General features: G+C 38.1%; 3 protein-coding genes across 10 annotated transcripts; 1 reads left to right on the plus strand and 2 right to left on the minus strand.

Annotated features, from left to right (window-relative positions):
* Nucleotides 1-6,211: 6,211 nt before the first annotated feature.
* On the minus strand, nucleotides 6,212-70,973 carry ttyh3a (tweety family member 3a). Of its 2 annotated transcripts, none has more exons than XM_067382437.1 (14): nucleotides 70,088-70,973; nucleotides 51,396-51,565; nucleotides 39,989-40,100; nucleotides 39,605-39,825; nucleotides 38,120-38,215; nucleotides 35,830-35,902; nucleotides 33,708-33,783; nucleotides 29,397-29,452; nucleotides 25,552-25,644; nucleotides 24,439-24,531; nucleotides 22,797-22,933; nucleotides 18,147-18,320; nucleotides 15,865-15,940; nucleotides 6,212-9,982 (listed from the first exon to the last, which is right to left on the minus strand). In XM_067382437.1, exons 1-14 carry the CDS (start codon nucleotides 70,211-70,213, stop codon nucleotides 9,905-9,907), a joined length of 1,581 nt encoding a protein of 526 aa, XP_067238538.1. In that variant the 5' UTR covers nucleotides 70,214-70,973; the 3' UTR covers nucleotides 6,212-9,904. The 2 variants fall into 2 exon arrangements, with proteins under 2 accessions (XP_067238538.1, XP_067238539.1); XM_067382438.1 differs by lacking the exon at nucleotides 6,212-9,982 and adding an exon at nucleotides 13,256-13,593.
* A 4,863-nt stretch (nucleotides 70,974-75,836) lies between these two features.
* Nucleotides 75,837-91,143, plus strand: snx8a (sorting nexin 8a). Its single transcript, XM_067382441.1, has 13 exons — nucleotides 75,837-75,963; nucleotides 78,676-78,803; nucleotides 78,987-79,116; nucleotides 80,087-80,277; nucleotides 81,834-81,954; nucleotides 82,259-82,395; nucleotides 82,590-82,670; nucleotides 82,760-82,920; nucleotides 85,127-85,256; nucleotides 85,336-85,404; nucleotides 87,478-87,627; nucleotides 89,409-89,558; nucleotides 89,696-91,143. The coding sequence occupies exons 1-13, from the start codon at nucleotides 75,942-75,944 to the stop codon at nucleotides 89,783-89,785; spliced, it is 1,560 nt and encodes a 519-aa protein (XP_067238542.1). The 5' UTR covers nucleotides 75,837-75,941; the 3' UTR covers nucleotides 89,786-91,143.
* Nucleotides 91,144-91,683: 540 nt separating this feature from the next.
* On the minus strand, nucleotides 91,684-96,146 carry nudt1 (nudix (nucleoside diphosphate linked moiety X)-type motif 1). 7 transcript variants are annotated; one of them, XM_067382446.1, is made up of 5 exons: nucleotides 96,013-96,104; nucleotides 95,283-95,364; nucleotides 94,545-94,700; nucleotides 92,369-92,514; nucleotides 91,684-92,270 (listed from the first exon to the last, which is right to left on the minus strand). In XM_067382446.1, exons 3-5 carry the CDS (start codon nucleotides 94,694-94,696, stop codon nucleotides 92,098-92,100), a joined length of 471 nt encoding a protein of 156 aa, XP_067238547.1. In that variant the 5' UTR covers nucleotides 94,697-94,700; nucleotides 95,283-95,364; nucleotides 96,013-96,104; the 3' UTR covers nucleotides 91,684-92,097. The 7 variants fall into 7 exon arrangements, with proteins under 7 accessions (XP_067238547.1, XP_067238543.1, XP_067238548.1 ...); XM_067382442.1 differs by having other exon boundaries at nucleotides 95,873-96,073; XM_067382447.1 differs by lacking the exons at nucleotides 95,283-95,364; nucleotides 96,013-96,104 and adding exons at nucleotides 94,850-94,888; nucleotides 95,036-95,264.
* Between the last annotated feature and the right edge of the window lie 48,033 nt (nucleotides 96,147-144,179).

Genomic DNA, 144,179 nt, shown 5'->3' on the forward strand with positions numbered 1-144,179 from the left:
TAGCTACTTCCTTCCATCTGCATATTGCTAGCTACAAACAGATCTTTCCAGTGGCTCATTCTGGAAAATATGATCTTTCTTTGGGCCCTTTTAACTTTATTTCACCAGTGTCTGCCATACATGTGCATAAATTAACATTTGACTATTTCCAATTGAAACAAAGTTTGGGAGGGACATATCCTCCTTTTTTTTTATTATATACAACAGCCAGTAAGCTTTACTTCACACATCATAAGTACATTTCCTTCTGTTATATTTTAAGGAAGCTTCATTAAACTTTTACTTGAAATTAGTAGTTGAACTACAATCAAGGAGCTTGAAAAAGTAAGAAATAAGCCAATACACACTTCTAAAAATATAGAAATATCTTACTAAAAACACATGAGGTACATCAAATGGCATGAAAATCTGGCTCTTCCGAAGCTTGGATGCGTGTATACAAACTACTTAGGGGAAAGTGAACTTTTGGTGATTCTCTGATGCAAAGCAGGATGCAAATAAGCAGAAAATCAGTTAAAGATTTCTCTCAGGGCAGGACAGGATTGTGCTATTATCTAATAAACATGTTTGTTCACTCTGACACCTTCAGTTGAGCCAATCAGCGACTGGATAGCATCCTGCAAAGCTGCGTAATAAATATCAACAACCAACTGTTATGAGTAAAAACCCAACCGCTTCCCTCCTCAAGGTTTCAGTTTTGACATTTCATCTTCAACGGACACAACAGACCGACCCTGCTTTAAAAGAAATTACTCATGTTGACTTTAACCGGAGAGCTCAACTCTCCTGCCCTTTAGCACAATGCTGTTTTGGTGTAGAGGCGGTTTTCCTGCAGTTGTTCATTCTTGAGGTATTCTGGGGTATTCAGAGGCAACGTGGTGCACTAATGTGGGTTATACCTTGTTAACTTTCCCTTGTCCCTGCGCTGTGGTGGGAAAGAACACGGAGGTATATAAATCGCGACAGTGAGGGGGAATAAAGCTGACAAAATGGGTTAGAAAAGGGCGTAAGGCTCACAATAAGCAGCCTTAGATGTGTCTGAATGGTGTGGGTATTAGAGAAGACCAATGGGTGGAGTTTGAGAGAAGTTAACTGACAATCAAAGCCAGCACTGGAGGAATGCCTGCTTCTGCACACTGCTCTCAAATAAAGGAGAGAGGACCGAGTCTTTCAGAGTGGCCTGCTCCTTCCTGCTGGTGGAGAATGTTTAAAAAGAGCCAGTGGGGTGTGAGGAATGGGTATGAAGACAGCTGCCCCTCTCTATGGCTCTGAGGAACCTGCCCTGTCACCATGACTCAAAATCTTGTCCATCAAGATGGAGTGTAAAGGCATTTACACATTAAAGACAGCATTTGATGGATGGGATGCATTTTGAGGGTGTGGAAAGAACTGAACTGACCTTTCGTTAAGCTCTGCCCTCCTTGGTTGCTGTTGTTAGATCCTTTATTCTTACATGGGCTGAATTGAATTTTGATATCAGAAAACTTTTCATTAAGATAACAGTAGTTAACGAACATTAACTAACAATGAGCGACATATATTTACATCATTTATTACCCTTGTTGTAGGTAGTAAGGTAAGATCAGAATCAGGTCAGTGAAATAAGTGGCATACAGGGAAGGGTCAATTGGATTTCCAAAAACACATCTGGACAAAACTATGAATTTTTCATTGGTTAACTGATACCTACATCATAAATTCAGTGTTATTTTAGAATTATTTATAAATATTAATATTTTGAATTTTTCAATTTAAATTCAAGTTTTGAACTTTCAGTTTTGATTTTAGTTCATTTTGTTTTAGTAATTTCCTTATTTTTATTATTTCTATTTAGCTTTAATTTGTTTTTATTTCAGTTTTAGTGAGTTAAAGGGTTAGTTCACTCAAAAATGAAAATTCTGTCATTAATTACTCACCCTCATGTCGTTCTACACCCACTTCGTTCATCTTCAGAACACAAATTAAGATATTTTTGATAAAATCCGATGGCTCAGTGAGGCCTCCATTGACGGCAAGATAATTAACACTTTCAAACGCCCAAAAAGGTACTAAAGACATATTTAAAACAGTTCATGTGACTACAGTGGTTCAACCTTAATGTTATGAAGCGATGAGAATACTTTTTGTGCACCAAAATAACAAAATAGAGACTTTATTGAACAATATCTAGTGATGGTTGATTTCAAAACACTGCTTCATGAAGCTTTGAAGCTTTACAATGTTTTGTTTCGAATCAGTGGTTCGGAGCGTGTATCAAATTGCCAAAGTCATGTGAACTGAAGTTTCGAAACACTTACGACATAAAGCCTTGTTTACTGAAATCATGTGATTTTGGCGCTCTGAACCACTGATTCGAAACAAATTATTCGTAGAGCTTTGAAGCTTCATGAAGCAGTGTTTTGAAATCGCCCATCACTAGATATTGTGGAATAAAGTCACTATTTTGTTATTTTTGGCGCACAAAAAGTTCTCTCGTCGCTTTATAATATTAAAGTTGAACCACTGTAGTCACATTAACTGATTTAAATATGTTTTTAGTACCTTTATGGATATTGAGATTTTCATTGGCATTGCTTTCAATGGAGGCCTCACTGAGCCATCGGATTTAATCAAAATTAAAGCTGCAAGCAGCGATGAAAGGGCCCTCGCACCCGAGCTCACCACTACCTTGTGGCCTTAGGAAAACTGTGAAAAGTGGGCAATATTCATTTAAGTGCATAAATAGAGGAGAATAATGATGCACCACAGTTCCTGCTGCCAGCAGGTGGCACTTTGACTGAAACTGAATAATGCCATGTAGATGTCTTCAGGTCAGGACTATTATCAAACATGTTAAGTTTGAGCAGATCGGACATCGTATGCATGAGTTGCATAAACTTCCTCTTTTGTGGCGTCAGTCACATACATTAGCACTTAGCCAAGAGTTGCATGATTTAACGTGTTTCTATCATGTTTGGTACTTCATGGCATTTACAAATGTGTTTCTGGGAGTGAATTAAAGTGCAAAGCATACCATTTCCAGTTACCAATAGGTGGCGCTATGACTAACTGAATATTGGCATATAGATGTCTTTATGCCATGACTCTCATCACACATGTGACACTGTATACCTCAATTACAACAGCTTCCACTTTCATGACGAAACATCAGACTCTGTCACTCCGCCACAGACACAATCATAGCGCCACCTGCGGGCAACAGAAAATGACGTTTTACACTATGATTAACTCCTCGTAGAGATTTAACCAGATCAGCTTCCATATTTGGTCAGTCTAATCTTAAGGCCTTAGCGATGTTAACTTGCGAAGAAAACTCAAGATCTTCGCAAGTTAACATCGCTAAGGCCTTAAGATTAGACTGACCAAATATGATGTTGATCTGATTAAAGCTCTAGGATTAGTTAAAGTACAACGTCTGGAAATGCCAAAAACTGTGAACATTTTGCAGAGAAAATTAAAAATACCTCACTTCCTTTTGGGTTTTCAGATTTTGCACTCAGGGACTTTTTTATAGATATTAGGCTGATACATGTGTCTACTGAATTTCATACTTGTACGTGAAATGTAGCACAAAGGACGCTTAATTGAAATTTTGTAGGTGGCGCTATCAAGCCATTTTGCCACACCTAATTCTGAAACCCATATCAGACGTAAATTTTCACCACTTCTGACGCATGTGCAAAGTTTCACGAGTTTTCATGCATGTTTAAGGCCTCAAAAATGGGATTCATTACGGAGAAGAAGAAGAACTGACCAAGCAATTACAATAGGGTCCTCACACCATCAGTGCTCGAGCCCTAAATATCTTAATTTGTGTTCTGAAGGTGAATGAAGGTCTTAGAACGACATGAGGGTGAGTAATTAATGACAGAATTTTTGGGTAAACTAACCCTTTAATTTTGAGCAAGAGTGGAGTCTGCCCATCTTGACAGCATAACAAAATTAATATCTACTAGGAAAGCCCCAAAAAGTTTCCTGACAAACAGAAATCATTTTTCATGCTGATGGTTGCAGATGATAAAACCCCTGAAGATATATCACACTCTGATGTGTCCACAAACAAAAGGTCATATCAACAGAAAAGACCCAAATGTGCTGGCATTAAGCCCACACTAATAAAAGAAAATCTGCTGTGGGGGGTGTTTCACAGGAGCCTGGCATCACCCCCATTTCCATTCACTTAACCACTCCACTGCATTTGCAATGCATTCCTGCGGCTCAACAATAGAGGCCTAACTCAATTTCCAACATAATTAGGCTGTGCAGGATCCCATTTGCGATCCCAGTTACGGAATAAACCTGTGCCATTTTGTTTTAGAGTGAAAAGGGGTCCTGTAACACGTACGCAATCGTGGTAAGCTAATTTTATTTCTTTGATGCCCGTTGTGACTGTCTGGTTCGCAAAAAATATACGCTTTACATGGAGGATGGAAGGAGACAAGCAGGGTGTGCTCTGTGTAGAGGTCCCTTTATTATGTGCTTTGTTTTCCCTGAAGTCCACCCTCTTCCCCTTCACGCACACACAGGCCCAGTGAGGCGGCAGCTGCCTGGCGGCTGACAGGAAAGCCACTATGGTGGGTGTGTGTCTGTCCTGTTTGTGACACTGACCCCCATGACTGATGTCACACCAGTGAGGTCATAAACAACACAGTGATTCTGTTTTCCCTGACAGAAATAAATCAAATGCATTATTATCAATGTGCTGAAATTCAAAACTCATAGACTTCAGTGGTATATAGTAAATATAAACAGTTCCAGTACGCATACAATTCCTCTACAGAATAGATGTACTACATTATATATGAGCAGTGTTATAGATTTATAGACGTTTTTATGTGGAGAAATTAGCTCTACAAATGCAATTCACTCGACCTTTCATTTCCGCTATATCGGATGATTCTGTAGCTTTTTCATATCCCTTTCCTTACTCATCATTACTTAGTCAGATGACAAAAGTTTTTATCATTATTACACAATGTTTGATTAAAAGGTAAACATTCTACGTAATGATGCCATGGTGACAACAAATATACTGTTTTTACAATACTAGGTAGTAGACTACACAGTAAGTAGTAAGCTGGTATTCCCTTTCCGAACTTGTGACCACAGAAAAAGTACTTTCTCTTGAATGATACGATGCTGCCCTCATGTGTTTATATGTTAGAACCGAGTCAACGGTGCGCTTTTATCCACAACCCATAGGGGGAGTGATTGAGTACAAACGATGAATGGTGAATGTACACTCACATTAGGCTAAAAACATTCAAAACTTAAATGTTAGAAACGGCTTTCGTGAAGAAACTATCCTTGAATAAGTGTTATAACAAGTGTTATATATATATATATATATATATATATATATATATATATATATATATATATAGCCTAATAACAGTATTAAAGAAGGTTAATGACAAGTAAGCTAAAGATTATTCAAGAATTAAACGTTCTTGTCACAATCTTCTCATGATGTTGGATTAATCAGAATCGTCACCATTATAATAACGTAACAGATCAATAAAACAGTTAAACATAAGACACATTCATCAGTTAATGTTAGGTTTAATCTGAAAGTTCAAGCTCAATAAAACATTTACAATATTTTAGTAACTGAAAAAGGTCATCCTACAGTGAAGTCATATAAAAACATCTCGATAAAAGACCAAAATCATTTATTCGCATGAAAGAGACAAAATACTTTGTGCTTGCTAATATGTCAAAATATGCCAGACTAAGAAATCCAAATAAAAAGATAATTAAAAATGATCTGTTTGTACTGATATAACAATTTCATGTCCATAACGGGCCATGTTCTTGCAGACATTTGTTTAATGTACTGTATATATACATTATTTTTGCAGTAAGACATTACAAAGGAGTAAATGGCGACGTAAAAAGAGAGATCGTATCATCACAAACGTGGTCATTTACAGAGAAAAATAAAAATACTCCCACAACGTCAGGCTCATGTTCACAGGTGTCTCATTTGGTTGCTCGGGCCACGCAGAGCTCATGAGAGAAAAAGTCCATTTCAAGAATGAAAAACATTTAGAGATTCACGGAAGGTACAAAGCTGGTGGTTGTTGGCACAGTTGAGGATTGTACAGACCTCATCATCGATCCAAATAGCATCAACCGAGAAAGCAATGCAAGCGTCAGTAGCACACAACATGGTTCCACTCCACATTTAAAGGATGACCATGCTTTGAGGAAAAGGTAAAAAAAAAAAAAAAAAAAAAACTCACATGGTCAAATAATGAGCTGAATAACACAATTCATTTATAGCTGTAATGCATCCCTTTAATTCTTTTCACCATGAAGTTTTTAATAGAAGTCTGGGAGTCTCGGAGCAATTTTGTCACATTGGGATTTGTTTTAAGTCTCACGTCTGCATTTACAAAGCATGCATGCATGCAGCGCCCACACAACTCTCTCTGAGATGGAAAATCAGGGCTCAACATTAAGAATGATCCACTCGATCGTGGTCAGCATGAGACTTCACTTATAAACCTTATTATACATGATATATACCTACAGTAAAATGCAAATAAACTCTGGCACATGTGCATGATAAAAATTCAGCTGTTTTTGGTGGGGCAAGTGAAAATGTTGGACAAATAAAAACTTCTTATTGTTGAGCCCTGAATATGTGGCAAGCACATGACATGGATTCTGATGTTGGCAGTATGAGGGAAGGAGGTGGTCCTGAGGTGTGTGTGAAGGTGAGACAGATGATGCCCATGGTGGGAGAACATTGGCACCCATATATGAGCTCCAGAGTGGGGACATGTTCATACTAGACTCAGTCTATAACATCAGAGAGGGGTCTTTTGAGGAGAACGGGAGTTCATCCTGATCAGATGCCAGCTATTGGCATCGTCTCCTGTGTGCCTGTGCTCTCATCAAGGGGAAAATATTCTGTTTGACAGCACATCACTTTTATGTCTTCTTCAGGGATGGCAAGTTTCCCCTAAACTCTGGGAATGAAAGCAATTTGTGGTACAGAAGCAACAAGCCCAGGAAATTGTGGGCTTCTGAAAGTCACACTGAATTACAGCACAAGTTCCTGAGGCTTGAGGCCCCCTTTTCTGTTTCTTTGAGGGAAAAAAAAAAAAAAGGACTGGTCATCTGATGACTTCACTTCCTGCCATATTGGTGTCCCCCTCCCTGAGGACTCAACCGATCAGCAAAATTAAGGTTCGAATGTTCAGTTTGCATTGTGTACAGTAAAATGAACTCCTCCCAGCCTCTTGCTTAGAACTGATAAGCGATGATAAATCGTCTGAGCTGGTCCCAGCGTCTCCATGCTTGTACAGTATTAGGACAAATGTAAATGTTCAGATAAGGTCCCAGCATTAGACAATGGAATTGTAGCCTCTTGCTTAATTCAGATTGAATGGAGCTAAAAATACTTGAATACAAATCCAGTTTGAGGTTGTCCAGATCATCAGCGTTTGGTCAAAATCCAGATCATCACGGTTTGGTCAGCATTCTGATGATGATCTCTCAATTTCCTCTTTGTTAGGCTGGTTTGTCTGGCTCTGTTTTTCCAGGTTTTCCAGCAATGGCAGTGGATATAGCCCAGTTAAATGAGTAGTTTGTTTAATGCAGTCCATATGTATTGAGAAAAACCCAACAAGGATTTCAATAGCTACACAGCATCTACAAACCGTAACTTCCCACCAAAAACTCAAGCCTGTAAATGAGATGAAAGAACCCACTCTTCTTACAACCAGCGTATGCTACAGATTTAGGCCCAAAACATACTATTCAAGTACAGAAACACAAAAGCTGGCTATGCTAATGCTAGCTTGATTTCATGCATCATACTGCAATTCGTAATGCAACTAAAGTTTGCTAAAGCGAGCATTAGCTTTTATCTAATTTCAAATGTTTTACTTTAAGGTCCATTACTGTCATGACAAAGCAGCTTTTTGAAGAGAAACTTGGGCTGTGTCCAAAATCACCCCTTATAGCAGTGTTGCCAAGTCCGCGGTTTTCCTGCGGAATTGGGCTACTTTTACGCTATTGCCGCGGGTTGTTTTTCATGGCTGCGGGTTGAAACAAACCTGAATAACATGATATTTAGCCCCAGAATAGCTAATTTTACCAGGGGAACCCGCCAAAAATGCGGATTTTACCCCCTGGAACGCCACTGGGCTAGTTTTGACTAGCAATTGGGCAGGTTTTGTTGTAAGAACCTGGCAACCCTGCCTTATAGTCTTACATAGTGCAATATCTGGACATTATCGACTGTACTCATTCAACCCCTGTGACTGTGGTGTAGTTAAATTTAAATAGTTCAAAAAGTTGTGTTTATCTGTGAAAATGATCTTGATAGACAAAACGTGTAAGCATCATAGGCTTTTGTATTATCGCAAAAAGTAAGTTTTGTTGACCACAAAACTTACTTTTTGCGATAATACAAAAGCCTATGAGAAAATCCTATTGGGATTTGTCAAGGGACCAGCGTGATGCTAACTGCCGATTGGCCTACAAAGTGACGTTATAGGCCCTGTCCCAAATGGCACCCTAAACCCTCATGGTCTTCCTCTGAGTCCGCACTTGCCGCTTTGACTGCCGGGTAAAGTCCTCTGTGTAGCTCACAGCCTTGCAGGCTCAGAAGAAGTGCGCATCGAGGGCGCATAGCAGCTGCAAAGGGGGCGCTCACGAGCACCCTTCTTTAAGCTTAAATGACGAATGGGACACCCTACGGTCTTGTGGACTTACAATGTCTGCTGAATGCGTGTATCTGTTAAGTCCACAAGACCGAAAGTGCACATGAAGTGTGCCATTTGACACAGGGCCATAGTTACACCACTCTATATCAGAGCAGAAGAGCGTTGTGCCAAAATAATTTCTGTGTCTCGACAGAAGATGGCTTCCTCGGTACTTCCGGCGCGTGTGTCCAAATTCAATCACTTGTTTTCATTCACTCCTTTAAATTGACTAAATTAGCGCAGTGCATTAGCAGTCAATAGTGAATGAGTGTATAGGAAGCAATTTCAAAAGCATCATTGCTCAGCTAGTTACCTTACTAAAAACATCTGGTTCTCTATCGCCCTCGAGTATGGAGATCTATATAATCTAATATAAACATCAAAAGATTTGCAACAAACTAACTAGGTGTTCACGTTTGCATTTCTGTACTAGCATAGAGCATGTTTCTGGCCTTATTTCTCACACCATTTCATTACAATAGCTATTGTCCCAATTTGTCGACTTAAAAGCTGCTATCCAAGCCCAAAAACAAGAGGAACCCAATTACTGAATTCTAGGGAAATTCTCAATGCTCAAGAGTTTCTCACACTATTAAGATTAGATTGGTTACGTTATATTACAGTAGATGCCACTGATGTAAACTGTAGAGTTGGATGTGGCAGTAGGTCCTGCAAATGGAGAAGGTCACATTACTTCAAATGACCAGAGGACAGAGGCCATTCCGGAATGTAGGGTTATGGGCATTAAACCCTGTCCAGTTCTTCAGTTCTGGACCTTTCTGAACCTCTGGCAAGAGCACCACAATAGAGCAAGGGCAGCATGGATCAACACACACACACATCACTCAAAGTATCTGTACATAATGCAGTTCAAACTCATTACAGATGCTCACGCATACACACAAACACTCAGGGCTGAGAGCAACCCTCTGCTGCCGCCACGCTGAACTAGCTGCCTGAACTGAACCGGCCAACTGGAAACAGCACAAGAGGCCTCTGGAACATTCCTCTGACAGCAGTATTTACATGATGCAAGGACGTCCTTTATCAGCTGGGTTGGAGAGTGCGCATCAAAGATCAAAATGGCTAAATGGGTAGGCCTGGGGTGAAACTTGTCTGGGCTGTGGGAACAAGACGTGGATGAGGGGTAGCTTTAGATTGAAGGGAAAGCAGACAGTGTTCCTCTAGTTTGCTGCGGAGCTGCTGCTGTTGGGGTCGGGTCGGGAGTTTGCCAGGTACTTGGCCCTCATGCTGGATGTGTACTGGAGGGAGAAAAAAAAAACAAACATAGAAAATCATTTAGATTTTAGACTTAATATGGCTTTAACACAAAGAACAGGTTGCATATAGTGCAAGAACGTGTGAACATGCCTGTTACAGTGGCTCTGTAAAATGCTGTTTACATCTGGTATAAACACCAAGAGGACGATTTCATGCATGTATATCAGAGATGTATTGATATTAAAATTGTGTCCAAATACCAAAAACAAAGGGGATACCTTAAAATCAGTCATTTTAAATGCCAAGGGTGGATTTAGGCATTATAATGTTATAATGTGCAGAATGAAAAATGGATTTTCCTTTTGAGATTCGCTAAAAATTACATTTAAAGACCACCTGTGTTGTTTATGTCTATGTGGTGTTTTTAAAATGCTTTAAGACAAACCATGTGCAAATTCCTATGGTCAACACCATTGGTGAGTATTTTCTCCTTAGAACGGCAGTGAAAAAAGCGGTTTAAAATCGCTGGTGTCTGTGACATCACAAACTACCAATCAGGTAAACATGCAACAGGCGGGTTTTAGCATGTCATTAACAGGGAACTAGCAGGGGAATCAGGAGATAAGCCAGGCTATTCCGGTATATTTTTCTGTTGATATGAAAAATTGTGTCGATTTAGCAATATAGAGGGAGTACGATGTATATCACGATGTTATGATGAACTATAGTGGAGGTGGGGCTAATCTGCATATTCATTGATCCGCACATCCTAAACGAGGCAAGGGTGTAGAGTTACATTCAAGCTATTTTAAGGCATGAAGAAGTTCTTTTCACAGGAAAAAAAGTTTAAATATGTCATTTTGGTGATTAAAGTTTAGTTAAGGGATAAAATTATTGACTACAGGGGGACTTGAACAGTGTTAAATTATTAGTGATTTTAAAGACTGGTAATTTAAATGTAAAAAAAGACATTAGCACAGAATTAAATAACCAATATTGATGCCAACAAACTATAAGAAAAGTCTGTAATATCAGCTAATAGCAGAAATGCTCCCAATACAGTATATTGTGCATTTATGTATAATGCATGTTTTCCAAAAGTTTTGATTGATTGCCGTTTGTTTTCCCCCAGAGTTGTACCTTGGAAGATTTGATATCCTTGTTTTGGCACAATGGCAGTGTTAGCTAAGTTCACAATTGAACAGAGCACTGCTCACTTTTGAGTGAATCATCCATGGTGGCTGTTAGTAACAGATGTAAAGTGCTAAATAATAATATGATATATATCATCATAATAAAATGAATAATACAAAAATCATATAATAATAATAAAACTGCCACAGAAGACCTAGAATCATTTAGACAGCCTTGTAGATGCAATATTAAAGGGTCTGTATAAAGCGCATGAGTGCAGTCAGTATTTTTGTAAGTTAAAGGGATATTTCACGCAAAAATGAAAATTTGATGTTTATCTGCTTACCCCCAGCGCATCCAAGGCGTAGGTGAATCAGAACTCAAATGTTGATTTTTAACTAATTTTGATTTTTACCTCTAATACACCGCTATGTCCAACTGCGTTCAGCACTCGCTTACTAAGGCCTGATCATGCTCTGACAACGGCAGTGATGTCTCGCGCATATACTTCAATGAGAGCGAGACATCACTGCCGTTGTCAGAGCGAGATCAGACCTCACTAACCGAGTGCTGAACGCAGTTGGACATAGTGGTATTTATTAGAGGTAAAAAATTATATAAATACGGTTCGGTTTCTCGCACAAACCAATCGTTTCGTGTCTTAGGACATTAATGTGTCGTCACGAGCCGCAGGGTTTTATTTAGATTTGTAAATTGTTTTACCATTGACACGCATTATAAGACTGACAGACGGCAACGGTTGGAGTTAAAAATCATCATTTGTGTTCTACTGAAGAAACAAAGTCATCTACATCTTGGATGCCCTGGGGGTAAGCAGATAAACATCAAATTTTCATTTTTGGGTGAACTATCCCTTTAAATCGCAAAAATCTGCTCACTCTAACAAAACAGCAAGCAGTCAAACTACACTATAAATACTGTTTACTACTTTTCTTAAATACAACATACAACTAATGTGACTTGATTGATAAGAATGAAGAGACATTCCTTTATACTTCTAGTATTATACTTACACTTCTAAATGACCCAATACTAACGTAAAGCCTCTTTTGCTTCCCTTGAGCTCATTTTATTCTCACTGAAGTCTTTAAATGTGGCATGAATGTACTCTGTCCACCTATAACATTAACAGTGGCTTGTTTAAACTTAATATAGAGTTTAATATAGTGTTTGGGCATAATATAAAGTTTACAACTTTTCCCCTTAGTTGGAAATCCCCATTAAATGAACAAAAAGCCTGCCCAATCTGTACATTCAAATCCAAATGTACACTGACCATCAACAGTGTACAGTGATAGATGCAGTGACTTGAGCTGACAGCTTAGTTAAAACTTAAATATGAAAAAATAAACCCCTGGTTTCACAGACAAGGTTTAAGCTAGTCCCAGACTAATATGCATGTTTGAGCTGTTTTAACTGAAAGCAACTTGCACTGACATACTTTAAAATATGTCAGTGCCATTGTTTTGTCTGAAGATACACCAGTAATGTTTTTTCCTAGTGTACATTTATAAAAGATTCTTAAATATCCTATTTGAACTAAGGAATAATCCTGATTTAGGCTAAGCCCTGTCTGTGAAACCGGGCCAATAAGTACCAATCAAACATGAATGAGGTAACTGCTACACAAAGCATCATGTGCCTACTGTTGTGATCTATTGAGCTACAGGGTTACTTTTGTTTACAAGACTTTACGGGCATTCACACCAAAAGAGATTTGCAATGACAAAGTGATGAGAAGTTGATCATTGGGACAACCTGTCACTCACATGAGATCGACCAATAGCAAACCGCAACCATCCAATCAATTCCCCATTTACAAAATCAAGTCCCGCCCTAAATTTATTCTTGTTCGAGAAGCTGTTTCACTCAGATATACGTCACAGACACAGAAAAGACTATGGCAACTTCTGTTTCACGCTGACTGTAAACAGTGCTGATTTCGAACAACATGACTGTCAGGGACCATTATAAAGCAGACAGAGATCAACTTTATTCAAATGAGAATAGAAAGTCACAGTTAGCACTGTGGCTCAGTGACCTCCAACGATTTAATAACCGTCAGTGTGAATGCACCTTTCGGATGCTAATCATCAGCTAAACTAAATTAAAAAGCTGTTCTTTCCCTTAATGTCTGTGTTAATGCATTTATCCCTCTCTGTGTTCTTGGAAATTGGATTCTATGTCAGATACGTGAAGAGTTAATGCTGGTGGAGGGAGAACATGCTGCCCCACAGATGACAAGACTAGGGAAGCACACAACAAAAACACCAGGGACGAGGGCAGCTTGCTTGGGTCAGGATGATGGTAGTTTGGTGAGGAATCACACTGTTGTTTTCTTGTTTTTGTTGGGAGGGAAGTGGGCAAAATAAGTGGGAGAGGGGCATTTGAGTACCTGTTGGAATAGCTGAGGCTGTTACCAAAATGAGCGGGAACTCTCCGATGGCTTTAACTGCCAGCTGTGAAGGCTGTTACTGTCCGTGGATGTCAAATACAACTGCGTGGATTTGCAGAAAAGAAAACGAAAAGAAAGTGTAGAGCAGATAGACACCACTGACTCCAGCTCAAGAAACACGTACAACATGAACTTCTAACACACAAACCAACACGCAGGGTCTAGAAGACACAAGACGAGACACAAAGGTGTGAGGGGACACAGGTACACGGTGTGAGTGGGATTTACATCAGCAAGTCCAGATAATCTGTAGCTCGCCTACACTACTGCAAAGTATGTATGATATGTACACAAAATGTATATTTTGTTAGCAAAATACAAACACAAAGACACTGGCACTCACCCAGAAGTAATGTAAAGATATATTTTATTAAAGGTGCCATAGAATGTCTTTTTAAAAGATGTAATATAAGGTGTCCCCTGAATGTGTCTGTGAAGTTTCAGCTCAAAATACCCCTTAGATTTATTTTAATACATTTTTTTAACTGCCTATTTTGAGTCATAATTTAATATATGCGGCAATTCAGGCTGCGGCCCCTTTAATTCTCGTGCTCCCCGCCCCCAGAGCTTGCCTTAACCAGCATAAACAAAGTTCTCACAGCTAATATAACCCTCAAAATGGATCTTTACAAAGTGTTCGTCATGCAACAAGTCTAATCGTGTAAGTATAGTATTTATTTGGATGTTTACATTTGATTCTGAATGAGTTTGATAGTGCTCCGTGGCTTAAGCTAACATTAAACACTGTTGGAGAGATTTATAAAGAATGAAGTTGTGTTTATGAATTATACAGACTGCAAGTGTTTAAAAATGAAAATAATGAGTCTTGTCTCCGTGAATACAGTAAGAAACGATGGTAACTTTAACCACATTTAACAGTACATTAGCAACATGCTAATGAAACATTTAGAAAGATAATTTACAAATATCACTAAAAATATCAAGTTATCATGAATCATGTCAGTTATTATTGCTCCATCTGCCATTTTTCGCTGTTATTCTTGCTTGCTTACCTAGTCTGATGATTCAGCTGTGCACAGATCCAGATGTTAATACTGGCTGCCCTTGTCTAATGCCTTGAACATGAGCTGGCATATGCAAATATTGGGGTCATACATATTAATGATCACGACTGTTACGTAACAGTCGGTGTTATGTTGAGATTCGCCTGTTCTTCGGAGGTCTTTTAAACAAATGAGATTTATATAAGGAGGAAGAAACAATGGAGTTTGAGACTCACTGTATGTCATTTCCATGTACTGAACGCTTGTTATTCAACTATGCCGAGGTAAATTAAATTTTTTAATTCTAGGGCGCCTTTAATCGGATAATCAATCTGTTAACAGTCTCATATGGAATCGTGTTTCTCATAAAAGCGGATTCTCATCCAGTGGGATGCATGACTAACAAGCAGCAAATATGCCAATAAAAGTGTGTTTTTATTAGTGAAAATTCAGCGAAATGTCACACAGAAAAAAGGTCCATTCTCTGTTGTGAATAGATGTATGAAGCACAGCTCACAAAGAAGTCACTTTCAAACTTTCAAACACTTTCAGGGCGAGTTTGTTTCTGTTCGCTGGATTCTTGCAGACAAGAATGAAACTACCAAGACGAACTGTCTGAATTCTTAGCTACATCCTGTTTGTTACTTTCTGCGCAGAAAATGAAAATCACAATTAGTCCATGGTGCTTTCCTACATTTGCATTGCACTCCAGTTCTTACTACGGAAGCTTCGTATTGATCAGGTGCCAGAGTAAGGTATTAAAATACATGAAAGGACTATGTGAAATGTCAGAGACACTCGTTTAATCGATCACCCATGTTTTCTTCTCTAAATGGCAAATGTAACAGCACGAGTTCACCAACAGCAGGTGACCGATTTGAAATCTTGCTTCCGTTGGAAGTTGTTGAGTGGGCAAGTTTCTCTTCTCCTTTTCCTCGCACACACAAAAAAAATCAATGCAACATCGATCTATGGCTGTAAATCTCCAGTTTTGTAAGTTCACACTTTGGAACTTAGCTCCTAAAAACCATTTTTGTCCAACAGCAGTTGGCTCGAGAGGTCTGTGGTCGGTTCTCACTTACTCAATCATCCACAAAGACATTTAGTTGAAGAGAGTTCAGGGCTCTTTGTAATGACTTGCTGTGTACAGTGATAAAACTACAGTGGGGGAGATCATTGATTTACACAGGCAAATTGTAAGAATGTGCCATTTATGGTGAACATTTAAGCATTCAGGCTGTCAAAATGACTGTGATTTGTGTGTGTGTGTGTGTGTGGTCATTCACCAAGGATGAGTGCAGATACTTACAGATGGAGGAGGAGATTCTCTCCCAATCAGAGGAGTGTTCTCACAGCGAGGGTTCTGGAAGTTTGCATTCTGGGTCCTGGAAATGAGAAACGCACACTTTACAAAGATCCAAAATCCTCCTGCATTAATTTATCTATTTCAAATGTATTGTACTTAATTAGACTACCATTAAAAAGTCTGGTGTCGGTAATGATGAATAAAAAATAAACAGCTTTTATTTGAAACAGAAATCTTTTGTAACATTATAAATGCATCTACTCACACTTTTGATGAATGCATCTTAGCTAAATAAAAAAGCAATTTCTTTAAAAAAATAAAAAAAAAAATTACTGACCTCCCTTTTGAAAGGTAGAATGTTATTTTTAATAGAAATGTCACATTATTGTGTTACATCAGTTTTTATTGAAAATAAAGGGGTTTTATAGATTACATTACATTTCTCTCTTCCTGAACAGTACTGCTTGTCTTGTGTTTTTAGGTAATTTTTGCCATTTTTTCACCCATGACATTCTGACAGGTTGCCTGGAAAATTCAGCCTCACCACTGTACCAGCGGATGAGTCTGGTCGGCCATTGAATCAATTCGATTTCTAGGGCGGAGCAAATCTAAGCAAACAGGAAGCGGAGTAAACCAATCAGAGAAGGGCGGATATGACGTTAGCAAAGCGACGAGAGTCAACAGCGAAAAGTAAATAATTAATGTGTTTTTTGTCATTTAAAACTGAATTCAAGGCTGAATAGAACAAACTCTCAGGTCTCCCACCTGCAATCTTTGTTGATATTGAAGGGACTTTCGCTGTACTTAGAGTGACGCTGTTTGCACCAGTGAAATAAACTAATCTGATTGCACGGTGCGGTTTGGAGTTGACTCGAATCGCGACGGAGGGCGGACTGATCAGACTGATATATCTTGTAGAAGATATATCATTCTGGACTTGCCAGGCAATCTGACAGGTACCCCCAATATCCCTCTCTGAGCCCCCTGCTACACCCATCACTCCTCCAGCAGTCTGTTTCCTCCCAGAGACACACAAGAGAGGAGCAGCTGTTTCACCTCAGCAGGTTTGAGGTTGTCTCTCAGAGGATCCCTCTTCCTCAGTTTAAGTCACCGTACATGTGGACTATGACAGCGCCCAGCTGCTGAAAACATCCACTAGACTCCTAACGCACCAACAACATTCAGTCCTGCTTATGTGCAGCACATATGGTGTGAGAGAGACAGGCAGGGCAGTGATCAGCTTGAATGGGATGGTAGTAGAACACTAAAAACCAGCCAACATTTTTTTTTAGGATGAATACTGATTACGTTTGTCTGATAACTAATATGTAGAACTAAACTGTTTTGCATCTGAATTTGACAGAAATTAAAACATTATTATAGCAATAAAAACAATATCCATTATGACTGTCTTAACAATAACATTATTTTATAAATATAATAATACTTATTACAAATCAATTTTTTGATACAACTATACTTATATTACGACCAATAATAATAATAATAATAATAATAATACATTTTATTTATATAGCTCATTTCAAGGACCCAAGGACGCTTAATAAACGTGAATAATTTCTACAATATAAATATTATTATTACAATACAACTATATGGTTATAATAATTATTATAATTGTCATTTTTTTATTATTATTAATTATACTAAATAATACTTTTATTTGAATACTACATAATTATAATAATAATCATTGTTTTTTATTATTATTATACTATATAAATATTACTACATTACAACTCTATGGTTATAATTATTACTATAATTATTACCATGATTTATACTATATAATATTATACTATGACTATATTACTACAACAAGAACAACAACAACTATAAATGAGTGGTATAAATATACAAACAATAACATTATATTTTAATCATATAATATAATTATTATACTACTACTATATTACCATAACAATAATATCTAATAAAAAATACCTTCATCACTTTTATTATTATTTTTCTTAAGCATCTTCATAATGCAAAGTTGTTTTGTGATCCAAGTCGCAAATTCATTTTCATATTTTTTTTTTGGCAATTTATGACTAATTGTTTTGGTTAAATTACTATTCTTCTCACATCTAAATGAATGGTGGAACATGGACGAATGAAAAAGTGGTTGAGTAGAAATGTGGGGTACATCATTAAGAAGTATCGATCTATTTCTACAAATACCCCATGGATCCTTCACAGGAGGGTAAAGGTGACCTGTATGTGTTCAGAGACGGTATACGGGGTGTTGATGTTATGTAACTCACATGTACTCTGTAACGGGAGCATTGCTGACGGTGTGCGCTCCTGCAGGGATGCTTGTCTCGCTGCCGTAGCTGCTGCCGCAGCTGTAGAGGCTGGGCATGTGCACACGGTACAGATTATCGTGATTCTGTCTGCCTCCAGGGGCCATGGACTCCTCCTCACTGTCCTCATCAGGCCTGTTCACACAAACACACACAACATACAAATTACCGTTAGTTTGAACAAACCTCGCACCAACTAACTTTTTTTATATTCAAAATGACTTAATACAGGGACAGATCCATCAGATCAAACTGGATTGGGATCATTGGTGGTCATTCATATTTTTCCTACATCATGTTGTTTAGTCTTTCAACACAGCCCAATGTCAGGCAAGTTGTGAATTGCTGTGAAGTCGCCTCACTGATAGTGCGAGCCATGATTGCAGTGGGAGTGTGAATTGGAGTAAAACTGCCAGTTAGCAGTGTTAGAAACTACAGATAGCAGACAAGCAGTGTCAAAACTCAGATGGGACCCCTCAAGACATTAGAGGAAGTTGTCTTATTAGAGGAAGTTGTCTTCTGTATGCAACACTTGATACAAGCGAAATACTTGCTGTTCATTAGCATCCGCCAGATCAATGCTGTGTCTACAGATAAGCAGAGGAGACATATAGATAAATCCCATTTCTGTTCTAGACATTGAGAACTTTGTGAAAGCCCCTTTAACAAACACAGGGACTTTGTCATCAGAAATAATGTTTTCCTGATGCTTAAAATTAACTATAAATTACAGCAGTGATAATGCATGAATGGACAAGATCATGCATTAAAAACTGTGGTCATTTCAATATATATATACACACACACACACACACACATATATACACATATGGACAGCAAAAACAACAACAAAAAACAAAAGAAAAACAGTGAAGTAATATTGTTTGCTTGGGTCATTAAGTTTTTTTTTTTTAAGAACAATACATTTTCTTGAGCATCAAATCAGCACATTAGAATGATTTCTGAAGGATCATGTGACATTGAAGACTGGAGTAATGAAGCTGAAAATTCAGCTCTGCATCAGGAATAAATTATATTTTAAAATGTATTCAAATAGAAAATTATTTTAAATTGTATTAATATTTCACAATATTGTTTTTTATTGTATAATAAAATAAATGCAGCATCGGTGAACAGAGACTTTCTTCAAAAACATAAAAAAAAAACCTTACTGACCCCAAACTTTTGAACTGTAGTGTAACTTCTCACATCGCTGCTCAACAGCATAAAATGAAATTTCTCAGTTTTGTCATGTTGAACATACATATCAAAGTAGCAAACAACAACAGAAAGATTTTAGGTGGATAAATCCACTAAGAATAAGGAAGAAATGAATGAAACTCGAATACTGAGAGATATGTATAACTGCGCATTAATAAATTCTATCTGATCTTCACTATCAAAGTGTCTCACTGTGGTATGAACAGCAGAGGGCGACCTCAGCTGTGTTTCTGATGACAAACAGGAAGAGCACATTAAAGGAATAGTTCACCCAAAAATTTAAATCGTCGTCATTTCCCCACCCTCATGTTGTTGCAAACCTGTATGAGTTTCTTTCTTCTGTTGAACACAAAAGAAGATATCTTAAAAAATGTTTGTATCCAGACATTTGACGGTAACCATAGACTTCCATAGTGTTCTTTTTTCCTACTATGGAAGTCTATGGCTACCGTCAACTGTCTGGTTACATACATTTTTTAAAATATCTTCTTTTGTGTTCAACAGAAGAAAGAAACTCATACAGGTTTGCAACAACATGAGGGTGAGGAAATGACAATTTTCATTTTTGGGTGAACTATCCCTTTAATTCCACGCAGAGGCATGTGTTTGCCATCCTTAGTCTGATTTGTTTCAGCCACACAGAACAAGACAGCAGCATGTAATCCATTCTTCTCTATTTCAGAGGGAGGACATATTACCATTTGAGGGAAGCTTGGAATCACACAATATATATGTACTGGACTACAGTACACACACACATACAAATATTATATATTTTATATATATTCTTAAGGCTTTTATTATTATTAAAAAAAAAAAAAAAAAATCAGGAAAAAAAATGCTTGAGTGCACCTTTAATACCGACAAAAAGGTCTTTGAATATAAAAACGCATGCAACGACTTCAAATATCACATTTTTTTCCCAACACTCTGAACAGTAAACACAATCAGTTTATCTCAACACTGCTTTGCCTGCCACAGCCTGCCTAAACTCATATTCAGAAACTGCTAATTATCTATAATGAAGAGGTAGTGTGAATAGCTGTGTACCATGAGATGCACACTTATGAGTGTGATGATAATTACATAATATGCCTAAGCTGGCATCTTTGTCCTTTCTATCTCTTCCAGTGTAATCCTGTTTGCCTGATGCAAGCCTGTCCTGTGAGAGCAGCCACATGGGTCTAGGCCAGGGAATTATTACAGTTTATGTAATTATGGGAGGAAGATGCAAGTGATTCCCACACAGAGCGCTTGGAAGGAAGGAACGGGGGGAGATAATGGAGTGAGGCAGCTGTTTCCGTTTAGTTCTTGACCGAACAGTGCGATGGGAGCATGAGGTGTCCGACCAGTCTTTGCAACAATGCCCACGGACACACGAACATACCACTAACCATTTCCACTGTTGTTCTTATCTTTGTTTTAATCCTCGAGAGTATTTAACTTTGAAAATTAGGATGTTCCACCAAATTAATGAGTCATGCCAAAAGTATGCATGGGAAAAGAACAATAAGTTTTATGAAAATAACAAAACGTTCACCTTTCACTGTAAAGCAAAATACAAGCCGGATAATAATTATTTAATGCATTAAAGCAGTGGTATAGTGATACAAATACAGAAATATATAGTACAAGGTCATTAACAGATGCATACTGTTAGTGATAGTTTAGCTGTTGGTAAGTATAATACTAAGGTAGGTAGATAAATCTAAATTCCTGAATTTTACAGCAATTGCTTTTCATTTCACTTCTTTTTGCTTCGGTTGTTTGCTCCACTGGAATACCGCTTCCGGACACATTATACAAAAGTTCATATCTTATTGGCAGTGGTGGGTATATTACTTACAAATTGTAGTCAGTTACTGATTCCAAATTACAGCACAAACATTTTAATTAGTAACATAATCCATTACATTACAAATTTAAAGTAATAATATCTGACTATTTTCTGATTACTTTTGAATTACTTTTGACCTAACTCGTTTATCGTATTGACTTTAATAGGATAATCTTGTACCATACTGACATAAAAATACAAAAAGAAAAATGAAATTTATTCCAATCTTTGTTATATGTAACAACATGAAGTGCATTTAATATTACATTATGTCAGGGTTTCCGAGACTGGGGTTCACAAAGGAACTGCAGTGGGTTTGTGAGGTTAATAAAAAGCTATTAAGATTGATTAAATAAAACAAAAATTAAAATTAAAATAATAATTCAAAAATGGTTCCGGGTCTGTGCAATTTCACAAACCAGGAAGAGCTTCAGAACTTATACAAGCAGAAAGGAAAAAATTAGGTAACACTTTATTTTAAGGGTCTTTTAACTAGTTGCTTATTAGCATCCATATTACTAGAGTATCGGCTATTTATTAGTACTTATAAAGCACATATTAATGACTTATTCTGCATGACCTTATTCTACATCCCTTAATCCTACCCAATACCTAAACCTAACAACTATCTTACTAACTAATAATAGGCAGTAAATAGGAGTTTACTGAGGTAAAAGGCGTAGTTAATAGTTTATATGTGTTCCCTATACTAAAGTGTTACCAAAAATTAAGGGAGAATAAATGAATTATGGATAAAATTACTGCCATTGTGAGAATAAAAAGTAATCAATAAAAAGTAACTGTAGTCTGATTAGGAGAACTTTAAAACATAATATAATCTAATTACAAGTGCTTAATTTTTGGAATCTGATTATGTAATCCAGATTACATGTAATCCGTTACTACCCAGCTCTGCTAATTAGTTGGTTGATTGATTTCTTTTCCACCAAACTAAGCTTTTAGAGAACCTATTCACATGTAAAATGAGACATTAAAACGAGACAAAACAAACATTAAAACAAAACAACTATAAAACAAATAAATACATTTTAATTTATCCCCTCAACAACTGTTTTTTCTTTCTCTTTGAAGAATCAGGGTTCCCACGGTCTAGAAAAGCTTATCTGAGGTAGCCTTATTTTAAAAGTGTGATTTCTAGACATGGGAAAGTAATGTAAATGAATAAATCTTACTCCATGGGTTATTTTATACTTTTTTTGAATAAATATTCTTTAAGTATGCCAAGCTCTATAATATTTTATCATCAGGTAGAAAAATCTTTTCCTTAATATTTATCTAGTAAATCACAAACAACTTGAAAATGCATGGGCCCTTTGAATATGTTTGTGGACATGAGGGAGTCAAAAAGGTTGAGAATAACTGATTTAAGGCCTTATTTACATTTACATTAACTTTAGTTACTTATTCACACAGAGTGATTACTAACTGTAAATATATAATTATTATTATATCATTACATTATTACATTCAATTAAATTATAGCTAAATATTATTTGGGCCACTTATTTGCTTTTTTTAAATACGGTTCTCACCTTTTGCCATGCCATGTGTGCGGCACACTGCAGACGACAGAGGTGAACATGAGAGCTGTGATGAATGAGAACAGCACCAGGTATATCAGACCCTCCAGCCCATCATAACACACGCCGGTCAATGCCTGGACATAATCCTGCACAGAAACAGACAGAGGCAGCATTAAACGCACAATCACAGCACTGCACGCAACATTGACTTTCTTTGATCAGTTGAAGCATAAAAGTAGCATACAGCTTTTGAACGACACGAGGGTAAGAAAACAACAACGGAAGACTATTTTTTTGGGTGAACTCTTGCTTTAAATGTACGCAGTGCTGGGAAGTAACTGATTACATGTAATCTGGATTATGTAATCGGTTTCCCAAAAAATAAGTACTTGTAATTAGAATATATTACATTTTAAAATACTCAAAATCAGACTATAGTACATATTATTCAAAGGAAGTAAATCATTCATAATTTACTGATTCTCCCTAATTCTTCTTTTTTCATCTTTTACAATTTTCTTTTAAAAAAAAAGGTCTATCAATTATATACTTTAGGAAAGTCTTCTAGTTTTGTTGAACTGCACACACAGACCAGCCACTGGTCATGTGCCTATAATTACACTGAAAATTGGGAGGCCACACAACATTTGACCACTGAATTTACAAAAATCATTTCACTTTTAAGAAGTGTTTTCTCAGCCTTATCTCATTCAAATCGATGTGATAAACTAGTTAGTTCTAAAAGTATCTAAAAGTAGTCTGATTATACTACCTAAAATGAGTAATGTAATGGATTACGTTCAAGAAGAATCAGTAACGGGCTACAATTCGTAAGTAATCTACCCAGCACTGCTCGCATGAAACACCACAATACAGAAACCAGGCCGTCTCAGCTGTGTTTGTGGATAATAAAACCAGAAGATATGAAAACACAATGACAACATCCAGTGCTAGACGCTCTAATTGAGAACTTCCTGCAGTAGATGGCACCATATGTTGCAGAGATACAGGGCTTTTTAATAATAAATGCTGACCAAAACTGCAACCAGCCCTACACATGCTGCTATCAGAGAAACAGAGCAGTCTCCCCTTCCTACAAATTACTGTCATTATTAACTGCAAAATTGCTCCATTTGTAATTACTGTCAGCGTTGTTCTGCATCGCCAGCACAAACTCTCCCACATACAGCTCAGATGTACGGCTTGGATGATTGTGAAGGGAGTCATTGCTTTTGCAATATGAAAACAGCATTAATAATGTATAACACATTTCCAAAAGTCCATATTTTATCCGTTACTTTCTCTCCTCAGGGGAAGGAGATGCACTTTCAGGACCACCCACACAGCAGGCCTCTGAAGAAGGAATCTAGTCATGCTGAACCCTGAAATGTCAGATATCTCCATCATCTTGGAGAAGAGGACTGCAGCGCAAAGTGCTGCTGAGGTTTAAAGCAGATAGAAACACGTGTGTGTGCGAGCGTGCGTTTGTTTGTTTGTGAGTGGATTGCAAGCCCCTGGTTGTTCATGTCAACAGAAGCCCACAGGTTGAGGTTACAGTGAAAATGGTGGTAGGCTTTACTTTATTTTGAGTCCGAGTGGAACCGGATGTGCAAAAAGGTCATATACACTGAAACAAAACACTATTTCTTACCATGTGCAAACTGCGGCAGTCCACAAGGGCAGTGAGCTGGTGCAGTCCAACCTCAGTGGTGTTCAACCCACCCTGAATCTGCTCAAGGTTTTCCTAAAATAACAGGCACACATAGTTGGAAATTACATGGTTACTCTAATTGCAATATCTAGATAGAAATATTAATTATATGCACACTACCGTTCAAAAGCTTGCTCATTTATTTGATCAAAATATGATAAAACGGTAATGTTTTGAAATATTAAAACAAATGTATTCTATTTTAATATATTTTAAAATTACATTTATTCCTGTGATGTCAAAGCTGAATTTCAGCATCATTACTTCAGTCTTCAGTGTCACATGATCCTTCAGAAATCATTCTAATATGGTGTTCAAGAAATATTTCCTATTATCACTGTTACTACTTAATATTTTAATGGAAATTGTTAACTTTGATGAATAGAAAAAAAAAAAGAATTGTGAAATAGAAATCTTTTGTAACATATGTCTTTACTGCTCATTTGATTAATATAAGGTGTCCTTGTTAGATAAAACTATAAAATTCTTAAAAAAAAAAAACATTTACTGACCCCAAACTTTTGAACTGTAGATTATATATTAAGAAGCATTATTTCTACATTTCATATATTTCTTCATTTCATATATATACTCTCTATTAATGAGTCCAACACATAAACAAAAACATTCACATAGAAGGATGTCAAAGAAGAACAGTTTATTTTGTTTCTTTTAAAGGCTCAGTGTTGTGTGAGGTCTAAGTTGTATAAAGCTGCAGTGCTAAACACATTTTGGCTGGTTCTAAGGGTGAAATATTTCCATTGATTCAGCGTTTTCTCTCAACGCTTGTGTTTCAGCGAGAGGTCGGCTTTCTTTTTCACATGTACAGAATGTCAGCCATCACTTTGTGCCAGAACACACACAGATGCTGCACAATGACAGAGGCCCAGGGGGAGAACACACACACACACACACACACACACACGCACGCACGCACGCACGCACGCACGCACGCACGCGCACACGCGCACACACGCACACACGCACACACACGCACACACAGAGTACAAAAGGACCAGCATTGGGACATCTGTGCATCATGCATGTGCTCACCTTTGTTTTGGGGTATTCTCGGACTGCAGAGCGCAGTAGTTCTGACACATCATCCTGCATTTCCACCAGTGCTTTGTGACTTCCTGACAGCTTCTACAAGAAGACAGAAAAGAAATCAGTAATATGATCTGTGAAAATCATATAATGATGTTATCTTATAGATAAGCTATTACTCCTTATAAAATCTCATTAAAATATATTATTATGTTTTTTCTTTTTTCCCCCAACATTTACATTCTGCATTTTTGGTTTAATACATTTTGATTGAAGAGCACCAAGAGGAAAATAAATTACTGGTTATTTTCATACTAAAGGTAACAAAATATTACTGATTTAAAAAATTTTTTTCTTAAACCCAAATGTAAAACAAATAAAAAATATAAAATAAACTGAAAATAAAGACATTGGTTGAAAAGCTAACTGTAAAATAAAAAAAACAAACAATTCTTCTTATTATATTATTATTATCAATTGAAAACAGTTGTGCTGCTTAATATTTTTGTGGAAAATTATTGTTTTTCAGGATTCTCTGATGACTAGAAAGTTCAAAAGAAAAGAATTGATTTAAAATAGAAATATTTTGCAACAAACTTCTTTACTGCCATTTTTGATCAATTTAAGGCATCTTTGCTGCCCACATTATTATTATTATTATTATTTATTTTATTCCAAACCTTTGTTCTTTTGTTTTATTCTTTCTGTTACTAAAAGTGCCACAAATGTGATGCAAATTATTTTGGAAAAGTTCTGTTGGACCACTTCAAGTTCTCAAGCACAATAAATGAAACTATAACATTATTAATCAGCCGTTGTTATTGTTTGATCGTAGTCGTTTCTAAAAGACAAAAAAAAACGCTATGTTAAGAGCTAGACAGGTAATACAAACTGGATTGCACAACTGCCACTTCCTTCCTCAGAAATGCACACTTCTCTGTTAGAACTGCAGCAGGAGTCAGAACTGCTTTCATAATGCAACAGTGCATTTACACCCAGCCGCAAAAGTCAGTATAGGCTGTTGTACCCTGCCATTAAGGACATTTTAAAGTGTCACAGAGTATTTCAAGAGCAGAGGTCTTGATAACATGAATATTTGAGATGCGAAATGGCCACTGTGTCAGCTTTGTCTGTCAACAGTTCTACAATCATAGGCTACAAAATTTGCTGACATTCACTGAGAAAGAAGCAGGGAAAGTACAACATGTCCTTCCTTACAGAGCGCACAGGAGACCTCTGAATACAGAGTTACTTGCGGACAACAGTGGTAGAAATTAACTTCTGAAGACAACAGGCAGCAGCTAGTAAAAACTTAAAGTAGGCTTGCTGCAGTAGTCGGTGTTACAATGTCTCACAGTGTTTAGCTTTACACCGATTACATTACTTATCCACCGTCGCACTGCCCCCACTGTCATTTTGCTTTTTTATAAAATTAAAAACCATTTAGTTCAGATAGACAAACAATGCTGTAATTATAAATTGAAGGCGTCTTCTCTTCGCTGCTCCATACAGCACGAGCTGCAGAATCACAGCACAGTGCAGCAGGAGTCAGATTTCACTCATCACATGATGAGAGTAAGGAGAGATGACTGACAAGACGATGGCGGAGGAATTGGTCATTGACAAATATCTTATGTGCAGTCAGTACCGCTGCTCCCTTTACACAGAGTACGCATGATAGCGAATTCGGAAATGAAAGTTAAAAGCGAGAGCACATTCAAAAGTGATTTCAATACCATATTGATAGCGGCTCCCTGACGCCCACAAATTAAAGGCCTATAGACAGAGTACACATGATCGCAAATTCGAAAAGTGAATGTGAAAAGCGAGTGCGCCCCCAGTGTTATCAGTAATACCAGTGTTGTTGCTAGTGTATTTACTTTTGTGAAAGTTTCCCACCTGTGACATCCCTAGTTCAAAGCTGCTAGCAGGAATTATGAAAAACAATAATTACACAAATGCTGTTCCAACATTGTTTCAAAATTATGCTCCCTTAGAAGATACAATTTGACCAAAACAAAGTGGAAGGCAGCAGTGTATACACCACAGTTCAAAATTTTAGGTTTCTTTAACAGAAATTACTACTTCTATTAAGCAACGACAAAATCAAAAGTGATAGAAATATTTTGTAACATACATCTTTACAATTTCAAATAAATTATGTTCTTCGGAACTTATATATATTATGATATATATTAAAACAGAAAAAGTAGATATATTAGTTTATATTTTAGAATAATACTGTTTTTTTACTGTATTTTTGATCAAATGCAGCTTTGGTGAGCATAAGAGAACACAAAAAAAAAAATCTTACTGACTCTAAACAGTAGTGTATATCATTTACGGATAAGAAAATCCCAGAAAAATACTCCCAGTTGTTTTGAACACACAAACAAGTCTTGTGTGAACAGCCCCATAGAAGGTACCTGACAGTAGATAGCAAAAATAGCTCTGATGTTTGAAGTATGAAGCATTATATTTGTTGCAGAATCTTCAACATTGCTCTTTAAATGTTCTTTAAATGATCCTGGGTGACATTTTAAACCTAAAATCAATATCAATTTCAATTATTTGCTGTCTAAGATGTGAAACAGTTCATCTGTATGCTGCATGGGCATCAGCTGACAAAGTACAGCGTTCAATCTCCATATGGGTATTACCCTTCATTCAAATTAAATAACATCAAGACAATGGAGCTGTCACTGACATAATCCATCAATCGTGATCAAGAGCTGTGATTTGTTTGAATTATGCACATGCATTAGTCGAATAAAGACTTGGGAGACGGACTCCATTAACTAAAGGGAGAGGCAGGAAGCCAAAGGAACACACATTTCCATCGAGCCTCTCGCAACGAGGAGAATGCTAATGTACAGGGACAAACAAAGCAGGGGGCGGCACTTCCCCTGTAATGGTGTGTGAGGAAGAGAAGACTGGCTGTCTTCCAAAGACCAGTGAGATGCCTCGCTGTCTGTTGTTTACACAGGCAACTCTACCTTCTCCGGCAGCATCCTTACCACAATGAAATCAAACTCTTTACAGAAACAACAACATTATTAATGGTCCCTCACACCTCAAGTGCACAGGACTGAGTTAACTCTCCCAGAGCATCAGCGTTGGGATTGTTAAAATCTAAAATTAAAAATAGTTTTCAGCAACTGAATTAAAGCTGAAATCAATTAAAATATAAATATGAGATGAAAAACATAAAATTTACAAAATCTGACCTATTACTACTAAAACTGACATAAAAATAAGTTGGTAAAATAGATATATTTTTATAAAAAAACAAAAACTAATAAAAACGACAAAAGCACATTAAACTAAAACTAGAATTATAACAAAAACTGTAAAATATATGAAAAATATAAAATAAAAGGCAATTTAAAATATTGATAAATAACAGAAGCATGTTAGCATGTTGATAAACAGCTCAATATTTGACCAACAAAAAAAAAAAAAAAAAACTTTCTTTATTGAAACTTTAGGAATAGAAAAAAATAAATAAATTATCAGTTAGTGAAATTGTCACTATCTTTGACAGTTTCGCTAAACTCATTGCAAATGCATTCTGGGATTACCTTTTCCATGAACCATACATGTAATGTTGTGTTAAGTGTTTAGCCAAAAGAGGAATCCATAAATGTGTTAAATTTTACTGTTCGCAAAAGCCTTTGCATTGGGAATGTGCCTAATATGTCAAATTTGTCTAGTTAGGAAGCTCCCTAGGGTTTAGAACAGAGCCGATATACATTTTTGAGGACATCTCTCAGAGGTTTGAAGGTGAGAGATTCAGTTAATAGAAAAAATCTGAATCAAAGAATTAAACTGATATAGGAAGCTAGGGTTACCTGTTGGAAGGGGTTGACCTGACCCACGTTACATGTGAGGTAATACTGCAGGATATCTGTGAAGAGAGAGAGACACAGAGAGAGGTGTTCGGTCAGGAGCCATGACATGAAAGAAATCAGCATTTAACATCTAGATGAAGACCCACTCATGGCCGTGTTTTTCCAATTGCTTGCCTCTACAAATAAATTTATTAAAATTTGACATGAAACGGAAGATGCGATAGTCTTTTACTTCCCTTTTGTGTCATATATCTGATAGAAACAACATATCAAACAAGACAAAATGTAGGACTGGACTTGGGGAATTGATTGTATGGTTGGATGTTGTGGTTTGCTATTGGTCGATCTCATATGAGTGACAGGTTGTCCCGCCCTCGCACCAGTAAACTTCATCAGAGAAAAGTTGTTGCTGCAAGAGGGAGGGGAAGTTATTTTGATTAAAGATTATGAGGGCACATGCATTTAAAAAAAAAATAAAATAAAAATAAATAATGATCATTCCGAATAGTCAAATTTGATTTCATGGTGACTTTATTCCACAAGCACTGTAAGTCATTACAAACCTGCAACATGCTAAAAATCTTTTCACATTTCTTTCTGTTTCACATCCGCCCTAAGCAGATGAACTCTCACACTGATACACTATCATTTGCTGACCTCAGATAGCCCACAGCAGCCATGTCAGGTATCTCAACAGCTATATTTCCAACCACAAGCTATTTTAGATTCAGTCTACGACTGCCTCACTCACCCAAGATAAGCCTAACATCGAATTTCTCTTCTGCAGAGGAGAATTTCCCCATCGATGTAAATGAATCAATAAATAATCCTAGACTAGACCAGTTTTTTTTTCCACTGATATCAGAGGACAATGGATTTAGACATGCTAAAATGTGTTCAAATTAAGCCGAGAACACTCTTATTGGTAGCTGAAAACAATAAAACAATAGCTAACATATTTAATAAAGGAATAAGACTGTAGGCTTTCAGTCTGCTCAGGAATAACTCTTAGGCAGGAGGTTGCAAGTTTACATCTCACTCAATAACTGGACATTAATAATTGCATATGATTGCCAGTAAATGTGTATGAGTAATGGTTACACAACATATTTGGTTGCAGTTTATATCATTTATAATATAACTAGAATGGAAAGTGTTGGGATGGTAGAAAAAGGAGTAAAGCTTCTAACAGCAGACAGCATAGCTTAATGCAGCTTTTACTTTCAGCAAATGCGAAGAGAAATCACAATCACGTTTGAAGGGTGCTGATTTTTAGGAGGATTGAAAAAAAAGAAAAAAAAAAAAGACCTGAATACCTTCCTAAAAGCAGTGCTAGGGTTAGTACCTCAAACAGTGCAGCTTGACGGTAGTAACATCAAGGTCGTGGGTTTGATTTCCATAATATGGAAACTATGCAAATTTGAAACATTTCTAATGATCAATGTAGAAAACAGCTGTGCTGCGTAATAATTTTATTTTATGAGCAGTAGTGTCGATTAAAATGAACATGCAATAAAGATCCAGACTGCAGGGTTTAAAAAAAAAAACACTTTCTATTTCTGCACAGGAAATACTAATTCGCACAGTCCTCTCACAAACCTCCACACGCCAACGCAGATGGAGTCTTGGGCCATCTTCATGCGCAGCTTGCAGCAGGTTGCGTGGATGCGAATTAAAAACAGACACATGCGTCAGAGCAGTGGGTTTGTTGAGGAGGAAGAGGAGGAGTGATGCTTTCATCACTATCATGACACACGTGGACACGCACAAGGCAGCAGTCACAGGGATAAGTGCCAGCAGTGGTGCCTGTAAAACCTGCATATGAACAAGCCAATTCTCCCATCCAATACAACCGGCCTCCCTGATTGCCATATAAATGGTATAATTATGGCAATGATGAGGGGAATAAAGTGGCCTCTCAATTATATCCATGGATGGCTGTATACAAAAGTCTGAAGTTTATAGTGTGGAAGTGTAGTTCATGGCTGGATTTATAGGTTGTAATAGTATTCAATCTGAGTGCCAGGGCCCCATAGTCTTACATGTCATGTGTGAATGACCTCCAGTAATTGGATGCAATATTGAGTTTCTTTATGAAACAAAGACAATGGAGCGACTTCCAAACACGATCCGAGAGGAGGCTGAGATTTAAATCCCACTCACGCTGCGATGACTGCAGGCTGTAAAAGATCCTGATTCACGCGAGGCAGGAAACATGCCAAAGCACTGACAGATCTTATTTATGAAGGGTTTCACTGCTTCTTCAATGACGATCATAAAATTTAACATTCCTCTGAGACGTTATCAGATGAGTAAATGGTGAGACAAATATAGGATTATATTAAATGCTTTCCCCATCAAAAGAAGAGGTACGTTTGGACTATTTTCATCTTCTGGGTTTGAAATCAACATTGAGGGAATGTCACAGATGCGATGTGGATAAACATTGTGACGCCCTTCTGAACGACAATGTGAATTAGTTGGTTAGCCAATAATAACATTGGTGATTTACATATTGAAGTAGCAAAAGCATTCAGTCTAAAGGGCTGTTTAAACAACACTAAAAACAAAACATTTTATTGGTTATGGCCATTTATTTACATTTGAAAACGGGTTTCAAAGTTCCAGTTTTTGAAAACAACACCGCTACCGTTTCAGTGTAAACTACAAAAAAGTGAATTTGTGAAAACTGTGACGTTATGCGCATGCGTATTACCTGTTCAGTCTATAGGCGCGCAGTGTTTCTTTACAAAGTGACATCGCCAACTACTGGCCTGGCATGAATAATACAGCATTATTAATCGTTTTTGCAGATCAATGTAAACGGGCGTTTTGACAATGTTGTTGTCTGTACGCAAAAAAAAAAAAAAAATGCTAAGGAAAACTTTTGTTTTTAGTACATCATTGTCGTGTAAATGCACCCTTATTTTAAACATTTTTTTTTTTATTAAATCATTATTTAGCTGCCATTAAACACTTTAATCTTTGTTTCATCTATGTTTTTCCATCCAATATTTATCTAACTATCAAATTATTTTCTTTCAGCTTTATTTCAATTTAGCAAAACAATTTTTAATGGTTTTAGTTTTAATTTACAACAATACTGCTTTAAAAAAAACTACTTATGATTTTATTTATTTATTTATTGTAATTATTGGAGCTTTACTGCACATGGTCACTATGAACCGGGCTAGATAGAAAAAGTCTGGGTAAAACAGAATCTTAATTCTTTTTAATTGCACAGACAAAAAAAAAAAAAAAAAAAAAAAAAAAAATACAAATTGAAATTATATCAGGGTGAGTAAATAATGGCACAATGTTCAATTTCAGGTGAACTATCCCTTTAAGGAGTTATTTAGAGCAAATGAGATAAAGACTGAAGAGAGGAAGAACAAAGATAAGAATAGAGCCCAGAAGACACACAATTTCATGGGTGTGTGAAGCTGAGAGTCACATGGTTTATCATCCCCATCCTTCAGCGGTTTTCTCTTCCTCTCCTCTTATCTCTCTCCTGTATTCTGTTCTCCAGAAGTTCTCTTTGCCTTAAGTCTTCTCTTCACAGCAGACCAACAAATTGATCAATCATAACAGAGGCCAAAGTTGACATATCGAACCTGCTTATGCTACACTAAAGCATATAGGGTTCCACATGCATTCAAAATTACACCAATGCTAGGGGTCATTCACTGAGAGGTCATTCATCAACTGAAAGTTGAAAACGTAAAGAAGCCTAACAGGTCCTCTTAAATAGGATTCACACATGTTCAAGCCAGTGAAAATGCTTCCTTGCCAGGAAATAAGTCATAGGAAGACCAGTTTCCAATGGGCCGTACCCTGAGGCCACTTCGATTAGGCTTGACCAGAATGCATGTTCTCGCTCCGGCCACCCAAAGAGGAAGGCTCGGACACGCAAAATAAACACAGGCTGGGGGGAAAACACCCACAAAGTCATCTCTGCCCTCTGATTTACTGAGAGCATCCAGCCTCGTGTGGATATTAAGGTCACCTTCAAGAGGAACTGCTGTGTTGAGTAATGCTGATTAAGTAAGGAATAGAAAGTCAGATGGAACGCTTCCTCTCGGAGCCAACAGGAAATGAAAGCCTGTGTAACTGTTCATTCCTCAGAGAACACTCTCCTCCGTCAGGAGGTGTAGGACAGTCTAAATTCAGACAGACTCGCGAGTGATTCACAATAACACCTGCTGGATTAAGCATCTTACTCACAAGTCAGCAGGAGGTGGAAGAAAGAAAAAAGAGAAAATGGTAATATCTGTGTGGTTTCAAAGAAAACTGGAGTGAAATAAAACATACCTTTCTTGATAAGCGTGTACTGCTCTGACACCTCGTTAATGTACATGTCAGGTGCCGCACAGAAGTCACTGAAGCCCTAAAACGAGAGAGAAAAACGAACAATGAACATTAAATGAGTTTATTTTACACTTTATAAAATGTTTTCAGGACCATTAATTGCATTTTCTACAGACAGTTTATTCATGAAATTAAATCAAAACTGACACATTTCTATTATTCTTTTAAACTTTCTTTAAAAAAAAAAAAAAAAAAAAGAAGAAAAAGTATCACAATTTCCACAAAAATATTGATAAAAAACATTTCTTGAGCATCAAATCATCATATTAGACTGATTTCTGAAGGATCATGTGACACTGAAGACTGGAGTAATGATGCTGAAAAATCTGAATATATATTATAATAGGAAACTGTTATTTTTAAATGTATAAAATATTTCACAATATTATCGTTTTTACTGTATTTTTGATCAAATTCAGCATAAGAGGCTTTTCAAAAACAGACTCAGACCTCAGACTTTTGAATGGTATAGTGTTTTTAGTGAAAGTGATTTAATTAGCATACTGACAGCTTGGTTGGTTAAGAATTGTTACATTTTTATTATGACATGTCACGTTAAAAATAGTCTAACTTTAAAGTCCCCCTGTGGTGAAATCAAGTTTATGTTGTTCATAGGTCTATCTGGTGTTTTTAACATGCTCTAAGACAAACCATATGCAAATTCATAGGTCAACACCACTGCTGAGTATTTTCTCCTTAAAACTGCAGTAAACCAAAGACAGTCTCAAACCCGCGGTTTGAAATCGCTGGTGTTTCTGACGTAAATTACCTTATAACCAATCTATTCAACATGCCGGTGGACTTTAGCATATCATTAACTGACCGTGCAAGGGAGTCTCAAAAGGTGGTTATCCCGCTATATTTTTCTGTGGATATGAAAAATCAGGTAGATTTAGCAATATGACGGGTGTATGATGTATATTACGATGTTATGATGAACTATAAGCCTTTCACCACCGACGTTCTGAGTTATTCAAAGCGTTTCTAGGGATACTGTTTGGTAGAAGTCAGCTGTCAGACTTGTGAATGTGAACATGGTTTGTGTAACATTAGCAACACAATATTAGCTGTTTGATAACATAGTCAAGCAAAACTAGCTAATCATATTAATTACGGTTATGTGTCCGGCGTTGTAAAAAGCAATACCATTGTGCAGTGTTTACCTCAGTAAGTTGACCGAGTGGATCTCTGAGCTTGTGCGAGTGAATGGAGGCGGGGCTAATTATCATATTCATAGATCCGTGTATATTAAATGAGGCAAGGGTGTAGAGTTACAGTACATTCAAGCTATTTTAAGGCATTAAGACTTTTTTCACAGGAAAAACATTTAAATATGTAATTTTGGTAGTCAAAGATGAGTTTTAAGGGATAAAATTATTGACTACAGGGGGACTTTAAATAAAATAAACCTTGAGATCCCTGAATTCTGTTTCACTGTATTTTGCACCAGCAAGAAACATCTCTAAATCCCAATAAATCTCGAAACATCTATAAATTCCCCATAAAAAATGCATATAATCAGGGTCAGGTCAATCTGAAACTATCCCAATAATACAGAGGCTTCCATACAAACAATTTGCCAAATAATAGTAGGAAACCCATTGACTAGTTGATTCTGAGGTTTGTACAATCCTAATATGTAACTGACCTCTTATGTTTTTGTGCGAATTTAGTAAAAGCAGCCACATGAAATTGCTGAACTCTCCCTGTTAATTTGCTTAATAATAAATATGAATTGAAATGTAAACATAGGTGGTCGGTTGTTGATGTGCTCATGGTTCTGACGTCATTCACAATCATGGCAATTTGTATATATGTCCCGGGTGGACTGGGGAGAGAGATTTGCATTGTGAGTATTAGAGTACATCTACAAATGATATTGCCCCTTTAAAGCAGGTATAACTGCGCTAAACAGGCTGCTAATCACATAGAAATGCTATTACTAGCTGCTTTAGGTAATTGCACAGATATAATTTGAGCATGTGCAGGAGAGATCATAAGAGGAAGCATCACTACAATACTGCCCTGCCTCTGTGTGGAGCAGTGTTGCCATGGAGACACTCACCGAGGAGACAGTCAGTTCCAGACCCAGTGAGCTCCAGCTGATTACCAGCGCCAACACACCCAGAAAACACACCCTGAGAGAACAAAGATAATGATTATCTGAACCATCCTCATATGCAGTTTATACATATTGTGATTGTTTAAATGGTTGGAAACCCCTCAAAGGGGTGTTTCTGCTGGGGAAAACCCTGTATCCCACTACAATTTTCCAAATTTAATGGTGGTAAAATGATAGAGGCAACAGTGGGATTCAAAACCATAAAGTAATGAGCACACATTTATTGCAATCATCCATATAGCATGTTGTTATATTATGAGTATCATATTTGTGTAAAACAAACTTCACCAAAACATCTGCTCATCTTCACATCTAACAGTCATATCTGAGCATATTTAACATTGAAGAATAGCAGACTGCATATAATAATAATATATTATATAATTAAATATTAAATATCAATATAATTAAATAAATAGTATATTATATTTTTATTTAATTGTATTAATATTATTTAATACTTAACTAAAACATTAATATATTTTAATATCTTAAATATTTTGCTTCAGGTACATTTATCTTATTGATGTTTATATATTATTTTAATGGAAAACAAAACAAAAATGACAGTTTGCAGTATAAAAACTCTGAAGTTGTCTTTTAGAGAAAAAAAGATAATCAAATAGATTTTGTCATTTAATTAATGTACATTAATGAACATTATGGCTCCACCTGAACCTTTAAATTAAGGCCAAATCAAAGCGTAGGATAGCATCATGGTATCATGCAATGCCTCGAGTCAGGAATGAACTATATCAACCTGAAGATTTCATGATTTTAGCAGTAGCAACTTTTATTACTAAGCAAATCAATATCTTGACATTTACCTTCTGACACAGCCTCAAGTCAAACGGCTTTTTTGCTATATAATGTAAATGCAAAATGTTAAATGTCTGAACATATGATGAGCAAGACAAGCCAGAGGAAATCAGCGAGCCAGCTACAGGATAGAGACGCCGGGCGTTAATGTGAGGTCTAGCCTGAGGGAAACAATGCACTGCTCCCTCCTATAAGACACGGCAGGTTAACGATGGCCAAAGAGACACAATGGCCCTATCCGTGTTTTTTGGCAAGACTAGTGGAAAAGTTGTGCACAATCTGCTGAATGACAGAACATGATTGGCCCAACAACACGCACCTGAGGTGCTCAGGTGTACCTACAACAAACAAACAAACAAACATGTAACAAAGTGTCCGTCCAGAGATAAGACTCTCTATAAATGTTCACAGTATGTTATGGAGAGCCTATATTATATTATAGCATAGTAGAGTATAGTATAGCGTGCAACAGCCGGGTTCCAAATTTAAAAATCCCATTAGTTACCTCCATAGGGAAATTAATTTTGTGTTGTGAATTTTGTGTTTTAAAAAAATAAATCCATATTTAACAAGTTATAAAGTAAAATATCTAGCTTCACTTACACTTTTTTCATAAGTTGAATACAAAAGGCGGTCTGGTGGAAGCTTGATATTTTACTTTATAACTTGTTAAATATGGATATTTTTCTTACACAAATGCTTCACTTTGCTTCAGAAGGCCTTTATTAGCCAGTTTGTCTGATTTTCAAGTACTTTGAATAAAATTAAAGTTTGCAATGTGATTAACCTTGTAGCTGTTTGCTTTGGTTCAGGGCTTATAACTCCTTAAAGTGTTTTGAAAATCCCTATGGGAAAGATACATCTGGAGCCAAGTCAGCTGAAAAAGTGGTTGCACTCAATTGCGTTGTTAGCTTAACAACATGCTAACATCAAACTCTATTGGTGAATCAAGTCTCTTAGCACTTTACATGAGGTTGTGTGGCGAGGTACTTTATATAGAGTGGTTTTGGAACAGAGCTAAAGTGACTCAGTTTTGAGCTATGTTTGAGATTATCATGCTGTTTGTTCTTCTGTTTTTCTGCAGCGTCTCGGAATTAAACTTCCCTGAGGGGGGGAATCAGAGCGAAAGAGACATTATACTTTCATTGTTGGAGTTTAACAGAAGGGAATAACTAACACTTCATAAATCAATGTTGTGTAACTGCTTTCACTGAGAGTCAGAAATCATTCATCACAGCCTCATGGAGTTTCATCGAGTGGATGGCTTCCTGACAGTTGAGAAACCTTTGTGAGTCAGAAACCAGAGTAAATCAAATATTGCTGGCCATTTGCTAGTTTCTATAAGCACTGAAGCTTTATTTTCCCTGGTGTACCAACTCATGACCCAAAGACACATCCATATGAAGCGTCTTACCCAATCAGAGTTCCTTTGGAGTTGCGGATGAGACCGAAGAGCACCAGCAGGCAAATAAGCACATCAAACAGCAGCAGACCCAGGTATCCCAGCCACCTAATGATGACAACACATTAACATAATACATTTCAACCGCAGCAAATTCTACAGCGTTCATGTCACTAACACTAACAGATCAGTTGTCTCTTGTATATTTAAATATATGAAATACACTACCACATCCTTCATTTCAGGAAGGATGCATTCAATTTATCATTTATAATGTTACAATAGATTTTTATTTCAAATAAATGCTGTTCCTTTGAACTTTCATTAAACAATCCTAAAAAAATGCATCACTGTTTCCATAAAAATATTAAACAGCACAACTGTTTTCAACACTGATAAGAAGAAATGTTTCTTGTAAATCAGCATATTTGAATGATTTCTGAAGGATCATGTGACACTGAAGACTGGAGTAATGATCATTAATGTCAAATGACATTAAAATAAATATAATAATATTTTATTGTTTTACTGTATTTTTATTAAATAAATACAGCCTTAGTGACAGACCTCAAACTTTTGAACAGTAGTATATACACTTATATATACACCTGAAAATATAGCCTAAATTTCATAATATGTCTATTTAAATGTACATGCCCTAATGAATAAGATTTTTTACATTTTTTATTTGTGCAAACTTTCAATCACGATGATACAGGTTGTTGCTAGATGGCATAAAGGTGGAAACTATTGTAAAAGCAAGCACCATTTACATACAGAAAATGTAAATTTTGTGAATCAATACCAAAAATGTTTGGTTTCTTGGGATTATCCTGTTATAGAAGCCTAGAATGAAACTTATTTGACTGTTTTTAGGCAAACTAACAGACCCCATGGCGATTTCTTTCACTGAGAAACGTAAATGGTCGACAAAAGGTGGAAAGAGGCAGTGAGTGCGCAGAATACTAATTTTTATTTTCTCTGAGAGTGCACTGTTAACAACTTCTGTGAGACAGAGAAATCTTTTGAGAGCTTTTTTCAGATGATACAAAGGTTATACACAAATGAAAAACACACTTCATAATGTGTTTCAGGGTTGTCACACCAAAATTTCAGTTACCAAGATAAGGAATTCCTCAGTTTTTTTGGAAGTACTGAAAATATTTTAAGTCAGTATTTGAGATTTTAAGTTAATACTTCAATAGCAACACATTCATATGTTCACAGTTCTCTGATGCCAGTTAATGGTCACATGACATGCAGGTAAACAAATAACATATTTAATCTTTTTTAGTAAGTGTCTTATTTTGATTGTTTTTATCTAAAAAAAGCTATTTTCCTTAAAAAGAAATAAATGTATAAATACTTGCACTCAGATACGGAAATCTGTATTTTTTTAATTATTATTTTAGTGTGGACTTGGTACTAAAGTAAGTGTGACATCCCTACATATTTCTTTCACTGATCTCTTTCTGTGACAGATATGAATGTACGTACCTGTACCAGTCATATAGTTCAATCTGGGTTGCCAGATCCTCCAAGGAGATGCTGAGATTGTTCCAAAAAGGAATGTCAGCCATCTGACGAACCAGCTCACTCCGCTGATCCTGCAGTTTCTGTATGATGGACAGGTAGTCTGTATGCTTTGCATACTGGTCCTTTAGTAGCTGAAGATTCTCATCCACAGTCTGGCTCTGAGCTGATGTACTTTCTGACACCTACAGACACACAAACACATTTGCTTTGTAAGCTCTTTTCTCGTGAGCTAAGGATCACACAGTGTAACAGCTGTGAGTATGTCAGTGAGAATGTCAAGCTCTGGTGTGTTTTGGAGCGATAGAGCACCATGTGAACATAACCCAGCGTGCATCAGTGCCTCACCAGTCTCTGCACTCCTGACACGGTGCGGTTGGCATGACGGAGTGAGTAGGTCAGTCGATTCACGCCGTCACAGGTCTCACCGTTCCCGTAGAAACCAACAGCAATGCCAGCGCTGTAAGGATACAAAGAAAGAGAAGCATAAGGAGGAGGGGAGGGACAGGGGAATTGAGACCTTCAATAGAGCCGTGGTAACCCTGAGGAATAGGTCAGTAATTTCTCAAACCCTGCATACAGCCAGCAGAAGATAACACAACTGAACACACATGAAATTACCCATTTAAATAATAGTGAATAATCACAGATCATTCAGGATACTGATGTACATCATTCTATCCCAACTAGAGGTACTTGAATAGTCCACCCAAAAAAAGGAAAATTCAGTCATCATAGTGATAATGGTCATTCAGCTACTGGAAATACAACAAAATTGTAACAACATTCAAAAATTTGGGGCAAGTAAGATTTTACATAGGCTATGCCTTTAAAAGAAATACTTTTAAAGGCATATGTAAAATATTCTATCAAACAAATGCTGTTCTTTTGAACTTTCTATTTAACAAAAACATCCTGAAAAATCATGATTCCTACAAAAATATTAAGCAGCATAACTTTTTTTCAACATTGATGATAATAATAAATGTTTCTTGAGCAGCAAATCATCATATTAGAATGATTTCTGAAGGTTCATGTGACACTGAAGACTGGAGTAATGATGCTGAAAATTCATCACAGGAATAAATACATTACATCTTAAAATATATTCAAACAGAAAACAGTTTTTAAAATTGTAATAATATTTCACAATATTACTGTTTTTAATGTATTTTTTATCAAATAAATGCAGCCTTGGTGAGTGTAAGAAACTTTTTAAAAAGTCTTTTAAAAACGGTAAATTCTTACAGACACCAAACTTTTGAATGGTAGTGCATATCACAAACTAAACGAAAAAAAAAAAAAAAGTTTCAAAATCAGTAATATGGACATTTTATGAGTCGGAAATAGGAAAGAGTGTAGTACTATTTCAGGGCGATGAGTTACAAGCATTATTGCGTTCTATATGGCTCATAACCAGAAAGTTGCTGGTTCAAGCCTCATGAAGGCCAGACTGTGAATAAGACAAACAGCCCTTTGGCTCCATGGGGGGATCCCTAAAAGTTAGCATAATCTAAGTGACTACATGCTTACTTATTCATTTGTACAGTTAACAACTAACAAAATGCTTGTCTGTGGCTTTTGTGCACATCAGAGTGGTCAGACGATGAATATCACTCTGAGAAACTCAACATGCCACTGACTCAGACTGTTGGGCTACTACAACAGAGCTGGGAGAATAGAGATGAAAACGAATCAATTGGGCTAACAGCTTTGACCGGCTAGAGAATCAGGTCACAAACACTCGCTGCCCTACAAACCCACTGAGGCCATTTCAGAAATATACTCCCAGCAGCGAACCATCTGCACCATCTGAACCAGAGATATAGATGACCATTAACACATCAGACTTAAACGTGTTGCCTCACCACCAGGTGGCACAACAGCACAACCTGCCGACGGGGCTTTCAATCCTACTCATTCCCATTCCCCACCCTCTCTCGCTCAAGTATGTCACCCAACTCATTGTAAAGCATTCAATGGCAGCTATAATCAGCAGCCACCCTGTTTAAGGGGGTTCTGCGGCTAAACAAAGAGCTATTCACCACAGGACAGGCCCGCAGGCCCGCTTACATTTAAGACGCATTCCATGCGTTTGCCAGTCTTATCGTTTGCTTCATGTTCGGGCCAAAGTCTAAGTACAAAGATTTCACAAAAACGTGTATGTGAAGGACCTATTGTCGCTGAAGCACTACGCAGGAAGGAAGTCACTTGAGTTGAATCGAGTGACAATCTCTTAAACTAGCTCAATATTTTGTAAACAAGGAGTTACTTGTGTTAAACTGATGCATGGTGTGTTGTTTTTATGCATTTCCATGCGTTGTCGTGTTCAGCCGGGGCGTGTTGCGGCACGAATGTGCAGATCAGGAAGCAGATGTCACCTCGCCATTCCCCCGGAGGCCATGGTCATGTGACCCATTAGAGAGGTCTCAGTGGAGTTCCCAGCATTCCTACTACACTGCAAATCTGGTGGATAATCTGCAGGAACAAAGTAACTAAATACACAAATACACAGTCTAATCTCTCATAGCAGGTCACGAATGACTAGACAGTGATATATTTGCTCATGTTGTTTTTGCATTAAATCAAATTATAGTGCTACTTATGCGTTTAAACAAAAACAAAACTGCAATGAGTTCACTAAGAAGTTATTTGTTTGTAAGAAGCAGAGGTTCATATTTGCTCAGTCATAACTGCTCAGAGACAAATATCAAGGAATACCCATCCAAAAAAATAGTGCTGTATCAGTGGCCCCAAAAAATTATCTGGACAATTTTGGAAACTATGTCTGAATCTCAGTGCACTAGAAAGAAGATCTCAAACCAATGGCATTTTTAAGTAAGTGCTTGAGCTTTTCTCAGAACAAACTTTTAATTAACTGGTCTAAAGTCATTTTAGTAGATGTATGAAGTCAGTTCTGCTCCAGCCAGAGTGAACACTTTGACTAATATTTGATAACCAGAAAGTGTCATTTTTGATGCTGTATCTGTTGTTTTATAACTTAAACTATTAAACTTATTTTTAACTGTTTTGACTTATGTACTGTTGGCATTTTTCTTTGAAATAAATGACTCCTTGTTTGATATTTTGCTATATAAAATGCAAAACTAATATATATTTTTTAAAGCAACATATACTTTGGCTACTATATACTATGTTACTGTTTCATTATCATAATATACCATGGTATTTAAATGATACTGGAAGGTACGTCAAAGAATATGGTATTACAATTGTAGAAATGTCAATAAAACTTGAAAATAAAAGCAAAAGTGGGCAGCAGTGAGGTTTATAAGGTCAGATACATTCAACCATACAAGAGACATCTCAAACAATAGTTATACTGAGAGATGGGAAGTGATTGTGGGCTTTAAGACAAGATGTGACCCGAGGACAGATCAATCAATGGTCCCACAGCTGAGGCTTTTGGTGGGTTGATATCACCGCAATGCTGTATTAACGAAAGCTCAGTCTGTTAGACGGTCTCTATTCTGAGCTTAAGTTCTCACGGGTCTATACAGACATACTGCAAACAAACAAAAATAAGCCACATGACTCATCGAAATCTATCCCAGGGCTCCCTGATGCTAAGAAGCAGACTTTAGTTGCATAACATATAGAATACGTAATGACCTGTGATTGTTGATCGATGTGAATGGGGTTAAGCGTTCCTTAGAGAATAACACTCCATTGACTGGGCAGATCACACAGAGCGATCTCATTACTCATGCTGGTGCACCCATCCCCCTAAAGCACAGCGTCCTAAATCAGTGGGGATTTGGCTAAGTGGAGTGTCACACACTGTTAAGACAAGACAGGTTTGGTCACTATGTGCCTGAAGAGTGAGTGTCCTTTGGTGTTCTTCCCTAAACAAAAGACTCATGTGCTGATTCATTTAATGAATAATTAAATGAATGGAATGGGTTTCCATGGCTAGGTTCATGCAAGCCTCACATCACCAAGTACAATACTTTTGTCCATATAGTGTATATAAATTGCTCTAAAAAAAAAAAAAAAAAAAAAAAAAAGGGATTTTCTCAATGAAAGAGACATGATCTGGATAGAACAGCTATAGTTTCAAATAGTTTACTGCAAAATGAACACTAGTCATATTTACTAAAATGTGCCAATATAAAAAAAATGAAGAAAAAAAAAAAAGTGCAATTTTCCAACAAAAAGTTGTGGTTGTTGTACAACAACAAAGTGAGTTTTTTTTTAAAGGTGCCCTTAATTCATAAATTGAATTTACCTTGGCATAGTTGAATAACAAGAGTTCAGTACATGGAAAAGACATACAGTGAGTCTCAAACATCATTGTTTCCTCCTCCTTATATAAATCTCATTTGTTTAAAAGACCTCAGAAGAACAGGCGAATCTCAACATAACACTGACTGTTACGTAACAGTCGGGGTGTACGCCCCCAATATTTGCATATGCCAGCCCATGTTCCCAACATTATGAAAGGGATTACACGTCTGGATGTGCACAACTGAATCATCAGACTAGGTAAGTAAGCAAGGACAATAGCGAAAAATGGCAGATTGAGCAATAACAACTGACATGATCCATGATAACATGATATTTTTAGTGATATTTGTAAATTGTCTTTCTTAAATGTTTTGGTGTGGAGCACCAGAATTAAAGGGCCACACACACCCTGAATCGGCTCATTTATAATGATGCCCCAAAATAGGCAGTTAAAAAAATATGAATAAAAAAAAAATCTATGGGGTATTTTGAGCTGAAACTTCACAGACACATTCAGGGGACAACTTAGACGTATAATACATCTTGTAAAAAAAAAGTTCTAGGGCACCTTTAAGGACAAAGAAACATTACACAGATCAATTTGCAGTTCTATTAGTTTGCATTACACTCAAATACTTTTTGGTTATCACTGTCAATCATCATATTTTCTGATTCAAAGCCGCATTTTAATATGTCTGTAACTGATCTATATTTAATTGATATAGATCAGTGGACTCACCAGTATGACGTCATCTAGCGACCCATTTTAGCTACTTTCAACTGAAAGCAATTGACAACACTGGCCCTACTGTCCAATATAATTTCAGCATTAGCAGAGACTGATTTACTTTCCTATGTAAGAAAAAATGGACATGAAAATATACCTAATGGAACTGAAATATACCCAAATAAACAGAATTGAAACATAACTGGAATCAAGAGCTTTTGAATCAGAATTGAATAAGGAGTTTGTATATTTTACAGTGTTGTAGAGCTGAACCAGACCCATCATATTGAAAGCATAAAAATGCTGGATGGACACAGCTTATATATTCCAGTCTCAGGCTTTTCAGAATTCCCAAATGAACTGCACACTAGCTGCTGTGATGCTATCAGAGCCTTTGAAGTGGCTTCAATGTCAAGTCATGAGCTGCTTAGCATAAACGCTATAAAGGTTTCAGAGTCTTGCTCTGGATTTCCATAATCTTTAGTTATGCAGCGCTACAGCTAAAATGTGCCTGAAGCTACAGATATCAGAAGTCCAAGCATGAAACTTAGGTGCTGTGTATCCGGAATGAGTCCTCCAGGCTGTTTCACACCAACTACATTCAAACCATCTGACAGAGGTGGGGAATGGGGATCAAACTTTAATCATTGAAAACAAAGCAATTTCTTGTCTTGACGTGCAAGCTTCCACTACATTAATTCTGATTGAACAGTGTGCATTTGAAGGGATTTCATCTGGACTAAATAATGCATGTGGTGCAACAGAACTCAAAATAGACGTCAAAGAAACACTCCTATGTAGGAGTAAATACCAACACAGACCCTAAATGTTACTCACAACAAACAGGAAACATTTAGAGTAGGTGTTAACCTACATTACTGATTGGACTGTAGATGAATCTACAAAAACATGACTTAAATTCTGCTGTTTACGATTACTCCTCTGTGTGCTCATGAATCATTGATGCAGGACAGAGGATTGCATGTCTTAACCACATTTTGTAAAACATTCTTGTTCTTTCTGGTTTCTATTTGAGCGCTCATGTGTTCCTTCAAATGCATCCACTGAGATTTCTTGTAAAGCTCTCAAAATATGTGCCTTCATCAGCAATTCTCAGGAGATTTCACCATATTTCGAAGAAAGACCAGAAAATGCACAACTCTACATTTCCTTTCAATAGAAACGGAATTAGCAGACATATTTAATACTACATCCCATGGCATAAGTTAGCCTTCAGATCGACAATGCAGATGGTAAACATTACAAGGGCTTCTTACTAAACAATCTGTTCTTATAGACTGTCTAGATCCACAGGGTCTACAGCAAAACTGTCCACTGGACAGACGCCATGAGCTCGTTTCCTCCTCATGCATAAGTGATAAGTAGTCTATGCAGAATCTGCACTTTTTCACATTTATGTGCTGATTGGGGAGGAATATCTGCATAGTTTAGCGGAATAAACTCAAATTTCGCTTGAAACTCATATACAAGAGGTGGGTTAGGAGATATGCACGTATGAATGACACACAAGAGATCTTTCAGTGGAATTATGATGGTGCCGTTATCATGCGGGTGCATTCATGTGAAATACCATTTCGATTATGTCACTGTTATACCCTTCCTTGTCTAGGGAAGAGGAGGGGGAACAGTTGTAAAATAAAAGTTAAGGAAACTAAATAAATTAAATGAATGGCACCCACCTCCCTACAGCTTCCTTAAATTTAAATGGAATTCATTTAATGGTTAGGTCTAGTTTTCTGTCATTAATTACTCGCTCTCATGTCATTCCAAACCCGTAAGACCTTCATTCATCTTCAGAACACAAATTAAGATATTTTTGATGAAATCGAGAGGTATATGACTCGTCCATAGACAACAATATAATCAACACTTTCAAGGCCCAGAAAAGTGCTAAAGACATTGTTAAAACACTTGACGTGACTGCAGTGGTTCAAACTAAAATTTATGAAGCGATAAGAATACTTTGTGCACAAAAACAAAAAAAATAATGACTTTATTCAACAATATCTTCTCTTCTGTGTCATTCTCATATGTTGTTTACGCCCAGCACTTCCAGGTTCTACGTCAGAACGGCGACTCATTATTGGCTGGCTCCTGCATCAGTATCACATGTATGCATCACATGATCAGCTTTGGCCAATGCTGAGCCGGCATTCGGATGCAAACACAGAAGCCTTCACTGTGCTTACTGCGTTAACTGCATAAGGACAGCGACAGGGAAGAGAAGAGATTGTTGAATAAAGTCATTATTTTTGTTTTGTTTTTGTGCACAAAATGTATTCTCATCAATAAAATTAAGGTTGAACCACTGCAGTCACGTCGACTGTTTTAACAATGTCTTTAGTCACTTTCTGGACCTTGAAAGTGTTGGTTAAATTGTGGTCTATGGACAAGTTACATACCTCTCAGATTTCATCAAAAATATCTTAATTTGTGTTCAGAAGATGAACGAAGGTCTTACGGCTGCGGAACGACATGAGGGGGAGTAATTAATGACAGAATTTTTGGGGGAACCAACCTTTTAAAACAAGAAAGAAACTTATGATTAAAATGAACATCCAATTAATAAGCAGTGCACCAAATCTCCCTTTCAATAGTCTTGAAACACAACTAAAATACCTTACACATGGCCACAAGAACAAATCAGAAGAGGGGGATAGGGCTGATTGGCATCAACTGTCGATACTACATTTTAGGAGAGCAGAAACAAAGTAGACAAACAAAACGGCATACACCTTTTTGAGTAAATACTCAACTTCAGATCTCATAACTTCATGCTTAGCAAGACTGACTCTATAAGGAAACTGTTTAATGGGCACGCTCTTGAACTACATCAATATCATGAACAAGAACATTAGTCTGACTCAGAACATCAGAAAATAAAGTAGGATATTCTCAGATCAGTTTACCAGTTCACTATGTTGGTGTTCAAGAAGACAGTTTAGTGTAGATCAGACAGTATGGCAGAGTTGCAAGCATCCGCACAAAAGCTTAGCATCACACGCAGTCAATCCATCGTCTTCAGGACGGTAAATGGTAGGAAGAACAGCAGAAATATCAGGTTAAACTCGAGTCAGTAGCCTTAAAAGTAACATTTCTTCCCATACTTGAAGTGTACCACTTAAAACAGAGAATGAAGCCAGTCTAAAGTATTACTGACTGCAGGCGCATATTATGAGAATATTAATATCACATTATGAGAAATCCTAAGTCATGTCCCTCGCAGGTGTGATGATTATTAATGGTGTTTGTGTTGAAAATGAGCTCATCTTCCTCCCAGTGGGGGAAAAAAATCAGCAGGGAGCCTGTGAAGACGACAGAGAAAGTGTTCTCTGTATTTCTACTTCCACACAGGACCAGATGTGCAGTGATAGACTTTCACAGAAGGCAAGATGCTTGCTCTACATGCACACTCACAGCAGTAAGCATGAGAGAGAAAAAGAGAAGAGTTTCAGAAACTGATATAGCAAGAGAACGTGTTGAATGTGCGACTGACTAACAGAGCGAGACATACTCTGTGTAAGAGCGAGTGTATGTGCGAGACTAGCTCTTCATGGTTGAAATAATTAGGCCCACATGAAATACTTATTCCCCCCTTCAAGAAACAAACAAAAAAAAACCAGACATAAAAAAAAAAAAAAAAAAAACTGAAAAGCAATGAACCAAAACAAAAAACACCAAACAAACTGAAAGAAAAAAAACAAAAAAAAAAAACACCAAAACTGAAAAAAAAAAAAAAAAAACCCACACCAAACAAGCCAAAAAAACAACAACAACTTTTTTTTAAATGTGCACTCATAAATCAATCCAAATAAGATAAGGATTTGTATTAGTATTAAGTAAGTATTAGGGCCCATTTTGCTTCCACGATGGCTTTGAAGAAGATATAGAGACAGCAACACTCCTTTGTGTGTTTTTGCCTTGTCTTTGAGCTCTTTATAACTTCCGAGCTGGGGGAAAAAAATAGACCATGTACCGAAGACAAGATTTACTCCTTGGTGTGTAACTCATAGTGACCATAAAGTTCTCACCTGTCATCTTGCCCGAAAGCTGAAGGAGAGAAACCCATAAAACCACACAGCAGGCCCTCTGTCATGCCGACACTATCACAGGCGGACTCCCTGAAGAGCGAGCGCATGTTAACATGGACAAAACATGAGGAGCGGTCATGAGATGCGAGGGGTTGTGGAGGAAAAGGGTGGTGGTCTTTTTTTGTGAGTCCCTGCTGATGGCTATAATGCCAGAACCCACAAGTTAGGTGCTGCTGGGAAAGACGCTGCCATAGCAACAGGCCGGATAATAGTCAAGCCTCAACTTTCCCACCAAATTCTTTTCATTCACATTTTCCGTCTATTTCACTTTCAAAGATCATCACAACAAAAGCCAGCATTGCTAATGCAATCTGTTTATGAGTCCTTCTCGTGGTTTGGATTCGCTCAGAGAAATGTCTTGACATCTTGAATTTTAATGGATTATAATGCACTTGAAAGAAAAAACCAACACTATGGTCGATTTAGAAGATGAAGTAAAATTAGAGTGAAGGACAGCAGAAACGCTCTTTGTGGTGGCATGCATTATAGCAACAGCCCCAGACAGAAGGTTGTATTTGAAGTAATGACTTTCTCTTGCACAAACCCACTTTATTCTGCAGCTCAGCACTTTGTCATCAGCGATACAATACACTAAGAATAGCCAATGAAACGGTCAATGCATCAACTCAGCAAATTTTCCCAACCAATCAATAGACATCCTGTGATTAATCCAAGCAATCCAACACTTGTGTGTGGAGGGACCCAAAGGGGATTCTCAAGGAGTCAAATGTGCATTTTTCTCAATTTGCATTAAAAATGCAATTACTCTTTCGGTGAGATCAAAATGACCACGACAAGATCATGAAGTCACCTACAAATCATTAAAATTAGGACATTGGTGTTGCAACAGAGACTTCAACAAAATTGTCTGAAAGCTGGAGAGAAAAAAAAAAATTAAAACATTAAAATTATAATAAATAATAATAACTATAATTCATAGGGATGCACTGATATTAAAATGTCCAATACTGAAAAAAATAAACAGATAAATGGCCAATATTAAAATTCGGTAACACTATTTTACAGTGCCCTTGTTTCACATTTTACATGCAGTTAGTATAGTAATAATAACAGTAAATTATGCATGCATGCAACTAAACCTAAACCAGACCCTATAGTAACATGTTGTTAACTGATATTACTCAGCACATAACTGTATAATTACACTGTAACAAGGGCAACTTAAAATGACGTGTAACCTAAAATTCTATACTAGTATTTTGCCTAAATAATTTAAAATAAAACATTGATTCTTATTAATTTTACAGGTAAATTATAAAGTCACAACATTATAATGTACAGAACGAAAAATGGATATTAATTTTGAGATTTACTCAATTACATTTAACTGTATTATTACAACAATTTTGACTTTGAATTTAGATTTTTTGGGGTAGCAGAAATTTCAATGCACCCCTACTGTTTATTGTTGGTAGCATATTCTGACTTTTTTGGTCTTTTTCAAACCCTGGGAACCACAGAAGTACAAAAGTGCTGTCATGGCAGAGAAACGGCCTGAAGAGAATCTTGCCAAGCAAGCTGGTTCAAGTTCAGCTACCTGAATAACACAACTATTGGCTCATGGCTATGTAGTTCACTTCCGACTAAAACGTTGATGCTATTAACCTGGCAAACTTTAGTAAATCCAGAGATTAGATCTTCTTCAAAAGTACTAACTATATCAAGCTTTTATCTGCTTCTTAACACAACTTCTTTACCAGATGTACTGAACAACAAAATCTGTCTGCCTTTACTCCCTTAAGTTGCATGAAGTCAGCCAATCAGATTTCAACTGCTGATTTCAGCCAGAACTAGTGTTGGCAAAAGTACCTACTTCAATACCAAGTCGATACTGAAATTTTAAAAATGTGATGCTTTGAGTGCTGTTGAGCGGATTTGTACACACTTCTGACTGGCCATTGTGTTGATGTGCTCAACATATATGTCAACAATGATGAATGCTTCAAAAACACGTGCGCTTGCACAGATACACACGGGAGCATTTAAAAGTAGGCGTCTGCTGATAGATGCCTGCTTTCAAATGCTCCCACTCTCAAAACGCTTTCAAAAACTTCCGTGTGATCATTGTAGCCAATCACAGACATACACGATGAACGTGAACAAAATGGCCAATCAGAGGTATTTACGAATTCGCTTAACAGAGCTCAAAACATCACATTTTTAAAATTTCAGTATTGACTTGGTATCGAAATCTGTACTTTTGACAACACTAGCCTGATACTGCCCATTTTTGTGTGCAATATGCATCAGACTATCTCCACAATTAGCATCGAAAGATATCATTCTGAATAATCGGATATCTATGGAGAAATTTAGTATTGGTGGGTGTACCCCTAAATTAAACCCACGCAGCCTGCAGCTAGCGGCGTCTGAGGTGTTAATACAGCTGCACAGCAGCCTAGGGAAAGCTCCAAATGAACTACAGAGATAAGACTTCCCTTCCAGAAATTAAACCCCGCAGCCCTTCAGATAATGCAACACTTCTTTTACACTCCAACAAGCAGAATGGGTTTTTACAGATGGGGAACATTTGATAAAAGCATCACACTGGAGACCAAACTACACGAGTAGAGACTACAAGTGTCATCTTCTGCCTGAATGAGATGCTGACAGAGAGGATATGAGGGGAAAATGCATTCAGACTCACCTGCAGACGAGGGTGGCGATGATGACGCACCAGGCGGTACAGCAGCAGTCTGCATTCGGCTGCTCGGAGCTCTTCTTACGGCGGCAACACAGCCAGCAGGAGTAGATGAGGAGGAACAGGAGGTCCAAAGCCAAGCAGGCCAGAGCAACACTGCCCAACAGCAGGATGGACTGCACAAGAGGTGAAGAGAAGACAGTGTTAAAGATGGGGCTGGATGATAAAATTGTGAACACATAATATACAAGACAAGAGCAATTCTTTACAAATGTCAACTGTTGAGTATGACTATGAACCTTCAATTTTGGAACATTAACCTGCATGCATACGCTAAGCTATGCGTACAGTTTGCATGATGCAAATTTCTTCAGCAGCATAGTATGTTTGTAGCCAGATTTTTCTAGCCATGTATAATCTGTACGCTCAGCTCATGCATGCACTTTGGATTTTCTTGGTGGTGACACTGGCCCGGGCTGTTGTTTCACAGTTAAATAAGAAACAGAAGAGATGGAACAACAACAACAAACTACTGGAGACACAAGAACAAAAGATGCCTGCGTTGACGAGAGCTTGTGTGAGGGGTTTAAAAGATACCCCGCAACTCTTGTTGAAACAAATACAAAGACATGTTTTCTGGCAAAACTTGGAGACAACGCAGGCACTGGACAAAGATGAAATGTTCTAGTATGTGTGTGTTGACTGCTTATTTTCACCCACACTATCTATACTTCGATTCACTATGTGTTCAGCTGTACAGTAAAGGGATAGTTCACCCGAAAATTAAAATGTTGTCATCATTTACTCACCCTCAAGTTGTTCCAAATCTGTATGATTTTCTTTCTTCTGCTGAACACAAAAAAAGATATTTTTGAAGGTAACCATTGACTTCCATAGTAGGAAAAACATACTATGGAAGTCAATGGTGTCATTACCAACATTCTTCAAAATATCTTTTGTGTTCAACAGAAGAAAGAAATTCATACAGGTTTGGAACAACTTGAGGGAGAGTAAATGGTGACAGAATTTCCATTTTTGGGTGAACTATCCCTTTAACTTAAGTATATAAACCTTGATCCAAATCCACTGTCAGCTATCTTTGGAGAACCATCTGAAATGTACTTTCTAGCATCACTGTAAAAGGTTCTGGCCTTAGCAAGATGTCTCCTTATTTTAAACAAACAAACAAACAAACAAACAAACAAACAAACAAACAAACAAACAAACAAACAAAAATCACTTACATGCTTGATAAAGACTTGATATGATGTGGCCTTCCTTTTTGGATAAAGTACTGGCTGACTCTACAAACAGTTAAGCTGAGCACCAGCTTTTCCCCACCAGCTTTTTTTATTTTATGTTTCTATTTATTTAATAATTTCTTTTACATTATGTATCTGTTTGTATGTATTATGTTGTTCTGATTTTTAATTTTTTTTTTTTATTATTGTTAGGTATTTTATTTTACTGTTTTATTGTATTATAAAGCAGCACAACAATTAAAATTATATTATTTTGTTAGTCAGGGTAATCATTTTGTGGAATTTGAACTTGTGATGAATGGGTTTGCTATTATTCTGTGTAGATAAATCCAATAAAGAAAAAAAAAACTGAAGTATACTTCAAATAATATTTAAAAGGTTAACAAAAAATTGTAACACATTTACATAACTGTTAAACATATCTATGGTTACATTATGCTTTATAAAACAAGAAATAATGAGAATGCAATCACTATTATACTGGTAACCTTAGTTTTCACAGATATAGAAACAATTCTACATCCAATTTTATAAAAATAAAGGAAAATGGTGTGCCTTGATTTTAGCTCAAATGTAAAAAACAAACAAACAAACAAAAAAACTCTTTGCTGCAACAAATAAATGTCCTAATTTGTTGAACCCATCCCAACAAGTTTGTGTTAGATTTCTTTACAGCTGTTCGTTTCATTTTCAGTTTTATGACTTTTTTGAGTAAGACAAATCACAGGCACCTTGAAAAATGTCCCTTTTTATTAACACTGAAAACAGTGTGTGGGCTGCTCTAAGCCGAGTCTCCCGCTGCAAATCACGTGACAAATAACCTGCAGGGGAAGTTTTGTGTATAATGAGGTCAGAGCTATTCTCGGTTAAGACACACACTTCACTCTGACAATCTTGTTGTGACAACCACACAGGGATTAAGCACTTCAAGATCATCCGCACTCAAATTCCTTAAAAACTGACCCAATTCTGGTCGCGCCTGATTACCGAGGGAATCGGTCAAACGGAGACACCCATGATGGGTTTGGCCTGGTATCCAATCAGTTAATCTGCACGGACTCACTGAACCCCTCTTCACATGTAAGCACTTCAAATCTCCCAAATCAAGAAGTTTCCATACAGCTTTCAACCTGTGCCAAGTTGTCCGTCAAGCTCACAGTGTGTGATCACAGGAGAGCTGGGAAAACCATTGTGTTGGTTCAAAAGGGTCCAGCGAGTCAGACTGGAAAAGCAAGCAAGTTTTAAAAGCACAGTCTGTAATGCTAAAAGGGCATCGTTGCTCAGTGCATTTACTTTAAAACACAAAGCCTGATTGTTCTTCTCAAGGTAATTCCTTGGGCTTATTAGACTCGGATGAGCCTGGTGAATTTTTGGGTCAGAGTGCACAGTTATATCAGACCGCCAACAGTTGTGTTAACACCAGACTGCCACAATGACACCTTCTGAGGAAGAACTAGTTGCTGGAACTTGAAGTTGTGGATTAAAAGGTTAGTTCACCCAAAAATGAAAATTCTGTCATCATTTACTCACCGTTATGTCGTTCTAAACCTGTAACTTTAATGAAATCTGAGCAACTACCACTTTGACACTTTAAAATAGGGCTGAATGATTTATTGCAATTTTATCACACGCGATTTGGCAAAGGCTGTGATTATTTTATGCGCAGCTTGTCAGAGCTGTACGGCGCTGTGATCAGTAGCAAATGCTTTTCCATCTGAAAGCCAGAGGGCGCTCTCATGCAGAAACTGCAAATATGCCCTGCTGCTGAAGTAGAACGTGGAATCTCAGCTGTAGCTGAATAAACAGAAGATTGAAACTAGTGATCGACCGATGTATCGGTTTACCGATATTTTTCCCGATATTTAAGCATTTTTCCATAATCGGGTATCGGTTTTGTAATATCGGATTCGCCGATTTACGGCACCATCTTGTGGCCGTTTTGAGACTTCCTCCGTCTGAGGAGATCAGTCAACAACAACTCAGTGCACAGGTAAAGTATATGTTCTACTTGGTTTGCTTTAATTAATCAACTTTATTTAACATAACAGACATGCACAAATGAGATCTGAGACATAAATTCCTGATATAGTTAATTTATGCAGCTTGTTTCTTAACAATTGAGACGAACTCATTGAGTCACGTAGTGTAATTCGTCATGTCCTGCCCCAATAAAGACTTTACATGAATTAAATAAAACAGACGTGAATGAGTGCATGTTGAAAATAAAAGCGCTGAATTTAATTCTCTATCTGTTGTATTTGCTCACCGTTAGTCTAGAAGAAAAAGTTCGTTCATATTGCTTAGCAACTGACGGATGATCAGGAGGCTTAAGCACGGCCACTGAATGAAACTTTTGACAAGATTATCTTGTTTAAACACCCTAGATTATATTATCATTTACTACATAATTATTTCGCTAACACACATATAAATATAGCCTACCACTTTGTGGAAATTAATTATTTATTATCTCCATGCGCGATCGCCAAAAGTCAGTAAAATGCCAACTGACAAGTGCTGTTTAACTTAATTAGATTATATAATCATTTGATTTACTACATAACCATTATTTAGTTAATACAAATCTAAATAAATGCAGCTCTGTGGAAATTATTTAGTACCTCAACACGCGATCGCGGTTGAGTAGCCCAATTTATAGTTTTGTGTAAATGCATAGAGAAGTTATAGCATTTTGTTACTTTCCTGACAATGTTATATATTCTAATATTATTCAGTAAAGTTTTTTTTTTGTATGCAAGGAGGGAGTGATTGTTATAAATAAAATGGTTTGTTCAGCTCATTTGTGTTGTAATAATTGTCAAAAACAGAAGTATAACAATATCGGTTCTGCATATCGGTTATCGGGTACATAAACATGCTAATAATCGGTATCAGTTATAAAAAAAAAATCAATATCGGTCGATCACTAATTGAAACATTTTGATTGATTAAACATGACTAATAAACACACGTGTAAGAAGCCACATCATCTCACAGAAGGATGCTCAACTGTCGTTATGAAGTGAGTTTGGAGTAAAAACAGGTTATTAAATGTTGTCTTTTGTTGGACAAAATGTTAATAAATGCTTCTCATGTCTGGAAAGATGTTTGAACCATTTTGCTTTTTCAAATGTACATTATAAGCGACTCAAACTGCGATGCTTTCAGATGGATTAGTATTCTGAGCCATAGTTCAATGAAAAGCCGCACATAAATACAATGAAAAAAATAATCGATTTCATAAACACACTGTGCCAAATCGTTTAAGTGCGATTTCAATGTTTTTTTTTTCCTAATCGTCTGATTAATCATGCAGCCCTACTTTAAAAAGTTTATGAAAAGATCGTAAAACTAATCCATATGAATTGAGTGGTGTAGTCCAAATTTTCTGAAGAGACTGGATTGTTTTCTATGATGAAAAGATTGAATTTAGGCTTTTAATCACATATAAACATTGATCAGCAAATATAAACAGAAGCTCAACCGAAACTGCTTGAAGAGTGAGAACAAACCTCTTGCAGAAGCTCAAACATGTTGTGTAACACACGAGAGTGAACTTTGTTGGTTCTCACACATCAAGCAAAAAGCTTCCGTTTATCACAACTGATGTGTGAGTTGATTAAAGTTAAGCGAATAAAAATGTCAGTTAAATCAAAATAAAAATTGGAATAAACCGTTCGATTCTTATGGATTAGTTTTACGATCTCTTTATGAACTTTTTAAAGCGTGAAAGTGGTAGTTATGTAGCCGTCTATGCAGGGACAGAAATCACTCAGATTGTATTAAAAAATATCTTCATGTGTGTTCCGAAGATGAACGAAAGTCTTACGGGTTTAGAATGACATTAAGCGGAGTATTTAATGACAGAATTTTCATTTTTGGGTGAACTAACCCTTTAACCATTGTGTCATTGAGTCTTGAAAATTAAGGAGTTCAAGAGTTTTGTCTGAGGCAACAAGTAAACAAGATATCTATAAATATAAAATTATTTCATTTTGTTTATGTCCGTGAAATAGCAGTATTTCGTACATTTGGGTGAAGGGATATTTTGAACACAAAGTTCACACACACTACCGTTGAAACATTTGGGGCCGAACATTTATTTTTATTTATTTATTTTTTTTAGAAAGAAAATTCAGCAAGTCTTCATTAAATTAACAGTTAAAGTGACAGTTCATAATGTTACAAAAATTCAGATTTTAAATAGACGCAGTATTGATGAGCATTAGATACTTATTCCTTCAGAAACCAACCCCAAAACTTTTGAATGGTAGTGTATTTTCTACTCATTTGTTTGCCTCTCATTTCTATGTACAGCTCCATGAATGAGCTACCACACTGCACACTGGTCTATTATTGAGGGATCATTAAACTCTGCTCCATCCGGACACTGGCTGGTCATTTTACATGTCAGTCATTTGGTCTTTTCCAGTTAAGTGGACTGTTTCCAGCCAGGATATGGTACAATGTGCACCAGACAGATAAATGTCTGCCTCACCATTAAATAAAAAAATATCACTATTATAGCAATTACAACACTTCACCAGTTAAAATTTGAGTTCGGATAATGCAACACAATAACAAGCTTTCAAAGCTCTTCTTTACTAGACATAAGCCATGGTAATTGGGTCACCTCAGTTAACACACCCTTCAGAGTAGTCAATCTGCCCTCAAAACCAAGGATCAGTCACGATGGTCGACCAGCTGATGGGTCTTTGGCCACTGCAGAAAGTTAAAAATATCTATACCCCTGTGTTTTGCATGGGTTTAAATTCAAGTCCTCTAGATTCAATTTGGATAACGCGTCTACTACTTCATTCCTGACTTACAGTAATGTGTGACAGAGAAACATGGGAAATTATTTCCAAAAAAACAGGCAAATGCTAAACCCTGATCTAATTTTAGAAGCACAATTAAGCCTTGTGCTGAATAGACTGTGAAAACCACTTGTCCACAAAACACAATGTCCACTATTCACAGTGGCACTTCAAGAAAAATGAATCTTTTGTGAGGCCCTCTGAATCTTTCACTGAGTAAGAGTTCAAAAACAGACAGTGATGGTTGTGCCGACTGGTAACAGACATGTGGACATCATGTTTATGATTATTTTTAAGCCAACAAATGAATAACCAAACAGACACGTATTTAGGATGAAGAACCAACCGAGACAACTTTACTGGTGACTATCTCTTAAGTAGCAGATGGCACACACACATCTTTCCTGGTCAAAATCACTAACCAACTAAATAGTTGTTTGATGATTAGTTGATTATCGTGATCCTTCACTAAATATGTAAACACAATCTGTCCAACTTGCGATCTGATCAGCTGAGACTCCCAAGCTGAAATTAATCAGTTCGACCATAACTACCAGCCATAGACTAATCACTCACTCACTCACTTTTGGTCAAGTCGGACTCAAACCCAAAACCAACCAACACAACAATAGGTAATATGAAGCAGGAACTCCTTTGAGACAAATGAGGTGTGAATTATGATGATGATGATGGGTGATATGACGACACAGGATGAGGAAATCTGTGACTTGGTGCCAACTACATCTGGGAGAATGGCCAGTAAGCACTTTTGATATGATTAATCAGTGCTTAAATACGCTCATTTACAAAGAATAACAGCTCTTGCCAAAACGGCATAGCTGACAACCCCCGACAATGTGTTTTGAGAACGTGATTAACAGCCTTTGCGCCCATGAGATCATCTCCGCGTACTGGCAGAATGCTGTGGCTTTATACAAACATACAAAGCCATTGAATAATCAGCACTAGTACTAGATGGTAGAAGAAACATGAGCTTTGGAGGTCAATTTACCATCTACTAAATTGGTTTCAAACAAGAAAACCAAGTTTTAAATAAGAAAAAAAGTAGCTCAAACAGTAGAGGATGGTAAAAATCGAGGTCATGGGTTTGATTCCCAGAGAAACTGATGTGTACATTGAATAAAATGCAAGTTGCTTTAAATAAATGCATCTGCCAAATGTAAATTTAATACAATCTACATGTTTTCCAGAGACTTCCTTGCCGGTTAGATATTTGAAACACGTTTTCCTGTGAGAACTTGCGCCAAGGAGGTCACTGCAATTACCAAGATTTCAATCCTGCCACGTTTCTCCTTTTGCTGCTAACAGGAAAAGACCCAGACTCAGCTTTTCTAAACAGACGGTAATCTTCAGGAGATTATCTTAATGGATCTCCTCTTTCCATATGCTGATTCAGGACACAACGCAGCTAAAAGACCCCGCTGAGCGATACCACTGCCCAAGAACAACAGCAGCATTTCAAACACAAGTTCACTGTGCTGAAATGTGCTCCTGGCTGTAGGCCATCCTCCTGATATTTGCAAAATATGCACCACCCTTTAGCTTGCCATGTTTCAGAGAAAATAATTGTTCACATGGAATCTCACTGTGCTCTACTAAGCAGAGACACTTTTTTTTCATATATTTATTTACTTTCACTTAGATTTACATTGTTAATAACTGTGGAAAGATAGTCTGTGAATAAAGTCCATCCATCTCTTCTCTAAGGGATACTATAAACACTCACTCACTGAGATGTGATTCAGAAAAATCCGGCTTTATCGAGTGACACTGAATCGTTTATCGACCTCATCTTCATTTCAGAGCAGTCTATGAAAGGGCTTGATTCTCCTATAGGAGACGGTGGATGTTGAATGAATGAATGAATGTGGCACAGCAGTCAAACACACACACAGTTTCATTCAGTCTGACAGAGACTGAAGCACAAGACCTTCTAAACAACCTACGATAGGAGTTTAGGATAGTTCAGCTCTAAGCTTTTGAGTGAATGTCACTTGTATTAAAGAAATGACACTGAAAAATGTCACAGCTGTCACAGGAAATTACACATTTTTATAAATATGTGTGGCTTCAAAAACAAAATAGAAGCTTAAGCTACAGGTTTGAAATATCATGTAGTTTCCAAAAAAAGCATCTTTGTGGGTGGTGTGGCACAAATGTGGGTAACAGAAACCATGCAATGTGCAAGATGTGTTGTGGTAACACTTTATTTTAAAGTGCCGTAGTTACATGTTACTACATGTACTTACTATAGTAATAACAGTAAATTATGCATAATTACAAGTAACTAAGCCTAAACCAAACCCTAACCCTAATTGTAACTCTGTAGTAAGTACATGTAGTTTATTAATAGTACTTTGTACTTATTTGAGTAATTACAATGCAACTACGGTACTGTAAAATAAAGTGTAACGTGTGTTTTGGTCTATCAGATCACAAGTGGACGATGCTAAACAGGGTGTAACCACTTTTGACCACTTCCAGAGTTAGTCGAAAATGCATTCGACCAGATTGCTTTGCTAGTGTAGACGCTCATGTGGTCGAATGCGTTCGAACAGCCAAAAAAAGACCGCCTACTCTCCACCTACTGACTTAATGCTTAAACATTATAGGAAGCACGCCAGCCAGATGGGATTTAAACTTTGTCGGCTAAAGACTCGAGTTTGGTTTGAAGGTGAAAAATGTACCAAGCACAATGTTCTCCCACCATTTTTGATTTCTAACACGCACTCACAGCGTTCGCTGTGGTCTTGCGGCTGTCAGAGCAGAAAGGAAAGCTGATGCTTTCAGTGTTTTTCTGTCGTCTCCGGGCGCGTTCATATGTAAATTGTGCGAGCTTATTTTGTCCATTAGATCTGAAAAATCCATGTACCACCCACAGACCCTCCCCTCAAAGAAATCAGGACAGAAGTGGTCGAAAGTGGACAAAAGAGACAGATTAAAACACCAGGTGTAAATGGCAATGTGTCTCCATCTTCTTGTAATTCGAACGACCAAAACGCATCTCAATACCAAGTGTAAACAGGGCCTAAAAGACTAAACTCATGACTTTATTCTATTTACAGCCCTAGTTGTAAATAGTAAGAAATAAAATAAAAATCTTATTTATATTTGAAAGGTTTTCATAACTAAATTTAACAAAGCTTAACATGCCTTAAAATTCAAGACAAAGTAAATGCACATTGAAATTATTTAGCTGCCATTTCAGGCAAACTAGCATCTCACAGACAGAGATATGTGCTCCTTCTGAAAAAGCAAAGCTGTCTAACTTAATTTTCAAGCAAATCTTTACACTCTAAAGGTAAAATCTTGTTGTGCTTAAACCCCAAAATGTACATTGATATCCCAAAGCATCACTTTCTATGATTTAATTTTCTTTGATTTAATTTTCCTTAGGGAGCAATAAACCTTCCACATTGTCATGGAAAAGAGTGAGGCTCTTTTCATTTGCTGTTGGAGCAGCAAGGGGCCAAATCTGGGTCAGAGATTTCTTTGGGAAACCAAGAGTAATCTGGGGAGGAGTCAGAGACACTTTCAGAAAGGATGTTAAAAGCATTTCAGCTTTTGAAGGCAGACTAGAGGCAATAAACCTTCCCACACACATGCACAGGAAGTCAGTGGTTAACACCTAACTGTAAATGTACACTGTAAAAGAAACAGCCAGGCAGATCAGCTTTGGAGTCAAACCAAAGCAGAGACATTAATATTTCAAATAGGATTGTGTTTACATCGTTCTATGAATGGCTTCCCTCAGAAATCCTTCATAACTAGCCAACCACGTGATGAATTTTGGCAGTAAGCCACAATGAGTGACAGCTTGTGTTTCCTGCGTGGACTGACGACAGGACGGCCTCGTCGTCAGTCTGTGTCACACCAAGCAAACACGCTGACAAAACAGATTAGCAGCATCCCTGCTCTCGCTTCCTGTGCGCACAATGACATCCCTGAGAATGACACACTAGAATGACTAAAATGATTCAACAAACACCAGTGCTACAATTATCAAAAATGGAAATGTTTCCAGTGCCCCCCCCCCAACAACATGAAGAGGCCAGTCACGAATTTCTTCAACCTCCCCCACCGCCAGCCTGGGGAGTGGGTGTGGGAACGCATGTAGGGGTTTTGTTTTTCAAATTTTCACTTGAAGCCGTGCTCAAACCCACATTCCCACTACAAGGCAAATGATCAACCATGATGTTTTTAATAAAATAGTGGTTAAAACTGTTGAAATAAAAACTGTGATTCTGTTAGTTTAAATCTGTTAGCTTGGAAGTCAAATTCAAGAGAACACTAGTTAACATTCACAAACTTTACAAATCTTTTTCTTCTGGCAAAATTGGCCAACAATATTAATGACTCTTCTGGCACACACATACAAAAGGTACAAAGGCTGTCACTGGAGTGGCACCCTTTAAAAAAGGTACACTTTAAGGAACAAATATGAACACTTTAGGTACTAATATGAACGCTTTACGGCAGATGTGTCCAATCCCACTCCTGAAAGGCCACTGTCCAGTAGAATTTGGCTTCAACCCCAATTAAACACTCTTGAAACAAGGTAATCAAGGTCTTCAGGATTACTAAAATCTTCCAGATGGGTATTTTGTCTGCCCTCCAGGACCAGGATTGGACACACCTACTTTACAGCATTAGTTCACTTCAGAATTAAAATTTCCTGATAATTTACTCACCCCCATGTCATCCAAGATGTTTATGTCTATCTCTCTTGATTTGAAAAGAAATTAAGTATTTTGAGGAAAACATTCCAGGATTTTTCTCCATATTGTGGTCTTCAACAGGGTTCAATGGGTTGAAGGTCCAAATTGCAATTTAAATGCAGCTTCAAAGGGCTCTACATGATCCCAGTTGAGGAATAAGGGTCTTATCTAGTGAAATGATCAGTCATTTTCTAAAAAATAAATAAATAAAATAAAATAAATACTTTTTAACCACAAATGCTCATCTTGCACTAGCTCTGCAATATGCCACATATTACGTAATCACGTTGGAAACGAGCTAGATAAGACCCTTATTCCTCATCTGGGAGGGATAAGACATAACATATTTCATTCTAGAAAGATTTTATTTGCCATAGAAATAAAATCTTTCTAGAATGAAATATGTTATGTCTCATCCCTCTAATTATAAATATAATCTCTTTCCAACTAAGAGGCAAATTATGGTTTGTTGGCGTGTCTTCAGTTGTGCAAACACTCATTCTTTATTTACTTTGCCATCCAACAATTCTTTTGAGAATGAATTGGCTAGAGTTTAAAATTGCAATGAAATGGAAGTAGTAACAGATATTTTCTTCCAAATTGTGAAATGGATTATTCAAAAAAGAAAATTAGGACGGGGAATTCTGTCCATTTGTTGTTAAATGAATGGAGGCAGATCTTAATGCGAGCTTGCAGTAGATTTTAAGAAAAGGGAAAGGGTTAAAATTGACATTTTAATAAAAACACAGGAATGAAACTGCATTTCAATTTCATCAAGTAAAGATCGGTTTGTTGAATCTGGTGCTTGAAGAACGTTTGTGAGGTTAAACTATCATGACACTCCCAATGCAACCCAATTTCTTACAGATCTGAGTAGAATCTGGGCGGATGACGCTAAACAAATTTCCAGTAGAATCTCTGAATAGAATCATGAATCTGATCATCGTACTTGCTAATATTCTGCCCTTAAGCTGCAAGTAAAAATGTTCAGAAAAACAGGCCTTGTTTATGGATTTAAAGCTTTACTTTTAAAGCTCCTATTGGTGTTGTTTGTTTCAATTCAAATACACTTAGACTCCAGCAAATCCACTTAGAAAGAACAGTCCAAGCTGTGAGCAAACACATGGTTTAGCATGGTTTGATGAAGAAATATATCACCTCTTTTGACAAGACAATATAAAATGACACCAAGTCTGTTTACTCTTAACTTGTTCACATACTCATTCCCAAATTCTGGATGGAAATTGTACACCATAAAGAGATTTCCCAACTAAATTTAGGCTTATCAACTTGTGGCAGACAACCCTGTGGCGGCACACTCAAGTTAGCTTTGCGTGCCCTCCTCATCCGCTGGCAGTTCTGTCCTCACCCAAACAAACCCAGAGCTCCAGTCTCATCCATCATTCCGCTGACTGGACCTCCCCTTCACAGCTTGGCTTTCATCCATGACAATTCGTGAGAAGCACTACTCAAACTCCCACAGCCCTGGCCTTTGTAAACATGCGAGACATGCTTTTCTCAATGCAATACCCACTGATGGCCAATGACAGTTGTTCGGGGATGGGAAAGGGTGAGGTTCAACTACACTGATTAAGTTCACTTGAGTTCACAAACGGAATGGTGGCCCCAAAACAAATATGGGAAATATATGAAAGATATTTTTAATTTTGCATTCAGTATTTTATTAATTTGTTTTATATCTATAATACTAATAATTTGATAACAGTAAAATGTAATTTTTAGCAAATTTCAGAATGAATATTAATTTTCATACTGTACATTATCATGTTGTGATGCCTAAATTCAGCTTTTAAAAATATTCATTTTATTTTTTTGAAAGAAAAAAAAAAATAGTATTGACATGAAATCAGCTACACTACCATTCAAATGTTTGGGGCCAGATGTTTATTTATTTAATTATTTGAAATAAATTAATGTTTTTATTTAGCAAGGGCAAATTAAATTGATCAAAAGTGATAGTAAAGACATTTATAATGTTACAATTATTAATATTATTAATTTATCTCGGTTTCAAAAAAAAAATATTAAGCAGTAACTGTTTTCAACACTGATAATCAATTTTTCTTGAGCATCAAATAATCATATTAAAATATTTTCTGAAGGATCATGTGACGTTAAAGACTGGAGTAATGATGCTCAAAATGAAATGCTTTGCATCACAGAAAGATTATTATATATATATATATATATATATATATATATATATATATATATATATATATATATATATATATATATATATATATATATCATTATTTATTGATATTACAATTTCACAATATTACCATTTTACTGTATTTATTGTATTGTAAATGCAGCCTTGTTAAGCATAAGAGACATCATTCCTTTTCTATAAAGGTTTATAAAATAAATTTTTAAAATGATTCAAAATTATTTATGACTAAGCAAGTGAATTGTTTACCCCAAAGGTTTTATTGCAGACACAGCCACAACTAATAAAAATACATATATTTGGCATATTTACACAGACCCACACCACTGTAAGAGCAGCAATGTAACTCCTGTGTTAAAGGTGCCTAAAACTCATTACCCAAACCATCTTCAGTAGATGCATTTATTGCATTAGCTTGCAACTTCACAGACCAACATTAACCTGTCATCTCACCCAGTGCTACAAGCCCAGCAGTTCGCAACAACTGAATATTTAGGCAGCAGCATCAATAAATAATGATTTTGTGCTAAAAGCGAGTCTGCCTTTGTTATTTTTAATAGAAACAGACCATCAAAAGTAAAAATACTGAGCTGAAATTAAAAGTAGGACAAAGTTCACATATGAGCGCATCAAAGAAACAACTAGGACATAAGGAGTGAGCTTAACCCCTAACTAGTGGCCAAACGAGATGACATCTCTAGTTAATTCCAATCCTGTGAACAAGCGCCATTCAATGGGCAGCAGGTGTCCTCTCTCTCTCTCTTCCTCTCCCCCATCCTCAGCTGTGCTGTCTGTTATCATTCACTGTGTGCTTTAACTCCAAGACAAATGTAACAGAACAGGCTGCTAGTACAAGCTGCTTGAGAGTCTTGTCAATTTTAAATATGTATGATTAAGGAAGTCAATAAATGAAGAAAATTAAGAATGAAAAATGAAGAATGCAGAATTACTTGGTGCTGCAAAAGGGCACTTGTCATAAATTATAAAATAAAATCTAGTGTCTAGAAGTCTAGTGTCTAGTGTCCCACCTTCCTCTTCATTTATGCAGATGTGCTTCTAGACAGCTCAAGTGTTATCTGTAATTCTATATGCACCTGATGTCAGTGGCATTCGACAGGAGGCGGACAGACCTCTTAGAACAACTGTAAAAACAGAAAATCTTTGCTTCATCTAAGTCTCTTGTGCTTAAGACTGCTCCTGCCATGCTGTTTTAAGACATTCTTCCAATCCTGTTGGCTCGGTGAAACATATTTTCAAACAGCTGACAGTCTATCCTGGGCTTTAGACCCAGAATAACTGAATTCTCTGACTTCACCTTTGCTCACATCTCAGCTGCTTTCTTCAGTGACTTAACATCTGTGACTGACTTTTCAGTAAGAAAAAAAAAAAAAAAAAAAGACAAGCATCAACTGAGCATTATATTGGCTATATTAGCTTGCAACTGCTGTCTCTAAATGAATCCACTCATTTTTGCCTTGATCCAGTTCCTCTACCATTCTAGCTAAAAAAAAGAGAGAAGTGATTCTCATCATCATGTGAACATATACACTGGCCCTAAGACTTGGACAGTGGGTACAAAAGTCACACTCATAAATTCCATTGCAATTCGTTAAGATATATATAAGATAAGATATATATAAATATAAAATATACAAACTAACTTCAATTTTTTTTTTTTTTTGCAATTACTTTTAACCAAACAGTGTCAAGGTGATTTTTAGAAGGTGCACAAAGTAATAAACTATGTTGACTATGCCTAAATAATGTAAAAATAGAATTATATTAAAATAGGAAACATTTGTAATATCTCACAATATTACAGTTATAACCTTATCTTTGATCGAATCAATGCAGCCTTGGTGAGCATAAGAGACTTCTTTCAAACACACACACACACAAAAAAAGTTGTACTAACCCCAAACGTTTCAACGGTATGCATCATGAAGTCAAAACTATGTTGACTATGACCAAATTATGTGTAGGTAAAACATAATCAGCTAAATTACTAACAGTACCCAATCAGTCATTACCACCCCAACAAATTATCACCTATATGACTCCATAATAGGGTTGTCAAACATGCCAGTACTACTACTACCAGTTGAATTGTTTAGGTGTTGATGGTACCAGCATTTCTAGTACTGATCTGATTTGGTTCCTCTGAAACGCATGTTTTTACAAGCGTTGAGCAATGTAGCCAAGCACAATCATATCTGTTGAGCTCGTGAACCCAACAGCCTCTCAGAGATGCTAGTCAGTAAATTGAAAACACATGGTTTTGTTTTGTTACTTTCATTATAACCAACAAAGTGTAAACACGATGTAAATAATATATTCGTTGTAGAATTAGAATCTTTTTTATTATTATAACAGTTTTCTCACAAGAATTCAGAGAGCTGAAACTTTAGAGGTTGACAGCCTTAGATCTCTTGCTTTCTGCAAATTTCCCATTCACAATCTGAATATAAGTTGAGTTTTTCATGCTGATAAGTGCACTGCAAAGTTTCTGGATTGAGAACCGTATTTAAATGCACGACTGAATCAGAAACTGCGATGATTGACAGTGATAACCAATGGACGAGACAAAATGGGACAATTTTTTTTTTTTTTTTTTAAGTACTTAATTCAACAGTACAGAGAACCGCAACATTTTAATGGTATTGGTATCCTGACAGCCCTACTGGATAATATAAATATGAAAATGAAAAAAGTAATGTGAACCATTAAACTGACCATTTACAAGACATCAAATAACTATTGTGCAACAAATCATGATTATGTGCCAATAGTTTTGACAATATATTGCACCATCTGGCTTCTCAATTTCACTTAAATGACTACATTTGTCATTCAAAAGTTACCCACCGCATGTGCTTGGGCTGATGGTGATGGCCAGGCATGGCTTCTTTACATTAGTATCCTAAGTTACCAACTGGTTTAACCCAACCCTATATAAAGCGAATAACAGTGAAGGCTAAACTTGATTTAAGGAGCTTTGATTAGACGTATTGTCACCATGGCTGATGGCACTCCTGGCTTGTCTGTAGGCCATCTGTTGTCTCTATGATGAAAGCCTACAGCCAAGTAGTTCAGTGCTCAGAAGCCTACTTTCTACCTTCAACAGCCATGCCTGGGTGTGTTCAGCATTAGAGATAACAATAACAATTATGAAGTCTTCAAAGATTGAATGATTGCCAAAGAAATGTGCACATATATATATATATATATATATAAAAAAATCTGTTTAATCTCTTTAAGAGATAAGTTACCCATTAACTCTAAAATGAACAGTTTGTTCTGGTCCTCTAATGTGATAAGCAAAGAGATTCACAACAAAGTACCAGTGTTTCTTGGTACATTACTATTGTACAATACTATTGTATTTTGTACACACAACTTTTATTTAAATGTAAATAATCCTAGAAATCAAAACAAATTTACCATCAACAACAGACACATCCATTGCATCCACCATGTTTTCTCACTGACATTCCCCAAACTTGAGACTTTGTGTACAAAAAAAAAAGTTTCCTACTCATAATTATGACAATGTAGTGACATTTATTTCATAAAGGCAAGACATTCTAAATCATTTAACGTGAAAAATGTACTTAAACAACAACCGAATCAATTCTCTCACAATTCTCTTGCCATAAACACTACCTACTAAGACAATGGCACCATAATCCAACACAATATATTATGTTAAGCATTAGAAAACAGTTTTAAAGAAAACACTTGGTGGTTTAATGTACTAAGACAGTGACATCAAAAGACCAAACAAAAGCATTCTATATACAGGCAAGCTGACGAGTTTAAAATGTACATGCAACATCAAAATTTCACAACAACGTTGCATTCATCTTATTGGCTCACGCTTGCCTGTATATAGAACGCATCAACAATAAGATGTACATTGAGTTTTTAATATCAATGTCTTAGAAAACCTATAAAAAGAAATGCTTGGTATACTAAGGGGGAATATATTTTCTAATGTAAAAATATTGTCTTTCCACCTGGATTACGGTGCCATTGTCTAAATGAGTAGTGAAAGGTGACAGAATTGGTTTTCCCTGGTCAGTGTTTTAGCTGGTACAGTATGCCACATTAAGCATTTTTCGCATTATACATTTTAGAATTTCCCCGTAAAAACAATCTTTTAGACATGTCTTGAACACAGGTGTTGTGGCGAATTTTGACCCCTGCTAAATTATTACCCTTATCTCATTGAAGCCGTTAACCCCAACCCTCACCTAAACAATTTAATTCAAAATTGCTTTATTGGCATGACTGTAAATAATACAATATCGCTAAAGCGATTTTAATGATGTTTTCAACTACCTTTCTGGACGTCCAAAGGTATAATGACATCGCTGTCTATGTGTGGGTCAGATATCCTCGGATTTCATCAAAAATATCTTAATTTGTGTTCTGAAGAAGAACGTAGGTCTTAATGGTGTGGAACGACATGAGGGTGAGTAATTAATGACAGAAATTTCTTTTTTGAGTGAACTAACCCTTTAACACACATTCATCTGATGTCTCTCAAGGCCCCGATATACTTCAAACGAAGTTCTTTTTCGTTCTTCGTTTAGGAGTAAAACGAAGTTTGAAATGCGTGACCAGCGATACACTGTAAACAAACATCTGATGCCGCCATTTATTTAAAATAAACAACTAAAATGAGAAAACTGCAAACATTTTTATAGAAAGCACAAGAAAATCATCTGATCATAGCAACATTGGTATGTTATCGCGAGCTCTGCAATTAGCACTCCAGTCAAGTCACGTTTATTTATATAGCACTTTATTCAAGAGATTTTCCTGAAAGTTTGCTTTGGCAAGCCGTTTCGAACTTCCAAAAAAGAACACAAAACAAACTTCGTTTTGGCCTGATTTTGTTCGAAATGACGTCACATCAGTTTGTTCTTCGATTTTGTTTGAAGAATATCGAGGCCTTCAGGCCGTGGCACATCCATCTCACTAGTATTATCTTAATTACTTCAGTCATGGCTGTAAAGGTCTTTATTATGTTTAAGAATTTGTTTATGTAGAGGTCTCTCTACATAGGATTTCAGTTCGTGACAGTGAAGGAGGAAGTGCATCTCTGTCTCAATCTCTCCTGTCCTCCTACAGTGAGCACATTGTCTGTTCTCTTTTGATCAGCAGACACAGAAAGAGTTGGTTGTCTCAATGTGCCTCTCACTGAGCCTGTACTTGGACAGGATATGTCTCCACTTGCGTTCTGGAGATATACTTCCAATCCATAACTTGATTTTTTAGAGTTTGATAGAATTGTTACTTACTTTTAGTTCCCTGATACAAATGTTCCAGAAGTATCCTAAACCTGACTATACTGGGGATTTAGTAATAATCTGGCAGGGGTCAGAATTCGGTCCAACACCTGTTTTGCTCAGTAACAAGCAAAGCTTGATGCTTTGGCTTCTTTGGGAACTATTTTAGTAGACAGAGATGAAAAACAGGAACTAACTAGTCAATTTACGTCTCAAACAAATCACAAATCACTTAATTAACAAGTATAAGAGCAGAATTATACTAAATGTCAACAACACTAGCTGTTATGTACCTTTTCAACACAAAACTTCATATCACAGAACAACATTTCATCAACACGTGGTGTTGCAGTATCACACAGTAGCAGGGTTACTGTAATGCATGAACTTACCTGCTGGTATGAGGAGTCCTCTGGGCGAAAATCACTGCTGGTTTGTTCAAATTGCAGATTAAAGTGAGGCAGTCTGTGCAGCAGGTTAACCCACCACGGAGGAGAGTAATTCACAACGGCTGCCATAATCTTTATGACAATAACACTCCGAGCCGAGAGGAACTAAAGCAGGAAGTTTAAAACTTCTGTCAGGGTTTAAACAATGTCATTAGATTACAAAGAGACACATAAATATGCTCTTCCCTGGAAAATATACATCTATTGTCCTTCACCCATAGTGGTATGTAGTTGTTTAAAGCGCCTGGAGAGAAACCAAAGCTGGTTGTGAAGTAGCCTAACACGAGGGGTTTGACCAACAAGCAACGGCAAAGAGCTAATTATGTGTCACATCTACACTGTTCAGAAGCGTCCAGCTGTATAAAACAGGAATTGAGCTTTGTCTACCGGTTGACTGGTAAACACAAGGGAAGCGTGTATTACTCTTACTTCCCCTCTCCAAACTGCCTATTGTTTGGATACATTAAAACTACACGCATGCACACCGACCCTGAGATATGCGTTAATTTAGAGCTGAAACCTTCCGAGATCCAAGACTCAGTCCTCAGGTTGCTCTCAATGCCAGCCAGTTACGAGATGTATCTCCCCTGCTTTTGGCCGAGATTAATGCCAAGCGTTTGTCGGCGGCTCCGTCATTCCCACGGAGGAAGTCCTCCGTCCTTTTGTCCTTATTAGCCGTAAATGACCAGGGAAGGTGTTTATGAAGTCGAAATGTCCGTGTGTGGGTTAGTAGACGCCACGCGACTCCTCCCTGCCGACAAAACTCGGTGAGATGATCTCTAATCCAGTGTGAGTCAGTGAGTGAGTGAAGAACAACCGAGCTAACGAGCCCGATGCCCACCGCAACAAACTCACGTTGAGATATAGTGGAGGCTTTTCACGGTGAGACAAATGCTGACATCGAGTGGTCAGACACAATACTACACAAAAGCGTTGAATTAGGAATATTTTCTTTATGAATATATATATATATATATATATATATATATATATATATATATATATATATATATATATATATATATATATATATATATATATATATATATATATATATTTAAAGCTCCTTAGCAAGAGGAGGCTGGTGATTCTTGTTGAAAAACATATAAAATGTATTCATTTTATAAGATTAAATTGATTAAATAAAATGAAATTGAATAATAAAAATGAAATGTGTAGATTTTATAAGACAAAATGTTAGTGTTTTGCATAGTATCAAATGCATATGACAACAAATCATGGCTAAAACATTGCATTCACAGCTTCATTCATTAATACATTAATAAATAAATAAATTACATTCATTTATTTCATATAGATGTCACCAAATCTGGAAAGAATTATTGCCTTTACACTGTAAAATGTTTCAACACACTAAAATATGTACTATGGTTAATTGCAGCCTTATATTTTTAAGTAAAAAGTTCTGCCAAAGTCAGAAAATTGGATCATGACTCCCTTAAAGGGATAGTTCGCCCAAAAAAATGAAAATTCTGTCATCATTTACTCACCCTCAAGTTGTTCCAAACCTGTATGAATTTCTTTCTTCTCACTGTAAACCTGAATAAGTTGGCAAAAAATCAAAATTAATTGGTTACATCATTTTTTTTTAAGTTAAGAAATTAAAAGTTTAAGTAAGCAGAACTAGCTGATTTTTATTGTGTATTCAAGCATTTAAATTGTTCTTAAATTGAAATATCTGACTACACTAATTAATACATTTAACTTAAAAATTATCATGTAATCTCATCGTAAACATTTTTATTAGTGGAAACTTAGCTAGCAATAAATTAGATAAAGTTACGTCCCAAAAGACGCACTATACACTATGCACTTACACACTATGTAGGCTACTTATGCACTATGTACTCATCTATGTAGTGTGTGAATTGTATAAAGTTATTTTGTCATTTATGTTGTCTGGTACCCTCTCCTCCTCGGCTACGTAATTAAAGCTGTGACAGTTGAGTGCATGAAGTGTCCAACATGCCACACTTCATTTTTTCCGTTAATTTAGTGCATCATCCGGGTATTTAAAGTGTACTTTTTCTTTTTAGAATGTTCAATGTGAACGCACTACTCACACTATTTATAGCCTAACTTAAAAACTTCATAGAATAGTGCACAAGTACACAAATTGGGATGCACCTTAATACATAAAAATGCTAACTTGCTAATATGCTAACCTGTTAGCAATAGCATGGTATAGTACTTGCCGAAAGCCGCATGCACCACTTGTCACTCTCCGTAAACCCATATTAACAGAAACTCTTCTAAATTAGCAAAACATTAATAACTTATAAATCTCACACTTAACATTAATCTTGCATTAATCTTTATTTTAGCATTTACTCTCCCTTTCAAGTGTCATGGGCAAAGCATGCTGGGAAACAGAAATCCCAGACCAGATTCAGTTAAACTTAAGTTAGTCTAAAAGAAATTGAAAGAGTTCAGTTTACTTGAAATATATCAGTTCTGTGAAGTTAAAAGAAAAAGAAAGTGCTTAATACTCTTACAATAAATAGTCATAGTAACTCAAGTTAATTTAACTGAACTAATTTGTTTAAGTTTGTCCTACTCAAACCAATGAATTATTTTGAGCATTAGGGTTTACAGTTGATGATATCCATTGACTTCCATAGGAGGAAAAAAGTGGAAGTCAGTGGCTATCGTCAACTGTCTGGTTACCAACATTCTTCAAAATATCTGTGTTCGGGTCAATGACATGATGTGCATTATTTCCTTTTTTTATTTTTTTTTTTTAATAATTTCATGACATATTCATGACATATATCACTTTATTCTATAAAACCTATTTAGTTTGAATTCATTTTTAGTACATTTAAATAATACATATTATTTTATTTTTTGTTGTCAGGTGGTTAAACTCAGAACAAATTAACAGACTAAGAAACTATTTAAAATGGTGTCTTAATAATAATAATAATAATAATAACTAAATTCATTTTAGGTTTGAAACCTTTCATTTAAACAATTTTTCTTGAAATATCAGTAAAGCTGTAGAGATAATTGAATTTTTTTTTCCAGCAATTAGTATTTTCTCAAATGTCAGGGTGGCACAATGGCAAACATGGCTCTGTTATTATGAATTGACAACAGTAAACATGATAATGCATCATCCAGAGGAGCCCAATTAATTCTTGTGGCAGAGTGAAAAGGTTTTTAGATCTCTCTCAAATACTGGTGAAAACTGCTAATTTCAAGTATGGGTTGGTAGGTACTTTCCATGTCAGGTGGTACAAATATACAGTACTATATGATTGTATCACCTGACAAAAAAACAGTCAAAAATGAATTTAACACTTTCAAATGTTATTTAACAACTGAATCTTGTTTAAACACTGTTCATGACTCAAACATATGCATTACGTCAGTTTTGAAAAGATTAAAAAAACAAAAAAGAAAGAAACTCATACAGGTTTGGAACAACATGAGGGTGAGTAAATGATGACAACATTTTCATTTATTGGTGAACTATCCCTTTAATGCACATCCTCACAGGAAGAAAAAATGCTACCATAAAAATGACCTTTGACCAAAAGCTTAAGGAATTAAAACCTAAGCAAAATTCGGTTTGTTGGTTTGTTACCCATTCGTGGCAGTATAAATGAATATCTGGATTATGTCTCTGTGCCTGCAAGACAGAAAACCAAAAACAAGCCTTAATGAAACCTATAAGATTGTGTGATGGTTTCAGCTGTTATACTGAATAGAATATGCAATTCACCAAAGAATATAAAATACATCTCTGAACAAAAAGATGTCAGGATGAAAAAACTCAAAAATGTAATTGGTGTTAAATTAAAGATAATGATTCGATGTCAATATACAATATCATCAAAGTAATTAGTAACTTTATGGCCACTGAAATATAGTGTGAAAGTCTGTCTGAATGTGACTGTTTAAGGACTCTTTCGCTACTAATGAACAAAAATAAAGAAATATATAAAATACAATAATGCTAGTTCAAAGCTGCATCTTAAAAATATAAGTGAAAGTGATATTAGATGAAAAGAAAAACACCAAACTTACAGAACATAGAGATTTAAGATGTATAAACCTGTTTTACAAGCCTGTTTATCTTACATCTGGCAGGATAAAAAGTCTTACTGTCTTACAAATGCAGCTGATGCAGTGAAATTATTTATTTTTGTGAATCAACAATTGTGTCATTTTAGTACCATAACCATAAACTACTGGTAACTGTCTAACTAAATTTGATAATAAACAACAGTATATACTGGATAACTAGTGCTGCAGCAGTTTAGAGTACTGGCTTGGTTGAGTCTAATAGTGCCTTTCCACTTCTAGAGGCACTGAACCAACATGATACATTTGAGCTAAGATGTGAAAGTCATACTGAGCTTTGGCATTTAATTTTCACAGAGCAAGTATAATTATATGACGATAATTAGTCAGCAATACTGGAAATGTTGACATAATACAGATAAAAAGTATCTGGTCTCACGGAATGATTCATCAAGACTCCTAATCAATACACAAATCATGCTTTCCCCAAAAATGTTTTATCACATATTCACTGATAAAACAGTAATTTAGTTGCATTTGAATATGTTTTAAAACCCTTCCTCGGTCAGAGAAAAGGCCTACTTCATTTGTTTTCAACTCAACCATTAATGACTAATGAAGTCATCATGACGATTATTTTCAGTTCCTTAAACTTAAGTTGGATTTAGTTTAAGATGTTTTGTTTAGTCTCTGGAAATTATTTTGACTGAAAGAGGAACAGTGAAATGGGAAAGCGACTAGAGGTTTCACAGTCCTTGTTCATGTATAAAATTTTTCTTCTTTAGAAATCTCTGTATTAGAGACTAAGTGTAATGTTTTGGGGTGGTAAATATAAAAAAAGAAAAGTTGTTTCCTTAATTTTTAAGTACAATCATCTTGAATGTTTAAGTCATTTAAACTTAAAGTACATTAAAGGTTTAGTTCACCCAAAAATGAAAATTCTGTCATCATTCATTCGCCCTCAAGTAGTTCCAAACCTGTATGAATTTATTTGTTCTGCTGAAGATATTTTGAAGAAAGATTGTAACCAGGTCACTTTTGGGGTACCATTGACTTCCATATGGGGGAAAAAAAAAATACTCTGGAAGTCAATGGTGCCCCAAAACTGTTGAGTTTAACACATACTTCAAAATACCTTCTTTTGTGTTCAACAGAAAGAAAAAAAAAAAAAAAAAGTTTATACAGGTTTTGAACAACTTCAGGGTGAGTAAATGATGACAGTATTTACATTTTTGGGTGAACTATCCCTTTAAACTGACTTAAAAAATATAGTTGAATCTTGTAGTATAACTTATAAAAAAGTTGAAAATTCCGTTGCTTATTTTGATGAGTTAAAGCAACGTAAAAACATATGTTGTCATAACTTATCATAGCATCCTTAACAGTGAATGTGAATGTTTTAAGAATATATTTTAGCTTTTTTGTTTAGCTTTCTCACTTCCCATGAGTGAATTACCTTCTTCTTAACACTTAAGTAAAAAGAAAAGGAAGGTGAAAATGAAATATATTTGTATATTGAAAAAAGAGAGAGGATATTCTAACCACACAAAACCAGTCTATAATGTCATATAAAGATGTGTTTGTCCTCAGAGAGCCAGTCGAACCTGATGAAGCTCCACCCACCCGCTCTGTCACATACTGTACCATGTGTTTCCACACCACTACAACTTTAAGGAGAAGGACATTCCTGCTCTTTTCTGCAGGAAATCACATGGAGGTGCCATCGCTCTCACATGACATCTGAACTATGGCAGGGGACATTAATGAAGGTAATTTAAGCTAAATATCGCACAGTTTTAGATAATGTTTTGCTGTCTGATTTATGTATGTATTCGAACCTTTGTACTATCGGTTGACTGCGAATTTGTTTTCTTGATTTCGCTGATTATGTTTTTAAAAAATCGCGACTGAAAACGTGCGTCACTTTAACGCGAGTTATGCGTTTGTTGTCTTGCGTAAATGTTTTCATGTTGTTTCACTAGTTTCTCTTGTTTATTTAGTGACTTGCTCAGCGAAGTTGTCCATATTGACCACTCGAGGTTAAAAGTGATAGATATTTTAAATCATTTTATGACAACGTTGTATTGTTTTGTTCAAGAGCTGGTACGGCACAATGGTTTATTACAATGAATATGCATGCAGTGAATATACTTCCATCTCTTTAGGCTGAATGTTGCCATAGAGACTGTCTGTGCTGCCGAGAGAATCTGCTTTTAAGCCAATCAAATCATTTTCTCTGCCAATATTTATTTGGGAAAAACCCAAATTTATTTACCCATTGAAATTAATTTTTATAAAATGTACCAGAAAAAAGTGTTTCTGTAAAAAACAAAAAGAGTTAATATTAAATGTTTATCTAATGTAGTTTTATTTTTATTTAGTTGTGCGGTTTTTTTTATTATTACACTACTTGTGTCAAATATATTGAGAACTTACTGAACTCAATAAAAAAATAAAAATACAAATGTAGGCTATTGTGCAACTACATTTACATCAGTGTTTCAGCAATCAGCATGTTTAAAAAAAGTCATTATTTCAGTGTGTTCACTTTGTCATAAAGTAACAAAAAAACGGAAATGATCCCAGTCGTTTATTCCTAGTCATAATTTATATTCACGCCAATTCACCCAAAACTCTGATGGTTCAATCATGCTTGAACTTACGTTTACCATATGTGAGTACTCTATGTTTGTTTGCTGATATGTGAATAAAGCCATGAATGGATAGTTCACCCAAAAATGAAAATTATCCCATGATTTACCATCGAGCCATCCTAGGTGTTTATGACTATATTCTTTCAGATGAACACAATCAGAGTTATATTATAAAAAATCCTTAGTCTTCCAAGGTAATCTTAGGTAAAATCCAAGGTAAAGTCTTCCAATGGTTGTGAATGGGGCTTGAGATTTTGAAGCCCAAAAAAGTGCATCCATCCATCATAAATGTAATCCATACGCCTCCAGGGGGTTAATAAAGGCCTTCTGAAGCAAAGGGTTTTTGTTTTAAAAATATAAATATTTAAAACTTTATAAACTAGAATAACTGGCTTTTGGCCATACGCGAGTGACCTCTGACCCGACTCATGATGTATTGATGAACACGGAATCGCAGAAGATAGAGCAAAACAAAACACCAGTCACGAATTTGAAGTCTAAAACGAAAATTATTTAAAGAAAAATGTCAAAGGATTTCAATATAAGAGAAAAGTAGCTTGAGTTTGTTGCCCAGCCCTATTTGTTTGAAACGCGAGAGGCGTCTACTCTCACCTAAGCTTATGATACTCCTACATCCTATGTTATACGTTAGGTCAGAGGTCACTCTTCCACCAGAAGTCGACTCATGTATGACCGTTACCGGAAGCCAGTGATTATAGTTTAAAAAGTTTTAAATATGGATTATTTATTTATTTACAAAAACCCATCACTTTGCTTTAGAAGGCTTTTATTGACCCCCTAGACCTGTATGGATAACTTTTATGATGGATGGATGTGCTTTTTTGGGCTTCAGAATCTAGAGTGCCATTCACTACCATTATAAAGCTTTTTTTTTTTTACTCCAAATGAACTCCATTTGTGTTCTTCTGAAAGAAGGTAGTCATAGACAGCTTGGATGGCTTGATGGTGAGTAAATCATGGGATCATTTTTGGGTGAATTATCCCTTTAATTAAATCTGTTCATCATATAAAGCAATCGTGTCTCTAAACTGCTCCATTCATATGGATTTCTTTTACAAACTCTTTATGAACATCAGAGATTTGGGCAAATAGACTTTCAGTGGAGGGACAGAAATCTCTTTATTCAAAATATCTTCATGTGTGCTCCGAAGATGGTGCTGAGTAATTGATGACAGAATAACAAGAGTTCAGTACATGGAAATGACATACAGTGAGTCTCAAACTCCATTGTTTCCTCCTTCTTATGTTAATCTCATTTGTTTAAAAGACCTCAGAAGAACAGGCGAATCTCAACATAACGTTTATAACAGTTTATTACTGTATTCACGGAGACAAGAGCCGTCGCTATTTTCATTTTTAACGATTGCAGTCTGTATATTGCATAAACACAACTTCATTCTTTATAAATCTCTCCAACAGTGTGTAATGTTAGCTTTAGCCACGCAGCATAGCCTCAAACTCATTCAGAATCAATGTAAACATCCAAATAAACACTGTACTTACGAACACTTTGTAAAGATCCATTTTGAGGGTTATATTAGCTGTGTGAACTTTGTTTATGCTGTTTAAAGCAAGCGCCAGCTCCGTGGGCAGAAAGCACGAGAATTAAAGGGGCCGCGCAGCATAAATCCGCTCATATTTAATGATGCCCCAAAATAGGCAGTTAAAAAAATGAATAAAAAAAAAATCTATGGGGTATTTTGAGCTGAAACTTCACAGACACATTCAGGGGACACCTTAGACTTATATTACATCTTTTAAAAATAAGTTCTAGGGCACCTTTAACATAGAGTCTTCTGAATCTAGGATCCGTCCCTTCATACTATCGTGAAGTGCATCAAGCCATTTGCTCCAGAACTGATGAACGAGTGCCCATCAGTGTGTTCCTGAGAGTTCTCAGCAGAACATCTCTCTCCATCACCGTTCAAAACCAGGTGAGACTTGCACCAGCATTATGTCTTATTATTGGCTAGGAAGAGTAGCTGACTGTTAGCTAAATTACATCCCACAAGCTTATTTACAGCTGGATAAGGCTAAATATCATAATTTCGTTGGGTTCTCTTGTTGAACCATGACTTATTGTGCACAGACTGAAAGATACCTCATTTACATTTTAGATAACCGAACATGTAAACAATGGTGATGGATTCCTAAGTAAAGTCTCGCTGTATAAAGGCTTGGCTCTCATTGCCCTTGCTCAACAAGGAAAACCACCAAGTCCCAAACTGCTGGAGAATTTCATACAAGGTAAGCAAATGAAGATCTATTCCTCAGCTGACTGTTGTAAATATGTAGCTTAATCAGTTGTCATTTTAAAGTCAGTAAACACCAGTTAGTCTCCATAAAAACTGTCTAGTGTTCAACATATCATGTGATATTGTATTGTCTCTCACATGCTGTCCCAACTGAATTACATTCAAGCTGCATTTCAGTGTCACCATCTGTTTGCAGTGGTTTGCGCAAGAGCAAAGTGGAGGTTTTTTATTACCGCTTTCAACATTTCAGCACTTTTGAATCCAAAAGAGTTTTCATAGACCAATATATAGCATGTGTGTATGATTTACATTCCTCAGGTCTACGGTTCTGTTGGGCTGGTTGTTCGATGGCTTGTTTTAAAGGTTTTTCATCAGTTCTGAAGGGTTAAAATTTCTTTTCAATACTGGCCTCTTGTGTTATTTCAGGTGTTGCCAGTATGACAGTTGACTGTGCACTTTAATAGTGATGTTTCCTGTTTTCTCCTCTAAGCAAGACCAAGTTTCCCGTCTATTGCATGCCAAATGTGTATCTCTTTATGGAATGGCCAAGAAACTTTTTTTTTTTTTTTGCATTCAACCAAACAAAAGCAAAGATCCTGGTTTGAATCTGCTGAGACGACTTTTTGTTATGCAGAGTCAAGTTGTTTTTTCCCATTTTCCAGATTTTTGTTTCTAAATTTGACACTCAAACCACAGAAATGTACAGGAAAAAATATTGTGTGCCACATAGCTCAACACTGTTTGTTGTTTTTCTCCCATTCCTTCTCGTTACTTAATGCTGTGTTATGTATGTGCTGTCATAAGACTGTTGTGAAACAGAGATGGGAAGAAAGTCATCTTCTTTATCTTCTTTAAAGTGATTAAGTATGATACTGTGATCACCCACGTGTAACGTTTAGTCACACATCTGGCTGTCACACCTCTCTAAATACATGGTGTTGTATGTCATGTTTTTTTTTAAGAGTTCCCAAAGCCTCAGCTAGGAGAGCCGAAGGAGCTTCAGAGTCTGAAGATGCAGTCGGTTCAGGAGAGTCCTCTGATCTTGTCCTTGACTCTGGCAGAGCTGTTGAAGAAGGACACCATCAAAGTTGAGCTCATTCCTGAGAAGAAGGGACTGTTTCTTAAACATGTGGAGTATCAGGTCACCAGTGAGGTGAGTGAGATTGGAGGTGGCATTAAAATACCCAGTTTACAAGTTTACATTTTATTAATCAGACAAAATCGATTGGTCCAACTCTAAACCCTAAACCATTAGTTTAGTCACTGTTGCTGTGTCAGTCTAGCATGATGCACAAAGAATGTAGGGGAAATCAGCCTAAAATTTTCTTCTCTCCATATTAAACTGAAAAAAAAAAAACAAAAACACTCACTTCTGCTTTAGCATTTGTGTCGGTGATGCCGTTAAAAGGGGACTGCCCAAACAGAGACCAATGAGCCTTGGAATTCCTTGGTAATCCCATTCTTAAAAATAAAAGTTCCAAAAGGGGGTTTTTGCAGAAGAACCATTTTTGGTTCCCCAAATAACCTTTCAGTGAAAAGCTCTTAAAAGAACCATGTTTTCATAACATTTTAATAATCAGTGGTGTAACTTTGTTTTAAAAAGTGGGTGGGACAGGAATGTGTGGTGGGGTGGGGTGTGTTTTAATTGTATTATTATTACAATAAAAAAATGCACAAGATTTTTTTATATAGACCTCATGTTTAATATAATAGTTATAATATGTTGGTCTCAAGTGTATTTACATTAGTCAATAAATACATGGATCCGTGCCAAGAATTTGATTGTCCTAATGGACTAGTGGTAGAATTTTTGTTAAGCGTGCTAGAGGTTCTGGGTTCTCCCCTTGTATGGTTTACTTCATTATTTTTTCCTCATTAAAACCAAAATGTTCATTAGTGATTGTATATCAAGAGCAGGGACACATTTATGTGCATTTTGTTTGTGATTTCACCGGAACAAATGGAGAGTCTCCATTTAATTGTATTATTATTACAATAGTAAATGCACAAGATTTTTTGATATAGACCTCATGTTTAATATAATAGTTATAATATGTTAATCTCAAGTTTATTTACATTAGTCAATAAATACATGGATCCGTGCCAAGAATTTGATTGTCCTAATGGACTAGTGGTAGAATTTTTGTTAAGCGTGCTAGAGGTTCTGGGTTCTACCATCGAATGGTTTACTTAATTTTTTTTTTCCTCATTAAAACCAAAATGTTCATTAGTGATTCTATATCAAGAGCAGGGACACATTTATGTGCATTTTGTTTGTGATTTCACCGGAACAAATGGAGAGTCTCCGCTCGCTAAGAGAACACTGTTGCGCCACTGATAACAGCAGCAACGAGCACTCCGCATGGTTTTAAACATCAAGATACATCAGTGCCGAGATATGTTTCAAAAAGTGGTGGGGGCATGTCCCACCCGTCCCACCTGCAAATTATGCCTATGTTAATAATCTAAACAACCTTTTTGTACTATAAAGAACCTTTTGTGGAATGGAAAGAATCCATGGATGTTCTTTATGGAAGCATTAATTCCAAAAAAGTACCTTTATTTTCAAGAATGCTGTATGTTTAAAGAGGTCCTTGATAATGATTTCACTTTTTTAACTTTAGTTAGTGTGTAATGTTACTGTTGAGCATAAACAACATTCCAACAGTTACATTTGTATTATTTACATGTGCTATGTGCCCTTTTCAGCGTTTTACAGTATCAGTCTATCGGCGATACAGCGATTTTGATGTCTTCCATGAGCTCCTGCTTCAGAGATATGCTTACAGAGCCGTGCCGGCGCTTCCTCCCAAAAGGGCGCTGAAAGGAGGTAGGCCACTGTTTTATTGACTGTAAAATATCAGCCTGTAATCAAACCTGTAGATTACAGTCTTTTGCACCTCTCACTTAGGCTGTGCTGTGACATTCAGTGCTTTCTGGGAATGCACCAGACAAACAATCACAGCTCTGCCAAAAAGTAAACTTGTTCCGCTTTTCTGCCGACTTCAGCAAGTTGTACTTCCATAGTAACTGAGTACCAGAAAGTTCCTTGCTGTGTTGTATTAATGGAAGGACTATGTTTTGTTGTTTCTGGAAAAGTTTAATCTTTTCTCTGTTCTTTGGCCCTGCTGCAGTCCTGACCTCCATGTCAGAGCGAGAGTTCATTGAAGGGCGGAGACGAGCTCTGGGCAGGTTCCTAAATCTTGTGGCTAGACACCCAGTCTTTTCCGAAGATGAGCTTGTGAAAATATTCCTGACCTTCAGTGGTTCGGTATGAACTTTTTGCCAAACTAGAACACCAACTTGATTCAATGTTCTAGATAAACAGGCTTACATTTTATAATGTCTTTAATGCAAGAAAAATAAATTAGATATGCCAATTTTGGCTTGAGAAAATATATATTTTTTTATATATTTTCCATAGACGTTCATCAGGTTGTGACTTCCCATATTTATTTCCCACAGGATGTCCAACCTAAGCTTAGAGATGCTTGCAAAAAAATGGGGGATGAGTTCATGACCTGCAAATATGCAACTCAGGCCAAGGTTTTATTCAGCTTTATTTTACTTCACATCCATCATATGTTCAATATTTGTGCAATATTTATTAATCAGTATTGTGATTTCGCCTCCAGGATTACCTCCCAGCAGATATCCAAAGTCAATTTTCGTCCAGCAGGGAGCTCATCAGAAATGTCCATAGCAGTTTTCAGAAGTTACGAGACAGGGCAGAGAGGATGGCCGAGCGCTCGAAGGAGAACGCCACAGATCTGCTGATGTTTGGGAAGGAGCTCAGGTACCAACTCATCCTGAGTGCCATGCCTAAATCTTTACAGTGTCTCTGGTTTGCAAAAACAGCACCATAACATTAAAGTATGAGCTGCAGATCATTTCGTTAGTTCAGTTTGACATTTTAATTCACTTTAAAGAGCTAAAATTGACTAGGTGTGTCACATGCAGCATGGAACAGATGAGGCAAGGATCTATAATCAAACTGCATTTATTCAACAAACACAAAAACTAAATCCAAAAACAGGAGAGGCAACAGCCCTACAACAGAGACATAAAGACAGCTTAAACACTAACAAGAGGATAGTAAGGCACAGGTGAAACCGATTAAAAGCTATGGTGACTAACAAGGGTAACTAAGGAAACAAAAGCTGTTTGAAATTTCCCCCTATACCCTCATTACTATTCCCTACATTAGTCCACTAATATAGTCCACTAGAAGGAGTTAAAGGCTGCGTCCGAAAACTGAAAAATGCTGCCTTCTGAGGACACATTTCAAGGTAGTAAGGCATCAAGGCACGTCCGAATCCAATGTTAGCCTCACTTCCTGTCTCATGAGATACCTTCCTCAGATTGATTTTTGAAGGAAGCATGGATGTATCCTTAGCTGCCTTTGATATCCCACAATCCTGTGCTTTCCATTCTGTGACAGTTGAGCTAGAAAAATAAAGATGGCGTCCGAAAGTTGCATTTGCTGCTCAGTTTGTGTATAAATGTACGCAAAAGCTGCGCGCGCTTGACTCTTTAGCTCTAGCCACGGCAGGCACGCCTCCAGGAGCTCGGCTTTTTTTCGGAAAGACTTGGAACAGTGTATCTATCTTTTATAAATATGATAAAACTAAGACTTTTCGGAGATATGAAGGATGCACTACTACTCTACAGGTACTCAAAATTAACATGAGATTGGTAGAAACTGAGTGTGTTACCTACCCTTTAGAAAGAAATTTATACCTGTATGATATTACGCTGTAGCCACATTGGACCAGCGGTTTGGAAATGAGCGGATGGTTGATTCAGCTGTGGGCGCCATCTTCTGGCGATATGTAGGAATTAATTTGGCATGAGTATGAGTTGAATGTATGTCTTACACTCGCTATTGAGGTGCATTATGGGATTAAATGAGTGCACCAATACAAATGACTGTCCCCTCAAATACTGGGGTGTTTTTTTTATGCCCTTCCCTTGCCAACTTCCCTCAGTCTCGTTGATTTGGATGTACGTCATTGCTTACATTGCACGAGTGTCCACTACTGTGCAACGGGCTGAATTGGAACATCCTAAGCCCTTGTTCACTTGCAATCTGCTATGGAGTTGATTTATCTTTTAAATTTTTTCCCCTTTACGAAACAGTTTAATGCAGCATTCTATGTGTATATAGGTGTGTTTGGGTTGTTTTAGAAATGTAAAAAATGTATGAATCATAGAGTGGGGTAAATTAAATTTGATATGCGGTGAGGTCACAATCGTGTTGCATTGTGGTATATGGTGCTGCCTGAAGTGTACATATGACGTAGACATGCTCCCTCGGTCAAAATCGAGGGAATGAAGGTCTGTCCATATAAACTTCTCTCGTCCACTTCACAAAGTGGAGCGCACTTCAAAATGGTGGCAGGGATTCCCCTGAGGGGAAGTGGTTAGGGAAGTTCATGAGTCGTCTCTAAAAGTGTAGTGGAACGCAGCCACAGACAAAGGTTCACAGGAACTATACACAGGAAAAGAAAACAGACACATCAAGTTAACATTATTGATCAAATTTGTACCAAGTTTCCAGATCTAATTCACTTGGTTATGGATGTCCTCATTCAACTAAATAATACAAATTCACATACTACTCATTATCACAGCGATAAGTACATGTTACATTACATCTTACACACAATGGTACATGTTACATTAACTGTTTGAATCATTGGAAAATACTGGGTTACACTTTATTTTACAGTACCATAGTTACATTGTAATTACTCAATTAAGTACTGAGTACTATTAATTAACTACATGTACTTACTAAACAGTTTCATTTAGGGTTAGTTACTTGTAATTATACATAATTTACTGTTAGTACTATAGTAAGTACTGTAGTAACATGTAACTATGGCACAGTAAAACTAAATACTGGAATATATATTAGCACAGGGGTTTGAGAGTACTTGATTGTCAGACGTTTGTAACTACTGGCCATAGATTTAAGCTTTGATCTCTCTCCACTTCAGTTCTTTGGGATCAGATGAGTCACCTGTGCCTCTCCTGGCATCCTGCAAGAGTCCCTGGGCTGCTCTCAGACACTCTGTCAAAGGGCTTTCTGTTGAGTTCTCACTTCTGTCTGAAAAAGCTGCCCAACAGGTACTGTGCTGCCCAACATCTACCATGTGACTCATTCGAACTCTGCTACAGAGGGATTTCATTTGTTTACTTAATACAGGGCAGAAGAGAGGAGGATGATGTGGTGGAAAAACTAAATCTGTTTCTGGACTTGCTGCAGTCGTACAGGGTGAGTACTCATGTATTTTGACATTTAGTCTCAGCCGAGAAGTTTTTCTTTCTTTTTTTTTCCTAAATAGACTTTCTTTTTGTCCATTAAGAGGAAATAAACTGAAATGTGACTTTTAAGGCTATTAAAAGATTATTTATACACTGCCGGTTAAAAGTTAAGAATAATTAAGATTTTTAAAAATGTTTTCTTTTCTTTTTTTTTGTTCACAAACTCATTTATTTATTTGATCAAAATTTATTCAGACACCTTGAACATTTCATTCATTAATACAGTTTATTCACTTTAGTTTAAAAAAAGGGTAATAAAATATTACAAGATCTCAGAGTTAAACTGTGTCAGAAAAAATCTTAATCATGTCAGATAACACTAAAGCAAAACATGGTCACGTCAAAGTGTGAAGTATGAAGAATTTTTGGGTATAATATGTCACAGTTTACTTTATTTTGCTATCCTCACTTACATAAATGAACTATAGTGTCCTCCTGCACCCACTAGTAAAAAAATATTTTAAAAAATATAAAAAATGTCTGAATAATTTTTGGTTTGACTGTATTTTAAAATGTAATTAATTCTTTTATTTATTTTAGTATCATTAACATCTTCAGTGTAACATAATCCCTCAGAAATCATTCTAAAAACATTTCTTATTATTATCAATTATAAGCTGTGCTGCTTAATATTTCTGCGGAAACCGTAATATACTACCATTTAAATGTCTGGAGCAAGTAAGATTTAAAGAACATTTTATTCGGCAAAGATGCATTAAATTGATCAAAAGTGACAGTAAAGACATTCATAATGTTACAAAAAAAATTTTTTCAAATAAATGCAGTTCTTTTGAACCTTCTATTCATCAAAGAATCCTGAAAAACTCATGGTTTTCATGGTTTCAATATTGCGATGATAAGAATCATTATTAATAATTTAGCACCGATAATAACTGAGCAGCAAATCAGCATGTTCTAATGAGAAGACAGGAAATAATGGGAATGAGTAACAGAATTGGTATGCGTTGCAAGCTGTATTCAAACCTGTGTCATCCACATGAGCACCAAAGCTCAATGTACAGTACAGTCCAAAAGTTTGAACCACTAAGATTTTTAATGTTTTTAAAAGAAGTTTCGTCTGCTCACCAATGCTACATTTATTTTATTAAAAATACAGTAAAAAAACAGTAATATTGTGAAATATTATTACAATTTAAAATAACTGTGTACTGTTTAAATATATTTGACAAAGTAATTTATTCCTGTGATGCAAAGCTGAATTTTCAGCATCGTTACTCTAGTTTTCAGTGTCACATGATCCTTCAGAAATCATTCTAATATGCTGATTTGCTGCTCAATAAACATTTATGATTATTTTCAATGTTGAAAACAGTTGTGTACTTTTTTTTTCAGGATTCCTTGATGAATAGAAAGTTCAAAAGAACAGCATTTATCTGAAATACAAAGCTTCTGTAGCATTATACACTACTGTTCAAAAGTTTGGGGTCAGTAAGAATTTTTATTTTTTTGAAAAGAAATTAAAGAAATGAATACTTTTATTCAGCAAGGATGCATTAAATCAATCAAAAGTGGCAGTAAAGACATTTATAATGTTACAAAAGATTAGATTTCAGATAAACACTGTTCTTTTGAACTTTCTATTCATCAAATAATCCTGAAATAAAATATTGTACACAAATATTTTGTACAATTGTACACATTAAATGTTTCTTGAGCAGCAAATCCGCATATTAGAATGATTTCTGAAGGATCATGTGACACTGAAAACTAGAGTAATGATGCTGAAAATTCAGCTTTGATCACAGGAATAAATTACTTTGTGAAATATATTCAAATAGAAAACTGTGATTTTAAATTGTAATAATATTTCACAATATTACTGTTTTTTACTGTATTTTTAATTAAATAAATATAGCCTTGGTGAGCAGATGAAACTTCTTTCAAAAACATTAAAACTCTTAGTGGTTCCAAACTTTTGGACTGTACTGTACATATAAGTTAACCTATAAGCCAAGCCACAGCAGGTTTTTTTTAATGATCGTGTATTTGTGTTGTCATACAGGACTTGTGTGAACGGCACGAGAAAGGGGTCTTGCACGAACATCAGCGAGCGCTGCAGAAGTACAGTGTCATGAAGAGACAAATGATGAGCGCCACCGTGCAGCCTAAAGAACAGGTTTCTGTAGAGCAGCTGGAGTCCCGCATCGTCCAGGTCAGCCCTCACACACACACTCACACTACAAAGAGCTATAGCAGCTTGTGAAGTAGAATAAGCAGAGGAGAAATGTGGGGAGTAGTAGCAGTAGCTTGAGGGGATCTGATACATCCCTTTAATTTAGTTGGTGAAATTGATCTGAAGGACTTGAAACCAAACCCCTAGAGCAAGATTTGTATCCTCAGAATCCCTTTAGGGATGCTGCAGGATTCTGAACAAAGACCTCCGCCTCTTTAGAGAGGTAGCAGGAGGCCTTTTTTTTCATCTTGTGTAGGCAAGGGGTTTTCAAACTGGGGTCCAGAGGGGCCGCAAAAGGATGCAAGGAGGCCTGTGAAAGATTTGAGTTATAATATACATATAAATTAGAAGATGTGTTTTTTAGTGATGTCCAAGTTAAAATGTTAGCTTAAAGGGTTAGTTCACCCAAAAAAGAAAATTCTGTCATTTATTACTCACCCTCATTTCGTTCCACACCCGTAAGATGTACAACGTCCTGACGCAGAACCTGGAAGTGCTGGACGTAAACAGTGTATAAGAATGACACAGAAGAGAAGATATTGTTGAATAAAGTCGTAAATTTTTTTTTGTTTTTGCGCACATAATGTATTCTTGTCTCTTTATAAAATTAAGGTTGAACCACTGCAGTCACATCGACTTTTTAAACAATGTCTTTAGTGCCTTTCTGGACCTTGAAAGTGTTGACTATATTGATGTCTATGGACGAGTCATATACCTCTCGGATTTCATCAAAAATATCTTAATTTGTGTTCTGAAGACGAACAAAGGTCTTACGGGTGTGAAACGACATGAGGGTGAATAATAAATGACAGAAATTTCATTTTTGGGTGAACTAACCCTTTTTTGAGATACTCAAAAATGTTCAAAAGTTTCTTTCTTTTTTTTTTTAAATTAAATGTATCCATCAAGTACACATTAAATTAATCAAAGTGACAGTACATTAATAACGTTATAAAAGTTTTCTATTTCAAATAAATGCTTTTCTTTTGAACTTTCTGTTCTTTAAAGAATCCTAAAAATGTTTCACTGTTTCCACAAAAATATTAAGCAACTGTTTTCAACATTGATAATAATAAGAAATGATCTTTGAGCAGCAAATCATCATATTAGAATGATTTCTGAAGGATCATGTGACACTGAAGACTGGAGTAATGATGCTGAAATAAATAAAGGAATGAATTACGTTTTAAAACATTAAAATGGGATATACTGTAGTTCTTTGGTGTAAAATTGGACCAAACTGAAAAGAACCACTATTCTAATAGACAATGTAATTTCATTGCATTAAGAGCACTCAAAATATTGTATGAGCCACCAAGTAATTCCAAGTAAGTCTGTCCATTTAAGCATTTAAATGATCATTTGAGCAGCCATTTTGCACTGTTACTTTATTTGACCATTTAACGATTTATTTTAAAGATTTCTCAATTTAATTTTGCTAGAAAAACAACTTTTATAAAAGCTTGCACTATTTTTGTATGGTAAAAGCCCAGGCAGCTGGAGGACGAGAGAAAGTATCACTCATACTTGACTGATATTAATGCAATGCCAAGTCATGTGAGGCTCATACAGTGTTTAACCTTCAAATAATATGTCATGATCCATTGGTTTTTAACTGCTGGATTGCTCATGGTGAGCAAGTAGCAGTAATTAGTCACCACAGGGATGATGATGATGATGATGATGATGATGATGATGGCGGTTAGGGTTGGATGATGTGACTGCACTGTGACCTCATTCTGATCTCTGACTCACTGCAGCAAGAAAACGCCATTCAGGCCATGGAGCTGCGCAACTACTTCTCCCTGTTCTGCCTGCACCAGGAGAGCCAGCTCATATTCACATACCTGCCCATTACATCTCACATCCTGGGGGCATTTGTAGACTCACAGGTGCAGGGACATAAGGAGGTAAGCTTATCCTTTATCTAGTATCTAAGTTTGTGTTATTCCTTTCAAGAAGTGCCAAAGCTTTATTACTTTGATATTACTTTATTAGCTTTATTACTATAATATTTGTTGATGTGTCTTATTTTGCTCTGATCTAGATGGGTGAGGTGTGGCAAGATCTTCATTCCAAGCTCAAAAGTCTTTTTGGGGACGGTAACGGTCGGTCTGCGCCTCTCAGTCCAAAATAGCCTTCTTTCAGAATCACAAGAAGAAAATGAACTCAAGCCTGTTTTGAATAGCAGGATCTCTTCAGGAATTAGAGACCTTACAAAGAATTATGGGAAACTTTATCTAAATGTCTAAATGTTCATGTGGCTGATCTGAGGTAAAGAGGGCCCTTGCTTACTTACAGTTTGAGCAAATGGACACCTAAAATGAATGGCTGTTGTTGTTGAGAATAATTTTAGGAAGACACTGTATTAAGGTTTTTAATCAACATGTATGCAAAGATTATGTTGCTGTTTTGAAATGTAAGCTAATCTGAAAGAGAATAATTTTTACTTTGTACAAAACACATGAAAAATGACCTATACAAGATACTTATCTGAGAAGCTAATAGCCAGAGAGCTAGTTAATGCAGTGTTCAGTTGAATATACATAGAAAACACAGAAAATATGCAAAGATTAGTTGCACTGTATTATTATTAGTTTGTGGATCCAACCGCCAGTCTGATATCTGTTGTCTATTTTGTAATCTTCAGGCTTGCACTCCATGTGCTTCCAGCTTTGTTTAATTTACACATTTCAGCATTTTTAAGTAATATATACACTACCATTCAAAAGGGGGTTAGTATTTTATTCATTTCATTTATTTATTTCGTAATTATTCAGCAAGGATGCATTAAATCGATCAAAAGCGACTGTAAAGACATGAGATTTCAAATGTATTTGAAACTTTATCTCAATCAAAGAATCCTGAAATAAATATATCATACATTAAGCAACACGATTGTTTTAAAAATTCAGATTTGTAAACAGTTATTTTAAATTGAAAATAAAATAGAAATGTTATTTTAAATAGTTTTTACTGTATTTTGTTCAAGTAAATGCAGCATTGGTGAGCATAAGAGGCTTTCAAAAACATTACTGTTAGCGATACAAACTTGAACGGTAGTGTATATAAGTGAAAAATTCTTTTAACTAGTTGTCTGACAGTTCTGTAAAATGTGAAATGTGTTTTCTGTAATTAAGCATGAGAGTCGAGAGGGTCTTGAAATGAAGCTATATTTACAATAAGCATTAAAGTATTAGTCATTATTAGCCGCTAACTGGTCTATGCACCAAAGACCTGTTTTCATTCATTTGATAAATCACGAAGGTCTGAAATTCTCAGACTGCTAGTAAGCTGTTACGTGAACTTTGCTTTGAAACATGAAACAGCTAATTTTTCATAATTTTGTATAGATTGACACAGTGCTGTTAGTTGATAATGCATGTATCATGCATATTTCTGTCTTAATTGTTTAATATTCTATTAAACCCCTTAGCAGCTGTTAAAGGGTTAGTTCACCCAAAAATTAAAATTCTGTCATCATTTACTCACTCTCATGTTGTTCCAAACCTGTATAAATTTCTTTGTTCTGTTGAACACAGAGGAAGATATTTTGAAGAATGCAGGAAACTGAACAATTCTGGGGCACCATTGACTTTATAGTATTTTTTTTCCCCCTACTATGGAAGTGAATAGTGCCCCAAAGCGGCCTAGTTACAAACTTTCTTCAAAATATCTTCCTTTGTGTTGAGCAGAACAAAGAAATGTATACAGGTTTGGAACAACTTGAGGGTGAGTGAATGATAATTTTCATTTTTTGGATGAACAATCCCTTTAATGTTTGATTCTTCAGTTAAAGAAGGCAGAAAAAGAAAAGAAATGGAATATTCAATTCTGCCATCTGCTGGCACAGAGGATAAATGCAAGTTTGAAAAGTTTGATCAAAAGTAGCAGTAACAACATATGTAATGTATAAAAAGATCTCTATTTCAAATAAAATTTTTATTAATCAAACAACACTGAAAGAAGTACTGTTTTCAACATACATGTTTCTTGGGCATGGTAAACTGGTTCATATTATGCATCCAATTTTGAAATTATGCCCAAAAATATATTTACTAATAGGATATACTGTATCTATCATACATCATTTGAAATCATTGAAGCATGCACAGGGAAGTTAAACTTCTGTTTTTTTCCCCTGGGTTATTTAGATGACAGGCATTTGAAGATGAAAGAACTTTATTAAGAAAGTTTTTACACTGCTGATGGAAAATCAGGTTGTAGGAATGAGGAACAAAGAAACAGGTAAAAACAAAAATCAGAATACAGATCATGATGCATCTGAGGATTCAACCAAAATATAAATGGAACATCAAACTCATGGATAACACTATTTTCTCATGCATGTCGTGCTCCGTGAAGACATCAGTAGTGTGAACATCAGATTTTGCTGAATAATTTCCACTGATACAGTGACAATGTCCATCAATGGTATTAAAACCCCAATCAAACATCTTCTACTTCGTCCAGTTTATGCTCCACTATCACATCATGACCGTGGAATTTAAAATATCCCAAGAACTTCTTTTTCTGAAGCATCAGCGGGAACCACAGGACGTCATCTGCCCACATCTGGCTGAAAGGTATTTTATCTATGTCAAACCACTGTGGCCTCATCTCTGAAAGACACAAACAAACCGCTTCAGTGGCATGTTATTAGACCTTCTGTCTCAGTGTCTCACAAACTGGATCATAAAGTGATGTTGAGCTGTATTACCGTCTGATTCGGTTGGCTCTCCTTTATAGGTGTCAGCTCTGAAAATGTGGACATCCAGCAGTTCTGTTTCCCCAATAAACTCAAATTTGATATTTCCAATCTTGTGGAGGCTGTCAACAGTGAGGCCACTTTCCTCTAGTAGCTCCCTGTCAAATTAAATGGCATTTTGTTTCAGCTGGAAACCAATAAAAGCAGGGAAGATTGAACATGACCAATCGCTGACACCATTGTTAAGTTCTACAGAGAAGTAAATAATATCAAACATTCACAGCGTTGCAAGGTTCAAACTGTTTAACTTTGATCCGTAGCTTCAAGGAAGTGAAAACAGACACTGAAAATAATGGCTTTCCTAAAGTGAAACATGGTACACCTTCAGACTTTTGTCAACAGAAAAAAGACTTCTTAATGCTTTTACACCAAAAAAAAAACGGCTTTGGCTCAGTGTTGGAACTGTATATTAATGGGCAACCATTTTCCAGGGATGTTTATTTGGATGCAGAGGCGTTGTGTGTGAACATTGTAGTTCTAGATTAAATGTGAACATGCATTTACTCATCTTACTTGCACAAAAACTGATTCAGTATTCCTCAAAAAAAAAACAAAAAAAAAAAACAGTAAAATGCAAACTCAGAATATTACGCAAACCTGCATTAAATAAATGTTAAATAACACAAATATACTTTGTGTTTACGCTCACTTTATAAACAAATCTCTGCGCCAAAAATATAACTTATTTGTCATTAAAAAGCAAGCCCAACCCAGGTGAGAAAAAGCAATTACTTTCCATAAAAAGTAACTAATGCAAATAGTTATCTTTTAGGGAGTAACACAATATTGTAACACATTACTTTTAAAAGTAACTTTTGTACAAATATATAGAACCCACAACAATTAAATATATATATATATATATATATATATATATATATATATATATATATATATATATATATATATATATATTAGACCTTAATATTTTAACCACTGAACTAGGAAATGTCCCATTTCAGAAATCTGGCCATGTTATAGTAACCAGTGTTCTTATCATTAACTAAGCTAAAATCATAAAAAAAAAAAAAAAAAATCATTACTTTAAAAAAAAAGCAAGTTACCAAAGCAACATTTCTAATTTTTGTTTAAACTGAAGTACTAAAATTATTAAAGGGGACCTATAATGCCCCTTTCACAAGATGTAATATAAGTCTCTGGTGTCCCCAGAATGTGTCTGTGAAGTTTCAGCTCAAAATACCCCTCAGATAATTTATTATAAGCTTGTCAAATATGCCCCTATTTAGGTGTGAGCAAAAACACGCTGTGTCCCTTTAAATGCAAATAAGCTGCTGCTCTGGGGGAGGGAGGAGCTTTAACAGCTCGTGCTTGGGTTGCTCAACAACAACAAAGCAGGAGAATCTCACGCAGCCAAAATGAGGATTGTCAGTAACGGTGTTCAGCCTTATATTGTTCAAACCGGAGTCAGACACTGATGGAGAGACTCAGGAAGAAGTTACAACTTTTAGAAAGCATCTGGACATTTCTGAAGGGTTAGTGGATAAATGTATGTAGTTGCTGTTGAGTTTATTCAACTCATCTGCTATCATGTGCCGTCATGTTAATCTTGTGTGCAAATCCAGTGTTGAATTGACTCTCGCCTCCTTTGTTGCGTTCTCTCGGGGCGGGGTTAATGTAAATTTTAGGGTTAGTGATGTCACTAACTCGGGAAGAAGCTCGTTGTAGTCCCTACCAGCCATTTGTTGTAGTCCTTAAACAGAATTATTTCTAAGAAAATATCTCATTTTGCATTGAACTTTGAGCGTTGTAACTTTGCAGATGTTGTTTACGCTCAAACAGCAACATTACACACTAAAGTAAAAAAAAAAGAAAGAAAGTGAAATCATAATCAACCACCTCTTTAACAAAAACTATATAGACATACATTTAAAAAAAGATCAGAAAAACAACTAATAAAAATGACGCAAACGCAACAAAATTACAAAAGTTTAATATAAAAAAAATATAAACTTTAAAAATCTAATTCAAAATATTAACAAAATCTATAATAGCATATCAATGATACTGAAATAACACTGAAATTAACATATTTTCTCCCCCTTTCTGAACTTTTGTATGGCATTGCTGCAAAATAGCACATCAGTGGATGGGTGTTAGACTCGCTCACCGTCTGGCAGCCTGCTCTATGGTCTCTCCTGTCTGGACTTTCCCTCCAAACCCATTCCATTTGCCTGCTCCAAAGCCTCTTTTCTTCATGCCCAGTAACACCCGGCCGGGCTGCACCACCAGCACCAGGGTCAGCAGTTTAGAGGTCAGCATCGCCCTATAATACAACACATGCTGCAATATAATATGTCTTTATATGTATATTATAATGCAATATAATTTGACAATGTTGTAATACTTATTTCCTGCACTAAAGAGGATTTGTATTTTTAACTATATATTTCATAATACAGATAAAGTTCTTACTTTTATTTACACTAACACTTCAAAAGATGATTCGCTTTTCTTAAGAGTTTATAAACGACATGATGTGACAAATTATAATATATAAAGTAATCAATATAAATCAGTACTGTGTAGTTTCTTAAATTTAATGCATTTACATAAAACTGTTCACATCACCCTTACTTCTAAATAAGGGTAAATGCTTACTTTGTTCAAAGAGACCAATGGAGAAATGTAATATAAAGACAGATGCGCGAATACGGATATACAAGTTATCTGAGGCTCAGTAATGAATCGAGATTGTTTCCCGCGTGCTGCTCGCGATCACATGGAGGCTTCAGATTGACAACAGTGAATTTAGTCATAATAGTTATTGACGTCCACATTCATACTGTTATCGCTTCAAATCCAACATATGATTTGTAGATCTGCGAAACATTTTAACTCCACCTACCTAAGGTTTGTTATCGAGTGTGCAACAGTGAAATATTCTCGATCGGAAATCCGACTCGTTTCTGTGAATCGGTTCTTCCGAACTAAATGAAAGAAAAACCATTTAAACCATGTAAAATTCATTCTACCGTTTTCTGTATGTTTTTGCCAAACCGTTAAAACATTTCAAGTACGTTTTATTTGTAACATTTCAGCTATGCGATTATTAAAGTCTATTATTTGCATGCAGTTCACTGAAAAGATCCGACTCAAAAGAACGAATCCTTCACGAATCGGACATCGCAGTGTGCAACACTCAAATATTCTCGACTGAAAAAAAAAAATAGACAAATTCAAGGATGGCCATCTACATAAAATGATCACAAACTGATATAAACATTAATGCATTGTATCTAAATGATTAATAAGTTATCATCAACACAAATAAAGCACAATAATGTATAACTCAATGATTTGAAAGCTTATGCGCAAAAAGTTCGGACATCTTTGACATCACGCGGACACCTTGACGCACGTGCATCCTTGTTTTCGTGTACTTCATGAATCTCTCATCTACAGAATACTTCTTTTAAATTATGTGGAAATGTATACAAAGGTCGTGCATCCACGTGTCAGCGGTCTCTCTGAAGAAGACGCCTCTGCACATGAAGGGGAAGAGTGCTGCTGATCAGAGATGGCTGGTGCGGCAGCTCAATGACCCTTTTGTTAAAGCTGCTCACTCGCAGAATTACCGCTGTAGAAGCGCCTTTAAACTGATCGAGATAGATGATAAATACAGACTTCTGAAGCCTGGTTTAAGTGTCATAGATTGCGGTGCGGCGCCTGGTGCATGGAGTCAAGTTGCCGTCCAGAGAGTCAATTCAACAGCAGAAAGTAAGTGTGAGCTCAGCTGATGAACTGAATTGAAGTGAATCACTAATATCATATCACATTATATAACATCTATGCATGCCATCTTGTGGGGCAAACACTACAGTTAGTTAAGGGACAGTAAGATGTTTTTAAAAACGAAATCAATAGGCTTCTTTTATTTAGAAAGGACTGTAAAGTCTTTTATATGTTTACAAAACGTTTTTTTTTTTAATGCTCTTCTTTTGAACTTTCTAATAAAAAAAAAAAAAAAATCCTGAACGTTTCCACAAAAATATTAAGAAGCACAACTTTTTTCAAAATTGATAATAACAAGATTCTTGAGCGTCAAATCATCATATTAGAATGATTTCTGAAGGATCATGTGACACTGAAGACTGGAGTAATGACGCTGAAAATTCAGCTTTGACATCACAGGAATAAATTACATTTTAAAATATATTCAAATAGAAAACAGTTATTGTAAGATGTAATAATATTCCCCAATATTACTGTTTTCACTGTATTTTGATCAAATAAACGCAGCCTTGGTGAGCAGAAGAGAGAGAAAAAAACATTACCAACCCAAAACTTTTACACAGGTAAAAATATAGTTCTAAATATAATATAAAAGAGTAGAGACCACACCACGGCTATAACGATAAGCGTGCTTAGAATAAACCGAATAATACCGTCGGGCCTTCAAACTATTAAAGGTGCAATGTGTAAGATTTCTGTCCACTAGAGATCGCTAGAGGCCTATTCAAAACAAAGGCGTAGCTTGATGATGCCAAGTTTGAGTGTGGAATCTTGGGACATGTGGTCTTCACCTCACAGCCAGTGCAGAAGAATAGGGATTGGAGTCGGGAAGAAATCATGTTCATGGATGCGATTATTAACGTTATTGTAGTATGAAGCAGAGCAGGAGCGAGTGTTGTGGAGCTGAACGAGGCCGCTGGAGCGATTGAGCAACACACGCCTCACGAGCAGCGGGACTTTTTTTATGTCACAGTCCCCGTCGCTGCTTCCGCTTTTCCGGTCATGAGTAAGAGGTAACACAGCTCTGTTTATCATATTAGATACATTTGAGAGTGTTGAAAATGATGTTATAACGTTACTCGGTGCATTCACTCGACGGCTGCTGTGAGACACTTGTTTGAGACACACTGCTGTAAGATCGATTTTAGAGTATCATATTAAATGCTGGATGGTTTGTGTTGATAAATGGCATGAAATTAATTTTAAAACGTATTGTATGATGGAGAAAATGCTGTATTACTGTTACTAAAAATAAAGCTGCATCTGATTATGCTATGTTATCTTCTTCACAAAATAGTGTTTTTCTCTGAGGCATGGTAAAGCATGGTACTCACAAAAGATCAAGAAAATTAGATATAAACAATAAGACTAAATGTGTTGAGCTATATATCAACAATTAGTTTTCTGTCTATAAACATAACCAAACAGTTGTTCCCTTGTCTATTAAAACATGTAATATATTAAAGTGTCTTTGGTGTTTCCATGGTTTCTACAAAATAAAACCGGAAACCGAGGGTTAACGCAGGTATGACACAATTGACAGGCGACTCCTCACACGTCCCGGAGGCTTGGTTAAAATTGAAATTTTCTCACGATTTACAAATAGTTGGAAACATTTGGGATATTGTAAGCACTCAAGTGAACACATTTTTTTTTTTCATAGCTGATATAAACACCATACGTTTGCTTATTCCAGGTGCAGATCTTCCAAAAGGAAGTGTAATAGGAATAGACATATTACGCATCGCCCCTTTGGATGGAGCTCAGTTTCTGTCCAATCACGACATCACTGCTCCTTCGACTCACGTGGCGCTGGAGAGGCTCCTCCCTGAAGCTCGAGCAGATGTCATCCTCAGTGACATGGCCCCCAATGCCAGTGGGCTCAGGGAACTGGATCATGAAAGACTGGTCACCATGTGTCTATCAGTGCTGGACTTAGCTGACAAGGTTTTGCGCCCCGGAGGCTCTTTGATTTGTAAATACTGGGATGGAGCTCTGGCCCATAAGCTCCAGCAGAGACTTTCCTCTGTGTTTCAAGATGTAAGAACTGTAAAACCAAGAGCAAGCAGGAAGGAGTCGGCAGAGCTTTTCTTTCTGGCGAGGATGTTTAAAATGAGATAGGATGAAGTCTTTTTCATGCAAATGCAATTTTAATATATGAAATATAAATAAATATTTATTTAATAAAAGAAAGTAGTTTGGTTTGTATTGCCTGCCTGTAACCAGATCAGTGCATTAGAAACTAGAAACGTAATACATATCCTGAATATAAAGGCTATGGCAGAATAAGTAGATCCAGAATAAACATAACCCTATATATTAAGTCAGATTTGCATATGATTTTCAGTTTATCTGTGTCATTCTTTCAAATAATTTTATAAAGGCATGATTGGCATGCATCTAAATTGCTTTTTACTGAGTAACTTCATATTTATAGTGTATTTTTGGTTCCTCCTAGTAATAATTTTATCCTTACAGAAGCACATATATATTACAACACACAGTCAAACCAAAATTTATTCAGACACCTTAAACATTTCATTCATTAATACAGATTATTCACTATAGTTTAAAAATGGTAATAAAATATGACAAGATCTCAGAGTTAAACTGTGTCAGAAAAAACAAACAAAACTTAATTATGTCAGATAACACTAAAACAAAACATGTTCAGGTCAAAGTGTCTGAATAATTTTTGGTTCCAATTATTTAGCAATTTTACTGGTAGTCCACTGTATGAAGAATATTATGGTATAATATGTAACAGTTTGCTTTATTTTGCTATCCTCACATAAATGAATTACAGTGTCCTGCACCCACTAGTAAAACAAAAATGTCTGAATAATTTTTGGTTTGACTGTATAATATTTGATGGATCAAATCAGTGGTTCTCAAATGGCGGTCCGTAAAGTATTTGCATAAAGTTGCATAACGAAACTAAATAATTATAATTGACTACAGGTGAAAAACTGATTAAACTCAGCACATTTAGGTTTTACTAGCTGACCTTTATTAGCAAAAAAGTAAATGTATTTAACAAAACAGCAGACTGGCACAATGAATCTACAAAAGGTTATTTCATGATTCATATTTAGGATATGACTTTTGTACACATGTAGCCTAAACCCTTGTTTTGAGGAAGTTGGTTCTTCCCTGGACATGTCGAAGTGTTTCTGTTGTTAAATAATAATATCCCTCAAATTTATGCGTCAATGTATGCAAGTGTTCGGCCTGACTTCTTAGCCAAATTATTTAGCTTAATTAGTAGCAGTCTAGTTAAATTAGTTGATAATAAGATCAAAATGGCAGTCTGGTAAAATTATGGATGCTATGCATAATTTAATTTACATAAATGAGAAGTGTCCATAATTTAAATGAAAATAATTAAATTGTAGAATTCTGGAAGTTTGGGGGTGAATTAAAAGAGGATTTTAGTTGTTTGAGCTTATTTTAAAGCTTGATTTGTCTTATTTTAAAATGTTTTCAATCATTTTGAGGCCCCCTGGTTGAGAACCACCGTCCTAATGAGAACCACCACAAATGCTTGTCTTGCTAATCACATTGGGAAGGTCACATGCAGAAGTACCGAGCAAGTGTCTACAAAGCGAACGTGCGAAGACTAAATCAAACATACTTTAAAAAAAAGGTAAAACAAAGATATTGGACGATTTTGAAGTTGGAGGAGAAAATGATATGGAGTTTTTCACCCTACCGCGATACTTCTGCCTACGTCACGCGTGACCTCTCCAATTTGATTATGTAATGCGTAGCGCATCGCAAAGCTAGTGCAAGATGAAAATGACCGATCATTTCGCTAGATAAGACCCTTATTCCTCATCTGGGATCATGGGAAGCTGCATTGAAACTGCAATTTTGACCTTGAACCAGTTGAAACCTGTTGAAGTCCACTATATGGAAGAAAAATCCTGGAATGTTTTCCTTAAAAAAAACATAATTTCTTTTCGACTGAAGAAAGAAAGACATAAACATCTTGGACGACATGGAGGTGAGTAAATTATCAGGAAATTTTGATTCTGAAATGAACTAATCCTTTAGAATCAGACTCTGACTCAAGTTGTATTGGATTTAGTGACTTGCAACTTGTAATGGAGTCATTTTTGCTGCAGGTTTCTCAAGAATGGTTTACAGGTACTCTTTACACCTGAATACTCCACAATTTTTTTATTTACTCTTGAATTGGTTCACTGGATTGACTGGTATTCGGTTTGCCAGAAGATGGTGCTCTTGAGTTGCCAGCATGAAAGCAGCAGAATAATAAGAGTCTCAAGAGTCTCACACAACACCCCTGCAGTGTGAAGAAGAGGCGGCGTGGACCGGCTGTTATTGGGAACCCTGTTTTTCCCAGCCGTTTAAGAGTCGAGTGCTCAGGAGTTAAAAATCCTGCATTGTCCTGTGCATCTTAGCAAACTAATAAAGTGTGGTTTATTTGACAACACTTAGATTTTGTGTTTCCCTAACAGGAAAGCTAAATTGTGTGCTCAATATCGAAAAAAAACAGTTTTTGCACTCGCATAGAAAGATGCAATCACTCTCTCATTATAAGTCGGGGAGCTGCAGAGAGGATGGATAAGTGTCTTATAGACAGTATGACTAATGAGAATCCTTTGTCCCTGTAGCTGTGCAGTCTCACAGATATTAGCCTGACACTATATTATCTCAGACACTCGCTTTCTACAGTCCAGCTGCGAATGACATCCAGCTTGTGCTACTTACATGAGAGTTTAGACCTAACATTTGTTATATGCGAAGTTGAAATGTTAATACAAGGGATTTTAATGATTCATAGAGGTTAGATCTGAGTATATTCATCACTAAAACCTCACAGAGTTTTATGGTTATACATTCCTTGCCGATAATGCTCAGCTCCTCAAACTTTAAGTAGCTCAAACTGAATGCTGCAGGCTTGATTTGAAAGCACTAGAAAAAGAATGTCAGGTCCAACTCTGGATTACTCTAATCTCAAGCTTCGGGAATCTTCAGCAGAGAGACTCAAACATACCTATAATGAATTCTACCGGCAGCTCTGGCACTTTCATATTCGACTGAGCTGCAGCGTGTGCCATACAGTATGGAAATTTTTGCAACCTCACTCTTTAATCTGAGCGTCTGTGTCAGCAATATGTTTAATGTGTGCCGCTTTGGTCAATTTCAATGCTGTGGTTTTTGATCATCGCTCTGACGTATCAAAAACGTGCGTTCGGGGGACAATCCACTCCTGCGTCAGTGACATGTCAAAAGAGCCTGGAGAATTCATTATAGAAGATTAAGGAATTTATTTGAGAGCTTAGTTTTATACGCCTGTTAACGGTTGTAAAAGTGGAAACTAGTGTCTGTAGGGGCTCAGCCACACTGACTGATATGGAAATACAAGTACTCGTGCTAAATTTGTAATAGCTTTTTTGGGCCCCAAAGTTATCGTCTTGATTTTAAAAGTTTTTATCTCTTTCTTTTTATTTCTTTATGGTTCATTGCTGTTAACTCACGCCCTTCAGGTTTCTTGGAGCATCTCAAATTCTCTTGGAGGTCAAACTTCAGGAACCCGAGTTGACTGTAATATGTGCTGTCTGTTATTGTGATAGACCTGAATGTAGAGTACTGGATAGCAAAACTTTTGGCTAAAACTTTTTGCTAGGGTTTTTGCACTATTCAGAATTATGTGAAATCCTTCTACATTTATGAATTTGAATTTTATTTGTATTTAGGTAGTGAAAACAAATGTTGTAATTCTAATTTAAATTTAAGGAAGTAGAATTAAAGTTCTAAATAAATAAAATACAAAGGAATTCACATCATTTTTAAGTATGTTATAAAACGCACAGCATATGTGGAACATTAATTTCCATTTATATTTCATTATACTTAATGAAGGATTTTCATTTTGTGGAGCATGGTAGAAGAACACTTCATAATGCTCATTTAAGCCTCAGGACTTTTCTCTGCTTTGACAAGCACATATGTGTTGACAATTTAGCATATTTATCGTATTTGCTTTTTTATTATATATTCTTATATACGTTCCAGAGCTGATATTATATCTAGGATTCCTTACAAGTGCATGAAAAAACTAAAAACCACAAAGGTGTCATGGCTTGTTGAACTGTAGACAAAAAATAAAGACTGGATCTATTCACATGTAGTATTTTATAAAAAAAAAAAAAAAAAAATGCTCAGAAAACTCTCAAAAGCATGAACTAACTTTACACCTAAAATATAAACAAATCCAGATTATCCCTTACACAAGGTAAACTTTGCAACTTTTTTTGTTTAAAATTAACAGAATTCAAAAGGGTTAGTTCACCCAAAAAAAATACAATTCTGTCATTTATTACTCACCCTCATGTCGCTCCACACCTGTAAGACCTTCGTTCATCTTCGGAACACAAATTAAGATATTGTTGATGAAATCCGATGGCTCAGTGAGGCCTCCATAGACAGCAATGCCACTGAAAATCTCAAGATCCATAAAGGTACTAAAACACATTTTAAAACAGTTCATGCGAGTAGTTCTATCTTAATATTATAAAGCGATGAGAATACTTTTTGTGCGCCAAAAAAACAAAATAACGACTTTTCAACAATATCTTGTGATGGCCGATTTCAAAACACTCCTTCGGAGCTTTACAAATCAAATCAGTGGTTTGGAGCGCCAAAGTCACTGATTTCAGCAGTTTAGCCGTTTGATAGGAGATCTGAATTACTGATTCGAAACAAAAGATTTGTAAAGCTTCATGAAGCAGTGTTTTGAAATTGTTATCACGAGATATTGTTGAAAAGTTATTTTGCGCACAAAAAGTATTCTTGTCACTTTGTAATATTAAGAACTCACATGATCTGTTTGAAATATGTTTTAGTTTTTAGTACCTTTCTTGATCTTGAGATTTTCAGAGGCTTTGCTGTCTATGCAGGCCTCACTGAGCCATCGGATTTAATCAAAAATATCTTAATTTGAGTTCTGAAGATGAATGAAGGTCTTACGGGTGTGGAACGACATGAGGGTAAGTAATTAATGACATTATTTATATTTTTGGGTGAACTAACCCTTTAAATAATAAGTCAATTATTCAGTGACAGAGCTCGTACTAAAACAAGAATCACATTGGCTTGGTTGTTCAGAGATTTTGAGAACTGAGGGATTTGAAATGTTGTAAAAGCGATGCAGAGAGATGGCATTTGTTATTACTCAACAGGTGAGTAAGGAAGTTTATTGAACAGATAAATTGCCATATGTAGTTCTCTAACAGAGTTCATTGTAAAGCAGTTACTATAGTCATTTCATTATGGTTGTTGTAGTACTGTGCTTGAATTTATTTTCAACAAAGAAGTACCCTACAGTTATGTCTTCAGCTAGTCAGCTTGAGATCCTTTCCATCTAAACTGGTTATATCTCAAGCCTATGAGTGAATGTTTAATGAGCAGTAGAATAATCTTTCACCCTTTTTTAGTGATGAGAAATAAACCATATTCATTCTCATAGTCACGCAGAGCCGAGGCACAAACAAAATAATGTTCTTCCTCAAAATGCATGCAGTTTTGTTTTTTAGAGGAACACTCCACTTTTTTTGGAAATAGGCTAATTTTCCAGCTCCCCTAGAGTTAAACAGTTGAGTTTTACCGTTTTTGAATCCATTCAGCCGATCTCTTTTTCCTAAAAATATCGAAACTCTTTGGTCATTTTTGAGTGAGATGCTAACGGTCTAATCAGAGTCAATGAACTTTGCTAAGCTATGCTAAAGATGGTACCGCCAGACCCGGAGATCGGCTGAATGGATTAGAAAACGGTAAAACTGTTTAACTCTAGGGGAGTTGGAAAATGAGCCTATTTTCAAAAAAAAGTGGAGTGTTCCTTTAACCGCTAGAGGGCCAAAAGTTACATAGTGTACCTTTAATTACAGAATTAATGGAGTATTGATTTTTGATAGACATGTTTATTATAAGTATTTCTCAACCGATTTTACACATTTCTCCAAACTAAGATAAATTCCCAATACTCTCAAATAATTAACACAGACATCTAACATGTTCAAAAGTTTCTTAAACAGTTTGTTCGTTTTCAATTATGTCATACAAATTACAATGTTTTCTTGACATACTAAACATCAATTTCCAATTCAAGGCTCATGCCGTCCAAAAGGGAACACAGAAAAACTAAAGCAAAGCTATATTCCCGAATCCACGTCATGTTGTCAAATGCCGTCATATTGATTTTTGCTGTAATACAGCACAAGTGCAATTTACTAAGTTGTTCAATCACACATTTTCTGTCCATAAAAAGTGTAAACCCAGAGTAAAGAAACAATGGAGGACCCTGGAGAAAGAAAAAGAAGGTTGTGTGGCACTGAGAATAGATCAAGTAGGGAGAAATACAGTGGGGGAAAGAGCAAGAGGAGATGGCAAGAGAAGGAGAGCAGAGAAGAGTCTTAAAATGAGATGAGAGTCACTCTAAGTGACCATTTTATGAATCATGGTTGGACAGAAGGTTCAGCTCAATGTCAACAGATACTGTGACTTCAGCATCAACAAGAAGAGAGGGCAATGTCAGAGATCAGTCGATGCAGAGGCCTGCAAAGATACTTTATATGCGTGTCAGGATTCAACATCCATGCAGTTCTTTGCTTAGATCCACCTGAAAAACATATGTGTGATGTAGGGACATTGTACGAATTGTGAATAAAAAATGAATGCAACAAATCTCATAAACCTATATTTTATTCACAATAGAATATAGATAACATATCAAATGTTGAAAGTGAGACATTTTGAAATGTCATGCCAAATATTGGCTCATTTTGGATTTCATGAGAGCTACACATTCCAAAAAAGTTGGGACAGGTAGCAATAAGAGGCCGGAAAAGTTAAATGTACATATAAGGAACAGCTGGAGGACCAATTTGCAACTTATTAGGTCAACTGGCAACATGATTTGGTATAAAAAGAGCCTCTCAGAGTGGCAGTGTCTCTCAGAAGTCAAGATGGGCAGAGGATCACCAATTCCCCCAATGCTGCGGCGAAAAATAGTGGAGCAATATCAGAAAGGAGTTTCTCAGAGAAAAATTGCAAAGAGTTTGAAGTTATCATCTACAGTGCATAATATCATCCAAAGATTCAGAGAATCTGGAACAATCTCTGTGCGTAAGGGTCAAGGCCGGAAAACCATACTGGATGCCCATGATCTTCGGGCCCATAGACTGCACTGCATCACATACAGGAATGCTACTGTAATGGAAATCACAACATGGGCTCAGGAATACTTCCAGAAAACATTGTCAGTGAACACAATCCACCGTGCCATTCGCCGTTGCTAAAACTCTATAGGTCAAAAAAGAAGCCATATCTAAACATGATCCAGAAGCGCAGGCGTTTTCTCTGGGCCAAGGCTCATTTAAAATGGACTGTGGCAAAGTGTAAAACTGTTCTGTGGTCAGACGAATCAAAATTTGAATTTCTTTTTGGACAACTGGGACGCCATGTCATCCGGACTAAAGAAGACAAGGACAACCCAAGTTGTTATCAGCGCTCAGTTCAGAAGCCTGCATCTCTGATGGTATGGGGTTGCATGAGTGCGTGTGGCATGGGCAGCTTACACATCTGGAAAGGCACCATCAATGCTGAAAGGTATATCCAAGTTCTAGAACAACATATGCTCCCATCCAGACGTCGTCTCTTTCAGGGAAGACCTTGCATTTTCCAACATGACAATGCCAGACCACATACTGCATCAATTACAACATCATGGCTGCGTAGAAGAAGGATCTGGGTACTGAAATGGCCAGCCTACAGTGCAGATCTTTCACCCACAGAAAACATTTGGTGCATCATAAAGAGGAAGATGTGACAAAGAAGACCTAAGACATTTTAAACATTTGATCTGTCATCTATGTCGTATTCTGAATAAAATATTGAAATTTAACACTTCCACATCATTGCATTCTGTTTTTATTCACAATTTGTACAGTCTCCCAACTTTTTTGGAATCGGGCTTGTAATTCATGTTTGTGCGCTTTTTGAAGTTGTGCTCATATATATTCACTTTTTTTTCTTTTTACAATATGCAACATGTAGACTTATTTGACATTGTCATGATCAACGTCTGTTCCTGTCACATCCCGGACTACATTTCCCATGATCCTCCATTGCTTATCACCTGCACTCACTTCACAATCACTCCACACTAATCACCACACCCAGCTGCACATCATTACCAGGACTATAAAGGACTCACACTCACACCACCAGTTTGCGAAGTCTTGATTACTCTGTGTGTCAATTCTAAGCGTTTCCCTGTGATTATCCTGTTTCCCTGTCTGTTCCTGTTCCTGCCTTTGACCCTTGCCTTGCCATCCTGTTCTGTGAATGATATCTGCCAGCCCTGATCTTCTGCCTGTATCTTGACCACGATTCTGCCTGTCCCTCGCTGTTCCTGTTTGCTCCTGATTGACCCTGCCTGTATGACTACGCTCACTTCTAATAAAACGCTGCATTTGGATCCCCTACCTGAGTCCCGCCTTCGTTACAGAAGACTTCGCCATACCCAGATCCAGCAGCTTCGGTGAGCATGTCCAGCCTCAGCATGGACCCAGCATGGTGTCTCGTCAGCCTGCGTCAAGGTAACAGTACTCTCGAGGCACATATCCAGAAATTTTTGGGGATTGCTAATTTATCTGATCTGCCGGACCACGCCCTCATTGACTTCTTTACCTATGGATTAAACGAACCATTAAAGAACTGCTTACTTACCAATGGTCCCCGAGGGTCGCTCATGGAATTTCTGGACTTTGCCCTGTTCACTGTCGGTTCACTTTTTACTGTGGGTATCGCAGAGGAATGCGACACCACAGTGAATCACGTCATGGCGGCCGCTAAAGAGAACACTCACAAAATGGCGGCCACCACAACAACATCACATCACGTCTCCGCTGATCGCCCAGAGCAACGTCACGTCTCCGCTGATCGCCCAGAGCAACGTCACGTCTCCGCTGATCGCCCAGAGCAACGTCACGTCTCCGCTGATCGCCCAGAGCAACGTCACGTCTCCGCTGATCGCCCAGAGCAACGTCACGTCTCCGCTGATCGCCCAGAGCAACGTCACGTCTCCGCTGAACGCCCAGAGCAACGTCACGTCTCCGCTGATCGCCCAGAGCAACGTCACGTCTCCGCTGATCGCCCAGAGCAACGTCACGTCTCCGCTGATCGCCCAGAGCAACGTCACGTCTCCGCTGATCGCCCAGAGCAACGTCACGTCTCTGCTGATCGCCCAGAGCAACGTCACGTCTCTGCTGATCGCCCAGAGCAACGTCACGTCTCCGCTGATCGCCCAGAGCAACGTCACGTCTCCGCTGATCGCCCAGAGCAACGTCACGTCTCCGCTGATCGCCCAGAGCAACGTCACGTCTCCGCTGAACGCCCAGAGCAACGTCACGTCTCCGCTGATCGCCCAGAGCAACGTCACGTCTCCGCTGATCGCCCAGAGCAACGTCACGTCTCCGCTGATCGCCCAGAGCAACGTCACGTCTCCGCTGATCGCCCAGAGCAACGTCACGTCTCCGCTGATCGCCCAGAGCAACGTCACGTCTCCGCTGATCGCCCAGAGCAACGTCACGTCTCCGCTGATCGCCCAGAGCAACGTCACGTCTCCGCTGATCGCCCAGAGCAACGTCACGTCTCTGCTGATCGCCCAGAGCAACGTCACGTCTCCGCTGATCGCCCAGAGCCCGTTCCAGCCAGTGTATCCGTTCCCGAGCCCGCTCCAGCCAGTGAGTCCACTCCAGTCCAGCATGCTTTCCCTGTCAGTCCTGTGATGGCCAAGAGGGCTGTCTTCACTTTTTATGTCTTGGCTGTCATGCGTGCGTGGAGGATGTACTCGAGCTCTATGGACTTGGGAGCAGTCTGCCAGCCCGAGCCCGCTGTTGTCCCAGAGCGGCCCGCTGTTGTCCCAGAGCGGCCCGCTGTTGTCCCAGAGCGGCCCGCTGTTGTCCCAGAGCGGCCCGCTGTTGTCCCAGAACGGCCTGCTGCCGTCTCAGAGCAGCCGTTTGCCCCGCTGGCCGCTTCGCTCTCAAGTTCGCCGCTTGCAACGCTCTCAAGTTCGCCGCTTGCAACGCTCTCAAGTTCGCCGCTTGCAACGCTCTCAAGTTCGCCGCTTGCAACGCTCTCAAGTTCGCCGCTTGCAACGCACTCAAGTTCGCCGCTTGCAACGCACTCAAGTTCGCCGCTTGCAACGCACTCAAGTTCGCCGCTTGCAACGCACTCAAGTTCGCCGCTTGCAACGCACTCAAGTTCGCCGCTTGCAACGCACTCAAGTTCGCCGCTTGCAACGCACTCAAGTTCGCCGCTTGCAACGCACTCAAGTTCGCCGCTTGCAACGCACTCAAGTTCGCCGCTTGCAACGCACTCAAGTTCGCCGCTTGCAACGCACTCAAGTTCGCCGCTTGCAACGCACTCAAGTTCGCCGCTTGCAACGCACTCAAGTTCGCCGCTTGCAACGCACCTCAGCTCTCTGGATGCGATGGACAAGATGGCTGTTTCGCCAGTGCCTACGGGCAAGATGGCCGCCCCTTTGGTGTCAAGGAACATAGGGGGTGTTCCAGCCATCGAGTCCGCTCCAGAACCTGTGCTACTTGCCCTGCCAGCGCCCCACGAGCTCCTTGTCCACGAATCGACCATGGCCACCGTTGATTTCCCCAAGAACTTTTGGGGGGGGGCCATATACCAGTGGGTGGGGAGCTTGTGGGTGGGGACCCTGCACGGCCGCAACCATCAGCGTGCTCCGAACTGCTAGGGCCGCCCATGGACTATAAACCCCTATGGCCATTAATGGACTGTAGGCCACTAAGGCCATGTATGGACTCCGACCTACCGTGGCTGCTCAAGCCGCCTGACCTGCCGTGGCTGCCTAAGCCGCCTGACCTGCCGTGGTTGCCTGAACCACCCAATCTACCGTGGCCGCCCAGGCCACCTGACCTGCCGTGGCCGCCCGAGCCACCTGACCCACCGTGGCTGCCCGAGTTCCAGGGGCTGCATTGGAGATCCCGTTCCTGGCTGCTACTAGATCTCCAATGCACCCACCCCCCCCCTCCCTAGCTGTTCCTTCACGTCACGAGGACGCGCCTTCCGGGAGGGGGGCGTTATGTCATGATCAACGTCTGTTCCTGTCACATCCCGGACTACATTTCCCATGATCCTCCATTGCTTATCACCTGCACTCACTTCACAATCACTCCACACTAATCACCACACCCAGCTGCACATCATTACCAGGACTATAAAGGACTCACACTCACACCACCAGTTTGCGAAGTCTTGATTACTCTGTGTGTCAATTCTAAGCGTTTCCCTGTGATTATCCTGTTTCCCTGTCTGTTCCTGTTCCTGCCTTTGACCCTTGCCTTGCCATCCTGTTCTGTGAATGATATCTGCCAGCCCTGATCTTCTGCCTGTATCTTGACCACGATTCTGCCTGTCCCTCGCTGTTCCTGTTTGCTCCTGATTGACCCTGCCTGTATGACTACGCTCACTTCTAATAAAACGCTGCATTTGGATCCCCTACCTGAGTCTCCATTCGTTACAGACATCATAAAACAATGTGGTGAACATCATGACGTTAATTATTTAGACAGTATTTAAAATAGTTTAGTTTACACTGCAGGCTTAAAGGATTGATATATACATGCGGTACCACCCCCTGCGAAACAAATAATAAAATAACTAAGCAACAACTGATAGGAATAACAAAAAATAGGCATAGGTATCATTTAAAGCTTAGAAACCCAAGTTTTTAATGCATCTAACACTGTGTCCTAACCATAAAGATGTGATAAGATTCTAGCGCCAAACATTGTCTATCCACACTGTCTATCCACATTATCTATCAAAAATTGTCTATCCACACCAGATATGATGCGAATATGAGACGTGATAAAGTCAATCAAATATCACAGCTCCCAGCACTAGCTACGAAATGAATAAGTACATAATCAAATTCATGAATATTACACCATTTTAACATTATTAAAATACTGAAACAGTTTTTGTCATAGAATACATTTTTCTGTTCACAATGAGTTGACAGTTTGGTCTGTGTACCTTCGGATAATTAGTTTTTTCATTTTTGTCTTCTAAATGGAAAAACGAAGAAAGCATTCATTTACCACAAAATCGACCCTCCTCAAGAGCATAAATAAACAAATCTTGAGTCATTCTTTCATATTTTTATTTTTGTTTTAATCACACTTTGTTCTAATCCGCCAAATGGAAAAACAATAAAACCAAAATGGATAAACGGCTTGAATTTTCGATCTCTACATGGGTGGGAATAAAATGCCCCTTTCCGCTGATTGGTCAACCAAAGATCAAGTCGCACCATCAGTTCTTATCAGCTCCGTGCAACAGTAGACTATATATCCGATACATTTGTACGGATTATTACAGAGTGTATTGCAACTACATTTAATCTAGTTCTCATCAAACACCCAGACTAATAAATAGCTCGACACAACCCGTGCCAGGGCAGAGCCTAGACAGAGCTTTCTTCTGTATGCTATTCATTCACATGCCGTGAAATACTAATTTATCGTATGTGTAACAAATTAATAATCATATTTTTCAAAACTACTGCCTTTATCAACACAAAATAGATGTCATTTGAAAGGTTAGAGCCTGAATTTTACAATGAATGTAGCCAATTTGATTAACTCCTGATATATTTGCTAATACATTGTAACGAATGTGTAGCGGTTATTAATCAATTTATGGATGAAATATGAATATAATAATTCATAAGGTTATGAATAAATTATGATTCATATATCGACCCAATGGGGAATTAAACATATATTGTGAATCAATTACAACGAATTATAATCAATTACATATATGATTAGTTCTGGTTTAATAATTATTTAGAGAAACTGTTCGTTTGTCCAGCAAACTAAGTCCCTCACAGAATATTATAAACGGAGTTATTCTCTGGCCATGAAAATAACTAAAGCATAAAGCGATCGAAAAAACGTTAAAGTGACTTGGTCTTCAGTTGGAAGAACAACAGAACAATCGAGCATGAATTAAGTGTTTTAATATATGCAGCTACGAATACAGAGGTTATACATCTAAATATATATACAAGAAAATACATATATATACACGAGAATGAAAATGAAGAAAAGACAGGGAAAGAAAGATGATCAAAGAATGGCAAATTACACAGTTAAACCCTTTTGAGAGAGCCAGCACAGAAATCAGTTTAGACAAATTTAAGGTAAATGATAATACTTGCTTATTGGTTCAAGTCCGTGAGTAGCAGTTTCAACGCGCTTGGCTTGGTCCTTTCCGAGAGGGTTTCTCCGGCGGGGTTTTCAAAAGAGGTTTAAACTTAAGTAACTTAACCGAAGAGAGAGAGAGAGAAAGGAAGTGGTCCTCCCGAGCTGCGCGCGTGGTTGGGAAGCGCGGTCACCTGAGGCGTCCGGGGAGACGTGCACGAGACGATCGGGAGGTCACCGGGAGAACACAGAAAAGGTGTGTGTTGTTGTTTTTATGGAAACCCAAACTAACACACCTCCTGAATTGTAGCGGCCAATAGATGCGCAGCACTATCTGGCGGGCAAAGTTCCTTGGTTTGGTCTCCTAGATGAATTTGCATACTTAGTGGCCATCAGACCGGATTTCGAGATCGAGTGCTTTCTTCACAGTATCATTAAACACATAGAAAAATGCATATGTCAGCCATGTGACCCACCTCAGTAAATAGCTCGAGTCCGGAGCTTTACGGAGAGACCAAACTCGCCAGATTAGAAAGGCATAGACAAGAAGTTATGGTTTACAGACAAAATTATATCGTTAAAATGCACACTAGCACAAATACACTAATTTAAACACTAGGAAACATGCATAGGCCCTAAAATATATGAAATATATATTTCAGCATAGTGGTAGGATATATATACAGTTAAAAATTTATGTTTGTGTGTTTCTGTATGTGTGTCTGTGTGTGTGTTTTTGTGTGTGCCAGTGTGTGTGGGTGCTGGAATGTGGATCTGGCCCATAGTCCACATGAGGGGCCCCTTTGATGTCCTAAGAGCAAGGAAATTGGGCCTGCTGTGTTACCTCGGAGGGCAACAAAGGTGTCAAGTGGGCTCATCTTTAGTAGACTGTTCGGAGCCGATTTAGTGATTAAGAAACAAAGTTCATCAGGTTAAAAGCATTCTGAAAACTCCAAAGTTTATTGACTCTGAACGGATCCATCCAGACGTTACAGATTCCCCCTTTCGGCCAACGAAGTTCCTGCGCGGACTTCGTTGGACGGTAACCAAGTTCGATGGCACATGGATCCGGATGGTCATGCAGCAGGTGGTTCCTACTGGTCCTTGAGGGAGAGCAGATAAGCACCTGTCCATGGATTCTTGCATCCCTTTGATCCCTTGGGATAGGATGAAGGCCAGGCCCAGGGCGAGTGAGTACTTGATTGCCATGGAGAGGCAACGGGTTGTGTTGGCAGGAGTCCAAGCTTGGGCTTTAGGTGGGCTGGTCAGGACAGGCAGTCGTGAGAGTGCTTGGAGGGGTGCATCAATAGGAGTACTGTCACTTAGCTGGGACCCCCCTTTTTCAATCCTCGGTTCCATTCCTGGATCTAAGGTGTGATGGTGATCCCTGGGGGAAGATGGGATTTCCAGTTCTGACTGGTCCTCTTTGCTTGAGAGACAGTGCACTGCCAGATGGCTGTGATAAAGGATGGAACTCAGGGGTACCTGGATCCTCTTACTTGGATTGGGCCGGCTGACACGAGTGGCGGTGTTGTGCTGATTGTAGATTAGGATGGCAGCATGAGTGGGGGTGTGGATGAGCAGTCGATCACCCACAGTCTCGGCTTGCGTTCCGATAACTGGGGTGCGAGGCTTGGCCGGGCAGCGTGTGTCGCTGGTCATGGGCTGCAACCGGCCCATTCCTTCAGTGTAGTTTCTGAGGAAGAGCTGGTTTGGGCAGAAGTACTGAAAGTCTTTGGTGAAACTACACCTGCGAAAGTGGGGAGCCGGGCACAGCCGTGGGTTGCTGTTGTGGTAGGCTACCGCAACTGAGGTGTGTTTCTTGGCATGGGTGTTACGTTGCCGCCACCTGACATTGACCATGTCTTTGGGTCTGCCAGTAGCAAAGTCCAGCACAGTTTGTGTAGGATACTGAGGACTCCTATTCATAGCCACTCTGTCCATAGAGAAGCTAATTTCTCGCAGCAGGTCTGTCAACAGAGCTATAACCAGCTGATTTTGGGCAAAGTCATTCTGGAGGACTGTAAACAGTTGCTTCCTTGAGTTCGCAGTTTGGATCAGCAGGAAACTGTGAGTGCGGAGAACCACCGCAATACCTTTCCAGGATTTGCAGGTGGTTTGCAGGGTTTGGCTCTGTGTTGCTAGTTGCTTTCTCAGTTGTAGGCGGAGCTTGTTGTGCTGCTGATGAGGGGAGCAGGCTGTGATGAGACTCAAGTCTCCTGGTTGGTACAGATGCAACGGCAGTGGCACCTGTCGTGCCATCAGTAGTTCTGTGGGGAACACCTGAGTTGACTCCTGTACGGTGTCTGTGATGGCCATGAGCATCAGAGGAGGTTTTACCGTCCAGTCTTTCTGGTCGACTGACCGTGGAAATGTGATTCCTCGGTTTTGCAGTGAAGCTCGGTGCTTTGCGTTTGCAGTCTGGACATGACGGTAAACTTGACATCCTCTGGCGTGCTCTGCCACATCTTGCTGCATGCTGGGCCAGTGCGCCACTTGTTTTAATGTCTCGTCCGTAGTTCTGGTGCCATGGTGTTTGGCACATGGTGTGTCGTGGGTGTATATCAGTTCACCCCCCTTTTGGCCCTGTGGCAGTACAGGCTTTGGCGCTGTGAGGACATCAGGGACATACTTTAGAAAGTTTATTCCCACACGCAGCATGTGGTCGGTCTCGTGCAGTCGTTTGTTGCTAGGGGCCGCCGTGGGACCAGATGCCGGGAACGGGAGGTTGGAGGGGTCTGAGTGGTGGTACAAAACATGTCGAATGGAAATGTTGGAAAGTTTGGTTGTCAGTGGCAGTGGCAGTAAGGTGGGAAATGTTGCAGGAACAGTCCGCTGGCTGCGGGTTGTTGTTGCCACACTAAGGGTGGGTGAATGGGGTGGGTGTGACCATAGCTTGTTATGCAGTGTGCCAGTCTTGGCAAGGGCATTAGTTTGGTCGTTCACACCTTTGTCACGCCCTGGTTGCTTCAAGCATCTTTTCACCTTTTCCCAGTAAATGATCATGTCGTGTGCTTGGGTGAGGTGATCACGTGTCTGGAACATGTGTTGATGTTTCACCTGCTTGTTGCATTCAGTCTTGAAACCAGTTTGTTTCCAGCCCAGAAGATGGCATGTGAAACAAGGTCTGGCAACGTGTGAGTCTGTGCACATGAGTTCCCTGATGTTATGAGCTGAGGAGACGTGAAGGGTTTTGAGGGTAGCTGCTGCTTCACCATATTGACATGACTGGGGACCCCACCTGCTGTTCTGTGGTTGGCAGGGTTGGTTTCTTAACCATCGTACCCCTGCATTTGCCTGTGGGATGCCCTCATGGTTGTAGGAACGTCCATCGACGTAGGCCGTGGGCATTCCTTGGCACGCATTCTCTTTGAGGTATCTGTGACAGGCTGGTCGCTGTTGTTGGGGTACCAGTATCTGAAGTGTCAACGCTGGTGTGCTGTTATAGCAGTTTTGACAGGCAGCTGAATCTCCGCTCCGTGCAGACTTGTGCTTTCTGGCACGTTGTGGCAGTGGCACCTGCTGGTTCAGCCTCCTGAAGTCGCTGGTGGGTCGCCATTTGCTGTCTGGTTTGACAATGGACCAGGTAGGGGCTGAATAGGTGCTGTTGCATGGGCAGATAACACCTTTTCCTTCTGTTGAATGAACAACCTCCTGTACTGGTTCATGTGGGGCGATGTGACCTTCGTACTGCCTGATTAAGGTGGGAGGAGCATTTGGGTGTGTTGCACTATGCACTGTGTGAAGTTTAGTGAGACCACAGCATAAAAGGTCTTTGTCAAATGTCACTTTGAGTTTGTGCAAGACGTTTCTGAGTTTTTGACAGTCTGCATCATTCTTTAGCGCACTTGCATCTTTCTGGATCTGTTGGCCTTTAGGCTCAAACCTTGGGAAGGGCTCCTCTGTTGTGGTGTTAGCTGTCAGGTTGGCTGTCAGAGGTGCAGCGCTTTCCTGAGTTTCCCAGGCAGGCTGGTTAGCGACTGTGGGTACTGCAAGGTGTTTGTCCTCCATCAGCTCCGTTCTGTGCACCTGTTCTGTGGGTACCAGTTTGATGGAAGTGATGGAGATGCTCTTGAAGGATGCTGTGAAACTTGTGTTGCTTAAGCTTCCTTCTGGGACCATGGCAGCTGGTATTAAGTTAATGACTGTTAACTTGCGTTCAAAGTCATAGGGGCCGTGGTCCATTATCCATTCTAGATGGTGGGCTTTGGGAATGCTGATGTCTGTGACCATGCATTCGTTGAGCCAGCTGTGAACTACGTAGGGTGACACTTCAGTTAGCGGTGTGGCTTTTAGAGCAAGTCCAAGTTCCACGCCTTCAGGTGACAGTGTGAAGGAGCCCAGCATGTGGCTTAGGGTTTGACCACATTGCCTGTTGAGCCAAACAGCACCCCCTTTGGTGTAAGGTGGTACTACAATTTCCTGTATGTTGATCCAAACAGCACCCCCTTTGGTGTAAGGTGGTACTACAGGTTCCTGTATGTTGATCAGGATGCAGACCTGTTGGATAGTCTGGCCTGACAGGAAGTTGGCAGTGTTGACAGGAACAACAGGAGGCTGTACAGTCATTGGTGCCCACAACAACTCATTTGCACTGTCCGTATGAGCATTAGAGTGCATCAGGATGTCTGGAAGGACCAGGAAGTGATGGGTTAAATGCCGGTTGTTCCATTTGAAGTTCACAACGCAGATGTCCTTGACGGTCATCATGGTTGACAGACGAAAGTCCAATGGGAAGCGTATTTGCATGTTGACAAATGGGAGGTCCGGTGTTCCTTCAATGAGGGCACTTAACAGCGTGTGGCTGAAGGCTGAGTTGTCTGCCCACAGTGTGAGAATAATGTCTGTTGTAGTTACATCATTCAGCTGTGAGTCTGTCATGACCTTGGAGCAGAGGGAGCTACAGTCTATGGTGGGTTGAAGTGTGCCGGGTAGCGAACTTGAACTGTGCTCTAAGACCGGGTTCCCGCGGTTAGCTGGGAGATTTCCCGCGACCTCTGTGACCTGACCGTCTGGCTCAGGTGGCCTGGGTGACTGGGAAGGCAGAAGTTCACACACTTGAGCCCAGATTTTCAGTGGTCTGGCGTTCAATAAGGGCTCAAAACAGTCTAGCAGGTCTTTGTGAGTGGAACAGAGAAACGTGTCCATTTGCGCTACGCACACAGGAGGTACCAGGCTCACTCGACCAATGGTGTGGTGTGTGGGAGCTGTGTGTTCAAGGTGGACCTCATTTGGACTGTGCGACTGCACATTCAGCTCACATCTTTGTGACTTGAGAGTCTGAGTTTGTCTTTCAGCTTCATTTCTCAGTCTTTCAAAAAGGTAAGGACAGGTTTCTGGACAGTGATCGGAGTCTGGGTAACTGGTTGGAATTTCTACAGTCTTTTTAGACGCAGTTCTCTGCTTGGCTTGAGCTTCGTCGACCAAGTCTCGCGGCTGCTGAATAGACATGCTGCTTGAGCAGGCCAAGGCTGCCAGATGATCACTCACCGCAGGGTGCAGCTCTCGGAGAAGCAGAGGGTTGAAGATGAAATCTTCCTCCGTTGCTGGCTGGTTACGTGCTCCGTAGTACCCCCTTTGCATTCGGCTGTAGAAAGTGTATGGGTTATTCAGTCTGCCCCGTTTTAGGTCCATGGCAGCAGGGAGCCCTTGATCTGATGCAGGGTCAGAAAGCTTTTGGATCAGAACCTGTCGCAGGTGCTGGCAGTTGGATGTGACAGCTGCTGGCGAAGGTTCTTGGCCGTTGGACGTTTTGGGCAGTGGACTTTTAACCCCATTTGGAATTAGGGCTTCTTGACTGGTTAGGGGAAACTCGGTGATGTGTGTTTCCCCTCCCATGCCACTTTTCAGTACTCTGTAACCAGTGTCAAGTTCATTCACATAGTCTCTTTGTTGTTTCGGAGCCATAACTCCTTTCTGGGCCTGTTTGAGATGATTTTCACAGGTCAGGGCTTTAGTGTGTCTGTCTTTCAGTGTAGTCTCTGCTTTGGCTAGGGGAGCTTCGCTGTGTTGGAGTTTTCCAGTCAGTTTTCTACGCTCCACCTCCAGGTGGAGCTCTGCGAGGGCTTTTTGAAGTCTTTGCAGCTCCTCCTGCAGCTCGGGTTTGGATTCGTCCGCTGTCCAACGCTGGTCCTGGGTCTCGACGAGTCGCTGATCGTGGTGACGATGAATCTGGGCCTGATTCCTCCGGGCGTCCTCCGCCTGGAGCTTGAGGTTGTGGGCGATGGCTCGGATGACTCTCGCCCACTCTTTGTAGCTCGGCATTGGATCGTGGGCCATTAGTCGATTCAGGTTGTCGTCCAGCTGCTCGTTGCTTAGGTGCTGGGGATCCACAGCGTCGTTGGGCAGGATTGTGCTGGTCAGGGAGCCCAACCCGGTCTTGAGTCCGTCCCCATGGGTGCTGGGGCTGGCTGCTCTGAACACGTTAGCTTGCTGTTGGCGAGAGAAAGACAGCACAAACAGAACCAATGCAAGCACGCGCAGGGCTAACGACTTATAATAATGCATGATTATATAATTCTTTGGTTTGGTTCCAGTTAACTGGTGCAGACAGTTAGTGGAATGTAGGCTAGACACTTAATTGTCGATAGCCAAAAGGACCACGCGGGTCAATTTGTGTGGGTGAGTGCCGGATTTGAATAAAGATTTTGACAGGCGGTAGCCCTAAGAGTCCTTTGATGACTCTCGCTGCTCGGTCGTCTATCTATTACTCAGTTTTCCGTGATGGCTCTCACAGGCTCTGCTTTTACATGAACTGAAAGAAACAAACACAGTAGAGAAGCAAAACAGAACAGGGAGGATGCAATTAAATGAGAAATAGAGCAGTAAACAAATAGAAAGGAATCAAAATAGAATCGCAATAAACTAAAACAGAAGGGCTAGAGGGGAGAAGTGAAACTTAAACTTCCTATTCCAGCTGGGTTTATGACGGTGTCAGGCGAGTGCACGGTTGCATCATAAAACCTAGAGGGATGGTATGGATCGAGAGCCTAAGGGTTGGCCCGCACCTGAGTAATTGAAGAATATGTAATATTCTGTGGCTTTCAATTAGGTGAAGTGACTGTATGTCGTAGGCCTGGGTGAATCGTGGGTGCTCAGATAAGAACTCAATGGCAGGCCACCTTTCCTCGACGATCAAACACTCTACTGCGGTGTCCGTGGCCACCTGTCCCCTTTGTACCACGGTGCAACCTCTCAAACAGGGAACACCAGCACAATTGCGCACTTTGGCAAGGTATTTGCGCCAACGGCCCGAGTGACCAGTCAAGATTGAGTTTTCCCTGAACTCAGAGTCTGTCCCCTTTACGGGCAGTTACTCCAAACGGGCGGTTCTGTCGTGCAGAAGCCTGAGCAGGGAAATTAAACAAAATTGCCGCTTGTTGTCACCCCGGGTCTCGTTGCCTCCCTGTACCTGATACACAACTCGCTGATGTCCTTGCGTGTTGCCCGTGATACGAGGTCAGAATGTCCACGATTCACACACGGTTAGTGTAAGAAGCGCCAGGCCAGGTAGCTCCACTCACTGGAACTCACTGGAGCAACCGTCAGCTCACCCCAGGGCGCTAAAGGGCCTTATCTGCAAGTGCACAAACAATCAGGTAAACACGACTTAATTGTAAATTTAAAACTCAATTTAAATCTTGTTTAAATAGAATTTAACTAATTAAGTGTGTAGGATAAAAGAGTAGGGGTCTAAAATGAACTAGCTAGAAGCAGAAAAGTAAAGATAACAGAAAACAAAAACAAATCAGATGCACTTGATTCAAATTTGAATTAAACTCTGTTCAATTCAATTTAAATGAGTGCATAGAATAACAGGATGGGAAAAAGCGAAAAGAGGATAATTCAGAGGCACTTGATTCAAATTTGAATTAAACTTGTTCAATTAAATTTAAATGAGTGCATAGAATAACAGAATGGGAGAAAGAAAAGAGAAAGCCTTCCCTATTTGCAGATTTTTCCTAAAGAGAATTGCTTGTTGATAGCAAAATGCCAACTGATTGACACTACTTAATTTTAAAATTGAATTAAATGTTATTTAATTAAATTCAAAAATAAGTGTATGAAATAAGGGAGGCTTGGGTGTGCGTGAATATTATTGCCAGCCAATAACACACAGGACCCAGAACTAAGAGTGAATAAAATAAAACATTAAGTAATAAAGGGAATGAATTTCCAAAGTAAACTAAAGAAATAACTTGAGAGAGAGAAAAGACAAAAAGGGAATGGATGAAATAACACAAAGTGGAATAAAAATAAAATAAATAAACTGAAATAAAATAAAATAAAGTAGATCTGTGAATACAGGAAAAAGAATACAAGGGAAAAGAGAATTGACTTATCTGACAGTGTCCACCAGGGGGCGCACTCTCAGAAAGTGAATTCCCTTGTTGGAAGGGAAACAATTTAAATTAAAAATTTAAACGCGTTTAAATTAAATTTAAATCAGTAAACCACATTCCAACAATGATTGGAAAGCATAACCACCAAAAGCAAATTACTTTTACAACTCCCCGCAGTATAGAGAAGCAAAAGATAACTTGGAGATAATTCAGTTCAAAGTATGGAGCGGCTTTAACTCAGAACGTCCACGCGGTGGCGTCACTGAGTCCACACAACCAATAAGTAGGGAGGGGTGGCACACCTGAGCAGACTGCCCTCTGGCGTCTGGTCAGAGTTACTGCATCCCCTTTCTTTAATTCGTGATACAAAAACGAGCGCGCTTGTGGGTTTCTGACCCTTACGCTGTTTTAACTGCACGGTCACGATTACAACTATAGAACCTCAGCGGATTCTTTCATAAATATATGTGTACCGTTTTACTCACGGGTACACAACTCTGGGAATCAGTCCCTTTGGTGCAAACTTTAATGCACGCGAATATGTAACTTTTGCGGGATTGCTTCGCCGCTGTTACTAATCAACATTGGATCAGAATGCTGATACGAGCTCCAAATTATTACACATCAATCGATAAACCAGACGGACTGCTTTTCCGATTAGATCTGTAACGGGGATCACGTGGTTTTGGGTAGCTAGTCCAAACGACGTAACCCAGGAGCAAACCGGCTATTGTGAATTTTTGGACGACACAAGAAATTCAGATTCAATAGCGGGTAAATATAATGAGGCCTTTAAAAGAGATTTAGTGGAAATATTCGTCACTATACTCCTTTCAAAACGCGTTGAATACGATTCAATTCGTTAATTCAAGCGGAAATTAATATTCAAAACTGTAACTTACTGCAAAGATTGTCGTCCTTCACAGATACGAGCTTGAAATATCAATAGACTGCAGTGTATTTCACGGTCAACCAAGGCTAGGCCTGCAGTGTTTTTAGACACAAACAGCAGCTTGTTAACGGTGCGTAGAGAGGACTCGTGCGTCTTCTCACTGAATAAAGCGCGCATGTAAGTTAAATCATACAAAATTATTCTACATTGCTCTTTTACCGAAAACCAAGTTTAAAACGTTGCCCGCATTCTCCACCAAATAATATATGTAACGAATGTGTAGCGGTTATTAATCAATTTATGGATGAAATATGAATATAATAATTCATAAGGTTATGAATAAATTATGATTCATATATCGACCCAATGGGGAATTAAACATATATTGTGAATCAATTACAACGAATTATAATCAATTACGTATATGATTAGTTCTGGTTTAATAATTATTTAGAGAAACTGTTCGTTTGTCCAGCAAACTAAGTCCCTCACAGAATATTATAAACGGAGTTATTCTCTGGCCATGAAAATAACTAAAGCATAAAGCGATCGAAAAAACGTTAAAGTGACTTGGTCTTCAGTTGGAAGAACAACAGAACAATCGAGCATGAATTAAGTGTTTTAATATATGCAGCTACGAATACAGAGGTTATACATCTAAATATATATACAAGAAAATACATATATATACACGAGAATGAAAATGAAGAAAAGACAGGGAAAGAAAGATGATCAAAGAATGGCAAATTACACAGTTAAACCCTTTTGAGAGAGCCAGCACAGAAATCAGTTTAGACAAATTTAAGGTAAATGATAATACTTGCTTATTGGTTCAAGTCCGTGAGTAGCAGTTTCAACGCGCTTGGCTTGGTCCTTTCCGAGAGGGTTTCTCCGGCGGGGTTTTCAAAAGAGGTTTAAACTTAAGTAACTTAACCGAAGAGAGAGAGAGAGAAAGGAAGTGGTCCTCCCGAGCTGCGCGCGTGGTTGGGAAGCGCGGTCACCTGAGGCGTCCGGGGAGACGTGCACGAGACGATCGGGAGGTCACCGGGAGAACACAGAAAAGGTGTGTGTTGTTGTTTTTATGGAAACCCAAACTAACACACCTCCTGAATTGTAGCGGCCAATAGATGCGCAGCACTATCTGGCGGGCAAAGTTCCTTGGTTTGGTCTCCTAGATGAATTTGCATACTTAGTGGCCATCAGACCGGATTTCGAGATCGAGTGCTTTCTTCACAGTATCATTAAACACATAGAAAAATGCATATGTCAGCCATGTGACCCACCTCAGTAAATAGCTCGAGTCCGGAGCTTTACGGAGAGACCAAACTCGCCAGATTAGAAAGGCATAGACAAGAAGTTATGGTTTACAGACAAAATTATATCGTTAAAATGCACACTAGCACAAATACACTAATTTAAACACTAGGAAACATGCATAGGCCCTAAAATATATGAAATATATATTTCAGCATAGTGGTAGGATATATATACAGTTAAAAATTTATGTTTGTGTGTTTCTGTATGTGTGTCTGTGTGTGTGTTTTTGTGTGTGCCAGTGTGTGTGGGTGCTGGAATGTGGATCTGGCCCATAGTCCACATGAGGGGCCCCTTTGATGTCCTAAGAGCAAGGAAATTGGGCCTGCTGTGTTACCTCGGAGGGCAACAAAGGTGTCAAGTGGGCTCATCTTTAGTAGACTGTTCGGAGCCGATTTAGTGATTAAGAAACAAAGTTCATCAGGTTAAAAGCATTCTGAAAACTCCAAAGTTTATTGACTCTGAACGGATCCATCCAGACGTTACACATAGAAAAAAATAGTTTTCATAACATGAAATACTTTTTTGTACTTTGTACTGCAATGTGTTGGCTTTGACTAAACATGAGCGACTTTTTGTAAGTGAAGCCCCATAAGACCCATATGTAGCCTAAATAATATTTACAGATGCAGCATTTATGTCACACTTGCGCTTGTAACTTCATGAAACATGTTCAGATTGTGGAAAATGGCACATCATTATTTACAGCAGATTCTCACGATTAAAATGAGCATAATCCAAAATCAACATAATCTAATGCGATATTTCTCAGAAAGTTAGGTAATAATAACACTCCACAGGTGCACAGGTGCTACTAAAATCAAATGTAGCTTTCACAGTTTCTCGCTTATAAATTCATGAAACATGCACAGATTGTAGAAACTGACACATCATTACTTACAGTGGATGCTCCCGATTAAAATTAATCCAAAATCAACATAATCCAAAGTGTCGATCATGAGATATTCCTCATGGAGGAACGCAAATTAGGGGGTGTCAAGGGCTAAACAAAAAGGCTACCTCAGTTCAAAATGCTTTAACTTTTGATTACTTTATGCTATCACCACAAAATATGATCCAGATGCAGTGACATATAGGAAAACTACACCAAAAGAATTGTCCTCCTACTTTATTTCCTTCCTGAGTTATTGCATGTCAAATAAGAAGGATTTTAAAAGTACAAAAAAAATTTTTATTGTAATGAAAACATTTTTCATTCCCTTGATTTACTAAAACATGCGCATAATTTACTATTTCATTCCAAAATAGTAAATACGAAATAGTAAATCGTGTGCACGATTCAGCCTACTATTTTTTTCTGCATGTCATGTCCGGGGCTTCGTATTTTATCAATAGTTTTTCAGCATTAGAATTTTCAAATGTAATGAATTTTTTTTTTCTTCTTAAAATTTAAAACATTTTCTGTCAAACAATGCCCACCTTTTGACTCTTCTTGCTCAAATTTTGGAGTTATGAGTCTTTTCTTTTGTGTGTGTCACTCAGAAAAAACTACTCTAAAATGCCTTCAGGGTTTAAAGGGTTTATGATAGTATGTAGGTCATTCTTGATTGTAATCAAAATTCTCCCTGTGAAGTTTTATTCAATTAACACACTGCCCCAGTAAATACATGTTGCATGAATAAATGCCCTTCGAATTAACATAGTAAATATCCTTTGTTGCAGTCTGATTAAACCCAAAATGTGGGGGTTTTGAAGTCTGATTAAGCCATGCAGTGTAATTTGTAAACCTTATAATAGAATTTGCATGCATTTATGAATTCAGAGAATTGTTGTTGTTCGAGCAAATGTGAGAGTGATCCAATGAAATACAGCTGTCTCTGATTCTGGGACGATTGTAATAACTGTAAGCAGAGTTAAAGACTTTTTTCCCTCCACTAATTCCCCTCTTTAATGTTTTGATCACATTTGATACTACTCCCATGGCAATAAATGCTAAAATATATTTGTATTTAATCAAGCAATTCCCTGGCAGTTGCCATGCTGTTTTGCACAGGTGAAAATTGCACTCTTCAATATTAAATGAATCTGTTCCAAGAGTGTTCCAAGGGGATGGTGCACTGTCAGGTTAATTTACTTTTGTTAGGACAGCTGGTGGCTTGTATGTAAATATCAGTCAATTAAGGAAGGGAAATTATATACAGAGACTATGTATACTTCCAAAAATAATAATGAGAATACAAGATCAACTTTTTAATCTTACGGTTTCTGGCAAAGAAAGCAAACAAACCCAGTGGAAATAAAGTTAACTTGCTGAAAACTTGATTTGTTTGGTGATATACAAATGAAGATATGCTTAAAAACATTTGATGGAGTGCCGGCTTAGATATTTTCAGCAGCTGTAAGCTGTAGAGGCTGACAATGAACCTCTCAGATATGAACAGATACTTGCACCTTCCAGTGCTGAATGAACACAAATCTGCTTTCAGTGGGTCTGCAGGAAAGAGATTAGAATGTTTTCTCAGAGAGTTTTCTTCTCACAGGTCTGTCATGAAGGCCTATTGAATGGCAAAATGAATCAAACAGATTATTTTGACAGGATTTGGAGTGATTGAATGACAAGTTTCAAATGGTTGAGGAAGCATGCAGCAATATCTTAAGGGCAAGAGTATGGAGTTCTTAAAGGGACACATGATGTAAAAAAAAAAAAAAAAAGATAAAGAAGTAGATGGGAAGAAAAATTATATTTCAGTGCTTTTGCATTCACACGCAAAACTTTTGCTTTTCCCCGAGAAACTTTGCATTAGTTTGCAAAACTTTTGTGTTCTTTGCAAGCGAAACCAAAGTTTCTAGAGGGAATATCGCAATTACTGTAACTACGAGATTCTGGCTCGTAAAAAGCGTTCACATCCTCGTAGTGCTTGTAATTACAGTTTTTAAGTTGGAACTTTTCTGAGAGCTTCCACGTGTACCACGTACAGTAGCTGCTGTACCACCTGACCATAGATTCATTTAGGCGTTGATAGTGGTACCATAGAAATGCATAATTCCCAGTCTGAGGATGTGAACAGCTCTGAATATAATGTCACGTGTTGATACCTTAAGATTACAGTAATTATGTGGTGGTCTAAATGCAGCATTAAATACACAAGGTGATGAACTCAAACACAAACAGGTGTGCTCAAATTAGTAACTGTCACATTCAGTACTGTTTAATTTCAGTTTGATTAGACTTTCTGCTTGTTTGCATCTGTCTTCCTTTGTTCTGTTTACCGCCACTCGTCTGTCTCCCCGGTTACAATCATTATTAGTTCATAGGTGTCAGCTGTGTGTTAGTCATTATCCACATTATGTCCACTACTTAAACTGTACCTTCGCTGATACCTTGTCTGATATATGTTGTATTAAGTAGTGTTCACTCTGCCTGTTGTAACTAAACTTGGATTATTTTGGATTGATTTGTCGGTCTTCATCTTCCTGCCTGAGCACAGCATTACAAAAGATTGGACCGCCCAAGATGGACGTCCGGGCCAAAATTGTCGTTATTGCTCAAGAGAGCACCATTTTTTTTTTTAAACTTTTCAATTAACTTTTGTCATCTTGTCGTCACCAGCCCCCTTGACGACAAGACCCTGAAGACCATGTTCTGGATCGGGGCTACTTTCCACCACCATATCGACCTCCCAGACACCACAGGACTGAACTGGAGAGAGACTGTCATCAGGTGTCTGGAGAGCATTGCGCCCTGATTTAGACACAGCCAGACCCAGAGCCCGTTTTACCACCAGCGACCACGGAGAAGTTATGTGAACCCCCTGCAGACTGAGCAGCACCACCCACCATGATGAGAGAGCCAGAGCCTGAGGATAAGGGACCAGAGCTTGCCATCGCCCCGAATACAGTGCCCCAGCATGGTTCTGACCAGTGACACCAGTGGAATGGAAGGAGAGGACTGGCTCATCGACTTCAACAGGGACTCGTCAACTCCCAACTGACATCTGAATCTTCATCATTGTTTAAGGACACCATCATCATGTCTTTTGTCACTTCCACCACCACAGAGCTCAGCCAGTCCACCAGCCTCATTGCTTCGGGATGATTGCAGCCCTGCACCATCTCTGGGGATGCCCGGCCAGGACGTCGAGCTGCAGGTTGAGCAACCTCCAACAGTGCCTGTCAAGGAGGATCCAGCTGCTCCACCTTTGGCCTCGGATCCCTTCATTCCATCTCGGCCCGTTGACCTGACGGATTCACCCTGGCTCCTCCCACCTTTGGCTCCTCCAGAGACCCTTGTCCGAGTGACTCCAACGGGTTCCCTCGTCCTGCCGGCACCCCTTTGGTCTGCATGTCGTCGCTCTGCCTACGCCACAGACATCCAGGCTGTCCACTGCACTCTGTCCATCCTCCCCTACGGCTACAGCAGGTTCCTTCCTCCCTCCGGGGTCACCTCTGTCCTTGGTCTCACCAGCTTCATCCCTGTCCCCGGGCACTCTGGCTTTGCCTATTACGCTTGTCGCCGTGACATTTGCCTGGGTCTCCTGCACCAGCGACGTTGCTCAGCTCAATTGATCCTCAGTCTGCGCTTACAGATCCTCCAGCTCTGTCTCCGTTGGTTGTCCCCCAGCTATCGTCAGTCTCGTCACCACCTGGACTCCTCCCTCTCTAGTCTCCACCGTGTGCTGTTGGCACTGGGGAGCTCTGGGTCTGTGCCATCAGCCAGTGACCATCATCGCCATCAGGGGATCGTCGTCCCACCATCATCATCCTTTCACCACATCATCCCTCCTTGTCTGCCTCTCACCATCCCTTCTCCATCACTTCATCCTCCTCCAAAGCCTCCTCAGGCCCTCCTTCATCCTCCTTCCCACTACTTAAGCTGTACCTTCACCTTCAGTCTCTGTCCGATCTACGTTGCATTAAGTTGTGTTCACCCTGCCTGTTGTAATTAAAGTTGGATTATTTTGGATCGATTCGTCTGTCTTCATCTTCCTGCCTGAGCACAGCGTTACAGTAGCATAATGTATAACCAAAACTAATGAAATGCAGGAACATATAAACAAAGGAAACAGAGAAACAGACTAATAGACTTTGAAAACAACTAAAACAGACTAATTGTGACAGTTAACTTCAACTTATAGTCAACTTATAACAAATGTATAGCTGTTTACTTTATATGTTGTTTAGATGTATATTCTTTTCCCACCTAAGTGGGCGGTTATAAGTCTGGCTACATGGCACTAATGAATGGCTTTGCAAACTCAAAGCTATAAGACCTTCTTCTGTCAGAAAAAATGAGAAGTGGAGCATGAGCTTGAATATTCATTGCTTCACAGACATTAGGTTGCTATAGTTGCGTTAAGAAAGGTCTCTGTCTGTGAAGAGCCTCTAAATTCCAGTGGTTTCCTGATGAAGCTCCTGCCTCCCAAGAATGCAAATGTGCAGCAGGCATTAATGCTTATTCCTACAGCTGCACATGTCCAAAATAATCAGGTGTGTCTGGATCTAATCTCCTTCAGAACATTTGCGACACCATATGACCTCTATTACAATTTAGTGGCCTTATTGCATATGAACATGTGCAAAAACTTTAATTTCATATAAAATGATCCATCAACCCTTCCATGTGAGAAACAGCTACAAAATTTCAGAGGAGAAAAAGGAGAAAGTGAGAATATTCCGTTAAGTCTGACGTCACGCGGCAGCGCTTCCGGGTCCTAACGCTCTATCTCATACCACAAGAAAACAACAAATGGTGCTAATATACACACACGATGTGGTGTAATACTACAAAAAATTATAATCATAACCTTTATCTCCATATCAAAATTCCAGATGGCAAGACAATGATTCATCTTTTGTAAATTGTTAAAATATAAATGTCTACATGACGCTGTGAGCACAGAGACTGTTGTGTAGACTGTAAGTATTTAAAATGTTTAACTTTTCAAAATGATTGATGTTTAATATGAATAAATAGCGCTCATAAACGGCTGTCGATGGCATTCTCAAGTGAAATGAGTCGAGGCGACCCAGAAACGGCATTCCTTACGTCATGACTTAACAAGCAGATAATGCATATTTTATATTCCATACTCTAAAGAAAAACATACCAAATTAGGATTCTTTGGCTTGTAACAATAGCAGAACCCATTCTGGTGCTAAATAGAACCATTTTTATAAGGTTCCATAAAGAACCATGCTTTGAAAGTGCTATAGGACCTTATTGGTGTTATAAATAACCTCTTTAATAATAGTTTATTTTCACTAATATAAGTATATTATTATCTTTATATTATTAATATTAGTGTCATTAAAGGATTAGTTAACTTTCAAATGAAAATTACCTCATCATCAAGCCATCCTAGGTGTATATGACTTTCTTGTTTCTGACAAAGACAATCTGAAAAATATTAATAAATATCCATATAGCTTCTGCTAGACCACCTTCCGTATTCTTCAAAAAGCTTATGCTGTACGTCATACGCCTTCCCTATTCAACTTACGGAACTGACGCAACACCAGTTCCATTTTTTTCCGTAATTTGAATACGGAAGGTGGTCTGGCGGAAGCTGGATATTTTACTTCATAACTTGTTAAATATGGATTTTTTTTTTTTTTTTAAACAAACGCATCGCTTCACTTCAGAAGGCCTGTATTAACCCTCTGGAGCCTTGTGGAGTATGTTTATGATGGAAGGATGTAGATGGAGACACTTAAGCTCAAACTCGTTTGGTAGCGCATTACATGCCATTATAAAGCTTGGATGTGTCAGGATATTTATTAATATTTCTCCTATTGTCATATACATCAAGGATGGCTTGTGGGTGAATAAAGCTTGGGGTAATTTTTATATGAAAGTGAACTAATCCTTTAATATTATTTTATATGTCTTGTAGCCTCTAATAGGGTTTACATAAAAACAGCATGTTGTGTCAATTATGTACTTTTATTTTTATTGATGTGAAATTGTAGCAAAAATGTATGACAGTGCTCTAACAACAGTTATTAGCTGAATACATTAATAAATAATTGGCATTGAACATGAATAAATACACAAGGAAGTAAAACACATATTAAAAACATAAAATAGATACGCCTAATATGCCTAATGAAGACCAAGTTCCAGTGAAACATCTTCACAATCTTCGATAATGTCTTTAAGTCCATCATTTTGGTGTAACTGAGTGGTAGTTTCTCTCTGCAGATGATGAGGCTGTGGGATGTGACAGCATCTAAAATGCACAACTGAGTTTAGAGTTACAGTCTGTGTCTTCCATTTGTTTATGTAAAAATAGTTATGTTTATGAAGGCCAAAAATAGCAAAAATTTACAGTATGTGAGCCCCTCACAATGTTAAATGGAAAAGTGATTTAAAGTCAAGGGATATCTTTAATGCTTGTTTGTTTGTTTTTTGTTACTGGGTATGTTTATGCATAAACCCAAGTAATAACTAAAAAGATCTAATAATATGGATCATAAATTCAAAATCTCTAAAGAACCCTAAACTCTAACACAAAGAGCCATTATAGCATATAACGGGTTTTTCAGGACCATACAGTTCTAAATAGAACTGTTACTACGTGTAAAGAACCTTTAAAGCCATCTTTTTTTTTTTTTTTTTTTTTTTTTTTTTTAAAGTGTATCCATAACCTGCCCTTAAAATCAATGATCACTCATTTAAATGTATCATTAATTTTGAGGAATACTTTGAATCTGTGTTTGTGCAGTTGACATGAGTAAAATGCATGTTCACATTTAGTCTAGAACTACAATAACCCTCATGTTCACATAGCGCACACTCACAATTTTCAACATGGGGACAGGAGAGCTGTCAGTCAATACATGGGAAAATTAAGTTTGAAAAAGTAACTCAGATATTTTGTTGTAATTTTAAAAAATTGTTTTACTAGTTACTTGAAACAAGTAATCTGATTACATAATGTGTTACTTGTAATGCGTCACCCCCAACACTGTTTAATCCCATCCAAGCTGTGCAAGTGTGGATTGGTAAATGGGATCAGCAGTCTGTAGGTGGGCAACAGAGAAATAAGTTAGAAAATAGGACACAAAGTATTTTTGGGAAGTCTTTATTTCACCTATAACTTGTCAAACAGAAGGAAATATTCTAGACTCATGGAAAAGACAAGAACAATATGTTTTTAATAACCAAACAAGACTGGAGTAATAATGCTAAATGTTCAGCTTTGCCATCACAGGAATAAATTACACTTCAAAATATGTCAATGGGAAGTCCGTATAAAACATGGAAACCCAACATATGTGTAGTGTAAATAGTCTGTTATTCCCAGTGCAGGATTCCTGGAGGCCCAGGTGAACAAGTATGGTTACATTTTAAGGCTTTTCTTTAACATCTCACTAGAGCAGATCAGAGTTCATCACCTTCACGCTAGCTTATAATTTCAATAAATGATGTCTGAATTCAAACCCCATAGAGTCCACATCCACTTAGCATTTCCAGTTCTGGCTGAATACCCCTCCGGGTTGCTTAAGGAGCCCAGATGGAGGCTGGGGAGTCTTTTTAGAGCACATGGTCATTAATCTTTCTAAAGATGCTGAAGGCATGGTTTGACACATCGCTGTAGTCAGGTCCACGGGGGTCCTAGAGAGGGGAGAGCTGGGTTTGTCACACATTGAGGCCATGAAACCTCCCGCTTGCTCTTCACAGGGTCTGGCAGTCTATTCAGATAACCGGCAGGCCTTCTAACATCTCCGGGAAAGTAATCTCTCGGCTGCTGCCATTCTCATGACAAGTGCAGTCTCACCTAAGGAGTGTGTGTTCACCTGCCAGCAGGAGGCCAAAGACAAGACTTTTGGCAAAGTGTCTAACACTTCCTTCATGATGGATAACAGCGGGAAAGACACACAAAAGGAGTATGACTGATCTAGCTACTGAAAAATAGCTTCCAGTTAAATGTTTTGATTTAAATTCATGAAACGTTTCACTTGGAAATATATCAGTTATCTTTTGTGACACAGTGGCTTTTGAAGCATAGGGAATCCCGAATCCCAGGATCTGCTGATCCTGAATGCCAAGGCATCTTTATCGTAGTCACTTGGTACAATTCTTGTCCATGTATTTATAGGCCACTTGAACAAATAATAACGACTTTCACCTTGGGAGTATCTGAAAACCAAAGAAACTATTCTATGAATTTATATTGAGTGGTTTTAAACAATTTCACAGTTGCCTCATTACATATGCATGCAGTATGGCTATTTATACAAGAATAAATAGATTTTTTGCAACATCATCTACACTATTGTTCAAAAGTCTGGGGTCAGTACTTAAAAAAAAAAAAATAATAATAATAATAATACTTTTATTGAGCAATGACATTAAATTTCTCAAAAGCGACAAAGACAAAAGGTTACAAATGTTTTCTGCTTCAAATCAGAGCTGTTCTTTTGAACTTTCTATTCATCAAAGGATCCTGTATCAACATTTCCACAAAAATAATGAAGAAGATACACTATCTTTGTTCTGAATTTAAATAAATAAATAAATAAATAATGAGTCAGTAGCCTACATCATCAATCCTTTTCCAAAAGTGTTTTTCTCTTACCCTGATACACTATGGTAAGCCTATAATAAGCGTTTATATTTTAGACCTGACGGGATGGTTTTCGTGAGAAATTGCGTACATAAGTTACTCGCTGTCACAGATCCCTTGTTCTCCTGGACTCCATTTCCCAAGATCCTCCTGTTCTCCACACCTGCACTCACTTCCCTTGTCAGCTCCTCATCATCACAGATCACCTGCACCTGCACTCTATCATCTGCACTCCCTTTATAATGCACTCTCTCCCTGCACTCCTTGTCTGTTCTCTGTTGTGTTAAGCGTATGTTTGATGTCTCCTTGCCTATGTTCATTAAAGTATTGTCTATTTGTGGAAATCCGTGATCTGCCTCATCTCTACACCAGCATACCATAACAGAAGAACGGACCTATAACGCTGGATTTCCACAGAATTATGGAGACTTCCACCGGCTCCCTGGCTCCTGCTCCTCCTACGCCTCTCTCTCATCTGTCAGCCGGCGATCGTATCATCGGGCTTCTGCAGGTCGGTCGTTCGCTGGAGAGGTATGTGGAGGAGTTCGTGGAGCTCGCTTTTTTTGTCTGACTGGCCTGAAGCTTGTTTGATCTCCTTGTTTTTGGATGGACTAGATGATGACACCATCCGTTTTGGTGAACCCGATTACCGATTCTCCTTAAGCGAAACTATAAATTCCATTTTATGGTTAAATGACTCCAAATTCGTAGTTGATTGGGTTCAGGAAGGGTGTCTGTCTCTAGTCCATCCGAAAACATGGTTGGCCGGGCCAGTCAGTCAACCTTCTTCTTCCTCCGCATACCCCTCCAGCAAACGCCCTGCCTGCCCCACACGGAACCCACACTCCTCCACTGGGTCCCGTAAGCGGAGGAGGAGGAAGCAAGCCACTCCGGTATCTCCAGAGCCCGCTCCCGTATCTCCAGAGCCCGCTCCCGTATCTCCAGAGCCTGCCGCTCCAACCCTATGCAAAACGCCAGATGATGCGGTCTGGATAATTGACTTTTGGTCCGAGCCCTCAGCTCCAGCCGCCGCCTACGAGCCCTCGGCTCCAGCCGCCGCCTACGAGCCCTCGGCTCCAGCCGCCGCCTACGAGCCCTCGGCTCCAGCCGCCGCCTACGAGCCCTCGGCTCCAGCCGCCGCCTACGAGCCCTCGGCTCCAGCCGCCGCCTACGAGCCCTCGGCTCCAGCCGCCGCCTACGAGCCCTCGGCTCCAGCCGCCGCCTACGAGCCCTCGGCTCCAGCCGCCGCCTACGAGCCCTCGGCTCCAGCCGCCGCCTACGAGCCCTCGGCTCCAGCCGCCGCCTACGAGCCCTCGGCTCCAGCCGCCGCCTACGAGCCCTCGGCTCCAGCCGCCGCCTACGAGCCCTCGGCTCCAGCCGCCGCCTACGAGCCCTCGGCTCCAGCCGCCGCCTACGAGCCCTCGGCTCCAGCCGCCGCCTACGAGCCCTCGGCTCCAGCCGCCGCCTACGAGCCCTCGGCTCCAGCCGCCGCCTACGAGCCCTCGGCTCCAGCCGCCGCCTACGAGCCCTCCGCTCCAGCCGCCGCCTACGAGCCCTCCGCTCCAGCCGCCGCCTACGAGCCCTCCGCTCCAGCCGCCGCCTACGAGCCCTCCGCTCCAGCCGCCAGCCCTCAGCTGCTCCTATGAACTGTGTTCTTGAACCCTCCAGCCCAAAGACTGTTTCCCCTCCCTGCCTCCCTCTCCCGCCTCCGTCCATATGTCTCAGCACTGAACCTCCACCTCAAGCCCCCTCGCCCAGATCTCCACCTCGGACCTCTGGGCGATTACCTTCACCCCGGCTCCAACCTCCCTCTGCTCCACCGTTGTCCAGCAGTCCACTAGTGTCACCAGTCTCCATCCTGCCCCCGTTCACACCTTTGTTCCTTCGTCGGCCTGCCCTCACTTCTGGACTGCTCCGTCACTCCGTCCCTCAGCTCCAGTTGGCCTCCTCACTCTCCCCAGTGTTCACTTTGTTGTATGTCGTCTGTCTTCCACTGCGGCCTTCTGGAGCACCGGCTGCGCTTCGGTCGGCGGAGCCTACAGTTCCGCCATCACCCGCCAGTCCTTCAGCGACGCCTGGGCTCATCGGCGCGAAGGCTTCGGCCCCTGACCCTCCATGGCTGGCTTCGGCCCCTGACTCTCCATGGCTGGCTTCGGCCCCTGACCCGCCATGGCTGCCCACGGCTCCTGACCCGCCATGGCTTTTGAACTTGCCTCCACTCCAGTCTGCTCCTCCCCCTGCTCCGGCTTGAGGTCTCCAGGGCGCCCACCCCCCTCCCGTTACATCTACGGCGCGAGGACGCGCCTACCGGGAGGGGGAGGTACTGTCACAGATCCCTTGTTCCCCTGGACTCCATTTCCCAAGATCCTCCTGTTCTCCACACCTGCACTCACTTCCCTTGTCAGCTCCTCATCATCACAGATCACCTGCACCTGCACTCTATCATCTGCACTCCCTTTATAATGCACTCTCTCCCTGCACTCCTTGTCTGTTCTCTGTTGTGTTAAGCGTATGTTTGATGTCTCCTTGCCTATGTTCATTAAAGTATTGTCTATTTGTGGAAATCCGTGATCTGCCTCATCTCTACACCAGCATACCGTAACATTCGCCTGTGCGTGTCTCGTCATATCCGCAAATAGAGAAAGGTTTCTCCATGTGTACGGTGTGTGAGTGACACTGAAGTGACATAGGTAGATTAGTTGTTATAACGAGTGAGAAAGGTTGACATGGAGCAGCTAAATCTCAAAATTCCTGGGAATCACGTTTTAAACAAACGCCAAACAGAGGAGAGTCTGCTGGCAAAAAGAAGACGTGACAGAGCTCGTAATAAAACAAGAACAATAATTGGCTTGGCTTCACGAGATGACGAGAAATTAGAGATTTGAAATATTGTAAAAGCAAAGCGGAGATGGCGAGTATTTTGCTGAACATAATCACCATATGTAGCTCGCTAATATAGTACATTGTAAAGCATTATCTGTTGTGAAGGGTCATTTCATTATGGTTATTGTAGCGCTGTGCTGGAATTTATTTTCAGCTACATCTTCAGGTAGTCAGCATGAGATCCTTTCCATCTAAATATAGGTGCCGCAAACCATATTTATCCACACAGTCACCTAGAGCTGAAGCACAGCCAAAACAATGTTCTTCCGAAAATGCCTAGTTTTGTTTTGAGGGCCAAAAGTTACATCATGTGTACCTTTAAAGGGATAGTTCACTCAAAAATGAAAATTTGATGTTTATCTGCTTACCCTCAGGGCATCCAAGATGTAGATGACAGTAGAACACAAATGATGATTTTTAATTTCAACCGTTGCCGTCTGTCAGTCGTATAATGCATGTCAATGGGAACTCCATCTATAAGAGTAAAAAAAAAAACATGCACAGACAAATCCAAATTAAACCCTGCGGCTCGTGATGACACATTGATGTCCTAAGACACGTAACGATCGGTTTGTGCGAGAAACCGAACAGTATTTATCATTTTTTACCTCTAAAACACCACTATGTCTTGAGCGCGCGCACAGCATCTGGCTACATTTAACAACATATTCAATTACATATACACATATTCATGGAATGAGTTACAATCAGAGGTTACAACAGACTTCTTGACTGCGAAAGGAGAGTAAATGTTAAAATTAAGTGCTATTTCATGTGTTTTGCTCAATAGTGATATGGGGGAGATCTGTTAGTTGTATTAAAGTTGTATTATTTTGGAATTTAAAAGGTTTTCTGGTATGTTTGAGTTTTTGGGGTAACCATTGTGCTGAAGAGTAAAGCCTGGGGTTAGGTTTATGATTGGCTGAACACCATTAAGACTCTAATAACTTTATTTAAAAAGTAACAGCTGTGCACACTATAACCCAATGATAGTCTTTTTGCTAGAAGCTTTAGTAAATGCAGGTGTGCTTTTGTTAACTAAATTGAAAATATGAAACATTTAAAATGTACATAATTATGAAATATAAGAAATGTGTTATATAGTATATTTTACCATATATGTGTTCATACTGCATGAGTAAATATATCTGCAATATATTTGCTGTACCATATCTGATCACATATAAATCTATATATTAAGTATATTACTGAATATAAAAATATTAGTAAATATATTAGTAAATATATTATCACATATTTTTTCAATATATGAAAAGCGGCAATTCCTTACGTATTATTCCATAGATTGTAATATATTTCCGCAATATATTTTTCTGTTTTCAACAGTATATTTTCAAATATAATGTGAAATCATGTAATATATTGATCATTCATATATAGAGAAATACATTTTCTTTCCACAAGGGAAGAAACGGTTCCAATTTCAGTTAATGAACACATTATATTTAATAAATCACATATGTGATTGTGGTCAGAGCAAGTACTGAAACTTGTATTTACAAAATGATACAAAGGTGTATTTTCTTTCAGGGATTAAATTTTCATATTTTATTTAAAAAGCAAATGAATGAAAAACTATTGCTATTCTTAACATGAGAAGACTGCTGACATGCTTATCAGACTGAATGACATTTATCATGTTGAGATGTTGTCTATTCATTTTTTTTCAATTAGGATTAGGTTGAACTATTGAACATGTCAGTCTTGAGAATGTCTGTCTTTGGGAGAACAAACAAAGATTATCTCAGACAGCAAGGAAGAGGCTGAGAATAAAAATGGGAAAATATTATATATATATATATATATATATATATATATATATATATATATATATATATATATATATATATATATATATATATATATATATATATATATATATATGTAATATGCATGAGCATGACGTCACCGTTTTCACGAATTCATGTTTTTGTAGTTTACACAGAGACGATAACGGCATTTTAAACAGGGTTTTGCATCAAAAACACCAAAATGAAAAAAAATCTCTACTGTTTCTACCTTTCATTCAAGTATTTATTTATGTGGCTAGGAGTTCAAGACTTTTAATTGAGTAACACTTTTGACATTGTATATAGTATTTAAGTTCAATTTCTCAATACTTTTTACACCTCTGCTTCTTTCCATACTTGGTTTAAAGTATTAGCCTATTTCACATAAAGTGATTTCTAGGAAGTAAAACACATTTCTTTGTGGGTGGATTTTTATGAAATCACCACCCTAAATGTTTCAGAAGTCCCTCATGAGTCTGGTTTCTTATTCAGCAGTCAAAGAGTATTATCTTGGTTGAATGAAATTGAATGAGTGCTTGGTTGAAGTCACTACACTTTTCTAGGATGTGGGGCCTACAGTGTTTCCCCGCGGGCAACACACTAAAACAGCTGTTAACTGTGATATTGAAAGCTTGTCAATCAATGTGCTGCAACAGAGCACAGGGAGTTTGGAGTTGAGAAGTCATAGACATTTTCTTGGCAAATTGTGCCCAGGCGGATTCATACTGGCTTTTCAGCTAGTTAAGTAGGAAAGGTCAAATGTCATGTGCCATCAATATGTCATAAAGGACAACACAAACCACCTGAAACTTTACAGGATAACTGAGATCAGTACTTAAAAACAAACAGCCTGATTTACTATATCTGAGCACTTGTGTCCAATGACATAAAACATTAATTTTCCATCCTTAAGCCTTGCTCTTGTTTTCTGCGTTTGAAGCCTTTCATAATTCAGTGCAGTTGGCTATATATAGATTCAGGGTTTCTTAAAGCCCAGGGGGCACAATTACTATCTATATTCTCTTGCCAGGCAGCTTTAGCTTTGTTTTCTACACTGGTAGGGATGTCATTCACAAGCCCCCCAGAGGAAGTGAGGGTCTAGCTTGACTGGCACTGTTTAGAGACCACGTTTGGCTCAGTATATGTGGATGAGTGATCAAGGCAGGTTTAGGTTTAGCACACCAATTAGATTTTTGAGAAAGAAACTTCACTAGTGGAAAATTGTAGCACTTAAAGACAGCTTTTTGAACCAAAAGATTTTCTTTGTAGTTGCAGTTGCAGTTGAACCAACAATTTGTATACACAAAGTGTATAACTGACAGTGCAACATGCAGTAGGGTCAACAAGTCTGAGACCATTAGTGAAAATGCTCTTATTTGGCATTAATCAAATTTTCATTACATTTAAATATAAATGATCAATTATACAATTAAATATATTTTATTAAATCATTAACAGTTTTAAACAATAATTCAATTTTGAATTCAAGTAGTCCAGATTCTGATTTTTCTTTTTTAATCCCGTATTTGCAATGTTTTCTCAGAGTTTTGGCCTCTGTGTATCTGTACATTAGTTTACAACCCAAACCACTGATTAATGTAGAATAACAAAAAAGATGGAACTGTTTGCCTCTAAGATAATTTTCTGCAGCAACAAAAACAGTCTGATTATTTGAAAATCCTATCAGCCATCTGCTGAAAATGCTGTTCCTTGTTGATATCCGAGAAGGAAGATGTACAAATAAAAACATGCAATGGCCATGAGGAAGAATATACCTAATGACTACGAAGAGAAAAAGATATTAGTGTTGACATCTGTTCTAAATGTGTCTGTGTTTGGAGATTTGAAAAATGAGATTTGTGCCTTGTGCAATCAGAGAGTGAAAGTAAGGTGTATGGCTTAATGTAGATAACTAAATGCAATTTCCTTTTCCAAAATGTGAGAAATGATGTCCCAAAATTGATGGATAACTCATCCTCAGACATGCTATTCTGTTGCATTTGTTTGGATTACAAAACCTTAAAAATCTACAGATTTTCGGGACTAAGAATATTGTATATTGTGAGCCAATCATATGTCTTGTTTTGTACATCCATGTTAATCTGTTTCTCATAAGCTAAATAATTAAATCCAATTACCATAGATTTTTGTGTGGCCGCAAGCTATCATCTAAGTCAAGCCATCAGCGGTATATGGCCTTATTTACCCAACGAGGCATTGATCCAGGAAAATGTGTTCTTTCAGATACTGCACATGGATCTGTGATAGTTTCCAGATTGCAGTCCCTTGGTGATTCTGTGTATGTCTTCATGAATATGCGGCTTGCTAATTAGCCTTAATTGAGTGCAAAAATAAGGAAATACATCTGAAATGCATTATTTCTCAAAGGATAGAGCCTTTGGCACAGATGTAACAGATTTTTACTTGGCCTGATTGATTTGACAGTTTTTAACATTTTCATTGAATTCTTTCTGCATTTCTAGGAAAACAGAAAAACACCAATTATACAAGAGAGCCTGAGAAGATGCAAACCTTCCAACTACTATTCTTTGATTGCAATTGTAATGGCACATGGATCACTCAGTAAGCACATCAACACTTCAAGGAATGACTTAAAGAGCAATAGGAAAACACTTTCATGTGTTTTTCTGAAGAAAATCAAAACAACTTCATTTTCATGAGATTGTCATGGCCAGTGGTTGGGTTAAATGTTTGCCCAAACTGCTGGGTAGTTTTATTTAACCCAACTACTGATTAAAAATGACTATATGGCTGGCTTAAAATGAATCCAAAATAGGTGAGAAATTAAAAATTAGACACATAATTACTAGAGGCAACAATAATAATCAAAAGGTGAACATTTATTAATAAGCAATTTAATAAATGTTTATTGTTTATTATTCATTATCTTATTAATAAATGCTCATTTATTAAACATATTAATAAATGTTAATTTCCAGCATATTTTGGGTTCATTTTAAGCAAGCAATGCAGTAATTTTTAAACAATAGTTGAGTTAAATAAAACTACCCAGCATGTTGGGCAAACATTTAACCCAACCGCTGGGTTAAAACAACCCAATTGCTGGGTTTGTCCATTTTCAACCCAACTTGGGTTGTTTTTAACCCAGCATTTTTTAGAGTGTAGCGAGAAACAAATAATAATCTGTGATTATTAGAGAAACAAATAAATGAATGGATAGATTATTTAAGCAATATCATGGGATCAAGAGTGCTATTGTTTCCAATATTCAGATCTAAAGCATGATCGAGACTGTGATTGCTTGTATGGAGCAGTTCAATAAACAAGTTAAAATTGAGTAACTTACATTTGAGACACAATATGTTTTTGCCGCAGTAAGTCGCGGCAGAACCGTTGCAACACCGAGCAACACACTACAGTGGTGTTTCTTTCCTAAAGGATTCTGTGTTTTTGAACAAATCATTTCACTTTTCATTCATAAAGACCTTGGCAGCATCCGAATATGTATATTTACCTACTATATAGTTGGCGAAAAACAGTAGTATGCTATGTCTAAATTCATAAAAGTCGAGTCACCTTTATTTATATAGTGCTTTATACAATACAGGTTGTTTCAAAGCAGCTTTACAGGGATGAACACGAAAATAGCGAAAACAGAATTAAAAAAAGACAGTAATAAACAGTCATTGTTCAGTTGAAACCAGTTTAGTGTTGATTTATTTCGGTTCAGTAACTGTGTAAAGTACATCAATTATGAAATGATTTCAATTCAGCTATAAAGCAGCTCTGCAGAAAACAGTGATGCCATCTTCCAGCTTCGTTCAGTTCTCATCATATATATATATATATATATATATATATATATATATATATATAAATATATATATATATAGGCTTTGCATTCAAGGACCTGGATTTCATTTCCAAATTACTCTGTATCTATTAAAGCAGGAAAGATTATTTCTTCTCTTTTGATATAGAGGTTGATGACACTGACAGTGGCAGATAATCACCTGGGTTATAGATTTTCAACTGTGATGTATTTCAGATCAATGTTATAATCCGCCACACAGCTCTATCTGTAATTTTTGCAGTTACTGGGGAACGGCTGATGATGGCTCAGAGACATTGCAGGGAAATCTGTGCAAATGAATTATGTATGCTGTTGCCTCTTGATAGGCCAAGCCAGACAAGAGTTGAGCAAGTAATTCAAAGGCTCTCTCCCTGTTGAAGCATGAAAGTAAAAGATAATTAGTGCCAGTGTCTGGAATAAACGTGATAAAGTTAAACAAGGAGTGGGCAAACACTTGGAGAGAAGTAAGAAAGTATTCTGCATAAAAACAATATTGACACGGCTTTCTGCTCTTTCATGCTCAGACTGCCAAATGAACAGGTGTCTGAGGGAAATCAATAAAGTGGGCGCTCATTTGTCTCAGGTATAGGCCCGTTAACGATGAGAATGTTTTGAAGTAATTAGCCTATCTTGCGTTAAAGGACCTGACCTTTTATCGACAGAGGCATCCCTCTTTGAATACAACGAATCTGTAACTCATTTTGGGTGCCACAAAAGGAAATGGGATTTCTTTGTAGAACATTCAAACAAGACGTAAAGCATACCTTGGCTTATATTTCTTTTAATTGGATTTTTTTTTGGCTTCGGTTTTTGATGAAAGAAAATGTGTTATTTTTTTAATGTGCTTTTCACACAGATTTGAATTAACTTTTGATGGGGTAAAATACCTTGCATATCTGAATATAAAAAATATGATATGTATGGCAATGAAATATTAATAATCTACACTGTCAAGATTATCATTCCTACTTTTGAACAAATTACACTTTAATACAGTCTTTAATTTAATCATGTTTGGGCAATATAATATTGATGTCCTCAAATATTGATGCTGAAAATTCAGCTTTACCATCACAAGAATAAATTACTTTTTAAAATATATTAAAATAGAAAATAGTTATTTTAAATTGTAATAATATTTATTGATTTTACTGTATAAATAATAATAAAAAAAAGCCTTGGTGAGCATGAGACCTCTTTCAAAAACACTGAAAAATGCCTCTTAGCCATCGGCTGCATATGTTTTACTAAGCGAGGTCATGTTTTGATCTAAACATTTCTGTCAACATGGAATAAAATGATATAATTCTTGTATTTTCAATGAAGATCCCTTCAAAAGCAGCTAGCACTGGTACAACTTTTTATACAGTATAATATAAGCAATTACTCTATGATTTATATGTTGATTAGAATACTTTTGAATGGCCATCAATGCGTCTAGATAGTGCAGTTATGGCATCTACCACCAGGGGCTAACAGTACCATGACAAACCAGCCAAACCGTGACCTCTTGACTGTACCATTTGAGCCCGCGGCCCACCCACCGGCCCAATACAAGGAGGCCTCAATAGAATTAGTCACTGAAGATATTCATTTAAATGTTCATTGCATCCACCTGGTTTCTGTTTCCTGTTTTATTATATGATATGGGTTATACTTACTCAGAATTGCAGACAGCTGAAAAGTGTGTGTTTTGTTCGCTTTTGTTGAATTAATTGGACTGTGTATCTACTTCTGTCTGAACTCTGATTGCTGTTTTGGATACTGCTTTGTTTTATGATTTTGTTCAAATTATCATCTGCATATGTGTTTTTGGCTTTGTTACATTGCGTTGTAACACTGCATTTCTCAAAAGCATCGTAAGCCTAAGTAGATCATAGAACCATTGGCATCAATGGTCTCAATGACCAACTTAGCTCATAATGCTTTTGAAAAATGCAGCACAGGACATTGTAGTTTCTAGGGAACGCTCTAGCTTCAGTGGGATGCCATGCTCTCCTCTTTTACACACCAGCGTACAGTAGTGGAGAACCCAGAGATTAAACAGTTAGCTCTAAACTTATCTTAAAGATGAAAAAATATTTCTAATATATCATAATTGTTGTTATTCAGAGCAGTTCACCAATAAAGCACATCAAACAAGAAAAAAAATATGCATAAAAATCTTTAGATTATAATGTCTGGAGATGCTACTGAAAAGCCTCATTTCTATAATGATAAAGTCCATGCTGGAGAGCAAACCCATGAGAAATGGAGTAAAATGAAGTGAGTTTATCAGAGGGCACAGACACATTGTCCATATTATCGATGCGCCATAAATCAAAAGCAGAATATTTTTAATTAGAGCAAGTCTCTTCCTTATTCCATCGCTGTGATCACTGTGGCCTTTGAACTTTAAAGAAATAATAAGCTTTTCACAACACTATCAGAATTTCAGTTGGTTTTCAGTATGTTGACTTGTTTTACAGAGTTTAACATATCTTGCCATGCTTTGACTTTAAACCTTTTTAACCCTTAAATGCATACCTTGGGTCTTTATCGACCTGGGACGTCATTCACTACCCTCCTCCTCATTCATTTTTTAAAGTTAGACATCAACCTTCTTAGTATTCCTCAATCAATTCATTATAAACAATATAACAAGAAAAAAAATATCATAAAATTATCAAAGGTTTTCCCATTCTTTTTTTTTTGTAAAAATTGTAAAGGGTCGCTAACGACCCGAGATGTGTATCAGTGTAGGCTACATATATTTTGTACAACAATAATCAAATCTTTGATGACGGAATAAGAATACAGCTGAACCAGGGCAGATGGATTAATGGTTAAATGAAAAACGGGCTTCAATTTACAGACATGAAAAACAGGGTGAATTCTCCTGTATGCTGGAGGAAGTTTGAGGCGGGCTACCACTCGGCTAAGAATCTTAGTGAAAGCAAATGGGCCTATGAATTTGGGGGCTAGTTTATTACAAACAGAACGGAGAGGAATATTCTTGGAAGAAAGCCACACTTTTTGACCAACGACGTAGACGGGAGGCTTCGACCGGTAGCAATCGGCCTGAGCCTTAGTGCGTACTCCCACCTGAAGGAGAGTCTCACGGGCTCTTCACAGGCACCTGTGGATGAAGGCATGAGCAGAGGGGACCGCAACTTCGTATTCCAGACTTGGAAAAAATAGGTGGTAAACTACATTCAAATAGAGGGAGGCCCGTGGACAACACTGGTAATGAGTTATGTGCATACTCAACCCATAAGAGTTGCTGGCTCCAAGAGGAAGGATTCTGTGACACCAAACATCGCAACACTCTCTCAAAGTCCTGGTTGGCCCGCTCAGTTTGGCCATTGCTCTGAGGATGAAAACCAGAGGACAGACTAACACCTGCCCCCAGTAAACAACAAAACTCCCTCCAAAATTTTGAAACAAATTGGGGTCCCCTGTCAGAGACCACATCCATCGGGAGGCCATGAATGCAAAAGATGTGATCAATGAGAGTAACTGCTGTCTCCTTGGCAGAGGGTAATTTGGGAGAATTAAATGAGTCGCCTTCGAGAACCAGTCCACTACAGTCAAAACGACTGTACTGCCCTGGGAGGGCGGTGACGAAATCGAGTGTGATGTGGGACCAGGGTCTCAAAGGGACAAACAGCGGTTGAAGTAACCCCTCTGGGGATTGATTGGAAGTCTTAACATGAGAACACACTGAGCAGGCCAAAACAACGGATGTCACGAGCCATGGGACGCCACCAGAAGTTTAACAATAAAACTGGTACGATTCACTCCTGGATGGCAAGCCACGTTGGAACAATGACCCCACCGAATAACGTCGGACAGTAATCCCTCCGGCACAAATAAACGACCCATTGGGCAACCGGACAGAGGCGTTACCCCTTCTAAGGCTGTGCGGACCTTCGACTCGACCTCCCAAGTGAATGTAGAGACAAGTCTCTCAGGTATTAAACACTCGGGAGTGGATGGGCACTCGGAATGGTCAAAAATACGAGACAAGGCTTCTTTCTCACTTCTTTGACCCCGGGCGGTAGGAAAGGGAAAAGTTAAAACGACCAGAACTTGACTGCCATCAAATCTTTGTTACCAATGTCATAATTACGTTCAGCGGACGACAACCTATTA

This window comes from Chanodichthys erythropterus, chromosome 3, assembly GCF_024489055.1.
Source record: "Chanodichthys erythropterus isolate Z2021 chromosome 3, ASM2448905v1, whole genome shotgun sequence".
NCBI classification, from domain to species: domain Eukaryota; kingdom Metazoa; phylum Chordata; class Actinopteri; order Cypriniformes; family Xenocyprididae; genus Chanodichthys; species Chanodichthys erythropterus.

What these genes read in the sequence shown, in the direction of transcription:
- ttyh3a (XM_067382438.1), bottom strand. Translation starts at nt 70,213, where the DNA reads ATGGCAGCCGTTGTGAATTACTCTCCTCCGTGGTGGGTTAACCTGCTG. An exon ending in TGGAACTGACTGTCTCCTCG is followed by an intron (nt 33,784 to 35,829) that starts GTGAGTGTCTCC and finishes CTCTCGTTTTAG; the next exon opens with GGCTTCAGTGACTTCTGTGC. An exon ending in GAGAATACCCCAAAACAAAG is followed by an intron (nt 24,532 to 25,551) that starts GTGAGCACATGC and finishes CTGTTATTTTAG; the next exon opens with GAAAACCTTGAGCAGATTCA.
- snx8a (XM_067382441.1), top strand. Translation starts at nt 75,942, where the DNA reads ATGGCAGGGGACATTAATGAAG. An exon ending in CAAAAGGGCGCTGAAAGGAG is followed by an intron (nt 81,955 to 82,258) that starts GTAGGCCACTGT and finishes GCCCTGCTGCAG; the next exon opens with TCCTGACCTCCATGTCAGAG. An exon ending in TCCTGACCTTCAGTGGTTCG is followed by an intron (nt 82,396 to 82,589) that starts GTATGAACTTTT and finishes TATTTCCCACAG; the next exon opens with GATGTCCAACCTAAGCTTAG.
- nudt1 (XM_067382442.1), bottom strand. Translation starts at nt 95,927, where the DNA reads ATGTGCAGAGGCGTCTTCTTCAGAGAGACCGCTGACACGTGGATGCAC. An exon ending in CACTCGATAACAAACCTTAG is followed by an intron (nt 94,701 to 95,282) that starts GTAGGTGGAGTT and finishes GTTGTATTATAG; the next exon opens with GGCGATGCTGACCTCTAAAC. An exon ending in ATAGAGCAGGCTGCCAGACG is followed by an intron (nt 92,515 to 94,544) that starts GTGAGCGAGTCT and finishes TTAATTTGACAG; the next exon opens with GGAGCTACTAGAGGAAAGTG.